Source organism: Cornus florida, unplaced genomic scaffold, assembly GCF_030987335.1.
Source record: "Cornus florida cultivar Cherokee Brave unplaced genomic scaffold, ASM3098733v1 CherokeeBrave_3.0.0_Hap2_Chr06, whole genome shotgun sequence".
Taxonomy (NCBI): domain Eukaryota; kingdom Viridiplantae; phylum Streptophyta; class Magnoliopsida; order Cornales; family Cornaceae; genus Cornus; species Cornus florida.
The window spans coordinates 76,016,653-76,160,049 of record NW_026775576.1 but is presented as its reverse complement, the minus strand read 5'-3'; the positions used below and the strand labels follow the sequence as shown (position 1 = coordinate 76,160,049).

The 143,397-nt window shown below is 34.8% G+C and overlaps 12 protein-coding genes and 2 long non-coding RNA genes across 25 annotated transcripts; 9 read left to right on the top strand and 5 right to left on the bottom strand.

The window, feature by feature from the left end:
- Positions 1–2,945: 2,945 nt before the first annotated feature.
- On the top strand, positions 2,946–7,414 carry LOC132312146 (uncharacterized). Of its 3 annotated transcripts, XR_009483199.1 has the most exons (6): positions 2,946–3,294; positions 4,156–5,704; positions 5,796–6,735; positions 6,828–6,879; positions 6,960–7,021; positions 7,128–7,414. It is a non-coding gene; the product is annotated as an uncharacterized LOC132312146 (long non-coding RNA). The 3 variants fall into 3 exon arrangements; XR_009483200.1 differs by lacking the exon at positions 4,156–5,704; XR_009483198.1 differs by having other exon boundaries at positions 4,156–6,735.
- A 16,331-nt stretch (positions 7,415–23,745) lies between these two features.
- LOC132314375 (uncharacterized) lies at positions 23,746–24,510 on the bottom strand. The gene has a single exon (XM_059813248.1). It carries the CDS (start codon positions 24,508–24,510, stop codon positions 23,746–23,748), a length of 765 nt encoding a protein of 254 aa, XP_059669231.1.
- Positions 24,511–25,055: 545 nt separating this feature from the next.
- On the bottom strand, positions 25,056–26,851 carry LOC132312144 (uncharacterized acetyltransferase At3g50280). Its single transcript, XM_059810396.1, has one exon. It carries the CDS (start codon positions 26,802–26,804, stop codon positions 25,338–25,340), a length of 1,467 nt encoding a protein of 488 aa, XP_059666379.1. The 5' UTR covers positions 26,805–26,851; the 3' UTR covers positions 25,056–25,337.
- Positions 26,852–38,139: 11,288 nt separating this feature from the next.
- On the bottom strand, positions 38,140–44,418 carry LOC132312145 (protein SRC2-like). 4 transcript variants are annotated; one of them, XR_009483196.1, is made up of 5 exons: positions 43,266–44,417; positions 42,041–42,304; positions 39,553–39,731; positions 39,313–39,453; positions 38,140–38,396 (listed from the first exon to the last, which is right to left on the bottom strand). XR_009483196.1 is itself a non-coding variant. In XM_059810398.1 (2 exons), the coding sequence occupies exon 1, from the start codon at positions 44,236–44,238 to the stop codon at positions 43,294–43,296; it is 945 nt and encodes a 314-aa protein (XP_059666381.1). In that variant the 5' UTR covers positions 44,239–44,418; the 3' UTR covers positions 38,140–38,396; positions 43,266–43,293. The 4 variants fall into 4 exon arrangements, 2 of the variants coding, with proteins under 2 accessions (XP_059666381.1, XP_059666380.1); XR_009483197.1 differs by lacking the exon at positions 42,041–42,304 and having other exon boundaries at positions 43,266–44,418; XM_059810398.1 differs by lacking the exons at positions 39,313–39,453; positions 39,553–39,731; positions 42,041–42,304 and having other exon boundaries at positions 43,266–44,418.
- A 1,683-nt stretch (positions 44,419–46,101) lies between these two features.
- Positions 46,102–56,927, top strand: LOC132312142 (uncharacterized). 4 transcript variants are annotated; one of them, XR_009483194.1, is made up of 6 exons: positions 46,102–46,416; positions 46,553–46,600; positions 46,699–46,750; positions 50,499–50,628; positions 50,788–51,034; positions 56,324–56,927. It is a non-coding gene; the product is annotated as an uncharacterized LOC132312142 (long non-coding RNA). The 4 variants fall into 4 exon arrangements; XR_009483195.1 differs by having other exon boundaries at positions 46,102–46,600; positions 50,803–50,881; positions 50,961–51,034; XR_009483193.1 differs by having other exon boundaries at positions 46,110–46,600; positions 50,788–50,881; positions 50,961–51,034.
- Positions 56,928–61,842: 4,915 nt separating this feature from the next.
- On the top strand, positions 61,843–68,732 carry LOC132312141 (peroxisomal nicotinamide adenine dinucleotide carrier-like). Its single transcript, XM_059810395.1, has 11 exons — positions 61,843–62,058; positions 62,157–62,234; positions 62,353–62,427; positions 63,448–63,578; positions 64,564–64,618; positions 65,634–65,735; positions 66,117–66,185; positions 66,254–66,361; positions 66,525–66,593; positions 67,619–67,673; positions 68,176–68,732. Exons 1-11 carry the CDS (start codon positions 61,978–61,980, stop codon positions 68,355–68,357), a joined length of 1,005 nt encoding a protein of 334 aa, XP_059666378.1. The 5' UTR covers positions 61,843–61,977; the 3' UTR covers positions 68,358–68,732.
- Positions 68,733–70,442: 1,710 nt separating this feature from the next.
- On the top strand, positions 70,443–74,698 carry LOC132314374 (signal peptidase complex subunit 2-like). Its single transcript, XM_059813247.1, has 5 exons — positions 70,443–70,544; positions 70,697–70,907; positions 71,297–71,436; positions 73,914–74,101; positions 74,169–74,698. Exons 1-5 carry the CDS (start codon positions 70,443–70,445, stop codon positions 74,260–74,262), a joined length of 735 nt encoding a protein of 244 aa, XP_059669230.1. The 3' UTR covers positions 74,263–74,698.
- Positions 74,699–75,574: 876 nt separating this feature from the next.
- LOC132312140 (uncharacterized) lies at positions 75,575–81,353 on the top strand. Of its 3 annotated transcripts, none has more exons than XM_059810392.1 (4): positions 75,575–76,208; positions 76,353–76,468; positions 79,487–79,730; positions 79,812–81,353. In XM_059810392.1, the coding sequence occupies exons 1-4, from the start codon at positions 75,819–75,821 to the stop codon at positions 81,183–81,185; spliced, it is 2,124 nt and encodes a 707-aa protein (XP_059666375.1). In that variant the 5' UTR covers positions 75,575–75,818; the 3' UTR covers positions 81,186–81,353. The 3 variants fall into 3 exon arrangements, with proteins under 3 accessions (XP_059666375.1, XP_059666377.1, XP_059666376.1); XM_059810394.1 differs by lacking the exons at positions 75,575–76,208; positions 76,353–76,468 and adding exons at positions 76,475–77,640; positions 78,059–78,132; XM_059810393.1 differs by lacking the exons at positions 75,575–76,208; positions 76,353–76,468 and adding exons at positions 76,475–77,676; positions 78,059–78,132.
- Positions 81,354–93,609: 12,256 nt separating this feature from the next.
- LOC132312136 (coronatine-insensitive protein 1-like) lies at positions 93,610–101,428 on the top strand. Its single transcript, XM_059810389.1, has 3 exons — positions 93,610–94,639; positions 99,554–100,025; positions 100,384–101,428. Exons 1-3 carry the CDS (start codon positions 94,137–94,139, stop codon positions 101,182–101,184), a joined length of 1,776 nt encoding a protein of 591 aa, XP_059666372.1. The 5' UTR covers positions 93,610–94,136; the 3' UTR covers positions 101,185–101,428.
- Positions 101,429–104,575: 3,147 nt separating this feature from the next.
- Positions 104,576–106,893, bottom strand: LOC132312139 (transcription factor DIVARICATA-like). Its single transcript, XM_059810391.1, has 2 exons — positions 105,650–106,893; positions 104,576–105,248 (listed from the first exon to the last, which is right to left on the bottom strand). Exons 1-2 carry the CDS (start codon positions 106,042–106,044, stop codon positions 104,771–104,773), a joined length of 873 nt encoding a protein of 290 aa, XP_059666374.1. The 5' UTR covers positions 106,045–106,893; the 3' UTR covers positions 104,576–104,770.
- A 1,038-nt stretch (positions 106,894–107,931) lies between these two features.
- Positions 107,932–110,858, bottom strand: LOC132312137 (sedoheptulose-1,7-bisphosphatase, chloroplastic). Its single transcript, XM_059810390.1, has 8 exons — positions 110,632–110,858; positions 110,288–110,407; positions 109,998–110,183; positions 109,328–109,409; positions 108,976–109,197; positions 108,694–108,794; positions 108,533–108,604; positions 107,932–108,417 (listed from the first exon to the last, which is right to left on the bottom strand). Exons 1-8 carry the CDS (start codon positions 110,743–110,745, stop codon positions 108,136–108,138), a joined length of 1,179 nt encoding a protein of 392 aa, XP_059666373.1. The 5' UTR covers positions 110,746–110,858; the 3' UTR covers positions 107,932–108,135.
- A 2,141-nt stretch (positions 110,859–112,999) lies between these two features.
- LOC132312135 (uncharacterized) lies at positions 113,000–121,104 on the top strand. Its single transcript, XM_059810388.1, has 10 exons — positions 113,000–113,296; positions 113,472–113,627; positions 115,223–115,438; positions 115,610–115,792; positions 116,295–116,516; positions 116,775–116,891; positions 116,981–117,124; positions 117,470–117,571; positions 117,878–117,946; positions 120,396–121,104. The coding sequence occupies exons 1-10, from the start codon at positions 113,090–113,092 to the stop codon at positions 120,639–120,641; spliced, it is 1,662 nt and encodes a 553-aa protein (XP_059666371.1). The 5' UTR covers positions 113,000–113,089; the 3' UTR covers positions 120,642–121,104.
- A 2,196-nt stretch (positions 121,105–123,300) lies between these two features.
- Positions 123,301–128,375, top strand: LOC132312134 (uncharacterized protein At2g39920). Of its 2 annotated transcripts, XM_059810386.1 has the most exons (6): positions 123,302–123,473; positions 123,937–123,991; positions 124,198–124,355; positions 124,726–125,173; positions 126,085–126,285; positions 127,575–128,375. In XM_059810386.1, exons 3-6 carry the CDS (start codon positions 124,286–124,288, stop codon positions 127,828–127,830), a joined length of 975 nt encoding a protein of 324 aa, XP_059666369.1. In that variant the 5' UTR covers positions 123,302–123,473; positions 123,937–123,991; positions 124,198–124,285; the 3' UTR covers positions 127,831–128,375. The 2 variants fall into 2 exon arrangements, with proteins under 2 accessions (XP_059666370.1, XP_059666369.1); XM_059810387.1 differs by lacking the exon at positions 123,937–123,991 and having other exon boundaries at positions 123,301–123,473.
- Positions 128,376–129,391: 1,016 nt separating this feature from the next.
- On the top strand, positions 129,392–132,588 carry LOC132312133 (F-box protein At5g49610-like). The gene is made up of 2 exons (XM_059810385.1): positions 129,392–129,533; positions 131,206–132,588. The coding sequence occupies exon 2, from the start codon at positions 131,230–131,232 to the stop codon at positions 132,376–132,378; it is 1,149 nt and encodes a 382-aa protein (XP_059666368.1). The 5' UTR covers positions 129,392–129,533; positions 131,206–131,229; the 3' UTR covers positions 132,379–132,588.
- Positions 132,589–143,397: the final 10,809 nt, after the last annotated feature.

Here is a 143,397-nt window from a genome sequence, read left to right as displayed (position 1 = left end):
AATGAAATATCTCACCCTCCTTTTATAGAAATCTCAAAAAGTGCCCCGAACGGGCCCCGTCGGGTCCGAAAAAGTAAAATTTGAGCAGACTCGCTCAAATGGAAAAACTTTGTGAACAAAAAAGATTCAAAATGATAAAATATGAATAACGGAAGAAACGGCGTCAAAAACCGAGTCCCGAGCAGAAAGTTATGCCCAAAACAAGTTTGGCGAAAACCGGGGCCAGAAACCCTGAAATTGGAAAACATCGACCAGGAGGAAATTTCAAGAGTACACAACTCGACGAAATATGAAAATGAATCTCGTACGAGGATCCAAGCTCAAAACAAGACATTTTGCAATAACTTTCATTAATTGCATAATGGCCCCTCTAAAAAGTGAAAACTGCACTTATGGCCCAGAATGAAAATATTTTCCAAAAATATTTTCTTAAAAACCCCTGAAATAAAATATCTTCAAAAGATATTTACGAAAAACACCCCAAGAAAAGAAAATAATTTCAAAGAACTTTGCATCCATGCCCCTATGGATACCGGGAGCAACCAGAGTACTTTCTTGCAAAAATAAAGATACGTATTTCGTGGAAACCACTCAAGATGAAGGCACGTGAAGTCAAAAACCAACTTCGAGCATGAGAAGTGAGGTTGTGCCAAAAACTGACAAACAGAGATAAGACAGAATAGGGAAAAAGACGAAATAGCGCATAGTGTCGAAAAACGAAAAAACGTGAAAATGACTCGATCCTCAAAGGAAATTGTCAATCCACGAAAAAGAGTCTCAGGAACCAATTCCAAGCACTCGAGATGACACTAAGCGACACGAAACAGAGCTCAAAAAAGAAAATTAAACGAAAAAAATTCATTCGTAAAATTTCAGGAAAAAATGAAAGAAAGGCAAATGACCGGGTCGTTACATGATCCTTATCAATGAGGAAATACAGAGTCACGCCATGTTTTCGGAGGTCTTTGACATTGATCAGAGGAGATAGTTTTGACACCTAATACCCTAAAACTATCTGGTTTGGGAGTCATTAGCTAAAAACTCGTTATACAAGTGATCTAGAGAGCTTAAGAGACCCGAGCATTGCACAGTACCCTGTTTGAAAAAAAAAATGAAAAAAATGAATGATGAACGAAATAATTGCATACTTGAGAAAATTAGAAAAAAAATACCTTAGGGATCGGGATTTTAAAAAGTTTGCCTGTGAATTGAGGGTTATCATGGAACAGATATGAGTATGGATATTCCATAAAAATGATAGTGGTATGTAAGATACACCGACACAGATACAATTTTGCCTCACTATTTTATTCAGTGGTGGCCCTCAACCCAACATGTATAGAGACCGGTATATTCTATGACCCTCAACCTAACATGTATGGAGATCAATATATCTCTGACAGTCACTGCTGTATTTAAACTTAGCGTTCAAGTTTTATTTTGTGAAATTGATGTGCAGCGCCCTCTATTAAGGTGCTGCGTTCTATTAGTGTGCAACACCATCTATTGCCGTTCACAAACAACGAGATCAGGGCATTGTATTTTGTTAGTGTGCAACGCCGTTTATGGTAGTACATGAACAACGAGGTCCGATCATTGTGTTCTATTGTAGTACGCAGAAAATGAGGTGAGATTCTTACTGAGTTTAGTCGATAAAGACGTAAGTAACAGTTCTAGACATTTTGCAACGTTGTGGTATATAGTTATTGGTGTGGAATAAATGATCTCTTATCCTATTTATAAATCAATAATTTTATGATTTATGATTACAATTTATACATAAATCTATTGCGGCAAAAATTCTAGAATAAAGTTCTAAAATTTTCATTAAGAAATTATCTAATACTCTGTATAAGAGTAAAAAGTTCTAAAATGTTTTGTTGAAAAGACTATACGCGTGGCAACACGACAGAGCCAACATAAGTATATGCGTTCTCATCAATTTTTTTACATATATATTTATAATTTATAAAATTTTACAAAATGGCATCTTAAAATTATCATTTTTCTAAAATCTCTGAAATCCTTTGTTTCTTTTCCTTTTTTATTTTTTAAATTCTTTTTATCACACTAAAAAAACATTCTCTTTCTTTAATCAAACTCTAAATTTTTTATTTTAAAATTTTCTCACATATTTTGGTGCACTCATGATACATGAGCAATAAATTATATGTCACAAACCAACGGGTCAAACACGCCTAACTATAAATGGATTTGAGGTGGCTTATCTTTATATGTGGGTCAAAAGCTAGTGGAATAAAATAAATTAGTTAATCCGCGAATTTATTAGGTTGAATATGCAACAAGATCTATCTCTAGTTCATGTTTCTAATATAACATACAAAAATGTTGAAAAGTTCACTAAAAATCACAACTTATTTTTTTTAAGACACATCACATTGAAGAGGATCCAATCCAGTTGAATATGGACACTCTCTCTTTGATCTGCTCCATCTTTTTCATATTCATCAAGTACAAATTCAAAGGTGTGGGATGTCTGAGGTTTCTAGATAGGAGATTTGATCCTTTCACACCATGATCGGCGTACTATACATTTATGTCTATATATATATAGGTATGTAATATGTGCAGGGGATGTTTGTTTACGGTTTGATTTAGATTTATAAGTATGTTATAAAGTAATGATATCAAGAGAGCCTTCTCATAATAAAAATATAAAAAAAGGACTAAATGCTCTGACACTCCTGAGGTTTCTATTTATTGCTCCTATATTAAACCTCAGCCATTTTTGCTCTGACACCCCCTACACGATTTGACGGACGTCAATTTTTTCACAAAAAATTTGAATTTACTGTTATACCCATGTTTAATTTAACACTCAAGCTGATGTCACTACTAACATGTATGGATAAAATATGAAATCACAAAACTACCCTTATAATTGATTTGATTAAACAAACCCTAAAACCCATCTTTCTTTTGTTGTCACTACCTCTCTCTACCTCCATCTCTATCTCACCCTTTCCTTTGTAATCTCTGCAACTTACACTTTTCATCTCAGGAATTAAAGGCCAAGACTCCATCTTATCTCCCTTTATCTTATTTCTCTATCAATCTCAAAAACCCTAACTGTATTAATCTCCATATCATTCCCTTCTTTGTAAACAAAGTTTGTCTGCAATTTTGATGGTGATTTCTGGGTATCTGAACTCTGCAATCCTCCGACAGTCCCACTCTCCTTTTCCAGTCTCGAGTAGCATCACTGCCGCCAGTTCCTCCACTGGAGAAATTACAGAGAGTTTGTCTTCTGAATCGCTGAGGAAAATCGCACAAGTTAGTTCATCTTCTCCGAACTATATATCATCTCTCTCTTCGTCGTTTATTTATTATTTTTTTTCTCCTCTACAACTATATGTTGTTTCAAGTAAATTTTCCACAACCAAAGATTTACCCAAACTTCTCAAGGACAACAAAGATACTCTCATTGTGGTCTGGGAGGTATTGCTCAAGCACATCTGTCCTGCTCTTCCTACCATCTCTTCTTCCAGTTGAAAGGGGGATGTAAGGACCTCCAAGCTAAACAACAAGTTCCAAAATTTATTGAAGTTAGTATGCTAATAAAATTCTTATAATTCATATAAAATATACAAAACCTAAAGGTGTGTTTTTTTTTTTTGGAATGGCTTTACAAAATGCTTTCTTTGACAATTTTTATTATATCTTATTCATCTATAAATTATTTCTAAGATGCTATTTTGGGTTATTTTTTATATTATCAAGAGAGCAAGATTTGCTTGAATAAGTGGAATAAGAATCTTCAACAACCCTTTTGATATTGATAGCTTTAAAGGGAAATAGATAAGAATTCTAGTCATAGACTAACAAATCATATTCAGTACAACATCGGAGAGCAAAGTCTTTGTTGGGAGTTTCAAACACCAAAAAAAAAAAAAAAAAAAACATCTTTCAGAGAACTGGGTCGTCTTTTATTTATTATTATTTTTCTCCTCCACAACTATATACTGTTTCAAGGAAAATTTCCACAACAAAAGATTTACCCAAAGGATATTGTTTGTATAATTTTTTTCTTTTGATTGTTGTATATAAAGGTACTATTTTGATTAGTTGATAAATTTTCTAAACTTGACTTTATTAAATTGAAGTGCTTCTTATTATTTAAATTTGTTCAATTAGGGTTGGAGAAGATGCGTGACATTCTTGTGAATTATGGTTGTCAAGTGGTAGTAATAGGTGATGTAGACCCAGTCACGTGCTGTTGCTAGGATTTATTAAAGGATGTTTGTACATTGTCATTCATTGGTAGCCTTACATTTGGCATCACCTTGGACACGTATTGTGGTATCCCTGGTATAAGGGATAGAATGCTAATGAAATATGATAGAGATTTGTCAACGATGTTTGAAATGCATAGAGGGATTAGGGATATTGAAGTATTCATTGAGGGTTCAATTTGTGACAATCCAATATGTTCTTTTGGTGGAGGTAGTGGTGTAACTGGAACTGATAGACCTACCCCAACACCGGCACCTACTCCTACACCAACACCAACACCAACACCTACCCCTACACCAACTGGTAGTGTGCAATCTGCCTCTCAGAATGATACTGATAGTGATCCTGATTAGAGTGAGAACGAGTGTTACAGTGGGTATTGTAGTAGTGATGGTGAACAGTACAATGAAATTGCAAATGTTGATGAAGTCCATGTGGGGGATGATATGGATTATGATTTTGATGACAATGTACAATATATTAATGAGGACTTCAATGAGGAAGATGGTAGTGAGTTGTCAGATTACAACTTTGATGATAGTAGGGGGTATGCCCAGTTAAGCGATGATGAGGTAATGAATGATGTTGAAGATATGAGTCTTAAAGGTGAAATATTTGTGAGGACAGATGCTGGGAAGATAGAATTAAAAAGGGGTCGTGTTTGATGATGTTAACCATTTCAGAGATATTTTGAAAGATTTTGCTATTCAAGAGGGGTTCAAGTTAGTGAGAGACAAGAATGAAAAGTGTAGGGTAGTTGCACATTGTGGTTGTCAGGGTTGTAAGTGGATGATTAGGGCAACCCCTATTACAAATAGTATTACATACATAGTGAGGAGGGTTGGACCTAAACATACATGTGTGAGGCAAGAAAAAAATCCTGATGCTAAAGGTGGTTGGATTTGTTCAAAGATGAAGGAGCAGCTTAGACTTAATCCAAATATGGCAGAGGATAGTATGCATGATGAGGTGAAAAAAGAAATGGGGTGCTTTAGTTGGGTTATGGACATGCTATAGGGCTAAGAAAAAAGCTGCAATACTAAACTTTGGGTCTCAGTCAGAGTCATATGCAAAACTTCCGAATTATTCTGAGGAATTGAGACTAACTAACCCAGGAAGTGTGACCAAGTTGGAAAGGCACTTGATCCCGCCCCATGTCAATTGCTTTAAGAGATTTTTTATGTCAATTGCTGCACTCGATAAAGGGTTTAAGCTTGGTTGTAGACCATTCATTGGGTTAGATGGCTGCCACTTGAAAGGTATGGCTAATGGGATTTTGCTTTCTGTCATTGCTCTTAATGGAAACAATGGGGTGTTCCCCATCGCAAGATGCATTTGTGAGGCCGAGACCAAAGAGGCTTAGGAGTTCTTCCTGGATTGTTTAAAGGATGTTATTGGTGTTGCAAATCATCAAAACAGGGTTTGGACCTTCATAACAGATGGTCAAAAGGTCCTGTGTTTTAGACTATTTTAACTATATTTTTTCAATTGTTTCAATCTGTTGTACATGCTTTAACAATTTGAATTATTTTTCTTTTTAGGGAATAGAGCCCGCACTTAATAACATTTTCAATGGTTACATCCATAGAAGATGGTGCAGACATATTTTCAACAACTACAAGTGTAAGTTTCCAGGGTTAAAATTTAGGAAGCAATTCTGGGCTGCAGCTAGGGCTTACACTGAAAGGGAATTCAAGATTGCAATGAATGAAATTAGAGTGGTTAATAAGATAGCATATACGTGGTTGATGAATCACCCTTTGGAGCTTTGGGCAAGGCATAAATACTATGGTTATGCAAGGGCTGATCATGTCACTAGCAACTTTGTTGAGTCTTTCAACAGCTGGTTAGGGAAATTAAGGGAACAACCAATTCTTACCCTAGTGGACAGTGTAAGGTCAAAGTTGATGTACAGGATGCAAAAGAGGTTTCAGAAGGCCACAACATGGAAATCTAACATTACCCCAAAGATGCTTGAAATATTGAATAATGCAATAGATAAGTCTAGGTTTTGTAATCCCAGCCATGCCGGAGGTGATGAATTTGAGGTGGTATAACCTGAGAGAAAATATATAGTGAATTAAACACTTGGACATGTTGTTGCAGGGTTTGGGAGCTAACTGGGATTCCTTGTAAGCATGTTGCAGCTTGTATTGCTTTCAAAAGGTATAAGTTTGAGGACTTTGTGGATAGGTATTTTACAAAGGAAATGTATTTGAGTGCATATGGAAAAATGATACATCCAATGCATGATAAAAGTGATTGGCCAGAGGTGGAGTGTAATCCAGTATTGTCACCACCCCATAGAAGGCTACCGGAAAACGTAAGAAAAATAGGATAAGGGAAGTTGATGAAGCAGCTCCATTGAAAAGATCATGCAATTTAAGATGCAGTATTTGTGGTATCCATTGACACAACCAAAGAACATGCAAGGGAGCACCAGTTGGCAGTGGGCAACAAGGAAGAGTAGTGAACAGACATGTAAGTTGTATTATTTTTTCTCAGTTTCTTTTTTTCTTTTTCTTTTTTGGTTTCAATTTGGTTGTTAATTCTGTAACTTTCACCATTTAAAGTAGTGAAGAAGGAACAAGTCATCAAAGGGGAAATTTAAGAAGGGAAATCTCAGTAAGTTGGACTTTGAAACTTTTTTTTTGTTTTGCATTTTATGTGCATAATTTTATTGGATTTCCTTTTCTTCTTTGTAGTCAGCAAGTAACAAGTGATCCTGGTTCTTCATTTCCTACTCAAGCTAGTAGGACATCAAAAGGTAACTTTCACAATAAGTTATTCAACATGGTTAATTCCTACGCATTATTATTTGTTCCATTAATAAAGTTGGTTGTTTATTAGTTTTTTTTTCTTCATGTTTGCAGGTTCTCGAGTTCAACCTTGCTTAGATTTTTGTTGGATGGTTGGAAATGTTGAACATAGTGATTTTTTATTTCAATCCAATTTGGATTTTTGTTGGATAGTTAGAACATGTTATTTTTTATTTAAACCCCACTTGGATTTCCGTTGGATATCGTTTTTTTGGCATTCCATATTTGCAGTTGAACATCTAATAAAACTGCATGGATGTTTATGGTGGCAGGCTATTTGTATTATTTTTATGGATTGAAATGATTGTAATGAGAAATAATGGATTATGTTGGAATCTCAAGTTACAGTTGTTGAATGGGCTTTTGTTACGTGGGTTTATGAAATTATATTCAAATAAATATGTAATAACGTTTACATTGTGATGTGAGTGGCTTTATTTAGTAATTTTATCTAAATATGTTTTATTGAATTTACAAATATAGGGAACAAGCTTTCAAAAATAGTAATTCATTACTACAACGGTTACAACGGTGACCAAACAATTAAGCTAGCAAGCACAAGTTAAAGCAAAATAATTGCCTTAAACAGTTAAACTAGGGAAATATGAGAAATAAAAACATAGAAAGAGGGCGGGTGCCAAGATCTGTAATTTTTATGGAGGGAAATTCAAATATGTAAGTAATAACACATGAGGGATATAAAGGTCCAATTAATTAAGGAATAATTCAAATATTTAAGTAATAATAAGTGAGGGGTATAAATGTCTAATTAATTAAGGATAAAATTGGTACTTGAAACAAAAGAGGGTAATTTAGGCATTTAATGTTATTAATTTAGTTGACTTTTGACTTGATTAATGGTCAACTATTAGGAGGGAGTGTCAGAGCAAGTTAAACCAAACCTGAAGGGGGTGTTATAGCAAAAATGGCTGAGGTTTAATATGGGAGCAATAAATGGAAACTTCGGGGGGAGTCAGAGCATTTAGCCCTATAAAAAATTATGTACAGAGGATAAAGATTTTCTAAATCTATTTGGTTAAATTGGGTTGATTAAATAAGGAATTAATAATTGTAATTGGCAGTGTTATTGGAATGGTTATAATGATATATCTATCTAATTTGATAGATCTTTGTAAAGATTGAATATAAGACAGTTAAAAAGTTTTATCAAGGGAAAGTCAAAAGGTTTCGTTTACCAGATCTATTTTCCGAGTGCAATAGGTCGGGCTATTCTATTGAGTTGGGTTATGATAAACGGGTCGGGCTTTGTATACATATGAATCAAGTCACTTTGGTTTCAAAGAATTGGCAGCTTCAAATTTTATATCTAAGACTAATCTCCGAGTATATAGGAAAGGCGTCTCTCCACTTCGGATCAGGTAAGGCGGAGGGGTGCCCAAGTTGTCGTAAGCTCTTAATGGGAATCGAACCCTAGACGGCGATGTTAGTAAACACCCAAGTTCCACTAGGCTAACCCTTTGGGATTTTTAACATAGTTGTTGGTATAACTTTTTGTTTCAAATTTTTTTTAATTAAATAAAAGAATTAGTCTAAGGAAATTATAAGACTATTTTATATTAAATAATTTTTTTCTTTTTTTATAAAAATGTTTTTATCATTACTAGAAAATGTTTCCATGTGAGCGAAAAAATATCTTCATATCTACCTGAAATTTACTTCTTTTTTTTTTTCCTCAGGTATTGTTTCCATTAAAGTTAATGGAATAATAGACACATGGCAGGCAATTTATTTACATGCTCATCTTGTATATGCACAATAGGTTGAATAAAGTATCTATAAAGCGAGACACAATAAAAAGAGAGAAAATGGTCGAGGACATTTGTAATTATACTAAATAATAATATAAATTAATGTTAAATTCTTTTATTTAATATGATAGCTTGAAAGAATATATATATATATATATATATATATATATATATAATAATTTAATATGATAGCTTGAAAGAATATATATATAGATATAGATATATATATATATATCTTGTTGTCCCTCTCATATAATTTTTTGATCGGTCCATTATTCTATAACTGATGTAATTAAAGAGACACTAATATATTTGGAGCTATAGATTTCTTTTCCCTGTTTTAATATAATGGTTCATCTTTTTTAGATCATTTAATATTTTATATTTTCCTTTTTTCAGATATATTTTAAATTTATATAACAATGAACTTTTGATAATTCTATTTTAGAAAAATTGATGTAATTTATATATAGACAATACTTATGTCCTCACTAGTCACTAGTGACGATCCACGCCATACTGATCATGACTAATTATAAATAGACACGTTTTATTTTAATTACCAAATCAAAAATGGTAATTAAATTAATATCTCTGATTTAGTAAATGAGTATCTACTCACCATTTTTGATTTGGTAATTAAAGATGACATGGTCATTTATTATTGGTCCACCTCAGCGATCGGTATGCTCTGGATCCTCACTAGTGAGGACGTAAGTATTGCCTATAATTATTGTAATACCCCTAATTTTAAAATGATAGTCTCGGTATTTATTTATTTATTTTTATGGCATTTTTAATTATTTAATTGATTATTTGACTAATTACTTATGTGTTTAATTGAATTATGTGTTACTTGATTAATTGGCTATTTGTCTATGTGTTATTTGTATTTTATCTAAGTGTTATTTGTTTTATTTGTTTAATTAGATAATGTACTTAAATGATGTATTTGATTAATTATAAATTAAATGATTAAATATTTTATTTTATTTTATGGTTTTGTTTAGTAGTAATGGGCCAACCAATTAGGTCCTATGGACTACTTGGATAGGATGTTGGATGGGTATGAATAATTACCCATAGATAGTTGTGTATGTATATATAGATATATATTATATACATATATAAAAGGAAAAATAATTTATTAATTACTTTTATGGTAACTTGGGTATTAATATTCAATCTGATGTATATATTATATATATTTATATAATAAGAATACATAGATTTTATACGCATTATATTTTAAGTTACCTTTTAATATTATAGTAACTTAAGTATTACTAGATAATGTGTTAATAAATAATGGAATGTATATAATTTATTTATTTATTAAGGATGTACATAAATTATGTACGTATCATATTTTACGTTTTATATATATATATATATATATATATATATATATATATATTTTAAGTTGACTTGTATTGGAAAAATGATTAGGGTTATTTTATTTGGCTTATAAATATATAGCAATAGGTTGTAAAAAGGGGGTTAGAAATATATCACATAATATTCTAGAGAGAGAGAGTTAGAGAGAGAAGGAGGAAGAGGAAGGAAGGAGGAGAAAACCTTTTTGCTCTATAGTTTTATAAGAGGCTTCTATGTAATCTTTTTTACTTAAAACTAATGTGGGACAAGAAAAATGAATTTTATTAGGTAATTTGTAATTTGAATTAAACTCTTTAAATTAATTTTTATAAATTTTACTAGGTAATTTGTAATTTGAATTAAACTCTTTAAATAATTTTTATGTAATTTTTTGTTTATAAAAACTCTTTTTTTATATATTAATAAATAAATACTGAAATACTGAAACACTCAAGGAAGAAGAAGTTTAACTTTCGATCCGAAAGTTTAAGGCAAGTTCTTCTTCTGTCTCTCTCCCTTTGATTCGTGTTTCTATACATGCCTAGGAGGTTTCAGGATTTTTAATCATATAAAATTAAACAATTACGCATGTTAATTGGATTAGAACATAGGTTTCTGAATTTAGTTCATATTTGTTCTTATAGTATGAATGGTAAAATTCACGGATTTGATTTGATTTCTTTTATGAATTTTTACATGTTCAAATTATGTAATTTTCATATATGTGGATTGATGGAACGTGGAAACATGCCTAGGATTCCTAAAACAAATAAGGAATGAATTCACAGTAAAATTCTGGGTTGAGTTGCGTAAATTGTTCAAGTCGTTGATACAGTACTCGAGCCTTAGAGGCAAAGCTCGAGCCATGGATGTAAAGCTTGAGCAATTGGATGTAAAGCTCGAACCTGAGAAGGAAATCTCGAGCAATTAAGTGAAAAGCTCGAGCTTGAAATAGGATACTCGAGCCTGAAGTAGGGTGCTCGAGCATTTAGGACAAAACCTCGAGCCTTACCTGGAGAAGTTTTGTAAACAGCGTTGATTAAATTTTTAATTGATTTGGAGGAGTCCTAGACATCAAATAAGGACTGGATAGGAGTTTAAATAAATTCTAAACAAATTTAAATATAACAAGGCATGTTATTGGATTATTTGGAGGAATGAATGGATTTAATCTTTAATTTGTTCTAACAATTAAGATTAAAGATGTAGCATAAATTGTATATGATGAATGCTTACTTGACAGTATAATAAAATAACAGCATGTTTAAGATTCAATATGTGTAGGATATGTGATGTAGGAAGCTTAAATAATTTTTAAGTCATTCCTATTTTATGATAACTTGATATCATATTATCATGGTTTTTTCTGGATTCTTTGATGTATTTCCTTAAATGTTACATCAATTGTTGAATTATGTAGTTTAATGCACCAATATGGGACGGTGGCATTCTAGGGACAGATTAACTTATCAGTTAAATCCTACCTATTTTGTATAAGGGAATGGATTAACTAAAATATTAAGTCCTACTTATATTCAAGTCAGGTCAACTGAATAAGTTGAATGACATATAGAGGATTAATTTATACTGGATAGGATGGATTTTTTATATATAGTTATGGTGCCATGATATGTGTGATACCCCCGGATTCTCGGATACGGGTTGGCAAGGCCCACGCCCGATTACCCGAGGATATCAAATCAATTAGCAATTAACGAACACAGAATATAATTAATATAATAGGAACGAATAAAAATTTTGCTGAAAAAAAACTAAAACGAATATCCTTTATTGAAAATCCTCAGAAATAAAAATTTTATAAATAAGAACTAGTTTGATACATCTAACTTCTTCTCCACTTCTAATACAACTCGGGAATCTAACTCGTGGACCCCTACTAAAAATCCAATATTGAAAAATGAACAACTGAAAAGAAATCCAATGCTAAACCATGAGGAAAACTCCTACGTCGTCGGTAGAGTGAGTGACCGTCTTTGCTCAGCACGAACAAGTCTAAGTCTGGAACTGATGAGTACCTGAAAAATAGTAGTGGGTCTGGCCCACGAACAAGTTCTAATCTACTACAATCCAAGTAGAGACTCGATACGCATATACATTCTAACCAACTCAACCATAGCTAATAGTCCGTACGTATGTATATTCACACTACAGGACTCTCACTGGGCTATGAAGAGGGTCTCAACCTGAATAGAAGGTAACATGCGAAAACGCACCCATAGGTGGGCATGAGTACCTAAACCTAAATAGGGTATACCTCAACCCTCACAGCCAGCTACGCATCCTATTGCATATATGCACCCTAACCGTCGACGCTGAGACTCAAGCTCACATCGCGGTATCATAAAACTATATTTAAACTCCGTTCCTAACCATCCACAATAAATCCAGTAAGTCGTTCGGCGTATTCAACCACACCGACTCGTAAATATAAAGAGGATTTTATTTAATAACCCGTGCCCTTATTCCAAAATAGGTTGGACTGAGTATTTTGAATCAGTCGGTCCCTAGTATGCCACCGTCCCATACCGGCGCATACAATCCACAAAATCCATATAATTGATAGAACAGGTAAAACTGTTCACCAATTAACATCCATAAGGTAGGAATTAGCGCTTTGAGCTAAACCATACCTAGTATGTCACCGTCCCATACCGGTGCATACAATCCTCCATATCCGTGTAAATTACAATAAATAATAAGCCAGTAATTTACAGTCCAAAACCAAATATTCCTACCATTGCAGAAGAGTGTTTAGTATTTCAGCAATTTAAGTCCAAAACCATGTAAATTACAACCGATACATAACAGTTTAGCAATTTACAATCCAAAACCAAAATCCAAATAATTGCAGAAAGAAGATTAAAAATCTCGCAATTAAAATCCAATATTAATCCATATAATTGCATCAAAGAATTTAATATTCTAACAATTAACATCCAGAACATGCATAGTTCCAATTTAATATAACAATGACTCTATCATGTATTTAAAATAAGTTCTATAATCATATTATAGTCCAATAAATCACTAAATTAATTTAAGCAATTTAATTCCTTCCATCCTGTAACAGCATACTAAGTTGTATACTTATCTTCTGTTTTATCTTTTAGCACAGAACCACACCCTATGCCACAAGTCCAATTTATTAATTAAAAGACTTCATAGTGCATTTAAAATAAATTTAGAATCATTTTATAGCACCCTAAACTGTCAGATTAAAACTAATCAGTAAATCTCCTTCCAGCCGTTAACCACACGCAAAGTTGTCAAATAGCGTACTGTTAATTCTATTAATATAAAGAGGGTATTTTATGCAATATAAGACCTTAATTTCATCCTAAAATAATTATTGAAAACCCCATTAAAGTTTTAAAACTGTTCAGAAACCCCAAGTGCCCAAACAGTAGCTGAAAACCTACAGTATGCATTAAAATGGAAAGAGCCTGCTCTAAAAAAAAATAGAGCAGGCTCAAACCAACATTGAGCCGGCTCCAAAAAATTTTGGAGCAGGCTTAAAGTGCTTGGAGCCGCTTCCAAAATATTTTGGAGCCGCCTCCAAGAGGGGGAAGCCCACTGGTCCGCTTCCTTCTTCGTTTCCGATGATCTGTTTCGACCCCGGCCACTTTCTACCCTTCAATTGGTTTCTAAAACTGATCCTAAGGGTCTTCTTAATACCAAATAGCATCCCAATGGTTTAAAAACAACAATTGGAATTAAATACGACATCAAAACAACAATCGACTTAACATGTCTTTATGCTCAAAAACTGAAACGAGTTAAATCTATATGTCAGTTAATCCGTAGCTAGCAGTAATTTAAAACTTAAACATACTTGTTCCTACCACTGTTCCATGATTAACATATTGTAACCATCCATAGTAATCTGCTAAATTAGTTTTTTAAGCGATTAAACTCTTCATCTCCAATGACAATATCCGGATTTTCATATTCCGACTTATGTTCTGTATCACCCTGAACAATGGTGTTTTAATACTCAGTAATCAACTCTTGAAAGTTATAATATGAACTTAGATCATGTCAAAACACCTCAATATAGCTCCTGCCAGAACTTAAAAATCCCAAAATCTGAGCACCACAGCCCAAACAGTCGCCCAAAAACTCAGGAAACTGAAGAACTGAAAAGAGGCTGCTCCAAACAAGTTGGAGCCGCCTCCAACCTAGATGGAGCCGGCTCCAAAACCACTTGGAGCCGGCTCCAAGTTACTTTGAGCCGGCTCCAAAACCTTTTGGAGTCGCCTCCAACTTCTCCCCTCCTCTCTGCTTCATCTCGTCAACTATATCTTCTCCGGTGACGTCTTGTTTGATCAGTCCTTAACTCTAATGATTTCTACTGATTAAAATTAAGTTCCAATGCCCCAGATATGTTAAATCCTTTAATCTTAAATCCATCCTAATTAGGACAGAAAAATTCAAGAACGAAGTAAAACAAGCCAATACAAAACATGAAAAATGTATACAGTTGCAAACGATCCTAAACATGCAAACAGTTTAAAATTAAGGGAAAATTACATATAAATGGAGTCAAAGTTTCATATTTACTTAGAGGCTGAGTCAAAGTTCCATATTTCTCTAAAATGGATTGCTGAAGTGGCACATGGTTTTTTACTGTTTAGAAATTGTGGTGCCTAAAATACCCTTCCGCGAAGGTACTACTTTTTCTTCGAAGGTACTACTTTTTTGAACTGAAGGTACTACTTTTTGGCGTCCAGGTACCATATTTTTTAAACACCTGCGAAGGTACTACTTTTTCTCCGAAGGTACTACTTTTTTGAACTGAAGGTACTACTTTTTTGAATTGAAGGTACTACTTTTTTGTTAGGGAAGGGCATTTTAGGCACCACAATTTTCTAAACAGTAAAAAATCATGTGCCACCTCAGCAATCCATTTTAGAGAAATATGGAACTTTAACTCAGTCTCTAAGTAAATATGGAACTTTGACTCCATTTATATGTAATTTTTCCTAAAATTAATACTTTCCAATGTTACAAGCTAATTTAATTCCTTGTATATTAATTCACATGCATCATACATCCCGTTTCGTGAATTATTTTATGTGTTGATATACGTAAAACCATAAAACAAGTAGTATAACTCATGGCTAGCTTCAGTGAAATATAACAGAGACATGTAATCCAGTTTAAGGTTGATTCTTATTTACTCCTGGAGTTGAATTAAACATGCAAAGAACACAAGTCTAAGGAATAGAGATAGGATTAGAACTTGCCTTACACCGATATCGTCCTAAAGTCTCCGGCCAACCCTCTTTGTCTCTTCCCTCTCTATTGCTTCCCAGACTTCTCCCAAATTACTTCTGCCTTTTCTATATCGTGAATATAACCCTCAACCCTAGGCAGAACATCACTGGTATATTTATAGACCACCAATTCTAGGTTCCATTAAACCCTAAATGATTTATCCGGCCCATAGACCAACCTATATTATACCAACGTCGGCTGCATAATTGAGGGTGATAATAACACTAAAACCCTAACCTAATCTTACCATAGTGGAAAAAGAAATAGAACAATACAATTAACAATTTAAATAATTCAAATAATTCACATAACGTAATTAAAACCATCTAAGTAATTCAAATCGCAAATAATAAATGCAAATCAATAATTAATTAAATTAAATAAACACATCAACACATAGCCACGTAAGCTCCCAAAAATAATAATAATAAAATAAACAGTAAAATTCTAATTATATCCCTTTTTAAATTAGGGGTATTACAATATGAGCTTGAGTCTCAGGATCAGTGGTTAGGGCGCGTATATCGTCAGGGATGAGTAGCTAGATATAGTATAGTTACGTGCCCTGGTAGGTCTAGGTACTCATGCCCACTATATGTGCGTTTTGTATGACGCCTACTATTCAGGTTGAGGCAACCCTATAGTCTAGTGAGGTTCATTTAGTGTGCATTTATATATATATACAGACTATTAGTTATTGTTGGATTGATTAGGATGTATACGTGTATCGAATCTATGTTTGGATTGTAATAGAATAGAACTTGTTTGTGGGTCTGACCCACCATTATTTTTCAAGTGTTCGTTAGGAATAGAGGTTGATCGTGCTGAGCAGGGATCGGTCTATTTCATTCTTCCGATTCTACTTAGGAGATTTGTTTATGTTTCAGGTTTCAGTTTGGTTTTTCTAGAGGTCCACATAGTATGGATTCCCGAGTTGTATATTTCGGAGGATCAGTTGTATCAGAAGAGTTTATTAATTAATGAAAATTTATTCTGAGATTTTATTATTGGATTATCATTTTAATTTCTTTTCAGCATTTTATTTATCCTTTTGTAATCTGTGTTTGTTTATTGCCGATTTGTTTTTTATATCTTCGGGTATTCGGACGTGGGCCTGACCAACCCGAATTCGGAAATCCAGGGGCATCACAATTATATCTTATTTAAATGAGAATATTGGATTCTATTTTTTTTATGGATAAATTTTATTTTGGTATGGATGGAATGTATAAATAAATGGGTCTTCACACATTTCAAAGAAAAAACAATATTAAATGGGTCGTATGCGATTAAAAAAAATGTGTCTTGGATTTAGACATAAATTCACTGCAAAGTTACAAAACTTATAAATTCTATCATGGTTATATCACATATGTAAAATATGTCAGGATTGATACTTATGATAGTTGGGCTTATAAGGTTATATGATGGCCCATGGGCTGGGATAATTTGAAATACATGAGCAGCTAGCCATGGAATGAATAAGAAAAATTGGCAAAGCTAATTTTCAAAGGTTTTTCTTTGGCTATTTGAGTTTATAAAGAATTTTTTTTTACCCTGGCAAAAAAACAGCCAAACGGCATCTACACAGGCAAGAACCAAAATAACTATCAAAACACAGAACCACAACCAAAACCAAAAGACAGTTATTCCCCAAACAAGCCCAACACCCAGCACGTTCAAGGCATCAACCTTAATAACAACCTAGAGCTGTAAAAGGTGTCAGTAACAATGGGCTTGTACCCACAAGAAGGGCCAAATGAGTGGTAAAAGACTTAGATGATTCAGAATGATATGAATCCCCATTTGTGCGCCTGACTTTCCATAAGAATCAGAAGGAGGACAAACCACATCACTATAAGATCCCATTGCATTCGATTGACATAATGCACCACCAATCGCAGCTTTGTGTTTTTTCTCCCCTACTAAACTAATCTTAGCACGAACAATAAACCAAGTGAGAAGTGACCTAAGAGCCCAAAGCTTAAACAAAGCAGGTTTAAAAGGTCTAACCATGACATTAGTAGAAAAAGCATAAAGAATATACTATGCAACCCTAGCCTCACAAGTCATAAAGAGATTGGAAGACACCAAATTAATAAACGTGCCAAAAAATGAGTGTAATAGCACCGCCAAACACAGAGCTCCAGACCGCACGTGGCCTTGGCCCACCAAACACTCAAAGAAAATCTTCTAGATGACGCTTCCAAGACATCAGCCATGACGTCATGCCTACCCCAGCCGATGAACCAAATCCCAACCGCAAAAGTCAACACACCGATGAGTCGACAACCGCGGAACTGAACCCACAACGGCCATCAGATTCCTGGATATGGAGCCGAGCACGCCGATCCGCCCCCGGATACAGAGCATCCAAAGGATCGACAAGACATTCATGCACCAAACTCAAAAACACCCTTAAGGACAAGCTCTAAAAAGGCCCAATCCAACAGATCAAGCCCTAGCGATAAACACTATGGCCGTCGGAATCCATGATCTGGAGTACGCAAGAGCGCCTACATAGCCCAACACACACAAAACCCAAAATAGAAAAGGAACAAACCATATGAACACTCAGATAACAACAAAACAAGCCCACAAAAAGAGAATATAATATTTCCACAGACAAAGAAAAACAGATATGCATAAGCAAAAAGATTAATCAAAGGTATAGTGCACCACCAAATCTTCCAAAAGATAAGCAATTTACCAAGGGTTATTCGGAATCGATAAAATCCACAAGCAACAGACATGATGATATACAAGATCGAAAGCAAAGCAGCCCCAAAGAAATTGAACAACACCCCAAAAGACTGCACCCAAACAACCAATAACTTGCACCACACAAATCCAGCAAAAAAACCTTAACACCAAACATAAAAATACGGTTTCCCCAAAACCGCACAACATGCCAAAGATAAAGGATCCAAAAGAAAACACAAAAGCAACCCAAGAGAGGATAGAGTAGACAAGAAATCAAAGAGAAAAGAGATTAGGCAAAAAATCGAAATGATGCAATTGAATCGGATCCAGAAGAATCCACTCTGACTAACAGAGAAATCTCCTAAGGAGAGGAGAAACCTCCTAAGGATAGGAGCGAAAAAGGCATTTTGAAGAAACAATATACTCATAGCACAATGTAGGTAGTTTATAAAGAATTTAAGTAGGCTAAATAAATTGCTTCTTTTGGTAGTTGGTCAATAATTAGAGGCGAGCTGGGAATGGCAACGAGGAGGGAAATGTCTTCCCCGTCCCCGTTTAGTATAACTAGTCCTATTTTTGCCCGTAAACTGTTTATTAAATGTGATTGGGAGAGGTGGGGTGAGGCAGAGCGGGGCAATGATAGATTTTGTAGAGTACTTTCATAATGGTAATAATTCTTTTTTCTCATGCCAATGAAAACAAAATTTAACTTCTCAACTGGAATTTTAAACTTGATATTATTATAAGAACAACACAATAATACATAAAAAAATTTAAAATAAGAATAATACAAAAAGATATTTAGTGATTGAAATAGAATCAATTAGAATTTATTTAGGGTTAATTTCACTAACACTCCTTCAGGTTTGGCCAAATATCACTCTGAAACAACTTTCGAAAATTACTCACACTTAGGTCCAATTTTACTTTTCCGTCACTAAAACCTTTAAAAACGTGCGAAAAGACAAATCTACCTTTATTTTTAAAATTCATTTTAAACTAAAATATCAACAAATTTCAAAAGACAAAATTGCCCCCAACAGTTTCTCTCTCTTAAATATATATGTATATATATATATATATATATATATATATATATACACACACACACACACACACACACACAAATAGGCTCGGTGGCCTTGCACCAACAACGGCGACGACGGCGATGACGGCGACAGAACTACTCCAAAGATGATGAAGACCAGCAACAATTCCGACTAGGTTTTACCTGAAACAATCATTCCCACAAACAAAAACCCAAATCGACATCGACATCATCAAAATCGCAGTCGACGGGGCCACCACCACCCCTTACATCGACACTGCTACCACTACCATCCCAACCCCGTTATCAGACCTCTGGTATCAGATCCTCGATGGTGACGCCTTCACCTTTTTCTCTCTTCGCGACGTCATTCCTTACTGTTTGATCTCCGATCCACAACCTCTCCTTTATCTATATATACATACACATAGTCATATATATATATATTCACATGAAGAAGGAGAGAAGGTTAGGCCCAGATTTGGGACACTGCCAGCCAAATGAATCTCTTGTCATGTTACGCTCGCACTCCAAGGCCACGATTGGAGTGGAATTTCAGACGGCCAAGATTTGGGACAATGCCGGCTAAGCGATAGGCTCTGTTTGCAATGGTTTCAAATTTGTTAATGAATGGTCTCAATTTTTTCTTTTATTGAATTAGTTTGTGATTGATTGGTTTGTGTACGAGAGATTAATTACTTAATTGGTGTTTTTTTTTTTTTTTTTTTTTATTATTATTATTTTTTTTTAATTCACAATTGGATTATCTAATCTCCCCAACCTCCGCCTCCGGCGTGGGTCAAAGGGTTTGCAGACAATGTGAAGGGAAAAGAGAAATGTGTGTGAGAGATGAGTGGTTTGGTTTTTAAAATTACATAAACACCCATAATTTTTATGAGGTGGCAGATTTTGGTGGGGGTAGTTTTGTACAATAGCTTTTCCATTTATATATATAAATATATAATATAATATAATTGAAAATTGAAAAACATTTAGGGATAATTTAGTCATTTAATATAGTTTTGTAGGTCAAAGAATCATTTTGACAAAGTCAAAAGATATTTTAGTTAATTTACATGGTGTCAGAACTCTGCATGTAACGGTTGGGGTGTGAGTGAAAAACGGAACAAACATTTGCAGTATGGGTGATAGTAATTTTCGAAAGTTGTTTCAGAGTGATATTTGGCCAAACCTAAGGGAGTGTCGGTGAAATTAACCCATTTTTTTAATATATACCTCCTATTATTGAATACAAAATAAAGTATAAACACAAAATTATAATTTATTACTATAAACAAGGCGGGGCGGGGTGACATTTCCTCATCTCCTTACCCCATAACTATGCGGGTTTTCGATCCTAATTTCCATCCCTACTCCAAAACCATTTAACCATTCCCATAACCATTTTAAACGGGTCCCGGGGGGGGGGGGGGGGGGGGGGTATTCTGCCATCCGTAGGTGAGTACTCTACTTTTATTCGTTTACACTCCAATTTAAAGCAAAATAATTCTTTTAACCCTAACTTCACAAGTGAACAATTATATATTTTCAAATTACACAACTACCTTTCTAAATATGATTAGTCTCTCCCTTCCTTTCCCATCTTTAATATTTTCGATCTCTTTTACAGGCCCCAATCAAAAAAAAAAAAAAAAAAAAAAAATAGTTATTTCCATTGAATAAATTCTTCCTTTTGACACAAAAAACCTAATAAATTATCTCTTTTGAAAAAAATAAATAAAAAATAACTAAAAACCAGTTAATTTGTTGAAAAAATTTATCTTTTGGGACCAAAAAAAAAAAGTTTATAAATTATCTCTTTCGACATGACTCAAAAATAAAAGTACAAAAACAACAAAGAACAAAAAAATAATAATAATAAATAAGTATAATACACAAAAGTAAATTATCAATTTTGATAGTATTAAAAAAAAATAATACTAAACAAAATAAATAAGGTAAAATATATTAAAATTTATAGTATAAATAATAGTTATGGTATTTTAAAATAAGAGATTGTGTATTAATTAGTTTAGAGATTTTTTTGTTAATTTATTTAGAAGAAAAAGCAAGTGGAGGCTGTAGAAAAAGTGTAGTGGGGATATTACCTCCCTTCAATAATTTAAGTGATTATGGGCAATCCAGATCCAAACAAAATAAGAAGAAAACTAACTTGTCCCAAATAATCCACCCTATTCGGAAAGTTGAGAGGAGATTTATATATACCAAACATAATTCTGGTTGAAAACTAGGATATCTATGTTGAAGTCAGGTTTGATCCATGCATATACCAAATATTATTGAGACAACAATGTCACACTTCCTTCCAATTAGTTGTTTTATCAAGTAAATAGGATTCTCAATTTCTATAAATAATAAGTGAGAGTGGTAATTATGTAATTAAATTTTTTAAAAATATACTTTATATTTTTCTCTCACAAGACGAGTGAAAGAGGAAAAATAATGAATTTTAATCATTAAACAAAAACTATAATTTATATTAATTTTTGTAAGTTGGTCCTTCCTTTTGCCGCATTTCGCTCAAAGGGTTGAACGGAGATAGTACATCAAGCTGTTCGCAAGGGCCAACTTGATCCTCTTCCCCAGGGATCCCAGATGAGGGAACCCTAGGAGAGCCGCCGACTCCAACTACCGTCCATGTACGATCCATACTAGATCTGACCAACTGCCCATCCTACCTCCTCTACGTTCTTGACAGCCCATCTTTGTCTCAGTAGAGTCTTTCAGTGGCATGTTTCGGTCATTTGTCTTAGGATTAGTCAGTTTTATTTCTCGATGGGGGCAGGGAAGGGATATAACTCAACGGTAGAGTGCCACCTTGACGTGGTGGAAGTCATCAGTTCGAGCCTGATTACCCCTAAACCCAATGTGAGTTTTTCTATTTTGACTTGCTCCCTCGCCGCGATTGAATGAGAATGGATAAGAGGCTCTTGGGATTGACGTGAGGGGGCAGGGATGGCTATATTTCTGGGAGCGAACTCCGGGCGAATATGAAGCGTAAGTTGTTTTATTTGAATTTAGGTCTAATCTCCCACAAATAACATAGGACTAATTTTATTATATTTAACTATTTATCGACTGATTTTTTACCATAGGTTTACTTAGCTCCATGTTACTTGCTTATGGCCTATTAGAATAGTTTGTCTAAAGTGGTGGGTAGTTGATAGTAGTTGTACAGTATAATTCACTAATGTTATTAAAAAGAACATACCCTAAATCTAATTTCTCACCATAAAAAAAAAAATCTCGAGCGAATGCACTCTTGGTGAAATCTACTAGGACTTTGAGAGAGGAGAATACTTACTATTAATAAAAAATATATATATTATATAATATTCTTTTTATTCCTATAATTTGAATACTACATATGAAGCATCTATTTATAGATGTCTTTCTCCCTAATAAATAATCAGAATGTCTGAAGATATATAGTTAAGATCTTTCATCTAGAAATCTTCACTTAAATATCTACCACTTTACACAATTTTACTCATCTAAAAATTTATGTACCACAAATATCTAGAAACTCTCCAATATTATATGTTAAAAATCCTAACAATAAAATTGTACTCTGCATGTATCATCTAGAGTCCTACTTAATTTTAAAAAATTGTGTTATGTAATCTACAGGCGTATATAATTTGATGAGATGGAGGAGCTTGAGGCTCTAAAAATTAAGTTAAACTCAGGTCTCATCCAATGTATCTAAAAAGAACACTTTCATTTTCTAACGTACATTTAATTGAATTAACATTGTTGTTAATCTAAACTAGTTTCGAATTACATTTAGGAGATTACATAAACATGTGTGTGTGTGTGTGTGTGTGTGTGTGTATATAATGTGTGGGTGGTGCCAATTAATTTGTGCAATTGTGTGGCAAAAATTAGAAAATCTTGTAAACTCTATTATATATATTGCTATATCAAATATATATAGAACAAGTCAGAATTGATACTTGTATTAGTTCGACTCATAATTTGTTTATAAAAAAAAGAGTAAAGAGGGTTGCGTTTTTTGTTAATGAAAAAAATTATAATAATAATAATTTGCAAAATGGAGTCCACAGTTGTTTAGAGAGTAGGATTTGGCCAATCTGGATTTTTTCGGTTAGAGCACTTGCAGCGGGCTCGTGGAAGCCCAATTTCCCCTAGCCAAAGGCCTTTTGGGCCCACATCGCCCTAGCTAAAAATGTGGGTCTCATTTTCCCTTGCGGGGCGGCTCGTGGTATTTAGCAAGCCGGCTCTCGATCGTTGAATTTTTTTTTTTTTTTTTGTTGCAAAACAGCGCAGTTTTCAATTGCCTGTTTTGTTTTATTCCATTGCTCCTGGAACAGTGGCCAAACAGTGTCTTAAGGATGATGCACGTTTTCATTATGTCTTTCTCCCAGTAACGCATTGGTCCTTGCGTTATTGTCCACTTGATCTGTAATATCCCAAAAGCCCGTTCCACATCTTTCTAGCATGCCTCTTGTCGCTGAGCAAACAATTTTTCTTTTCCAGTGGTTGAGTGCGGGATGGTCTGTATCAGAGTTGCCCACTTAGGGTATATACCATCAAACAGGTAATACCCCATTATATAGTGATGTCCATTCACTACATAATTAAATGGAGGTAATTGGCCATTAACGATACCGTTGAATACCGGGGATTGATCCAACACATTTATATCATTGTGTGAACCTGTCATTCCAAAGAATGCATGCCAGATCGACAAATCTTGTGAGGCAACTGCTTCCAATATGAGAGTATTTTTGCTAGATCGTCCCCTATATGTGTCGTGCCACTCCACTGGGCAATTCTTCCACTCCCAGTGCATACAGTCGATAAAACCAAGCATACCCAGAAATCCTCTTTGCTCCCCTTCTTCAAGTAGTCGTTCTATGTCGGTTTCGTTGGGTGGACGCATATACTCCTCTGCATACACAACAACAATAGCATTACAAAATGCTTTCAAGCATTTAATGGCAGTGCTCTCGCCGATTTTAATATACTCATCATAGTGATCGGCTGCACAACCATATGCTAGTATACGAACAGCAGATGTCATCTTCTGTATAGAAAACAACCCCAGACGACCAGTCGCATCCTTTTTTTGGACAAAGTAGTCATCATAAGCTTTGACATCATTAAAGATACGAAAAAGAAGTTCTCGTCGTATCCTGAATCGCCTGTGAAAATATTCCGGTGGATATGTGCAATTCTCGTCGAAGTAGTCTTTCATTAGCTGATAGTGGCTTCCCTCTCGGTCACGATGAATGTACCGCTTCTTTTTACGGACTTGAAATACTTACTCAACTATCTCTGGCCTCACTAAATTCATAATATCATAGAATTCGTCTTGATCCTATTGAATCAACACCCCAAAAGGATCATCTTCTGAAGAGGATGACGAGGAAGATGAAGAATTAGAGTCTGCCAAAGGAAAAGATTGTGATGACAAAGCCATTCGAATTTTAAAATTGAAAAAGATGGATGATGATATTTTGCTACAATGGAGAGAAATGAATATAGTGATGATTTTTAGATGAGCAAATGAGTTTCATTATATAAGATGAAAAATATATCTTTTAAAAATATAACCGTTAAAAATATAATCGTTACGAATATAGCCGTTTAGGAAAAGTTAAAAATAATAATAATAATTTTAATTTTAGCAAAAATTCAGAGAGCCTGATGGGTGCATGTTTCTGGAAAGTGAAAGATACTAAGGTGACTTGTAAAATTACTAACCTAACTCTTAAAAAAGTTAATAGTTAATGTGGCATTTTTAGAGGGTCAAAATACAAAAGTACAAATGGCCTTAGTTCATACGTTTCTTTGTAGTTCTTTTCCCAAACTTGGCTTGTGTAATTCCATTATTAGCTGATCATTAAATTTTAAAATATTCTTCAGTAAATTAAAATTTCAGAGATACATGTCCTGCAGTGAAAGGAAATATGGCACAAGTACACAAACCCCACCCGCTAATCCATCCCCATACCACCACATCCAAACCCGTAAAGTCCACCATAGGCCCCAAAATCCGAACACAATTCACCCAGCCAACTCCTAACAACCCGATACATACTGCATGAACTCCTGATCCGATTCAAGACCCGCCATCGTCTCGGGCGCCAACAACACCTCCAGGTCAACACTACCTCCCCCTTCCCTTCCCGGAAACGCTGAAATCTTGCCGTCGAATTTATTGGCCCGCCCGCTCCGAACCGCCATGGGTCTGCCCCACCCGAAATCGTTGTCGTACATCGGAAACCTCGGCGAACTCCCCATCGTGATCATCGCGCCGTCGAAGTTCCCCAACGGGAAACAACGTGGGTCCCTCTCCCAATCCTCTACGAAGCGGCGCACCGTAGCGTTACCGTGCGCCTTCACGTTCTCGTTCAGCTGCTCCGCACACCACCGCAAATCATGAGACAACACGTCACCAGCCGAAGCGTAGGTCGGAATGCTCTGTATTGCGTTTCCAAAGAAACACGGATCGAGTTTCGGCTCGAGTCGGTGACGACAGTTCACTGCCATTCTGAACGTCGTCGTTTTTGAGGATGGAAACTTCCTCGCACGTGTCACCGCCTGCCAGAGCAATGCACAGAGTGATTGGAACGAGGAAATCTCCACCGTCTGATTAGGCGGCAACGCCGTCTCGGTTCCTTGAGATCTCGAAACCGCGTTCCGCAGCCAATTCTCGAGAATTGCCGTTACTTTGCCGTCAGCGACCTTCAGTGTGTCGTTACTTTGCTTCCCCATCAATTCAACGGTGTCCATTCCAGTACCGTAATCGTTCCGATTCCATTTCCCATTGTTTGTTTTGGCTTTGAGCTTCAGAATAGACTCTCTAGTGAAACTGAAAATTCTCTCACGGAGAGGCGCGTCAACGGAGAACGTGACCTTGGGGCCACCTTCGGGCAACCTCAGCACCGCCGGCGAAATCAGCACCGAATTGCGGCTGAAGTCAGGCGGCCTGGAAATCCTCCTGGCTCCACGACAGACCTCCGCGAACGTATTGAAGAAGTTCCAGAACGATGTCCCGTCAGTGACGGCGTGATTGACGGTGCAACCGATGAAGACCCCGTCGGCGAGCTCCGTCACCTGAACGGCCAAAATAGGCTTGAAATGACCCTCGTAGCTCACAGTTAGGTTTAAAGCGAAGAACCCTTTGACACACTCGGGCACGTGGGTGGGAGAGAGAATGTCCCGGAGGGAAATGTGGGTGGCATTGGAGTGAATGAAGTCGACGCCGGCGTCGTTACACGCAATATAGATGTAACCATTGCCGTCTGTTTTCAGACGGCCGGCGAGAGCCGGGAAGTGGGTCAGAGTCTGGGACAGGCCGCGTTTGAGGGAAGTGATTAGTTGAGTGATAGGCATGGGAGGGCGAGTGAAGAGACATCCCTTTTGAATGTAGTGACAGGAGAGCATAGGGAGGTCGGAGACTGAAAGCTTCAGGTCTCCAATGGTGGATTTAAGGTGTGGAAAGACGGTGGACACAGAGACCAGAGTTGGAGATTGGGAAGACATTTTGGGATAATGTCCAAGTCTGGGTCTCGATCACTTTGCTCTTTGTATGGGCTGAGTGAGAGAACTGAAGAGAGTTGAGAGTTGGGAATGGTTTATATAGGAGTGAGTTTGGGAGATTTGGGGGGTTGGGTTCATGAACTTGCTGAGGTGGTGGTTGCTGTTATAGTTTCTCTCTCTATCCTCTCTCTCATCATCATGAGAGATGACACTCACTGCGTTGACTGTGCAAATATTTATCCTCACTCAAAAGATATCACGGGGGTAGGGCGCGTCTTTTTGCTCCTACTACAACTAGCTAAGTTTTAAAATGCCACCACTGTATTGATGATGATTAATAGCAGGTTCTATATTTAGTAAGATAATCACTCCATAAAATAACATTTTTAAGAAGAAAAAACAAAACATTATTTTTAAGACAAAATGACAGTAGTTGAGTGGACATATTCCACATGCCCACCATTACAGTATATCTTATTTTGAGTTCAACTGAGCTCCACTTGTAAAACATTCATTAATAAATTATATTTTTTTTCTTTTTACTCCACCAATTTAAAAAAATTTTGAACTATAACTTTAGAATTAAAATGCAAACTCATTAAGATAAAAAGTAGACCATTACTAATTAACTAATTAGATTTGAAAAATAAAGTTCGAACAAATAATTAATAGAGTGAATTGTGTGAATTGAAAGGCCAAATATGGTAATAGAGTGAAACAAAAATGTTTGACATGTTATAGAATTCCTGATTATAATCTAATGAAAATCTTTATAAATGATTTGGTCCAACGCATAATTTAAAACTGATTTAGTTATTGTTTTAATCTGAAAAAGAAAAAAGGAAAAAAAAGAACTAATATAATGATATTGGGCTAAACTTAAAATTCTATAATAAAGCTCTAAAAATTAATTAACAATAATTATGAGCAAGTTTATTATTAGAAATATCTGCAAAAATCAAGTTTTAGCCACTGTTGCTAAAAGTACTATATATATATATATGTATGTATGTATGTATTTGAGGGAGATTTTGTACATAATAGTGGTATTCCTGAGCGGATAAAGAAGAAGAATCCTCTCTCAGATTTTGCTGCAAATCTCAGGAGCAACTCTAAGGTCTACAGTGAATTACTCAATTTTCATACCACTCACAATATGATTCACGTGCTCGACACGAGCAGACTCTAGCCGTAGAGAAGTACTCTGAATTTCATTATAATGGCATTCTTTGGAACGGTGAAGGGACGCGCTTAAATTGAGCGTTGGGGACCTGGGGTTAACGCTTTTCTAACACAGCAGTATATGCAACGTGTAGTAAAAGTTTTTAACATTGATGCTGACGTGGCGTGCATGCAAATCCCGATAATGTTAGCTAATTGGAAACATTGGCTTTGAGCCTTTGATTTATAATATCACAGCATATCCTGATTGGGAATTGGAAAATCGGACTTTCTTTTTGTGTTTATAGTTTTTGTTTTTCCTGCGTCCAATTAATTTTAAATGCATTTAAGTCAAGCATACACAAATTGATTTTTTAGTTTATGTAGAATGTTTGGCCTAGGTCGCATGAGAATTTTTTTTATTTTTTTTTGATGAGGTGGCTCAATAAAATGTCAATAGGTATTTAAAAAATTTTTTATTATTAAAAAAATGATGAATATAGACAATAAAAACTTCAAAAAGTATACATAGGCTATTCAATCGACTTTTCCTACGATGGGAAAGCCATCGAGCTCCATGGAATCGTTCCAAATTCCAACTTGACGTCATAGATCTGAAGTTGAACCTATTGCCGGAGTCATAAAACGACACCACCAAATATGAACGCGAGCAATCCATTATCCTGCCACCACCACTATCTATAAAGGACGACATCGATGTAGAGGAGTACGGACTCGAAGGCTATCAACAGTGGAATGGTGAACTACTTCTCAACTCACAACTAACATGGTCTAGTTCACTAAAACGAAAAACATTATTTGATTTTAGATTCAAAAAACACAAAAGTAATATATATCGCTGCGTAAGAAAGAGAAAGAATGAATGATTAAGGGTCAGCTTCTATTCCCTGTAATCATCATTTTCTTTTCTTTTAAAATTTTAATACCTATTAATGTTTTATTGAGTCACCTTACTTAAGAAATATGTTTTTTCTTTTGCGGCCTAAGGCAAGCATAGTTCTTAGTTTATTATGTATAATAGGAGTATGTTTTTGTACCAAAAATTAAAGATAAAATAATTTATTATATTTTGAATACTTCAAACAATTGACAAAGTTATACACGTGAGAAAAAAAAAATGACAAAAACAAAGTTATAAACCATTCATAAGTCTAAAACTTAATTAAGTACGTTGCATTCGATCTTAAAGAGATTGCTTGCAACATACAAATAAATACCAGTGATATCTCTTGAGGAATTCAAGTTTCGGTATGGAGTCGCGGACAATGTGTGTGTAAATTCTGGCCCAAAAAAAAAATTGCATAACAAATATTACATTCTAATCATATCATCCTGTTAGTCCTATTCAACTTTGTCTTTGAAAGTGTATTGAAATTAAAATAATAAATAAATAAATAAAAAATTTAGCTCAAATTCAATACTTCCAAAAATAAAATTAAATAATTTTAATACGAAATTTTTATAAATAACAATGAACAAATGCAAACAACTTGTTTAAACAAATATTAATGCACATCAACTCAGATAATACGATCTCGACCTTTTCTCTTTAAAAAAGAGGTTGAGTGTTAGAATCATGTTCAAAAATAATATTTTTGACTACGGACTATCTACTTGAAATTTTAAAAGATTAATAAATAAATTTGCTTAAACAGATGGTGCAGTAAGAAATATGTTACAGACGTTTCCATGACAACCGTAATAATCCCACAAGAATTTTAATTAAGCATATGAATGGCGCCGACTATTTGAGCTCTGTATGTTGGCTGTCATTCTCCGTATCCCAGAAAAAGGTCGGTATCGGAATCTTTAATGTTATTACTCTAAGAGCTGCATGCAATTTGAACCATCTCGCAAGAAATTAATAATTATAAATGACTACTTGTCTTATTTTTATATATTTCTTCTACAGCTTATGTACAAGATTACCTGTTGAAAAGGTCGGTTAATCAACCAAAAAATAATCATCAAAAACCGCCAATTCTGATTTGTCGGTGTCTGCAGTATACAATTGTATAATACTAAGAATATATACAAGTATATGACACACTTTGTTTAAGTAACTATGTATGTGGCTTAATTAAATTGTTTGACTTTGTAGGTCCATTGCTTCTTATATTCCTTAAACATATGTTAGGATTAGATAATCGATGATCTGGGGTGTCTAAGTACTTGAACCCTAGTGAGTAGTGGCTGTTGTTGCCACGTGTACGTATGACAGTTCAATACCAACCGTGAAGAATTTTTGATATTATATACCAGGATGTTACGATAATAATATTGTATAATCTGTTGGTTTTTTTTTTTAATTTACGTGAAAGTTTGCATTGCTAGTGTACATGCATGAGTGACAGACAGCTGTACACCGAATGAACTTGAACTCAATTTTTTTATTAACTGTATTTTTTTAGTGTAAAAAAATAGTCCAATAAATAGTTTTTATATCCTTCCCATATTTACAAAAATACCGTGTCATTATCTTAATTTAGATTAAGTTATCTATGAAACTAATTTATTAAATATAGTGACAGGATGTGTGACATTTTTTATGGTTGGATAAAGACGGGAAATGTATGAAAAATGTAAATTCAAAATGTTAACCATGTAATCGTAAATGTATTGTCTTTTTTACTAATTTCTTTCTGACAATTATATATGAATATGTTACCTTATTACTTGTGTAACAATGCATTATGTTAAAATATGAGGTATGGTGCTCTCTATTTAACTTTTCGTGTTAATAAATGCAGTGACACGCTAGCTGACACAAATCTCTACATTTGTGGCCAGCATGCGGGCTAATTGGGTTAGCTATACATATAAATTTTAATTTATTTTAAAGAAATGTGAGAGAAAGTGGGCCTTGCACCTTATATTTAGTGAAGCTATTATGGTGCGGGGCTCCGAAGTGGTGAGTGGAGCCTCACACCATGTGTTTGGCTCTCTAAATTAAGAGTCAAACAATTGCACATTGCAGTGCACTAAAGATGCTCTTATGGTTAAATACACAATGAAAGCCTAACAAATTTAATGACCTGATATATATGTTCATGGTCGTTGAATGAAAGTACGAAAATATATTTATTTAGGGTCTGTTTAGTTTATCACTCATCAAATAGTTATGAAGAACTTAAAAAGCAAAAAATTATTTTAAAAATATATATAAAAAGCAATTCTAAAACTAAATTTTTTAACTGAATTTTTAAAAAATTAACTTTTGTCCATCTTTCTGTGTTGCATTACTGGTCTAGCTTCCACACAAAAAAATGTGTTAATTTGTTTGATCTGTCCATCTTATGTCCACAATCACCAATTCATTCAATATAGATGGTCAAAATACATATCATTACACAGAGTGTTCTTATCTTGACCTCCCTACCTGCACAATTGTTGAAGCTAGCTCTTGTCATTTGCTCTTGTCATTTAGTCATGCCGATAAATATAATTTGGACAAAACAGGTTTCCTTCAATTACATACGTACAGCACATTCATAGTACCTATACACCTTATATACTCTCACCTAAGTTGCTTTGGGTGACTATACATAAATACAAGTCAAGAGGCGAGTTGATATATATAAGTATCAGTATGTATTTTATGGCATGCGTTCATGTACCTTACAATGAACATAACATATTCGAACTTTTACATTCTCTGAATTCATTGGCCGGCCCAAAAACACCTCAAATTCCCAATAATACCCTTGCCAATAAATCATATTTATTCCAAATTGTAATGATGTCGAGGGCATTACGGTCATTTTGCAGGGAGAAATATGAACCTCGTGTTTACAATATTCTCAACAATGTGAATTATTTGGTGGGTTGAAGAAGAAGGTAAGGGCAGTTGGTATATATTATAAATATGTATAGTAGCACATAAGAAACAAAATGTAGTTTGGATGATGATAGTGACGCGGGCTTATCAGTTTATGGGTGGCCTTCACAACTCTCCAATGGTGTTTGAGATTCCTACCTAGTGTTGTTGGTGGTCTGTACATAGTCGTTTCCAGTCACCACTATCAATATTTAATTGAAGAAATCATTAAGACTGAGCGACTGTGGAAGAAAATATTTGAGACAAAGACGTTCTAAACAACCCTACAAGAAGAGACAAGAAATTAAACAGGGCATACCATTTAGTTTTTTCAACTGACAAATGTTGAGTTTTAGAACGTACATCTAAAACTCAACACATATATGATGGTTTCCTCAATCAATCTTTATAACGTGTTAATTTTTTCTTCTTGATTCATTTGTCAATCATTGCTAGCGACTATAATGAGCAAATCTCTTAAAACATCTACTTTATGCAGCATCTAAATATTAGGATTAAAATATGTAAAATTGTTTAGAACAGTATTTGCCCGTAGTTTTTTCTTCTTGATTTATAGTAATTGTTAGCGACCATCACTAGCAAATCTTTTAAAACATTTACTTTGTGCTGCATATAAATTAGGATTAATGTATTTGCAAAAACATTATTATTATTATTATTTCTCTTTTTCTTGTCCTTTAAATATATTGTTGCAATTTTAATGTTCGTATTTTATATCTTTGAATATATTTACTACAAATATTTGCAAATTACAAGAAGATAATTGAATTGATTATTGCACTTTTATTTTTCAATTTGATGTTTTGTTGTACTATTAATTTTCATGTAAGTTATGAAAAACAAGAAAAATTGATCATATTCAATATGCCTCTCTCTTTTTTTTTTTTTGAGTTTTAAAACTAAATTATGTTAAAGAATATTAATTTGAAGATGCGTCGATAATTTAATGGGTTAGTGCTTTCAGTGAATTTTGAAGTGCCAAATTTTAACTATTTGTGTTAGTGCCTCCGATAAATTTTGAAGTGCCAAGTTCTACCAATTTAAATTATAACCCTTCTCCCATTATAAAAATAAATGAATATTGATTTGATCTACCTTCAATCTTATCTTCATAAATTAATGTAATAATCTTAATAGCCCATTAGCAGTCAAATTTCTCATTTAGTTTCGTGTTAATCAAATACTCTATCCATCACTATCTTCTCACATTAGGATCCTGTCATATCATATTCATATCCCTCATTCCTTGTTGCCATGCGCACAATTAAATCAATATGCCAACAAACTGCATTACTAATGTTACAATTGGGAAGAATTATTTATTATGCAACAATTTAACATTTTATGTCTATTTATTTATTTTTGAAAGGATACGGAACTTGAAATTGCATATGAGAGGACCCTGATGCCTTAAATTAAGTCACTGATATTTCCTTACTTGCACTCCTTGGTGATAGTAAAATAATTAATTTACTAATTATTAAACTAATTATTTATAAGATAATTACATATACATGAAGTTTAATTTAGACCTTTATTTATTATTTTATGAAGTCAGATTGTGAAGTTTCAAAAAATTGAAGTTGACCAAAATATTAATGTCAACAATTAAAAATATTGTTCATTTGTCTAAATTACTCTTATTATTTTTAGATATCACTTTCGTAGATGTAAATATTATTCTTGTACACAGAAGTACCAATCTTATGTACATAGTTACATTTTACATAGTTACATTTTATTGTGTAGACCATGTCATCAAAATGGTTTGCAAAAGAAAGGTATATATACCTTCAATTTGTGCATAAAGTGTTACTTACTTCAAAAATAAAAAATAAAATAAAAATTAAAAAAAAAAATAGTAAAAGTCATTTGGACAAATAGAGAGTAAATTTTTTTATGGCTAGGTTAACATTTTAATTAATTTTTATTTTTTTCGAAACATCATAAAATGATAAATAATAGTCCAAATATTCATGTATGCATAATATATTATCTAATACAAGACAAGTTGCTAGTTTTTTAACTTGTTATAACCAAACAATCCAAACCGGCCCCGTCACTTTCTTTTTGTTCTTCCGTGCATGAGAAAGGCCAGAACCAGTGAACCACCATTGATCAATATTTGATTGAATAATGCGTTTTTGTTTTGGAGCACTGTCTGTACGTGTGTCTGCATATGTGTATACAAAACCGATCATCTTAGATTTGCTTTGCTTTGGCTATATATAGATATATATACACACGTCTATATATACAACATAATTTTGGTGTTGTCACCATGCACCACAAGACGATGCTTCCAACTAATAGGTGGATGAGTAAATGTATGACGCGGAGTTGTACAATTACGATAACATCATGATTATATATGGAGGACTCGAATATTATTGTCTCTCGCTGCAGGTGCATGTATGATCAGATCAGACTGTAGGTAGGTAGCTAGCTAGCTAGCTAGCATGGGGAGACTGACAAGGATGGTGATGTATATGCTCGGAAATATAGGCTTTTCTTCAGTAGTGGACATGTATATATATCAGCTTTGCCCACACTGTCTCGCACAAGATAAATGAACTTAAATGGTATATGTGTATGAGTGTGTGTGGGTGTGTGTGTACGTGTGTGTGATTATTGGCTAGCTAGCTAGTTTGATAATATATACTAATATATAGATAGTTAATGATCAATCAGTGTTTTATTATGTTGCTGAAATTAAGTGGCTAAGTGGTAGATTAGATTAATTAGCAGATAAATTTAACAATTTATATACTGATCAGAATTACAATGTGATAATATATATATATATATATTGGAGGTCTCATTGAATCATATATGCTGTATTGGAGCATTGGGGATCATAGCTTTTCTTTCTTGGAATCAATTCTAAGGAAGAATGCAATAACAACCACGCACTCTCTCATACTTTACTTTACCGCGGAAAAAAATAAAATAAAAAACAAAACATGCTATCTGTGTGTGTGTGTCTGAGAAACCATTACATAGTTGCGTGTTAGTGGAATGTTTTGACTTGAAACCAAACGATCAATCGTTTGCATTATTAAGTATTTAATTTCATTGTGTTGTTTTAACATTTAAAAATAAAAAAATAAAATAATAATAATAATAATAATAATAAAAACAGAGACACATTGTTTATATTTTTAAGGTTTCAGAAAGTATCATTTTTCAATTCTACGAACGCCAATTCTGGTTATGATAGTGAGGACTCCCTTTCTTGTATGTAGAATTTATATATTTTTGCATTTATCGGAAAAAAAAAAAGTTATATATTTTTGTCTCACAAACAGCTCTTTTTTTTTAAACAGCCCTTTAGCAATTAAACAATTAGTAGTGAATTAATGTGACATATATGATGCGACTGAATCCAAATTCGAGAAATGATTTTCATGAACCGTACTGTTTTCTCAAAAGATTTGTTAGCCCAAGTATAGCCTCGATCTACTAGGAATGAAATGAATTGTGATATTCACGTGTTTCTGTATACCATCTTTATGCATATACAACCATATATATATAGAGAGAGAGAGAGGGGTAATTTTTTTTAGAAGAAAAAAAATTAAAGAATACACACTCATGATTTCCTTTTATGAAAACATCGAATAAATTAAAATTCCCGACTATAGAATGCTTTCATGTAGGATCATTCGTTTGAAATGCTAAACGCTTGTCTATCGTTACTCTAAGTGAAAATGACTCGTTTTGTACAGAAAATATATTATTTCATTAGAAAAAGAACTTAAGAGAATCCTCACGCTCATAATTTTCTTTTATGAGAACATCATAACAAAGTAATAAATTAAAAGAAAATGCTTTTCAAGTTCAAACACTTATTTAAAATTCCCTTGAAATGCTTTCGTATAGAACCATTCAGATGAAATGTTAAGTGTTTGTCTATCTAAATGAAAATGACTCGTTTGGACAATAATATATCTCTTTCATGAGTTTAATATGTGTAGTGTGACGAATGTAATACATTGAACAAGGAGAAAAAAAGTGTGATTGGCTTCCGTCATTCTTTAATGAACAAGACAGATTCATTTGTAATATTGCTTCTCACCATGTATTGGGACTTTCTATTATCAAAGTGTCAAACGGCACAATTCATCCAACAATTCCCCCAAAATAAAAGGAGATAAGTCCTCTATGATTAAGTGGATGATATATTAATTTATTATACTGAAGAACACTAGTGTTGTTGTTCTCGAACAAAACAAAGTGTCTTTTTTTAGTAAGAAATGCATTGGACACCATCATTTGTGCTTCCGTCCAATCAAAATAATGGAGAAAGAAGACAAAACTGATGGTAGTCAAGCTAAAACATAAAAGAAGGTTTCAATAGGTACACATGGGCCCTCCTAATTTTTAGAGTTGACCTTGATATTGATAGTTCATAATATGTTTCAATGTTCAAAACAAATTAAATTTTGGTGGGATACCATTTGTGTCAGGATCATTGCTCTTCCAAAGAAAAATGGAGGACACTTGTCTAAATGCTTTTAATTTCAATTTCAATTTCATTGCTCTTCCCCAAATGGATACTATCAGGTGAATTCAATAATAGACACGTCCTGATATTTCATCATTCATTCTTTGAGTGAATTCAATAATAAAGTATGTTGGCGTTTTAATTTTCCTTCTCTTTTTAGAGTATGTTTAAAAGAGAATTTAATATTTCTCGATCGTAATTGATTATTAACTATTCAAATATTCTTGATTAGGCAACTCATATCATTCAGCACGATATTTTGATTTAAGAACTATTCAAGAATCTTTGGTTAAGCATTTCAAATCATCCATACACTTTGATATAAGATTTTAATTCTTACGACATTTACGCTTTTCTCTTTAACCAAATACACTCCTCTTTTAAAGTGAAATAGCACAAGTGTCCCTCACTTATATATATATATATATATATATATATATATATATATATATGAGTGCATTTGGTTAGAAGGGTAGTGCATTTACCATTATCCTCCCTTTTTTTTTTCTTTTTTTTTCATAAAGGTATCCAAAGAGGGTTTTTGGCTACTAGAGGAAGTCATGCATTATCAGCAATATGTCAATATCCCACTGTTTCCATTTCTGACTAAGCGTGTGGTAGCTTCATTGTTCTATACCTGTATATCCTTTTACATGGGCAATACGGTAACACCACACAAAAGCGTAGAAATAAGGACTAGGCAAAACTGCATTAGCTAGCATGAACACATTCAATGCATATTAATAGATTGAAAACGGGATGGTGCAGTGTAAGAAGACTTGGATTGACTGACCGGTGGATATTTGGAATGTTGTGTTAGGGACCCCCTTCTTGATTTGCGGAACCTGTTTTTAGGGTTTATTAAAAAGACTCCACTTGAAATCTTTTTCCTTCTTTTCTTGAATAATGACAAGTAGATTGAATACCTCCGAAGTGGCTGAAGTCAGTAAATATGATAATATCATTCTCATTGACATAATTTTAATGTAATATGTCCAACTCCAATAATGACAGAGAGATCGAAAAATTAATCCGAACATGCACCGAATCTAACGTAATTGTTTAACACGTGATAAGAATGGCCAATCACATTAAATTCGATGTTAATTCGAGAATTTCTTTTCGGTTTTCCTATCATTATTCATCCAACTCTCTGTCACAACTCTTTTTTCTTTTTATAAAACTTACATGCACTGTTCATATAGGAACTTAAACTCATATAGTTGAAACAAACACACACACCCACCTTTGATAATAGGCATAATTTTGGTTGAGAATCAAGGTTAGCTCGGGTATTGTTTAGATTAATTGTTAAATGTTTAAAATTTTTAAAAAATATATAAATATATATATATTATAACAAGTCCCACCATGAATTAAAAAAATTGAAAAATTAATTATTAAAAAATTTCACGTGAGTTAAGTAAAACAAAAGGACCGAATAGTTCTAGGCTGTGTTTGGGGGAGCTTTCCAACACAAAAAGTCCTTGGATTGAAATGCCTTTTTAGAAGGAATTTTGTCAAAATGAATTCAGAATTCAAAAGACGTTTGGTGAATTAATTTTTAAAAGTCCTTGAGATAATCAGAACAATTTTCAGTTACCAACTTTACCCATTATCTCTATATGTTCCTTTGTGCACAAACAAAATTATTCCATTAAGATGTAATCACAATTCACTGTTAAGCAATGAAACTGGGATAATAGATGAATTTATCATAAGTGAGACCATGGTCACGTGAATTTTTTTAATTAATATATAATCATAATCGTTATATATAATGGAATGGCAATAGTTCACAGCATAGTGAGTTTACATACACACACACAGATAGATATATATATATATATCATTTTTTACTTCATTAGATATCACAAACAGCATTTCACCCTTTCAGAAGCATATGCCAACAAATTCGCATGTTGCGGATTATGATCATCGACCCAGATTGACCAAAAAAAAAAAAACTTTTCCAATCTGATGCACCGCTTTTCCTAAAGTAATGAGACCGTCACCACCATACCGTAGTAGCGTAGCTCAGGCCCTCCGCCATAACCGCCTCCACCTCCTGATGAAACACAACATTCAAAAAATGACAATCTTTAATTCTTTACCCACAGAAACAAATAATCGTATTCACATAGGGTACTTTGTGATGCCACAGGAGAAACGAGATCAATAACGATGGAGAAATGATTATGACAATGGTGTTTCAGCCGGAACATGAATCCGAAGGTCTAAATAGAGAAACATGATTTGTAATTTATTTTGAAAATAAGGTGAATATTGACAAATGAACAAAATATGCCGGGACAAAATAGGAAGTTTGGTTTTTATTACTTAAAATGGGTCTCGCCTCTCGAAAAGCCATTGAAAAAGCAAGTTTTCTTAGCTTTCCCTAAACGGGCTTTCGAACCGTAGGAATTTTTTGAAAGCCCGTTTCACTATCTTTGCCAAACTCATACATTTTTGGAGAAAAAAACTTTTTGGCCCAAAAGCCCATTTTGAACTCCTAGGAAGCTCAGCCAAACACAACCCTAATCTTTTAGTTATGTATAAAGTCAAGTTACGACTAGGTTTAAGATCAGAGTTGCTTTTGAATTGTTCATTGTCCAATACTCCAAATATATATATATATATATATATTTATATATCTGGCAAACTACGGGGAGGAAGATTCGAACAAGTGCACACTCGTTCGGGAGGGGGACTCAAACAACGGCACACCCGATCAGGAGTTGGACGCTATACCAACTGGCCACTAGATAATGCCCGTCCAATACCCCGAACATAGATATGCTGAGTTATGGCCTCTAAGGGCAGAACTAATGCGAAGGATAATGGTACGTCAGTGTACATAACACACACAAAAATGGCTCACTCTAATCAGAGCCTTGGCAAAGAGAACAGACAAGTTTGTTTAGCTAAGCAAGGACAGATTGAATCACCAAACCTAAAACTGAACAAGCACAAATTAAGATTACCTGCATGGACCCTTTGTCTGATACCCCTATTCATGCTGGAAAGTTGCCCTAGGGCCATCCATAGACTTCAAACAGACAGCATGAGATGGTTTACCACCCTACAAAAGGAGGTACATGGAGCATGATGACACCACAACAAACCTGAAGAATGATAGAAGGTTACTTCTCATTGATACAATTGAGTTTAATTGTGACAGCCAAAAATATAAAAATAAAAATGGAAAATGCAGCACCACCTACTTTTTTTATACAACCTATTGAGAGGTGGAGCCACGGAGGGCAATCTCCAAGTTAGCTAAAGGTATTCACCCGGAGCAGATGAGCATTGGCGCTTATAAAGCATCGCCTGAGACTCAAACTTGTAACCATCTGTTCTCAAAGCTATTTGTTTTTAAACTTCTTGTTGCCGTAACTGCATACTGCCAACACACTAATATAGCATGAAAAATGTATCTTTTTGGGGTTGGGAGTGGTTGCGGTAGAATTTTTAATCTTATAAATACGCTGAACAGTCTAAAGCAGTACCATGTAATAAGCACAAATTAATGGCATTGCATATATTTAACCATAATAGTTAAGCACAAATTATACCATGGACACAAATGGTATTGCATTGCATTCAGGCACAAACTAATGGCATTGCATGTCAAATGTAGAGGAGTGTGTGTAGATATATAATAGATAGATAGATGAACACACACGCACACGCACACGCATGCGCATATATATACGAACAGATAGGGAGAAAGGAAGCCAAATTGAAGCAATTGTAGGGGTTTGGTTGGTGAGACTGAGAGAAAGAGTTGTCTGCTTTAGTGTCTAGTGACAAGCATGGAATTCAAGTTCCATTTACCTGCAAAGCAATTACCAATCCCCCCCTCACACACACACACAACTAAAAATAAAGAAATAAACCTCAAAGTACAAACTGACCTAAATTCCTCTTATCATGTATGGAGAAATAAGATCCTGACAAATTGGATAATCCCTACCACCACTCTCCAGATGTCTCTCCAATACATTGTTCTCCCACTTCGTTCACTGTAATACTATAATTTTCTCCCTAACTATTTCTTTATCTAACCTTATTTTCATTCTGGATTTTTCCAACTTCAGGAATGGTGAAATTTAGAGAGAGAAGGTTGTAATAGGGGTAGAATGTAGTGGTGGGTGGTGAAGTTATCAGTGTTGAAAGAAGAAAAAGAAGTTTGTTAAAGGTGGTCATTGGAAATAGTTGTTGATGTTATGGAACTACATGGTGATTGGTGGTGAACATTACCCATCATGTTTGTTTGAGCCACAAAGAGAAAGAGAGTGAAAATAAATTTGTTAGCGATTTACAAAGAAAATAGTGGTGGAGGTTGCCTCCTACATAGAAGGTCAATGGATAAAGTTTGTTGATGGGAGAAAAGCAAAGATGGAGAAGAAATAGGTACGAGAAGGTTACAAATAAACCAGTCGTGTCATGCCTGCCTATTTGTAGGGAGGCTACGCCACACAGGCGACATGCGAGCACAAAGGACTCTGCATAGCATGAGGAGAGTAAAGTTCTAAGATCTTCTAGAGTTGTATAGAGAATTGTGGAGTGTAGAGAGAGTTGGAAGATTCTAGAATAGGAAGACTTCTAGAGAATAGAAAAGATTACAGTAGATAATTTTATTAGATTGTAAATATATAGTATGTGTAGAAAGTTTTAGAGAGTAGAGAGATGCTATAAATAGGTGAGCATTCATCCGTAGCCAACAAGCACCAACAAATAACCCATATATTCCATCACATATCTTCTATGTATAAAAGATACGTGGGAAAGCTATAAAAGATACGTGGGAAAGCTAAATACCATAAGTTCTAGAAACTTGTATTCAAACCTAAAAACTAAAACAAGCTCAAACAACAAAACAACAATAATATTATGATGGAAATCTAGAGATAAATATTTAAAAATCTTAATTTAGAAACTAATATTCAATAATAAAAAGTGAAACAACTCCAAAAAAAACAATAATATTATAATATTAGAAGCATGACAACAATCATATTAGCCATGTTACTCGATCTTTAAGCACCATTCCAACATCATTAAACATTAAAAAAAAAATGCCTTTGAATATAATCTGACCTATCTAACATGAACATCCAAAAAAGTATGAACTATATTTTATTATATACAACGGGAACAAGATCTTAATATTACGACATCAACTCAAAGTGAGGTGCTCCATTTGTTCACAAGAAGATATGGAAAGTTCACAGAAAGATATGTTTCCATGCGAAATTAAAGAAATAAATGGTTATAGATGGAGACATAACTTGGTGAGAGATCTTTCTTACATTTATCAAAATGCAAAAATATTTCATATTCCCAAAAGTGGACAAAGAAGCTGGATATTTTTAATATGAACATTAATATATGTACATTTAAGAAAAAAATTAACATATGCTACATTCAATTATACGAGTGGTTAACTGCTCTAGAAAAACATAGCATGGGCAGTTGCACCTTATCTATGGAACACAAACTGGCAGCAACTAGCACAAATCAAATGCAAAATATCAAGTAATTAAATGTAACCAAGCATATGATAGTTATTTGAGAAAACAAGATAACTACAACTATTATAACAAGCAAAGCAACATTTGTACCATTAAGAAGGTGTCCATAATTATTTTGAGATAATATCTCAGAAAAACTATTGATAGCTATGTAGACACACACACATGATTTTACCTCCAAATAGCCAAACAAGGTCATAAAACATGGAGGAACATCCTTGGATCAAGAGAAGCACTTTTGAACTTCACCTATGCACTCGGCACCTTCATCAACATGAGATATGAAAATGACTAGGAACAAAGAAACCATCATTGAATTCCATGATCCATCCTCGTGAATAAACACTACTTGTACAAAGCACCATATGTGTCACATCACCCATTCATAAACATAAAGAATGCCTTCATAGTTGTTCGGCCACATAGAATATCTTCCACCCTGAACCCCGTGTCAACAAAAGAAAACATACAAAATCATACAACCGCTTATATTTCTGATGCTAAGCATGTTCTACTTACTCGTGCCTATTCTGCACTCAACATGATCAAGCTTAATGATTATGTCACAAGATTACCCTAAACCAGAAGTGAAGGTCCTTCACTTTCTGCATAGTAACCAAATACAATAACCCAAGAAGTTAATTGCGCGCACACACACTCGGAGAAACTTGTGTTACATTGTCTACAAAGCACCAACTGACTAAAATTTTGAAATTGAATGTGAAATTGCAACAACCATGCTTATTTTGGTGGGTAAAAGTAAAAATTACATCAAGAAAAGCTTTTTACATATAAAAATAATGTCCTGTTTATGCCAATCCTAGTTCTCATTTCCATCTAAACAACATTTGTGTAATCAATCAATCATCTAGACATACCAATATAAGAAAAAATAATAGATCCTCGCAACACCTGAAACAAAACTTGATAGCAGAAGTCCTATGCACAACACCCTTCCAGGTCAATGGTGTCTAATGATACAATCGGTATCCCTTTAGGGACATGTTCTAGTTCTAAAACAAGGAAAAGTCTGATTAGAATCCCATTCACAACAATGTGAACTAACCCAGAATGAATGAATGACTTTTTAGTTTATTCCCTTGTTACCATTAGTTTACAAATTCAATTTCACTAACATGTGAAGATTACGTTGTTACAATATTCGACCCAAACAAGCATGTTCGGATACCCATAAAAGCATTAGGTTCCATTTCAAACACTAGCAATGGTAAATCAAATTAGCACAATGAAAGCAAAGAAGTAACATAAAAACCCATCTATACATATCAAAGTAATCATCCAATCAACTGTAAGAACTTCATTCAACAAAAACCATTCGAAACACGAAAGAAGCCCTGAATTGCTACTACTAGAATAAACCAATAGCAATTAGACCTTACCTCATGGTAAGACTCCGAGCCCTAGAATTTAATTACATCCATAATCAACCCAGTACTTGCTGTAATAGTTCCTTGCAGCCAAATCGTTCTCTCCTCTCTCAGAAATTCTGTCCTCCTCATCTTTCAACCCTTCCTCCAATGCCAGCCCTCCCATTGCCCCCGCAACTGCTCCAACCGCTAATCCCGTGCCGAATCCCATCTTTGCCCCCTTTGGCCTCTGATCATACGGTGTATAATCCACCGGGGCGCTCGGCCCACCACAACTAGACTGCCAGTCGAAGGACGGCAGAGGCGGTGACGGTATCAATGTCGGCGGTGGAGGCTGAGAGTAATACCCGTAGTAGTGCCCCGAATTCGGATCCGAGTACGCGCCATACGCATGGGTATGCAGTGGCCGTGACGGAGATGGGAACGCCACCTGTGATGGTGGCGGGAGGGTGGCGGTGGACGGCGAGGTAGAGTATCCCCGGTAGAGGGGGGGAGGGGCAGTAGGGTAATAAAAGTTTGGCAGAGGGGTGATATGGTAAGCCGGCACAGGCGGCGGAGATGGGTGTTCGCGGAGGGCGAGTTTGACACGGATCTTACCCTGAGGGCGGCCTGAGGGACGGAGGAGCTGGAGGGTTCTGAGTGGGTTGGAATCGTCCGAGTCGAACAGGTTTTGGAGTGCGATTCGGAGAGTGCCGACTAAGGGTTTGGGGGTCTCGGTTGGGTAGGAGTGGAAGATTTCGACGGTGAGGAAGGAGTGGTGGAGAGGGAGGGTGAAAGGGATGAGGAAGCGCTCGTTCCAGACGGGTCGGGTGGAGCCGGAGTCGTCGGACTTGGTGGTGTTACGACGGGCCGGGTCGACCCAAAAGATGGCATAGGGCTTGAGATCGCCGTATCGCCAGTTCACGTTCTTGAGGTGCTTGGCGGAGACGATCGTGATGTCGAGGTCGAACGGCTCCGACTCCGATGGAGGACGAGAAGAAGCCATGTGAGGTGTGCGATGTCCGCCGCTGGAGAAGAAGCCTTCTCTTTTCTTTTTTTCCTTCCTTTTTTCTGTTTTTTTCTTCGGAAAGTTCCTTTTTTCTTTTTTCTCAGATAGGATTAGATTTGAAAAAAAAAAAATCTTTTCTTTTCGTTTTTTTCCTTCTTTTTTTCTTTTTTCTCAGATAAGATTAGATTTGAAAAAAAAATCAAAAACTTTTTCAAAAAAAATATTCAGGGCATTTTTTTCCAAAACAAACAAGGGTTTATTAATCAAAAAAAGAAAGTGAACATAATAAGGCTTCCAAAATCAATTTGATTAACTTATTTGGTAACATCAGTATATTTTCTTTTTTCTTCTTTTTATTTTTCATTCCATTAACAAATCAAATCAACTCGAGTTGATCGTTATTGAGGAATATATTTTTAAAAGGGATAAAACAACTAAAAATAAATAATTTTTTTTTTATTTTTATAAATCTATTATAACACATCATATTTACAATATATATATATATACTTGGAAATGTTCTAATATATCTTATATCAATGTATTCTTGTCAATAGGGTGCTCGAGTGGAAAAAAATCCTCTCCAGTTACTCTCTCACTGAATTGGTTCAATGATGGGGTAAAAAAAACTGACTTGACAATTGAATCATATTTACCAAGCTTCCAATTTACTGACTTGACAATTGAATCATATTTACCAAGCTTCCAATTTACACGTATAACTTCCATATATATATATTACATTATTTTATTAATTTATCTTTTACTTTATGAGTCCCAAAAAAAAAAGAAAAACTCTTTCCCCAAAAAGTCAATTTTCCATCCAAATGAAATGAAAACTTTATCTCATAAAAAAAATTAGACCTATTTCTCAAGAATAATTGAGGATTTACCAGATAGAGGGAAGAACAGAACAACAAAGTTGATTTTTTCCTGCGAACTAGAGGTGAACAATTTATTTCCTTGTACAGAAGAGAAGAAGTAAAAAATGTATTTTAATTTAAATAAAAAGATAAAGTTAAATTACATAATAATATACTATTATAAGTCATATTTGTTTAATAATATATTGTACAAAGTAATATCCGTATATATGGTAAAACAAAAATAAATTTATTTTTTAACTTATTGACTTGACGCTGACTTGGTGATGACAATACTATAGGGGTGGCGGCATTAATCACTATAGTTGGATGCTCACTAAACATAATCAAGCGGGAGAATAATTAGAGAGAATTTTTTTCCAACCCTGGTTGGGCATGGTGGAGTTGGATCAGGATCGAATATAACTCTAATACAAATTATAATAAATAGAGTGAATGACGATTCATTTCGAATGCGTTTGGACATTTTTTCTAACGACTCAAGTTAGTTTGAGCACAAGGGTGCATCGAGAATGAGTTAGACCAATTAAGAATAAACCAATGCTAAATTGGGAATTATCAATTCAACTAACAAGCCTAACCTAACAAACAAATCTAAAACATATTTTTGTAAACTCAAGTTAAGCTCTAGTTAGGTATGGGTGGAAAAAAAACTTGCATCATACACCTGGTTGAAACAAGTTTTTCTCCTATAAATAAATTCGACTAGTCTAACTTTGATCCCTGTATCAAATATTTCAATTAAAATATTATTATTATTATTATTATTGCAACTATGTACCCATTTCAGGTTTAGTTGTCCCTGAGCCGAGTTCGGGTGGAGAAAGGGAGCCGGAGGCTTCCATATCAAATGGAAACTGAAGATAACACATGGCACATAGTTTCACCTAATTATTATTATTATTTTCTTTTTCAGAAAAAAAAATAAAAAGTGCAACTAGGACCTATTTTCAACTTAACTATCATATATAAAAAAAAAAAAAAAAGAAAAAAAGAAAAAAAATAAAACACCATATTGGGTTGTTTTGACTATCAAACACAGGAATAGCGAACCACAACAAGTACTGTATTGGGGTGCACACTCACTTTCGATAGAGTCCGTACAATATCCATCTCTGGCCATATCAGACCATAGTAGATGTTCGTCCTTGATTGTCCTGATCTTTATGTGGTGGCGATATCAGACTCATCCCCATCTTAACTCACAAATTTCCAATCGTCTATGGAAATTGATACGCGAGCTCTTCTGATCATTTCTCTCCTCCAAAAAGGTCAAATGAGCCTAGTCCAGGTCTGTAAATGACTGCAACAAAATTAATTTCTATCATTTTCTCCTCCGTCTCTCTCTCTTCCTCCAAATCAAGCTCTTCAAACACACACACATTTCTATAACACGCTTCTGATCCACGATTTGATTGGAAATGAAGGAGCAATACGGTCAGGTTATTCAATTCCAAGCTGCAGACTGTGAAGATGTAAGTGCTTTATAGGGTTTATTGATCTTCACCGTTCAGTTTTCATTTTCTTTAAAGATCCAAGTCGCTAATGTTGCTAAGTATTTTCCATCTGATAGATCAATGCTTGTCAGAAATCTATAAATCTGGGAAATGCAAAAGATGTTTCAGGTATTACGATTTCACTTTTCGTATCTGCTTTGTTATTATAGATTGTAATTTTGAATTTTATTTTTTGATTGGATTGGTGGATAGACCTTTGCATAAGTGAACGAAGAATACAACCTTCTGTTCTGCATACAGTTTAGTATCATTATTATCCGAAACAAAATTCATTTCAAAATGATAAATGGTACGCACAAACTAGATGTTGTTATGAACATTGCTCAATCAGAGGTATAAATGAGAGAATATTAGTCATTTTGAAGAAGTTTCCTTCTTTCATTTTTTATATATTGTAAATGCTCGATGATAAGAGTCCATGATGCGTGATTGTTCGCGGATCTTGTAAATGCTCGATGAGCAACTCTACTCAAAATTGTAAATGCTCGATGAGCAACTCTACTCAAAATTCGGGGCTTGATGATTTTCCATATAGAGTGGTTTGTGATGAATTTGAGCATTAATAATGATAAAATGAATAAAATTTGAATCTAAAAATACTTTAAATACATAAAGGTATAATTTGGAACTCATGAAGTTAAGGAGAAGTTGGTCCTATATTGACAGTGAGGTGGTATGTTCAGTGACAGTTCTAAATAATTGTGAAGTCTAATGATTTTAATTTTTTAAATTAACTTTAAGAATGTTTTATTCATAATTATTTTTCTTAACAAGAGGTCTATATTCAAGCAACAAATGTAGCCTGTATCATTTATGGGATAGTAATGTAATTAATTGTTATCAGATAAAAGAGGAAGTTCTTTTGAACTAGTTGAAAACAATTGGAATAAGCATTTGTTTTGAGATATCGGGCACCTTTCCTTAGATATTGTGTGAAACAACATGTGGTTAAATAAGGTGGCTTCTCATTCTTTTTATATTTCCAGTAAGTATAGTTTGAGATATTGTAATAAAACTATGGATTAGTGATAAGCTTTTGATGCTTGAATTTTTAAAAACTCAAACTATAGTTGACAACTATGAAGCATGAATATGGACACGAGTTATGGTAATGTGGTCATAACAAATCTAAAAAATAACGTGCACACAGACATGTTAAGGACACGGCAATGAATGTATATGTTTTCGTACATATAATTAAAGTATATATGACAACCAATACCAATAAGTCAATAAAATACTTCATGGCTGAAACATGAAATTGTAACTTATGAATTACAAGAATTGAATTATCACCTATGTTACCTAGCTAGTGATATATGTCATGTGCAATCGTAGAGTACATGTTTAAATATGTATTTTAGCATATGCAAATAATTATATCAACTTTTGACCTCTTTCCATTCACACTTTTTCAATAGAACCTTATTATACATATTTTTCTTCTCAAAATAAAGAAATAAATAATTAAAACTTTTTCATGGTTTAAATTGATCATTAATTTGATTTTCTTTATCATTTTCTCCATGTCAGGGAAAGTCGTACTCTAACATTCAAGGCATTTTCTGTCACATGTTTGTGAGGATTAAAAAGTGTCATTGTTTGAGATTAGAAATTTATTTTTATTGATGCATCCAGTTTATGTTAGACACTTGTTTTGGGTTGTGTTCTCTCCCCTTTTTTAATTAGAGGCAGCGGCAACGGCAAAGGTCGCTAGACGACAAGAAGTCAATGAGAAGTGCCAGCATCAATGAATGACACGTGCTCAATAATTTATAAAATTTCCTTCGGAGTTTCCATGTATCTTAGGTTGAAAATGATTATGTTGAGGTTTAAATGTTGCAAATCAAAGTTAATTTTCCAAATTATCAATAATGGATTAATGTGTTTGAGATTAGAATTTTGCCTTAAAAGCTCTTTGTTTCGAAAGTTATTCAAAGGTGTGGTGCATTTCTGAATAGGAATTTTTATTTTTCTTTCCATGGAGTGGTGTTTTCCGGTTATCGATGGGATGGGGGAGAGATATGTAATAAGATTAGTGACCATGTTATAAGTGGAAACCATACTCATATCAATAATGGCAGGTGGGGTAAACTTGTTGGAGAATCATAAAGTACTTTTTGATTCATAAATGTCCATAAGCATGCCAAACATCACTTGGCATCTTGTAGACCCTATTATATATTTCTCCATTCATGGATTATGACTTTTGATAAGTGGCATTCATTTATTTGATGGAACTTATTGTTTAAATGTATCTCGACAAAATTTTGGAGTAGAGACGTAGCTTTGTTATTATTATTTGGAATGGAACTGGATATTCCAAGATTTTTGTTTTCTTTGGCTTTCCAAGAAAATCTCTTAAGATGTTCAGAACTTTTAAATGCATCTTTGTTGTGATATCAGCCCCGTTGGTAATAAAGTTAAATTAGTCCGTCCATAAACATCTTTATGATAGATTTGTTTGTTCTTTTTCCATTATTCTTTAGGCTTTGTCATCTTAATGATTAAACCACTCAGAAAATGAGCTGTGTTTAGCTTCAATAGTCCACAGAATGAGATGTGTTTAACTTCAATAGTCCATACCATTGTTCTGCTACTAGTAGTAAGGATACACATCGTATATGCTAGGTTGGTAAACTATTCATGCTGTGCAGGCAGATATTCTTTCTGTTTCAAAGTTTAAAACTTTTTAGAATAGAGTAAGGGCCAGGTTGAGAATCGAAACTTACCCTGAAAAGGAGATTTGAACCTAAGCCCCTTTCATAGAAAAGGGAGGGTCTTGCCACTTAACCAACTGGTCTTTATGCTAGTATTGGTAACACTATTCTATTTAATCAATAAGAAATCCTTCTATTAGTTGTTATATTTATTTAAACATTATAATCTGTTTGCATGCCTATTTACGTATATAAGTTTGTAATGCTCATATATAACCAAACACTAAATTTATGTAATCAGTTAATATGATAATACATCACATGGATAAATTATCTATGTTCGACAAATAAATGCTCTAGAGACACTCCATTTTACAAAAAAAAATTATGTTTTTAATTCACTCATAAATAGCACCCACTCCGTCCCATATTAGATGTCCCTTCTGGGGAGTAGAACTTTTAAGGGACATGTAATTATTGCATTGTCCCATTTGAAAATTACTAAGTTACCCTTTTAAATTTGAATATATATATAATATCAAGTTTGATTTTTTTTTTTTAAAAAAACCTCAAGGGTATTTTATGAAAATATGTAAAATATGTTGTTTGAACTTTTTAAGTGGACAAGTATTTTGGACCAACCCAAAAAGGAAAGATGGACAACTAAGTTGGGACGGAGGGATTAACTTTTTTTGTGATACACACGTTTTATTCATTACAATTCATAATCTTCTTGTCATTTTTGATTTGTATAACATATATTTTTAAATAATTTTAATATTTCAATATATGAGAGACTTTATTAAAAATCAGAGAGCTTTTTAAGAGGACAACTGGCTTCGTTTGTTTGTATAAAATGGTGGACAATTTATTATGTATTAAACCCTAGGTCTTTCATGGGTTCATAAGAATAAGCACCAAACTATTAAATGGATTTTTTAAAAAAAAGATTGAGAAAAAAGATAACTTTTTAAGAAGAATTTTGATGGATTCATTCCAAAACATCAAAAGATAACTAGAAATAGAGATACAAATCATTATGATTTCCTTGTTCCCGAAAATATTTCAAAAGATAACTAGAAATAGATGTTAAAATCATTATGATTCGCTTGTTCCCGAAATATTTTATCATCTAGACATCGTACGCGATTTTCTGAATTTGTTTCTTTGAATTGAATCACACACTTCTACACCAGAGTGCTAGGAGTGCTTTTTTGAATCCTGGTCGTCTGATATTGAGCTATATTACCGAGTATAAGTGACTTGTGGAGAGCAGTATCGAGTATGGGCACTGGAATTGGCAATTCGTGAAAAGCGGTTCCAAAGGTACTGAATTTCGTACTTTTTCTCTGATTATAGTGGATTGATTCGCCTGAGATGTCTAGTCTCCACGGCTTTTCTTTGCCGAGGTTTTCCATTTAAAATATTTACGGTGTCATTTTTCTTACTCTCTTACTTGCTTTTTAATTCTTTGGCTTGAAATAGCAATAGTTGTTGCAGCAAGAGCTGAATATCCAAGGGTGCATACCCAGACGAAAACTAAGTTCCCACTGATGATCCGTGTAACAAGCTATACCAAGTAAGAAGTGTAGAACAATTAGCTCACAAGGACCACCATTGTATTACCATTGATCAACAAATGCTGCTTCCCATATCAGGGTAAAAAAGAAAACATAGCTGCCGAAGCTGGGATCCTAATGATAGATGCAAATTGTCCTACGAGAACTTCCAGGTACATTTTGAACATTTTTGTTTCTGAGCAAAAAAGGTCATTTTCTAGTATTGTTCGACCAATTACGTATTAATCAATATTCGATTGATTGATCTGAGGTTTTCGTCAAAAAAGATTTGTTTAAGCCGTTTCATTTGTTTTTTAAAAAAGATGAAGGCCTTCCTTCCTTTTCTTTTTTAGTTTTTGAATATGGAATGAATTCTAAGTACTGTGCAAATTGATTTAACTCACTTCCATTTCATTTGTTTTTTAAAAAGATGAAGGCCTTCCTTCCTTTTTTCTTTTTCAGTTTTTAACTCACTTCCTTTTTTCTTTGTGAGTTTGGGGAATATCCCCATTAAATAGGTCCATGATCTATGGCTATAAATTGAAAGATCATTTGATCGACTTTGCAATCAATTGTTAGAATCAATAGGTTTTCAAATCGTTCATTTGAAAAAATTAAAACCCTTCTTATTGGATGATTATGATACTTCCTGAAAATCAAAATTCTTGATCAATGGAGGAAGACTGTCGCCATTTTTGTTCGGAAAGATACCAGACTGGATGATTGATTTATTTTATACTAGGAGATAATCGTTGGAAATCCTTTGATATATTGGATTCCTTGATTGTGGGCTTAAATCACTAAAATTGGACAGAATTTTCAAATCAATCAAAAAGCAAACTAAATATTTTCACCTCCTCTAGCACAATCTAAATGAAAAATACTTCATTACCACTTTCGCATGAGCCTAACTCTCACCTCATGCATGGTTTATGCCTTCAACATATTCAAATGACTGTTTCATGGTATAATCTTTGTATTTATAACAATTCTGCAGAAATTTCCAGATTTTCTTGCCCCTACCAAACTGATACACTGTTAAGACCTTGTTTTATTATATCCTGAAATCTTATTGTAAGTTTTTCTAGTGAGATTTACTAGTGAAAAGCAGGTGCATGCGTTGGATTATATAATTTTGGTGGCAAATATTTTGGCATACATGTGCGCAAGCACATGTAGTCTGTTTTGGAAATGAAAAACAGCTCAAGTGGCTTTGATATGAGTCTGTAGATACTTCAAATAAAAAGTGTCCCAAGTAGGTCCGATGTCCGATGTTGGTCAACGTTCTTAGTTTGGCTGAAAAGCTAAAGCCCAAGCTCTTAAGGATATCAGTAGTTTTTTTTTTCTTTCCTTCTTTCTTTCCTTCTAGGCGAAGTTAATTACTTTTCTGGATGTGTATAGAATGGTGTAGTTATCTTGAGGTTATGTAGTTAGTTACTTAGTTGTTACCAACCCATTATGGTTTTATTTTAGAAATTTCTGTTTTGGTAAGTGCTTCATTATGTAATAATATCTAAGATATTACCTATTGAAGAAAAAAAAATCAGATATTATATTCTGTGCAATGGATGAGTTAAGTAATGCTTGTATGGCAACCAAGCTTACAAGAATCACGCCATATGGCATTACCAAGTTTGCACTTTCGTACGACTAAGGTTGCCATATGAACATCTATCTTAGCAATAAATCGAGACTTCTCCTTTTCTTAGGCAACCTAATAATCCTTTGATGGATGGCAATTATATTAATGCTCAGACATATATTAATAATACGAGTGTCCCTACAGTATCCTCCCTCTGTTGCATCCCTCTAGCTACCTTTGAAGCATTTGTTAGAATTGGTTTACACCATTTGTGATACTTGAGAGCAAATAGCTGCGACGGCTGGGAGTGCCATCACCAAAAGTTGATTTCATGTGTGTCACCTGGAAAGCCTGTTTATGTGATATATTAGGTTGAGCTTCAGTTAGTTATAGGAGAAGACTCAAGTGTTGTCACAAAAAGAACAAGAATAAGATATGTGGTTTCAGCATTGAGTTGGGGAGATGTAAAAAATTTAATGATTCCAATCTCTCTGAGCCTCCATCTGGATAAATGAATGGGTTTGATTTAGAAACCAAAAAATTGTTTATTGAATTTACATCTTTAAATTCAAAGGAACATTGGTGGATTAGATGTATGAGAGAATATTAGATTCCAATCCCTATGCCATTAGAATCCTTGCCAGCTTGAATTTCAAATAACTCCTTCACCCAGTTATTTAAAATCCATACATATAAGCCTCTCAAATCAATATATGCATATTCTTAAAAGTTGAACTTAAATTATTCGTTTAAGAACCTAAATTATTCGCTCTAAATTTGTACTATAATCCTTTTAGAATGATTGAACATAAATCTATTCATTTCCAATCCTTCAGCCCAACTGGAGCCTAGAAGTTACAAGTGGTATAAAAGGTTGTTGAACCGAGGAAAGGGTCCATTGGGCAAATTTTATTTTATAGTAAAAAGTTCAGTACAATTGTTGGTCTAAATACCTGTTTAAACTTTATGCACTTAAGGAAGGTTCCTTGCCACTTCCAAGCTGAATTGTCAACACAAAAAAGGGGAAGAAGATATGGATGTGCTTGTCAAAATGGAGGGGGAAAAAAAAATTGTAAAACATTTCTTACTGAAAGAATGCTAACCCATATTATATGATGTTTCTATATAGTAAAATATTTCCAGGCTTAGCACTGACAATTGTTGTAAGTTTAACGGCCAAGGAATCTAGGTGTTTTCAATTTTTTTATAGCGGATGTTTCTCTAATGTTCTTAAAGCAAAAACCAGGTCACATTTTCTTTATCAAAATGTTAATTCATTTATATGACACTTCAAAATGGGTGAAGTACCTTAAAATTTAAGGAAAGTGTGTGCAATGCCTGCTTTGGACATACGTGGCATTCGAACATGAAATCTAGGGGTGGCAATTTAAGCCCAAACCCATTAAACTGCCCAGACATTGTTCAGTAATGGTGATGATAAAATTGAGACTTGAGAGAGGTATAGAGAGACGTGTACGGTGACTGGTGAGGTTGACGGAAGCCAGTGGTCGGTCAGGTTGGTGGCAGGTGACGGTGGTTGGTGGCTGGCGATAGTGTGTGAGGGACTGAGGGATCTTAGGTCTCTCTAGAAGTCTGGGAACAGATGAAAGTGAAGACTAAACGTAAATTATGTTTAGGGTCTCTAATACTTGCTTTATTATGTGTGTATATATATATGAGGATAAAATAGAAAATTAGTAACCTAAACAGGGTTGGGGGGGCGACCTTCACCCGCGCGGGTTTTCAACCCCATCCCTGCCCAAATATCATAAATGGCCCCCCAAAATCGGTTTAAATGGGGTGGGGTGTGGCAAATTGCCATCCCTACCTCAAGGTCTCCACAAAAGATAAAAGCTTCGCTAAAGATTTACAATTAGCACCCCGTACCCAAAAGAATAGAGAACTAAGGACCGAATGTCTAACTACCCCCAAGGCGATTCCTCCCTATCAAAGGATCTCCTATTCCTTTCCTTCCAAAGAGCTCACCACAAACAGAGGGGGGTCCACCTCCATAGATTTACAATTAGCACCCTGCACCCAAAAAATAGTGAGCTGAGGACTGAGTACCTAACTACCCATAAAGAGATTCCTTCCTATCAAAGGATCTCCTATTCCTCTCCTTCCAAAGAGCTCACCACAAACAGAGGGTGGTCGTCCTCCACACCTCTTTGGGGACGCACACAACAACGTACCCAAACGTCAATCAAACTCACTGTGGACTTTGGCATGACCTATTGGACCCCAAAGATTGCTCAAATCAAGTCCCAGCTGTCCCTAGCTCTGGGACAATAAAGCAGGAGATGATCAATTGACTCTTCAGCCCTCTTGCACATGCAACACCAATTGACACTAATTGATAATCTAATGTCTTCTTCTCAGATTTTTAATGGTCAAAACCTCCCTAGAGCAGTTGTCCAACCAAAAAAGGCTACCTTCAGGGGGCTCGCAAATGCCAAAATCCATTCCATGACTCGAGCCCGCCCAAAGCCACTCATCCGACCCCCCACAATAAATCAATGGACCATGAAGCAAGGCCAAGAATTCAACCATCTCCTCCACCTCCCAATCATGCAAGAGTCTCTCAAACTGAACGTCCTAGGACAATTTCCCGCTATCAAGATGATAGCAGTGAGTGTCCAATGCCTGCCTATCAACTGCAATCCCAGCCAGCCTTGGGAAAACTTTCTCAAGCGGCCTTTCCCTGCACTAGGGATCCTCCCAAAAGCTCACAAGACACCCATCCCTCACCTTGAAATGGATGTGCTTGGAGAAACATCTTAACCCTTCTAGATTTGTTCTTCCACAAGCCAACCTCAGCTGGGGATCTCAGAGACAGAGCTCTATCCACCTCTGGACTCACCATGCCTATAGAAGATGACTATCCTCTATAGCCTGTCTCGCCATCCCAAACCTGACGCCCCCCTTTCGATAAGTTCTGCTTCTTCTAGCCAGCTAGCCGCCTCTCAAACCGCTGAACTACTGGATCCCAAGAAGCAACTCTCCTCGATTGGACTCTCATTTGTAGATCCCATATAGACTAAAGGAAAAGCCCCAACCCTGCATCCCAAGATGCTGGCCAGATAATCAATCTCCTCCACCTCTCCCACACGGACAATCTCGCTCTTCCCAAGATTAATTTTCAGCCCCAAAACCACCTGGAAGCACGCCAAGACCCTTCTCAAGTATCTCAACTGACTCACCCTGGAATCACAAAACACAATGGTGTCATTCGCAAAAGCAGATGAGAGATCTCCATCTGTCCAAGAGGATCCTTGCCCACCTTGAAGCCTCTGAAATAATGCAACTCACCCACTTGCCTCATCTGTAAAGCCTCCATCATACAAAAATGGATTCAATTTTTACGAGAAGGATATCACTCGTGATCCTTTTGTTATCGAGCATCTCACCATTTCCTGATTAGTTAGTCAATATTAGTTCTTCAATTGCCATTAGTCATTATAATTACTGAGATTGTTGCCTGTATAATTAAGTAGCTGTAGAAAGGAGGATTGACCAACAATTATATAAAGCATGCAGATTAAACACATATATTGGCTTAAACAAAAGGCATATAGATGATAGACCATAAAAATATAATTGCTTGAATCATCATTGTACTAGGTAATGGGAAAGAATTTTTTAATAAATATGCTTTTAATTGCTAGCATAGCATGCTCTTATTGATCTCAGCATAATTTTGTTTCAACACAATTTTCGGGCTATTTGAAAGCCTATTGGTTAAAACTTTGAAACTTCAAAAGCTTATCCTTCCTTTTCAAAATCTTATTCTTCCTTCCTTGGTTAGTGTAATATTGACGTTTTTTCTGTTGTTATAATTGAGGGTTTGAAGTCACTGATCCTGCCTGTCTGTTTTTCACAGGTGAGGAGTAGAGAGTTCTCCATGCTTAACGGGGAGAAAAACAAGAAAGAAAATAGTAGTTTCATATTGAATTTTATTGGATGGAATTTGCAACTTAAAGGCACATCATTCCATGATTAGCGTAAGGTTAGAGTTTCTTGTATCACGAGTGAGGGTATCAGCCACTGATTGTATCTGTTTCTCACAGGTGTGGAATACTTTCATATTGTTCAGGCAATCAGGCTATGACCCTACTTTAGAGTAGACAGGAGGTTAACAGAGGGAATAACACTCGTTCTTGGATGGAGCGTAGGCTGCACTCATGTATACATACACGTGCGCGCACACATATAGGTACATAAATGAAATACATGCAACTGGCTGAGCTTGTTGTGTGTGGAAATTTTCCTATCAGAGTGTGTCGAGCGCTTCAGAACTTGAATTAGCACGCAAACCAAACCATAGTATGAAGGTTTTGGTTGTACATACGTGTGCACAATTAAAATATTTGTAATCAGAAGACCAAGCTGATGGACTAAACCACAGCTAGCAAGAGAAATTATCCTATTGCTCCATTTTAGCAAGTTTTCATAGAAGAGATTTGCAGAAGCTCTTGTCCTCTCCAGGTATGCTAGTTTTTCTTATGTCTTTCCTGATGTGTGCTTATGTTGATTCTCATTGTGTATGTGTAGATTTAAGTAGTCTAAAGATTAGCTGATTTAAGTAGTCTAAAGACTAGCTGATTTATGTTTTCTATTTCACTTAATGAAAGGTGATGCAGTTTTAGAGGCTAAATAGAGACACTTATAGAATAAGTTGGAACAAACCATTGTTGAAGTAACTCTAGTGAGCGGCAAGAAAATTTCTAAACTAAAATAATCGAATAATAGATATTAATTAAAAAGTTAGAGGACACAAAGCTAGTGGATTCAGGTAACACATGTTAAACTAGTAATAGTACTCATCGTCTCCAAAATCCTCTTGCAATCTTCTTGATCTCCAGATGGACAATTATGTGACCTTCGGCAATGCATCCCATCTTCTCGGGCCTCACTAGTCCGAATCGCCCGGATTTCTCAATCCCATCTTCCTTTGGTAGAGGGATCCGAGTTCTACCCACCAAAACAATGCCGGTGGAGGTCCCTGGGTCTGAACTGCAATGGGTCCGAACTACCTCCAGATTCAAGTATCTAGGTATGTGCTTACCCAGGCGAATTTCAAATTTTCTTTTCCATGTAGGGTTTGGCAAACCTTCCTGATCCGGGGTGTGGAATTCCTCCCCTGGCGTCACATATCCGTACACACGATAAATCCTACGGTCGCCTGTAGGATTTACTGTCGCCGTGTCGATGCCTTCGGCATGGATTATACTAGCATACAATAGGAATTCGTGCTGTGGATCTGGTCGCTCAACGATTCTCTTCCTTTTCAACTTTCTTGAAAAATAATTAGCAGGAGCCATTTGAATCTAGCTGTCTTTTCCAAACCAACCCTGTATGTAAACAATAAATTTGTTATAAAAATAACACAAGAAAAATTGTTCAGATTCTCAATTAAAGAGATAAATAGTATCTTACTAAATTGAAACTATTAGAGTGTTTCTAGTCGATGTGACGAACAAAACTGATTTTTTCAACAGTATTTAACCTATCATAGAGGTTTGTTAGTTTGAGAAGTGTATTTGATGGAGAAAGTACTTCTAAGCGGTACTTGTGCAGCATAGAATTTCATGCTCTATGGGCTTTTTTGTAGTTCACTTTCCTGATCGAGAATGGTTTAAAACTATGGTTTCCGAAAACTTTTCCAAAAAAAAATTTAAAAACTGCTCAATGTTTTTTTCCTTCCAAAAAGAATAAATATACTAAATTTGTTGTTTCCAATTTCTTTTGGTTGCTATTTCTGCTCCAATAATCTTCCTAAACAATAAAAACGTTACAAACAGCTCCATGCATTGGCTATGGGATCAAGTAAATTTGGGTTATGAATGTGCAAGAGCTAACTTGCCCTTGTAAAATGAAAAAAATAAAAAATTTTAGTTAATCAACAAATTAGATGACTCAGATCAACAATGCCTATGAACATAAAAAAAAGAAAAAAAAAATCAATTCGAGATTTCACCAGAGAAAAGGCTGGACATACCGACGAACTTGGACAGAGAGACTAAACCTTTACTGTCCAGAAAGTTGAAGGTCTTCTTCTCCGTTAAGACTTCTAATTGAATAATGACAATTTAGTTTTGTTGGGCCATTATCCTATTTATATTGGCGAAAACGTCGTTCGAGATGGACCGCCACTATTTTAAGGAATAATTCTTAGTATTTTTTCATTTTTTATTTTTATTTTTTTATTTTAGGCAAGTTAGTAAAATTGGAAATTAAGAACTAGGTAATTTTTACTTGCAAATTATAATTACTAAAATCTTAAATAAGAACTAAAAATCCTTGTTAATTTGTTTACTGCTCATCAGTCAAGTCTATACACTTAAAATTCACATCAAAACACGTAAAATATTTATTTTTTATTTTAATTTTTCGATATTTGACAAAGTTTTAGGTATAATTCATCGGGTGGGGCGTGTTAAATAATTTGTCAACATTTAATGGAAAAGTTATTTTTGTTTTTTTTTTGTTTTTTAAAAAAAAAAATTTATAACAACCAAACACAAAAAAATAAAAATATATGTTTCAAACGAGTCTAGTTTTAAAATAAATTTCGTTACTTAAGCTTTGTAAGCCGTTCAACTAGTAAGACTTTTGTGGGTTCTTCCAAGTTTTCGGTTTGAGATTAATCAAAGCTCCAAAAAACCCAAGTGACTAGTTTTTTTGGTTCATACCTAGGAAAACTTTTCAATTAGAAAGTACGGACACTTGACCTAGGGGTGGTGCAAAGATAGTGTTGGACACGTGGATGTGTATTGAACATGATTAGAAGTGTCTTGAAATTTAATTATTTCTTTTTTGAGTACGATAAGGACACATTTTGAACACTTTCAGGACACTGCCAGGATGGTCTTGTAATTATCTTTTTTAAAAAATGTGATTCAATGCAAGTTAAAATATATTATTAATTAATGTAAAATTTAAGAAAACAAAAATAACAAAACTCTAAATTAGTAATTTCAATTCATGATTTGAATGGATAAAATAAGTAAAAATTATTATCTTTATATATATATATATATATATTAATATATTATATTATAATTTTTGACGTATCCATATTATATTTGTAACGATCTACTTCGCTATATGGTATGATATTATTCGTTTTGGGCCCGAATTCGCATGTTTTTCTTTTTCACACTTAAACGATATGGTATTGTGCACTTGTAGTTCGCTCAATGTGGTAGGTTGTCAGTGCTTCTTGCCTACAAAGTCATCCCAATGTTCATGTCCTAAATTTATTTTTTTGAGATTCAGCGTATGATAGTATTGTATTCGTATCAGGTATTCTTTTTCATGCTTTCTAACTTATCAAACTATCATTCTATAAATCCACATATTTGGACAAGGATTCCTAAGTTAACCCTTGACACAAAAATAAATAAATAAACAAATAATTTGTTATCAACGCATTAGATAGAACTACGAAATTTTTTCAAACTTTCATCACTTATCATGCAATTTTTCGATCAATTCGTGCGAAATATAATATATGTGATTTGTAAGTAATCATGCATATTCGGAGTTTGTTACTTGGTGAGTTGATTCTCTATTCCTTGAAAAAAATAAAAATAAAAATACTTTGGTACCTTCTCTCAGTACCATTTTCTCCCCCTCTAACTCCAAACAGTGAATAATTTAAAAATTATTTGTTGTTGTTTTTCTTCAACTATGTATTGGGGGCTTTTTCTCATATTATTATTATTTTGACTAGATCTGACATTTAAAAAAAAAAAAAAAAAATTAAAGGGGTCCATCATTTAATGGGCTGTTAAGACCAATTAGGTTGTTAGAGTGGGCCATTATCTCCTCCATTAATAAACCTCTAGAAATCGCCCAGATTGCATAAATCCTGGTCCAGGGCTGGCCCAAAAAAAACAAAATATTTGTTGTCCAGATGCACTCCAACCTGGGATTGTGGTAATTAATTGGGATTACAATTTATTACAATTTGGCTCTTTTATGTTAAATAACCTTCCAAAATAAATAAAATATTACTTTTTAAAGCATATTTTGGTAAGCTATTAATTTCAGACGGTTCAAAATCTGTGTGCTTACACGCTGTCCACCAGGCTAACCCAATTAATTTGGTGGTTTGGTTGGAGTTGAGTGGATGAGATTTGGCTGTGTTTTTGAATTATCAAGTGATATTAATGAAGAGAATTAATTAAGAGATCAGAAAAAGGATAAGAGAATTTAATATTTTTAACATTTTTTTTCTTTTTTAATGTTTTTTTTTTGATAGGTAAGACCAATTATGATTTATTATATATTTTATATAATAAAATTAAATTATTATGCAACAGATATAATATATTATTATACACCTTATCTATATTATAGTTATATTGTTTAATATTTTTTGTATAATATATTATTATATACCATATCTATATTATATTATAGTTATATTGTTTAATATTTATTATTTATTATAATATAATATATGTTAAATATATTATATATTTTATAATAAATGTATAGATGATGTATATGTATGCACTTATACACATAATTGCTGAGAGTGTTTTTGTCCTAATATATCTTATTTTGTATTTATGTATTAAGTATTATTAGGATTTGTGATTTTAAATTAAATATTATATTTTATTATCATGTATTGGATATTTTTAATATTTGTGAAATAATTGAATTACATACATATTTAAGGTTTTTTTTGTATTAATGAAAAAATGATATAAATCTGTAATAAATATGTATTATTAAACAAAACGTTACTAAGCAAAAAATTGTTGTAAATTTGAAAAATATGATGGTTAATTTAAAAATGTTATTTAAGTTTTTTTTTTTTTTTTTTTTTCTTCCTATTCATTGCTACAGTACTCCCATTGATACAATGTTGAAACATGTAAAAATATTAAATTAATGTTTCAATTATTTTTTTAATCAAATGTGTTTTTTTTTTCCCTTCTAAAAACACTGTTATGAAACCCCGACCAAAAACAAAACATTTACCAAACAAATCTTTATTTTTTCAAAGCTCTTTCAATTAAATATTGTAATTTGTATTTTATTATTTTTTTTTTCAAATGTCGTCTCCTTTCCTTAGACATCATCATCGAAAGTTAGAAAAAGTGTGCAATATTTCAAGTGTATTTACACAATGATAAAATCTCTCCATTAAAAATTGTTGTGACATATTAATATATTTTAGAAATAAGTAATTATTTTTCACGAGAGGAGAATTATAATGGCATATTAGGACAATGCTCGTGTTTGTCGCGTCTGAGTTAATTTGGTGATAGCGTCGGCGAAAAAGGGAAGGTGACTTGTTTTCTTAACACGGAGCACCAAACCAAAACCCAAGTCCATGTCACGGTAGACTCATAACCAACGCCATAAGCATGTTCCAACAAATACAATTCAATTACTATTTCGCTACCAGCCAAAGTCAAAGATAGTCCGTCCCCCCACCCCTCTCTCTCTCTCTCTCTAAAACTATCCCCATTTTCTCTCTCTACAAATCAGATCGATCTCCTTTTCCGGTTACACATGTCGGACGCTTTGATCAATGGACTCTCCGGAGCTGGTGGAGGAATCATTGCTCAGCTCATCACATATCCTCTCCAAATGGTACTCTTCTATCTCTAATTTACTTTTCCTACATATGTACACACACACACACACACATATATATATATATATGTATAATTTTGTTTGTGGTGATCTAGGTAAATACGCGTCAACAAACGGAAAGAGACACGAAGAAAGAGAAGAGGAAGCTTGGGACTATAGAACAAATGTGTCAGGTGTTGAATTGTTGATCTAAGTTTATTTAATTAATTGATGTTTCAATTTCATTTTTTTAATGCATTAATACATATATTATTGTATGTGTGAGCTTAATTGTTAAATGATGATCTATAGGTCGTTAAGGTAGAGGGGTGGGATCGGCTGTACAGTGGCTTAACACCGTCGCTGGTTGGTACGGCTGCGTCTCAGGTGAGCTCATTTTTAGCTTATTCTTTGTTGTTGCTTTGTGTTCTCCATTGCCCTTTAGACCTATTGTAACTTGTGAGTGTTTCTAGTCTCTAGCCAGTTCATGGATATGGTGTGTGCATACAGTTTATGCTTGTGTGTTGATGAAATCACGAGTGCATTGTTTAATTGCCTAAGAAATTGGGAAAAAAGGAAAATTTGGAATTTTAGTTCAAGGATGTGGTGTGTGTATGCTTGTGTGCGAATGAAATCATGAGTGCGTTGTTTGATTGCCTAGAGAGACATTGGAAACGAAAAGAAAATTTGGAATTCCCCTAATTTAGAGGGCGACATTGCATAAGAAAGTTTTAATGGTTTACATCAAATGTTTGTATTGAGATTGAAGGCAAGATCATGTTTTTGGTGTTGCCTGGCGTGATTGTTTGTAATTTTATACTAAGTTGCAGGAGTAGGGATTGCGTAATGGCAATTAGCTTTGGTAAATTAATGTCTTGTAACGATCATGTGTTTGTATCAACAATTGAATAGGTGACCTTACCAGTTACCTCATGGTTGTCAAATCATTGTCTAGCATTTTAATTATATCAGTCAACTTACAGTGTTTTTTGCTCATACTGTTACTTCATTTTTAAGCATTGATTATAAAGATTTAGGGATCCAGCATCATATTTAATTATACATTTATGGTTAATTTGTGGATTGCCATTTGCCAAACACATGTGGGGTGAGCTGTAGCTGCTCTATTTGAAGAATTCATACTGTTAATAGTATCATGAAATATTTTACATGTAACCCTGGAATTCCATATGTCTAGATGTATGATTTTTTAATGTCCTCTGTTTTACCTTGGTTCCGGGGGACATTATTTTGTCCCAACTGAACTTCCTTTACAACACTATATTACAAGCACTAGGCTAGATCGTTTCACAAGAAGAGGATTAATTACCTATTTTAGGATAAATATGGAACACTTTGCTATCGAGACTTCTGATTTCTTATACAATCACAAATTTTATGGTACAGGGTGTTTACTATTATTTCTATCAAATATTTAGGAACAAAGCTGAAGCTACCGCTTTTGATCGTAAAAGGAAAGGGTTTGGTGATGGATCAGTTGGGATGTTCTCATCACTTGTGGTGGCTGCTTTATCTGGGTGATTTACTTTCGTTTCTAGAATATTTCATTTTGTTAACTCCCATCATTGAACTCCAAATACGGTTATGGCACTTAACATTTCTTTTCTTTTTTTCCTGCCCGTCAATTACTGGCATCGGCAGGTACACGTATTTGTACCCAATACACAAGTTTCACAAACTAGCTTCGGAAGCTCCAATAGATTCTTCCAGAACATTTCCTATGCAAAATAAAACGTTTTCATGTCACAAAATTGAGCTGCATTGCCTTTTCTGTGCAGCGTTTTCCTTGAAGCTTTTACCATTTGAAATAATCTAGTAAATAAATTATTCTAGATTTTATTTATTTATTTATTTTTATTGTTTGACTGGAGTTCTTCCCTAGGGATCGATCCTTTAGGTTTTCTAACCCTCATCCATGTCCTTCAATTTTACTGGAAAGCATACCCTAGTTAAAAAGCCAATCATCGGTGGTTTGTTTCAGTTACAACCATTTGTAATTCTATTTTAATGACAGCCTGAAGTTGGTTATTAGTTCAATGCTATTAAATTTGCTTTGGAAGTCAGATATTGTTGGATGAAAATGTTTTGCACTCGTGTAGGTTTTTTCAGTTAATTTCACCCTTGCTGTTCCACTATCCATTGAGTAAATACATAGTGAATATATTAATGTTACTGGAAGAAGAAATAAAAGTCCAATTGCCCATCTTAAAACTCTATTGTTGGAGATTGCTGAATCCAGAACCTCTTACCTATCAATTTTTCATGCGCGTCAACCTGCACCTGTGCAGCATGGCTATGAGGGTCTATCACTTCCATCAGGCTGTCATATTGTCATAGCTGCTGTGATTATAATAAAAGCTTTGTCAATGAACTGCTAATTATGAGTACCTAGAATTTTTTTTGTAATATATTGGCATTTAATTTTGTTTTAAAAATATTTAGCACTTTTTAGATGCACTTGATTTGATGCTCAAAAATTGCTGGACATTTTCCTCTGTATAGGTGCGTGAATGTGCTGCTGACTAATCCTATATGGGTGGTTGTTACTCGAATGCAGGTAAGAAAGTGGAAATATGAAAGTGGCACAATCATTTATCTATGCACATGTTAAACTTGGGTTTCAGCTTTGGATTCATTATTTTATTTTATTATTATTATTTTTTTTCTTTTCACTTGAATTTTTTTTCAAGTTTTCAGTATTAGTGTCTGATCAAGTTTAATGGGCCAATTTCAATGTCAATGACAGTGGATGGCATTACATTCCATGCCCAGTTAATTGGGTTCTCTGTTATTAGGCAGTTATTGTCAGACTTTAAAAATCCTCCTGCTTACTCCTGATCTGCTGTTTTGAGTATATGCTACAAAATTTCCAAAAGTTTCTGATAAAGTATGTAACTAATGCGTGGTTTTACAAATCCACGGCATTAGCTTAAAAGCCTTAAAATAATCATTTCTTCAACTGGAGTAATTTTTGAATGTTGACTTATTCTAATGTTGTTGGTTGTGACTCTGCTAATTAGGTATGTATAAATGGCTCAGTTACCGGGTTGATATGTAATATTTGAATTGAATTCAAAATATTTAAATCATATGATAGGGTTTAATTCCATCTACTTCAACTCACAACCTTTAATTAAAATTTTGCCCGAATCATGCAATTGAGAAGATTATGTAATTAAAATTTGATTTCAGATCAGGGAATAAGCAATTTTTATATTTATTATTGTCTCTCTGTGTTTTACTTTTAAAGTATAACGAATATATTTTACAATTTTTTTCTTTTTCAAAGCTGGTGATTTCAAATGTGGGGTGAGAGAGTGGTGGGAGGGTATGAAAAGAGAGAGGGAGAGAGAAAGAGAGGTCATTTTCTTTTCTTTCTACATCCAATAGAGTACAATTTAATTGCAACTAGAGACAGTAATGCTGGAAATTGATTTTACAACATTATTTGATCCCTTTATTTTGGATTTTTATTTTTTTGGTGTTGGCTATACCTATCCCTGACTCTGAGGTTTTAAAGTTTCAATTTATATAACCGTTAATTCATTATTGAATTCATGTTTGTTGTGCAGACTCACAAAAAGAAATCCCAACCCCATCAAACTCCATACATTGCTTCAGACGAAGCAATTTTGGCTGCAGTAGAGCCTCCTCCCTATGGTACTGACCATGCGGTACGTACAGCAATCAAATGTTCTTCTACTGATCGTGAAACAATTTAGTGTTGTGGTTGACAACTTATTTGGCATAGGCTGCTCAGTAGGATTCAGTTTGTATCAAAGATTTATTATAAGAACTTACTTCAAATTCTATCTTCTCTATATATTTATATATTGATGAGTCTATGTACTAGATGCTTGAACGAGGAATTCTTGAGGAAGTTAATGTTGTTGTTGGTATTTCTAATGCTACTACTACGATAAATTATTTGTGGGTTCCGTTTATTGTAGATGATTTTGTTCTAATTGTTGTTTTTATTACTAGTAGTACCACAATATTTGCTGTGGATTTTAGTTTATTATATATTTTTAACTAGGAGTGTTTACCATGTACAGATTCGAGAAGTTTATGATGAAGCTGGAGTTGTGGGATTCTGGAAAGGCGTTTTACCAACATTGATCATGGTAAAGTGAGAAGTGACTCTAATATTTGCCACTGTAAAATAACTGATTGTTCTCACTGTTGCCCACAGGTGAGCAATCCTTCCATACAGTTCATGCTGTATGAAACCCTATTGAAAAAGCTAAAGGAAAGGCGTGCCTTGAGTAAGAAGAGTAACAATGGTGTAACTGCTTTGGAGGTTTGTATTTACTCAAATTCCGAAGTTTGATGTTCAACTATTTGCTTATAATTTTTAATTTTATGGCATCACTATTCTATACTTCCAAGTCTCATGTACACCTCTCACTCCCCTTTTTATTATTTGGTTTAAATTCTGAACACATATCTTGATATTTTGCCAGATATTTCTGCTTGGAGCTTTGGCAAAGCTGGGAGCCACTGTTGTAACGTATCCTCTTCTGGTTGTCAAGGCAAGTGACATGTGCTTGTACCAGCAAGCACACTTAACGGCATTGCAGGATATCTGTCAGACATTTGATTTAAACCTTTCAGATTTTCAAAGCAAACTTGAATAAATTTAATAATTCTTAAGTTCCTTTTGATAGGTCATGTAGGTGGGTCGAAAATTCGAAATATTCTAAAATGCAAGGGCAGGTCATATCTTCACTCTATATTGGCTTATCACCGGAACTAGTCTTCTTTCACCATCACCACCTATGGTTGTTGGTCCACCAATCTAAGGTTAACAGAAGTGAACCAAAGCACTATGGGCAGATAGATTAAAGGTTAACAGATTGTTGGAGAAGCCCTACTCAGGAAATTCAACTATTGGGTTTTCCAAGAGGCAGCAGCTTAATACCTACCAGTGGCTCAAAGGACCTTGGGGATCCTTGTTTATACATGTGACACTAAGTGTTAATAAGCTATGTCTAATTTTTTTAGGATAAAAGTGAAATTTTGATTTCCCTCTAAAGAAATTATATTTCTTATACACAATATCAGAAAAAGAAAAATGTTTGGAGAAGAAAATTTGTCTTGGAAGTTTAGGATTGGGTGAAAAGTAATTTTTTTTTTTGAAAGGCAAGTAGTAACCACACACAAACACATGACACACCCAAGCGCCTCCACTGAGGCTTGAACTCTAGACCTCCCCTTTGGGGAGTACGAGCCGGTACCGCTGGGCTGGCCCTTTGGTGATTGGATGAAATGTTGCCAGTAATTTGTGATAAGCATAAATAGCAGACTTTATATAGCTGGTGAGGGGAGAAAGGAAAGGAGGAGAATAAATATTTTAATATTGATGAATTTTAATATTTTTCATAGAAGAGTAATGGTGTTAGGTTGACCAGAACCAAAGATGAATACTGATTTCCTTAGAGTGGTTAAAATAGCCTTAACTGCATCAATACTGCGATCTGTTTGATTTATCTATTTTCTTTTTTCTTTTTCTTTTATTTTTGGTTGTGGTTTCTAAACAATTATTTCGTCTTTGCAGTCAAGGCTTCAAGCAAAGCAAGTTACTAGTGGAGACAAAAGACATCATTATAAAGGTCTCTATTGTTTTATCTTTTCTAAGATCAGGAGTTGTAAAATTTCATCAATTTCTTTTGTAGGAGTACAGGACTTTTTTATTTTATTTTAATTTTTTTATACCTAGGATTACAGGACTTAAAGATGGTCACTAGCTTAACATTCTGTGCAACAGAAAGGAGATAAAATGCAATCCAGAACTGAACATATTTGACTTGAAATATTCCACTTAATTTTTGTTTTTTCGGGTTCGGGGGGGGAGGGGAGGGGAGGATTTGAACACCTCAAATTTTCTCATAGATGGCAAATAATGTCAGTGAAAGCATGCTGTTGAAATCCATCATATTAATCCCATAAGCTAAAAATAATGACTCTGAATTTGATGCACATTCCCGAGATGACTTATGCCTTTTCCTCCTACCCTTTTTATTTATTCATTTATTTATTTTTATTTTTATTTTAATAATAGTATTTTTTACCTAATGCCATCCATGTCATGAGGTTGCATTTCTTGCAATACAGGCACCTGTGATGCTATCGTGAAGATGATTCAGTATGAAGGGTTTTATGGCTTTTACAAGGGGATGAGCACAAAAATTGTACAAAGTGTTCTTGCAGCTGCTGTTTTATTCATGGTGAAGGAAGAACTTGTCAAGACGACTCGGTGGTTGTTAACAAAGGATGCCATTAATACAGTGAGATAACCTCCATGATTAGACCTGCGCGCGCGCATGTTCATGCGTGTGCACTGTGCCCGACAATGTTTGGGGCGTGGGGGTGTCATTGGGTCACAAGTTCATTGATAGTGGAATACCTGCATGAACAGATTCTCTCATTGCTGAATGGGATATAATAGGATTTGTTGGGGAATAATACGAAGCGTTCTTTAATTAGGTGATATTTCATGATGGTATGTACTCATTTTAATTTTTGAACATTGATCATTCACCATGCATTAGAAACTACACGTGTTTTCTGTTTGGTACTGAATGAATTTCTGTGATTCTTGAGGCATAACTCGGTTGAAGTTGCTTGGGCATAATTATTATAGATGTGAAGTTCTGTTGTAGTTTTGGTAATCTTGAAAAGAGTTTTGCTGTAGAGATGAATGTGATGGGCTGAATGGATTCTTCAAATTTTATTGATTGGTCAAATGGCACTCACTGGGAAGGTCCAGCTAACTCATATTAGAGTGATTAACATTTTATTTTTCTATTGAAAAGAGTTTTCTAACATGTTGACAACAGATTTTTGTTTTGCTTTGTTTTGTGTTTTTCTGTTTATTTTTTATTTTTTAAAATACTGTTGGCCAAAGAGAAGTGGTTAGTATTTTAGAATTACTTTCAGCTTGTTAATGTATAGCATCAATTTTGGTGACATGTTTCAGTCAAGGCCTTATAAGGTATTCATCAATTTTAAGGTGGCTCTATCATTCTATGTTGAGTTTTGCGATGTACTTCCCAAACTAATGAAGTTATTTACTTGCATTAACATGATTGTTGAAGTTACACCATTTTTTCACCATGTAGGCCTTGTAAACAACAGCCTCTTCATTGCAACTTAGAGATGTCTGGTCGAAATAGAAAACAGTGTTTTCGCATAGTACATCTGATTCTTTCTAGATCTATAGTGACAAGAGTCTCGGACCTTGTAAACAACAATTATAATAACACGGGAATAAGAATAAATAATAAAAGTAGGGCAAAGTAGAAATTAGAAAGTATGGAATGTCTTGTTTTCCTCAGTTGGGAAAGAGAAAAAGAAAGAAAATGGAAAGGTTAGGAGATAAAGTCATATAATTCTTCTAAACTCTAAACGGGTACCACTTTCATGTTTCGCACACGTTTTTACTTTCAATCCTAATTTCACTACGTGTGACTTAAATTTTTTCGTTTTCGTCCTCAAGGGCTGAGCCATGATTATAAAGTAGAGAGGCTAAAGATAATAAGGAATTTTGAATATGAACACAATAATTTTTCTGATAAAGAAATATTATATATATTAAAAAATAGAACAAAAAACGATGATGTTCTCATATATCAAATCAAGTTTTTCACGGGATAAAAATTAAAAATCACTTGTAAATAGAGTTTCCTGATCTCAGAAAGATTCTTCTTCTTTTACGTATTATCTTCACTGATTTTTTTTATCTATATTATTATTAGTTCAAAAAGGATGAGAAATTGGACTCCCTCTCAAATCTCAGCAATTTCTTTGCTAAACCTCCAAACAGGCCAAATCCATAAAGAAAAATATCACCGTGTGTTGAGAGGAAGTGGCCGAAGAGCATTAAAAATTGATTACATATTACATATAAATTGGGTTGATAGGAAGAGAAAGAGTAATACTGTAAATTTGGTTAAATTGGGTTGATAGGAAGAGAAAGATTAGTACTCTAAACTAAAAATTGATTACATATGAATTGGGCTGATAAGAATAATAGTATTAATTTTAATTCAAAAATTGAACCCAAAATATAGTCCAGGTTAGCTCATTAAAAATTCCACCCATGTTCGTGCTTCCGCTCTCGATTTGATTCCCGCATCGGCTCTTTGTAATTTAGGTTAGGAGTGGACATTGTACTTATTGATGAAATATTTTGAGGTGAGGGTCTTTGTAATTCTATAGGCTCACATCACCACGGTCCATAATCAACTTACAAAGTCCAACTTGAAGGAGCGCAATAGCCCATACTGGGCCCACACTCAACTTTCACGTGTTACTCAAATTCTCAATTGATCAACTCACAAGTTTCAGCTATACCAGTAGCAGAGTACCGGTGGACCGAAATGCAGGAAATGAAGGACGACATGGCGACCAAAAACCCTAAAGAGACGAATCTGTTGGATCATCACTCCATCAAACGCGTTCTCGACGAGTCTGTCACTGAGGTCATTCACAATTCATCGTCTAATCCACTCATACCATCTCTATCTATGATTCTAATATATATATATGTGTGTGTGTGTGTGTGTATATATCAATGTATATTATCCACAGAATTATGAGGTTTTATAATTGATTTGTGGCTTTTCTTTCGTAGATTGCTGCGAGTCGTGGATACGTTAAAGATGCGAGGGTGAGTAATGTGAGATTGTTAATGGGGACGATAATCATCATCATCGCTCTCGTGGCTCAATTTTACCAAAAGAAGTTCCCCGAAAACAGAAACTTTCTCATAGGTTGCATCATATTATATCCTACTCGACTCATAATTTCTGTTTTGATCTTTGGTTTAATTTCTATTATCCTCTGTTAGTTTTTGCTAACAAAAATAGTCGAAAAAATGAAGCATTATGAAAATTTTAAGTCCCATTATGTCTTCTGTTTCTTTTCTTTTCCCTTACAAATTGATATACTCTTGGTGAAAAAGCTCATTTGATTTTGCTGTTATTTTGTTGTATCCTTTGTTTGGTTGCCTAGAAATGGATGAAAAGAAAGAAATGAGGGATTTGGAGCTTCATGTAATCTGTTGCTCTGTTCCAAAATAAAAAGAAAAATTCATTCAGTGAATCCAGTAATTGCATTATGACCAAATAGTGGAGTTTTTCGATTACTAAGTTGTGGTAAATTTAGAACTGGAAATTTTGAGCTCATTAAGCCATTGGAATAGGCACGAGAGATTCAGTATTATAATGATTTCATTTTATAGCAATGTATTTGATCTTTGACTCTGGCAAGTATATTGTATTCAATGGATTATTGCAGCTGATCATTTACACCAAGGGAAAGAATGCGATTTTGTTTACCTATCCCCCTGCTGTAAGTTATTCTGTTCCTTTTAAAATATAATTTCATTGGATTTACTTCGTTTAGAAAATACATTTACATTTTGGTAAGTCTCTAGAGACTTTACCAGCTTGGATGGCTGAAACCTTCCTCATGTGTATTGATTGTCTGGTTAGTGATACCTTTGAAATGATGTGACAATCCTGAATTTTTGCTTATTTATTTATTATTTTTTGTTAAGGTCTCAATATGTTTATGATTGCATAAATAAATTGAAGGGAAAGAGTTGTAAAGTTAGTCCTATAGGTGTCATATGAATTTTAGAAAATGCATGTTGACACCTTGACTGTATCAGACTGAGCATTTGGAGCTGGAAATTGGGTTTATTCACCTTTGAAACTCCTCTATTTATATTGTTACTTGTTTTTTAAAAAGTTGACTTTTGATATACCATTTTTTAGAAGTTTTAATTTGGTTTTAAAGAAATTATTGTCAACAAGTTGGAAACTATGCTTCTTGACTTTGATGGTGTAAGCATGTATTGCTCCCTGTTCACCAACTAATACTAGAGATTATATATACTTTTTTTTTTTAATTTTTTAATTTTATATTTAGAAAAAACTACCCGGTACCCAATCTTATGGAATGTTGATCAATTAGTAACTTCTACTCTTTTTTATTTCTTCTTTCCCCCGTCATTTTACAATGCACATGCCTTTCTATTTTGATAGTCTCTGAATTATGGAAGCCTGGTCTTTAATGATTTCTACACACACACACACACATATCTATCTATCTATCTATTTGGTTTTATTTTTCGTTTTCGTTTTTTAAGTAGGAGGGGCATATAGGTTTACAAGACGTTAGGGACATACGTTCATCCATCTTTGATTCATTTTACTTTTTCCTATCGCATAGCAAGTTGCCTTGTATGGGCTCACTTTAATGTATGATATTACATTTTGCTGCTCTAATCCCACAATATAATCACACTACTACTGTTGCTTTAGTTATTTCAGTGACAAGAGATGGAACTGTAGCAAGTAATTTACATTGACCTGAGAATCCTGAGTAAGGATGTGTTGAGTCATTGCTGTTAAAGTATATTTTACCATGGCATCACTTCAAATTCAACCTTTTCAATATCTAGTAACAGTCATTATGATCCTTTTGTACAATTTCTGTAAGCTTCAGTTGGGTGGTTCTTTAGTAAGACAAAATATACTGTAATTTCAAAGCTTCCTTTAGTTGCTTTCCTTATTTTAATCAATTTTTGTATGTATACATCATGTCGTCTTTTCATTGCAGAAAAAAGCAAAAGAAACTAGGAACTGATGGTGGCACCCAAGGACCCATAAACTTATGAGAAAGATGTTGCTTTATAAGCATTCTAGAATTATTGGGGTTGGAATTCCACGACACAATTTTATACAGCCTTGTTCCTATAGGCTTATTTTTTGATGCCACAAGGGGGTGACATCAAAGATGAAAATGATGCGCATATATATATAATGTTTGATATACATCATCATACACCTGTTTTTGATACCCACTATCTTGGAATTAAGTGATCTGTTGCTGGGGACTAATTTTCGCCAGCTACTTATACAATCAAGGTACCAGGGATTTCTGAATATCCTTTTCTGGGACTTCACTTCCACCTGCGGGCTCCACCAACCAAGAGGGTGTTATTCTACCCACTAATTTGAAAAGGAATATGCCAAGAATCTCCATAATTTAGAGAAAACTCATGATCTGCAGAGACTCTCAAGTGGGCACATCTTGATTTTGTATGATCCTTTAAGGAACTCTCTAGAAATCTACCCCCATTATTGCAAGTTCAAATGAAATTTGGGACAAAGCCATAGGAGCTGAGAATTGAACCTAAACCTACCCAAACCAAACCCCCACAGGCCCCACCCGACTAAACCTCCACCTTTGATCACCTAAGCCGCAAGGCCCTGGGAAAAATGAAGTAGAGAACATCACGTCTCAATTATTTGTCACATTGAGTTGGTTATAAATTTATAATTGCTAACAAGTTCCACTTTCGGATCTGGTATCTCAACCTTTCTATTTAAATCTTTCACACACTGAAAAGTTGTAACTAGATTATTAGTTAAAAACTTACTTATTGTACTTAGACTAGCACAGATGAAAGTATTATAGCAGGGTCTTCATTTGTTCCTTCATTTCTTTTCTCGTTGTCCAGGTAAAAAAAGAGAAAGATGTGTTTGCTGATTTTTTTTTTTTGGTTTCGCCCATTGGAAGTCATAGGGATGTTACGGCATATGATATATATAGTTGCTGAATGAAGGAACCAAAATTGGCCACATTTTAATTTCCAATAAATTACATTGAAATTTTGTAATGGTAATTGAAATCAACTGGTTGACAGAAACTTTGATCATGCCTTCTCTTCTTGGTGGGTTCATATTATGTTCCATCTCGGTTTAATTTGTCATTACTGGTTATGGTGTAAACGAGGCCTAACTTTGCTAGCATGCCAGCATTGACTATTGTTTATCAAGAACTGGTTCAATTCTTCATTGATCAGCTGTGAATTTTTTCTACAGGAATCTTTCGACGGCACTGGATTGATGGTCTCTTCCAAGTTGCCTAGATGCTGTGACATGTACACGCTTACCATAACAAGTGCAGATCCCAAATCAATATCTACAAAGGAACCAGTAGAATTCACCAAAAGCGTCACTAAATGGTGTGTGTGTGTGATGTTGTATCGCTTGTTGGAGTTTCTCAATTTATGATCTCACACATTCTTGCAGGTTCACCAAGGATGGAGTTTTGGTGGAGGGCCTGTTCTGGAAAGATGTTGCTGGACTAATAAATGATTATGCAAGAGAATATAAAAAGAGCTAATGAATTTCAAGCTGCAGCTGGGCATTACCCAGTGGTGGTAGAGCGCCCAGCTCCGAGCTGGTGTGCCCGTATTTAAGTACCCTTCCCCCTAGTTTGCCAGCTGGATATAAAAATTTTCAAGCTGTACCTTCCTTTGATAGATCCTACTTTGAAAAGGGGGCAAAAAAAAAAAAAAGACACTATTTTAGGAAGAACATATCTTATGCATTGAATATGGTTCTTGCTTGCTAGATTTGAACCAAAACTATGGAATCAAATTTTGGGAGAAATTTAGAGCAAAAGTAAGACGTCAAATGCCTCAACTGTTCTGGATGGTGAAAATTTTGGACTATTTGGTTTTTTTGATCTCACATTTCAGTGGTGAATGTTTACAGTGCCTATTGTCACCATCTTATTATTGGTTCTTTTATGTTTAATTTAGATAAATGAATAGGTTTGGAGTCAACCTTCAATAATAATAATGTAAAAGATTGGTTAGTGAAGTTGAATTAGGAAGTCCAATTTATGGGATACAAATCATTACAATTCTTGTGCTATTAGAATCTTTTAAATTTATTAATATAATCCACGCAAATCAATTAAAATTAGAATCTAAATTTAAATTATATTTGTTAAGTATTCAAATTAAAATCCATTCTTTGGAATTCTCTCACATGGATCTGTGCATGCTAAAATTGGAATCTAAAAGTAAATTTTTTTTATTTTTTTTGAGAATACAACTTTTTATTTCCCTACAAATTTCTGTTATTTGTTATTGAGTGAACTCGAATCCACTGTAATACAGCATTGTATGATATGACATGTCTAACAAAAGCAATGGACAAAAAAGAGCATGAGATTAATTGTGATCCATATTTTTTTATTATTATTTTTTGGATAGAGCTGGATTACCCGCAGGTGATGCAATCACTTCTATAAGAAATTATTATTCTTTGGACCACATTGGTGGAGATATTTGTATATACAGGTTGTTCTTTGAAGGAAAACCACATTATTTTACAAATCAATTTCTAATTTAATTGTCTTTGTCACGTCACATAAATATATATACACAAACGTACCTCAATTGGTCAATTTTAAGGTCTTAATAAAATAACAAGAAGATACGAAACTGTAGGGCCATTTTAATGACGTGGCACCGGAATAACATTTCCATTGGTTCAATGTGGTCCCCAGAAGGAACGCCGGTGGGAACCACTAGCAGGGTAGGCTGACGTGTGCTACCGGATCTCACCCAAACTCAAAACTATAATTCACAACAAATTTCAAGTTCCGTAGGGTCTCTCTCTGTTCTATATAAACCACCTTGATAGAAGTTCTCTTTTCATTTTTGCGTCGGCTCTCTCTCTCTCTCTCGATTTGATTTGATTTGATTGTTGTTTAAACAACTTTGTTTTGGATCTTTAAATTTTGCAATTGGATTGATTTTCTGAAGATTGCAGTCTGATTCTAGGGTTTCGGATTGGGATTTCACCGATTTGATTGCGATTTTGAATACAGAAAAAGTTAGGGTTTCTATTCTGTTGTGATTTGAAAATAATTCGCTGAATTCAAGAATGGTTAATCATCAGAACAACCATCAATCTGTTGATGAACGCAAGATTGGGGATATGGATCGAGTAGACCAATACGACGATGGTGTTTCCGATGATTCATCATCTGTCGAGACCTCTGCGATTTCAGCGGGTTCAAGAGGAGGAGAGAACGGTGGTTCTTTTATTGAGGTTGGGTTGCGGGAGCGTGAGAGGGATATAGTTGTGGAGGAAGGGGATGGAGATCTGTTGCTTCAACAGAGCGATGGAGTGGATAGGGTTATTCGGTTTCTTCAGGCTCTGGATTTGCAAGTTATGGGGGCTTGCCGAGCTGATGAGAGGTTAAAGCCTTTGCTGAAGCTGAATTTCTCCGGTGGCGCCGCCGAAGATCGCTTGCTGGCTCATCTGAGTCAGGTAAATACACAGATCAGTACGAATTTCTCATGTTGCAGTGCTTGTTTTTAATTGGTTTTAATTGGTTGTCAATTCAATTCAATTGGTGATTTCCTTAGATACCTTCTCTATTCAACGCTTATATTATTTGTGTTCATTTAACAGCATTTTGAGCCATCAGAAGTTGGTTTGCTAGCCAGGTGCTTGTGTATTCCTCTTGTTTCCCTCCGAGTTGGGAAAATTGAGAAGCAAGGGAATCTCATGTGTCCAACTGGCACAAGGTAATTGCAAATACTTGGATACTGCTTCTCATATCTGCAATGTTGCATATTTGTAATATATATTTCTCCTCTTTGTGTGTGTGTTACTGTTCTGTTTTTTTGTGTGGTAAATTTGTTATTCACTTTGTTTTTTAAGCTCTAATATGTCCTGTCCGTGATTTAACATTTATAACACTGATGTTTTCATTCATCTGAAAACTGATACTTTGATATGCTTGTTATGTTGCCTATAATTGAATTGTTAGTGTGTGTCCGTTTATTTTCTTCTTCTCTTTTGTTATCTCCTTGAAATAGGAGAAAAAAAACATTTTAAAGTTAGGCAGCTAGTTTTAGCTGTACAAAGTTCTCAAAGTGTTGGACGAAGATTCTTTCATCTTGCTTGTAGTTTGTGTTCAGAGAGCATGGTGAGGTAGTATTCGATGAATTTAAGGGTGGCTGCTTAGCGTTTTACTGGGTGATTGTTAGACTTTTGTGGGGATTAATACCTTTTTATCTGTGATTTTTTTAGTAGATTCAAAGATAAAGACTTTCTATGGTTTTTTATTTGCTTCTATTGGAGCTAATATATAAACCACGTTTAGCTAAAGACAAAAGCTTATTTATTAGTTCATTTACTGTTGTCATTCTCACAACAACATGCTTGGTGCTTTTTGTAGAAATCTAGTGGTGATTGACTATATTATTTTCTATCAATTGGGGGTTACTCTTGGGTTTTATGGTTTCATAACCGCTCAACATCTTTTGAAACTAATATGTGTGTGATAATCCCATGGGGGCTTACTCTGGGGTTTTATGGTTCTTTAACCACTCATCATCTTTTGAAACTAACGTAAGCTTCTTTTGATGCTAGCTTCCTAATTCCTATTAGTTTCATCATTGTTGATACAAAAATTTAATGTTTTGGCAGTTGTTTCCAGTGTATGTTTGGATTATATCCTTTCCCTGTCGGGTGATTTCATAACTCTAGGGAACTGTTCATTTTTATCCCTAACATGTTTAGGGTGTGAGCTTGAGTGTCTTATACATGAATTGCAGACGTTTTTGTTCGACTTAACGATCTCATGACTGGTACTTCATGCTGGATTCTGTTTGGTCAGTTCTTAGACCACTGCATCTTGATATGACAGTTCATAGCTAGGAGGTGCATTATGTCATGGGGAGACACCATGAAGGTTGGCTTTATGAATACCTCTTGTCTTATGAATGCCGTGAGTTATTTCCTTAAACCTTGAGCTATTAATCGGGTGCTGCAACACAGTGGTTTTGTGGTGCATATTTTTTTGTATACAAATTTGGATTGTCATGATTATTGTTTACTTATTTAAAACATATATCTGCTTGTGAAACGTTAGTAATTGCACCTAAATGTTCTTTAATTTCAATATTTTATACGGTGATTTACTTGTAGGATGCTATATCTGTAGTAGGTGGTTTAATTTTGTCTGTTGTCCGGTAGTTTGAAGATTACCTTTACTGCTGGAAGTTGTATCCCATAGTTGATGATAAGTAGAAACTGCAGGATTCTCTATTTTAGATTATTGATGGTGACACTGTTCATCCTTCCAAATAAATATATCTTTTTACTTGTAGGTAAAGTGGGCGTATACTATTATGATCTCTGAATTAAGAAGAAGTAAAGGTAGCTTCATGGTCCTATTTATATGGTATTCATCTTGTATGGATTATTTATTTCTGCTGGTTATCTAGTAATACTATAACTGTGCATGATCTCCTCTTGTCTTAGATATGCTTCATTATGTTTTCATAGTAATTTGTATACTGTTCATGTGATTTGGTTGATAATTGTTGATTTGTATATTATCAAGTTCAGTATTACATTCTTTGATATTCAATCCTTTTTTTCTTTTTGTATAATATCTAACCTCCTTTTCACTACCAATTTTTCCACTTTACATATTTATTTTTGGATTATGGTGGCTGTGAGCAGTTGGTGGTAGGACTTTCTATATTATCGATGTCAGTGTTAGTGCGTATCCGCCTTCCATGTTAAGGATTGTGTGTCATGAAACAATGCCTCTGGTACCACATATTTGTCGAAATGAGTTTTAACTTAGGTGGCAGCATAACCACCCAATGAAGTTTGTTTTGTACCATAGACATTTTAAATACATAAAAATGATTGTTAAGAGGATAGTCTTATAGTGATTTGTGCTAGTGGCTTGTATTTTTTCTACAAGAATAAATCACGCTAATGTTGTGTAGATGACTCCGTTGGAAGGACAATGGCTACCCTTGTTTTTGACTTTATGCTTACATTCAGTGGTGAATCTAGTTTATGTATGCAATCCGGTCTACTGTTTCCTTGTCAGCCTATTTTATAGTGCTATGCCAATTGATAGAGAATATTGACATTACAAATATTGAGGTTCATGCTCTATGATAATGGAAATATCTCTTGACTAGTTGATATCAGTATTGTAAATTCCTATAAACTTTACATTATTGGTGTGAAGCACATACCAAGTGCCCTGTGTTGGAACCTTGACTTATGCACCTCTTGCATTTATCGGAGTAGGGACTTTGTGAGTTTAGAGTTTGGGGATTGGGAAGAACATTTATTTTTTAGCCTTAATCCACATTAATGATTGGGCAAAATAAACATCTCAAACTAGCAAAGATAGATGACCTTATAACATTAATCATTAATCCACATTAATGATTGGGCAAAATAAAATCTCTGTATAACATGTGTCTAGTCTCAACTCTTGAAGTTTAAGCTAGAAGACTTTAGTGTCACTTGTAGATTAGCATTTATATATTGCCCAACACAAGTCAACTAAACAAAGCTTTTGTATATGAATTCTAAATATGTATGCGTATGTGTCACCATTTTATTTGTATTTGATTGGCAATTAGCACGTTGCTAAACAGCCTGGCTATCTTAGACATTTCTGTTTACTATTATGCCATATATGTACACATGTATATTTTGTTGTGTTGATTTGTAATGTTTTCTTTTTTGTTGCTTTTTGACCTTTGGTCTTTACATTGTAACAGGGGAAACTTAAATCTCGCACTCTTGCCAACATCTGATTTGCGACTCTCATTTATTGGGGATGATGGGCGCACAGAGAGACTTTCAACCTTAAGTAAGGATTCCCAGTGCTCTGATGTAGCAATTGAAGAAATCCCAGTGGACAAGTCTGGACGGTCTTTTCTGCTAAAGATCTCAGACGGTGAAGTTCTCTACTATTGGTGCTCAGAGAAGTCGAAGCTCTTGGGTATTGAGTTGCTTTCAAAGGTACTTCTGGCTTATTTAGTAGTTACTGCGTGTATGTAAAATGATGAATTGAATGCTAATGAAAAAATTCCCCTTGTTTAGATCAAGGATTTCGTCAAGAGGAAGCCCTCTCTAGCTGAACTTACTGGAATAAGTGAATCACGGCTCCGCTGCTTTGCAACACATCTCCGAGCTTACCTTGTTGGGTCGACAGTGACCACTCGAGCAAGTGCAGTTGCTTCACTGGCTTCTTCTCCAGATACACTAGACTCTGAACTTTGTCAAACTGTTCAATCCTCGTCAGCATCGTTGACGTCTCTGCTTTCACAACATTACAACAGTCAAGTAGCAAAGACAAGTTTACTCTGTCAGGGTGGCCCAAGTGCAAGCTCAAGTTCTTTTAAGGAGGGGCAGCCCAGAAACCTTTCCTTGAGAAGTGTTGATATAGGAAAGCTAAGACAACTTGGGGATATCCAGCTTTCATGTGTTGACAACCCGGCTGTTGGTTTACCAAGTATGATGGATGAATCTAGTTCAAATCATTCTGAGAGAGGCATGTTTGCAGAAGCTGCCGAATCCTGCCTGTTTTCTCCTTTGAGTTTACTGGAGTCACTTGGCAAATCTGCTGTGCCACCCTTATTAAGGCCAGCTTCTCAAGTCCCTTCCATTGGTGCATCACGTCTCTCTCCCTATTATTGTTGGTGCCCTCCTGTTGCATCCACTCTGCAATGCACAGTAGTACCTCCACAGTTGCCTTTCTCGGCAACTGAATCACCATCATTTTTACCACCGCTTTCTTCTTTGCTACCAGACACTGGGTGTTCTAGTGCGCTGAAGCCAATGTCACCTCTTAATTTGTCTGATCTTCCGTGTATGGATTTCCCACCTTTCTTGCCTGAGCCACTGGTCAGGTTGCCGTTATCTAGGCCAATTTCACAACATATCCCAATCTTCACTCCTTTAGTCTGCGACCCTATTGTTCACATTCCAGTTATTGATGTTTGCTCCTCTGGCCAAGGTTACCTGGTGAGTGCAGCTCCCGCCATTTCAACCGCAATCTCGCCATTGCATCCAAAACTCATGAACCCATTGATCCCAGAAACTGATTCTGTGGTTGATAAGGGTGCAAGAGAGACACTGCGGCTTCTCATCAGTAGTTCTAGCCAGACCATTCCACCACTGATGGATGTATTTCCATCTGTTCTTACCAGTACTAATGAGAAACCGAGTATTTTTGTTACTGGAAGCCGAGGTCTTTACAGTGGAACCAGGGACGTGGATGCCATTTCGAACAGCATTGCGGCCATGGGGTTGGTTACCCTATCTGAAGGGTCAATAGGAGGCGCTGTTGTGAAGAGATGCATCAACCAAGGCAACCTGGTGGATCATTTAGAGAAACCAGGAGGCCCTGGAGGAACCTGTTCAGATGACGATGCTTCCATTTTCACGAATTTGAGGAAGGAAAGGACTGATTGAATGAATGCCACATTTGTAATTTTGTTTCCCTTTTTTAGATTCATTTTTTTTGTTGTTTTGTTTTTGTTTCTGTAAGTATATATGGCTGTAGCTTTGGCATTGCGAGTTGCAATCATCTTGTAAAACTTTTGGCCGTTTATGTGCAGTGTTCACCTTTGTTTGTTCTAATTCATAACTAGAATGTAATTTGTAAATGAATTTTGCATCAATTGGTTCTTCTCGATCTTTTCTGGCTGGGGTTGGCACAGCCCCGCGGTTATCACAGTAAGGCTTAGCCGTTATGCTATTAGTGACCCTTGGCCATCCTAGTGATCGTAACCCATGTTTACTTTGCAACTTAGGAGGATCTCTGTTCTAATTGACGCGTACTTGAGGTGACAAACAGCCTGTTGCATTTGTTCCGTGATATGTTTCTGCTGCAGTACAGCAGTGGAGCGCTGTGATTGAAACGCACAATGGAGGATCTTAACTTGTTAGGTCAATTCTCCAGCTGACACTATTCGAGTACTTTGATAGTAGTAGTCGTTAGGCTGTGAAATTTTTTGTGACTATAATATCCGAGTACAGAATTCCTTTGAGAGATCATGGTTTTTGCATGCGACTTTTAACATAAGGTCCATTAAAATGGTCGAGTGACATAATAGGTAACTTGATTGAAGTATTTTCATTCAAAGATTCAATTTTTACTCAATGAAACACTCTTTAGGATGTCAAAGGAAACTCGAATAAGTTTAACGCAAAACTCTCATTTTCTTTCAAAGATTCAATTTTTGTACATTAAAAAGGTCTAGTGACATAATAAGTATCTTTATTGAAATATTTTCATTCAAAGATTCAATCTTTAGTCACATTAAAATGATCTAGTAACATAATAGGTACCTTGATTGAGGTATTTTCATTCAAAAGATTCAATCCTTAATCATTAAACGGAAACAAAATGCTGGATCAAAATCCCAAGCAAACTTATCCTGAGGTCACAAACGGAAACAAAATGCTGGATCAAAATCTCTATCATGGACAACTAAGTCCTCAAAACAGAAGTCTACCACGTAACTCACTCGTGACAATCCCGACAACCAATGTCACAAAACCCCAACATAAGTGTAGAAAATGAAATAGTACAACCAACTACTCAAGGTGACTTTTGATCCAAGTGATTTTACCATATTTTTAAACCAGAACCAGGAGTTTAGGAAAGAATTTGCAGAATTCAACTAGTTCCCCCATATGTTATCAGAAAAAAAAAAAAAAAAAAAAAAAAAAAAAGAAATGTTCCAAAACAAAATTACTGAAAATCCCAACATGTTATTAGTTTTTAAGGATGAGTTCTTAATTTTCAATTTTGGCTTCTTAGTTTGAGAATGAAGTGCTGTGCCTTGCAATCCACAATCCACATCATGGATTGTGAGATGCCACAACACTTAGAGGTGTCATGTCTGGTATGAAAAGACCTCATGTTAGAGCTTCCAAACCAATAGGATTAGCAAGTGAAGCTATCCTAGTCCTCCACCACACAAGTCTAAGTCGCAATTAAACTCACTCAGCTTTGGGCTACAATATATTCAAACACAAATACTATACAACAACACAAACAACTCAATCTGTGGGGCCATCAGATAAAATTTTCAAGGCCAATAATGAGGGTCAGACTGATGAGAGTTCTTCGCTTAAGAAACAAAACATAGTCTAGTTGGACATTAACGACCAACAACTAACAAACCATGCCAATGGTTGGTCTAATATCTAAATTGGAAGCCACTTAGGCATTAAAGCAAAACTAAAACAAAGCTTAAGTCGTGTTTGGTTGACTGTCATGTCGATTGATGGTGCTTCCATTCTCGAACTTGGATCAAAGCTTGACGATGATTTGATGAGTAACCCCATCACAAGCCAATTTGCACACCTAGTCATGAGCTGAAGATCTCGTCAAACAGAGTTACGATTCAGTGCTGTGCAGCATGGGACTGAAACACATACAAAACACACAGTGCAATGGGTTTTCAATCAGTCTTTAATTGCTGTAAATGAGAGTATCGTGGTCCACGTTGGACACCTAGTTATTTAACAATAGAATGCTACTTTGTTGGTGGATGCATAACAAACTCTATTCCAACCATCTAAATTTGGCTATACAAACCCTTGTGTACCATTTTGCTCCTTGTATGGCAAAATAAATTTCACAATTTTAACTTTACCCAAGTGCAACCTTGACATTTACACACACACACAAACACACACACACACAAAAACAGGGTCCAACGAGGCAGACAGCTGAACCCCGTAAGAAAAGACATGACATGACATAGGCGGATTATGAGACACTGAGGGACCAAACCTCAACCAGGAAAAATTGGGACACTCACTCCGCATGCTCAACATAAAACAAATTGGTGAGAAATGGATGAAATTATGGAGATAAGGTGGGACACACACACACACACACACACACACGGAACTACGAACTCTATGACTATATATAAGCCTATAAGGCATGTAGAGCATCACAAATATATGAGCATCGTATCAGGCCGAAACATAAAGTACATCAAAAAAAGTTACATGGTCTCACTCGGAAAGCTTAAGAGACTCCGGCATGGCTGGTTCAGTCTTTTTAAAATAATTTTTAAGAATTTACAATTCATTTAAAAAAAAATATAAAAGACGGGTTATCTGAAAATAGACATTTTTATAATGGAGTTTTCACGAAATAGTTTTTAAAAAATTGAATCCAATAAAATTTTTGTATAATTTTTTGATTTTCAAATTGAAAATAAAAAAGAATCGTGCTACACTTGATGACACGTAACAACCGACCGTAAGATATGAGTATGGATCCCATCACAATAGTCTACGCTCACTTTTCCGTGTAGGTTTTCACGTGTGTTTAGAGTTTTCCAAAATCAAACAACTGTTTTCTCAAATACTGAACCATGCAATGAAATGAAGTGCCTTCTTTTCAGGTATTGGTGGATTTAAAAAACTAAAACATCCATTTTTCCTTTTCCCTCCATTAAAAGACACTGAAGAAAGGATGGAAAAGTAGTAGGAAAAAGAAATCACTCAGTGGCTTGAATAGTTTGCCTTGGTCCTGCTGGTGCAAACACTCAGCTGGGCCCTCTTAGGTGTGTGAGGGTGCCATCAAAATTTTAAGCCAACCCAGAAATAAAGTAGTACATTTTACACACACACACATATTGTATTCATTAGCACTACAAGTTAAAAACCAAAAGAAAAAGCTTGCAATTAATGCCCTGTCAGCATCCAAAATGCCATTAGCTAAGCTGGCAAATTCATGTCAAATTAATCTAGCTGGTGGTGGAATCTAGATAGCAGCCTCTCTGTGCTAGAAATTAAATGGCCAGGTTGTGGTCCACACCTTCATTGCATAAATTACTAAGATATTTTAGACCCTTGCCACCAAAAAAGGAACGTCTAGTGCCTTAAAACACACATTTCCACATGTTCAACTTCTGGATCTTTGTAGGTTTCCCTGTCACTTATGTGAAGTTGTGGTCCGAAAAGCTTAAAAAAGAAAAAAAGAAAAAAAAAATTGACTTGTTTTTTTTCTTGCGGGTCATAAATCTTGTTTTAGATTCCTTTTGTAACCCTAGGGTGTTGAGGATTTGATCTGTGGTATGAGAGAATATTGGAGTGAGAGAAAGAGTTTGAGGGGTGTACTTGTAATTGTCTTTTTTGACTATGAAGATAAGATTAATGAACTATGTAAATCTTTGTATTCTTTACGTGATATATTATTTCATTACAAATGAGGCGCATGTGTAGCACACAACTAACCTCGAAATTCAAAAGTACCAGCTTCAACATATCAAGTTAAAAAAGCTAAGCTTGAATTTCTTCCTTCCATTCTTTTTTTTGACGATCATTAAAGTTCTATCATATTTAAAAGTATCGAATCAAAACTTTAAATTTGAAATAAAAAAAAATTTAGTTTAAATTTTGAACTAAATATCATTTGAACTAAATATCCTTCAATTCTAAATTTAAAATACCAATTTAAAGTTCCGAACCGCAACATTAATTATATTCCAATTACAAGCAAATGTTTTGACTTAAGACACCTTTATACCATGATTAAGTTTATTGACAAGAAGTTAGAATCTCATTCTAAAGAAATCAAATCCAAAGTAAATCAATTTCTCTTCTAAAACAGAGAGAATGTTATTTTTCTTTAAGATTCCACATAAATTTGTCCCCGACATGACAAGATTTTATGTGTAAGCATTGTCCCTATTCTTTTGAGAGGGTGAACCTACTATTATGTTTGCCTTTTTTTATCCCAAGTGAATGATTACGAACAGACAAGGTCAAAAAATAATAATAATAATAATAAATAAAACAAAAATAAATTTCAATGCAACTCATAGCTTCAAAGAAAATTTGAACAAATTAATGAGGTATCACATTTTTGTTTTGAAAAATTATTAAGTAGTTTTGATACATCATAAACAGCCTTGACTCAATTCTGTTATGCGTTTATTGGCGGTTTTATCATTCCAAGGAGCCCATGGTATCAAATCAATGTGGTTTTTCTTACATGAAAAAACCATAAGGGGACAAAGTTCAAAGCTTTGGGTATTTTATTGTTTTTAAAAGCTAACAAAAGTCCTAGATTGTTAGGTGAATGAGGTGTTCAAATTTTGGGATGATTGAGGTTTTTCAAAGTGTTGCTTTTAGTGATTGGAGTTTTATGCGCATGATAGATCAATCAAATCTAAGAAAATACTACTTGTTATGCAAGAAACATTATCTGGTAGATTTGTTGGGGGTTCACCTAAAGGACCATAAAACTAAAACCAACCAACATGTTTGATTGCGGAGACCTTGGGAAATAAATACTAGGGTTGCTATTTAAAGGAAATGGAATCCTCACTGTGCTTTCAATTACAATAATATTTTTACTTCCAAAAAAATGAAAAGATGAAGTAGCTTAGATTTGAATGGAAAATGGAGTGGGAGTATTATTTCAACGACTTGTGTTTATTTGTCTATTAATACAAGGATTTACCTGCAACATTTCATAATCAGATTTTCTTTCATATTCAGGTTTCAGAAAAGGGATGGTAGGTGGTAGTTTATAGATGCTAACGACCCCAAAATAATAAAGACAAATGTGGGGTCCAGGTTCTTAAAATCTTCCGCAACTTATTACCGAATACGTGTAATCTTCTTGATATAGATGTATATGTACTTATTATCCCACTTTATTTGAAGGGAGAAATTCATGACACTTGTATTTCTGAAGGTTTTCTAATTCTAAATATGCGATTTAAAAATTATAAAAATAGAGAATGTGTAAAGTAGACAATATCTACACACTGGGGTGAGTTATGACACATGATATCAAAGTCAATTCCCGGTCATAAATAGGAGAGCTTGCACAAGTCAACGAGGATTATGCTAGCGAGGATGATAGGTCACAAGAAACTATTAGTACGAGTATATGTGAATTTTGAAAATTATAGACACAAAAAGTGTGCAACTTAACTCTATAGATGTATAAACTAGGTTACTCTTTGTGTTTTTTTTTTTGGCGTAAGGATGGCTTTAAGAAATTGGAAATTTTAATTTCAAACATGAAGTGGAAGAAATGAAAAGAACAACTTGCACATGATGGTGAGAAATGAGATGCTTCATGATGGTGAGAAATGGGATGCTTAGCCAAGAAAAATAAAAAATTGAGGCTAAGATTGTAATCAAGTCCTAAGGGTCCAGAACATTGGATTTGTCTAATATATATATATAATAATAATAATAATAATAATAATAATAATAATATAGTAGTTCAGACCCACCATGAACTTGCATAAACTTAGTCTGTAGTCAAATCCATTATGGATCTCCCAAAGAAATCCTAATAAGTCAAATATGTTCTTGACCTTTGGGAGTCGATTACAATCGCTGTCTCAATTTTTGATTTTAACCAATTAATATATATATATATATATTAATTTTTAATTCATTGTTATATTGTTCCCATAATAATGAATTGATGCTACTAATTTTATTTAAATATTCACCTTTTCAAGGTGAACACAGTACAAGCTTGAGTGAGAGGAGCCCTTATATAAACACAGATTATATATTTGGTTCGATTTTTTAAAAGTAATTTTTAAAAATCTAAAAAATATAAAAAACAGTTATTTAAAAATAATTTTTTTTTACGAAATTTTCAAACAATATATATATTTTTTTATTATGAACATCAACCAAAAACTAAAAAGTCATTTGAATGTCATTCAACAGTATTCAATGCAGTCCCTTATCAATATTCTTTAAAGAAAAATAATATTTTTGTTTGATTAAACTAAATAAAAAAAAAAAAAAAAAAACCGGAAAAAGTTTGATAAAAAATTAAAAGTGGATGGGACTGAAAGGAATGGATATATTGTATACTCTATATAGCCCAACGAAAGTGAAAACTTTGCCCTCTCAAACAGAATTACATTAAACTACATGATGAAAAAGACTGTTACCACTTTTATATATTATGAGTCTGCATATGAGGTTGGAATTGGATCCTCTTCACCACACAAACCAACCATGGTGACCACCACGTTTGTACTTAGATCTCCTGCACCGAAAAGGACCTATACATTTAGGGGTACATTTCAACACAAATTTAATCTTTACGACTTTAAATTTAAATTCTGAAAAGAGTAAAAACATTTTCTTAAATTTATTATTCCGTTGAAGTATCGAGACCTAATTTAGTAAGTAGGAATGGAATGGGATGAACCCAATCATTTTCTTATTTGATATGACATTTAGAATACGAATAATCATTTTTTCGAAATGAAAGGAACAAAAATTCATTTTGCTTACAAACGAATGTAATGAGAATTCATTATAGGGAATGAAATTAATAACCACCACTACAGCGGCCACAATCCACCACCACAACCTTTGCCTTCTTCATCACCACCACAACAAGCACCGCCTCCACCACCTCCACGGCCAAACTAGGCCCGAATGCTCTCTCCTCGTTGTTGTAACATGGTCTCCTAATCATGGGTGATTTGATCGGTTGGTTAAAGGTCCCACCCATCTTCATACGTACGACGGCCACTCTCTTGTTGTCTTTTTCGCTCACGGATGTCCCTTTAATTTAGTAAGCTGTCTTTTTCTTTTCTTCTTTTTTCTTTTTTTTTTTTTCTTTTTTTTTTTTTTCCTTTTCAAATCAACTTAAGACCATTCATGGATTTCTTTTAGGTAAATTATGAAATGCTTTAACAAGTCCACACCACCATTTTTTATAATAATTGTAATAATAATAAAAGTTATTTTAAATTTGTTCAAATATGAATTCCATTTTTTCAAAAAATTAATTGCTTAAAACTTCTATGGGTTATATTTGTTAAACTTAATACTATATTAGTCTTGAAATAAATTTTCTTTTTTCTTTGAGATGTTTCAAGATAAAATGTTAATTGAAAATGTAGAAAAGTCAAAATTTTCTAAGCATTAAAGTTAATGTTAATTTAAGCATTAATTATTATTTATCACCAAAGTTTATGATTTAGTAGTATTTTCTCTCTTATTGAAAAGTTAGAGTACATCTCCTTTCAAAAGTGAAAACTTATGTTAGGTTTCGCAGCACGGATCAAGGTTTTGGATTAAAATTATAGAAATTTTAATTAAATTTTGAATTAAACTTTCTCTAATTCCAAATTCAAAATTCTAATTTGATACTTTCAAATATAATATTAAAATATTCGATCATCTCCTTTCAAAAGTGAAAAAGTCAAGGATTTTCTCTTAAAAAACATTATGAATTTTTTTATTTTTTATTATTTTTTTTGGTGAATAACATGAACATTATAGAAGTTATTTGTTAAAAAAAGAAATTTTTTTTTTTTACTATTTTGTTAATAACGTTATGTTAATATATATATATATATATATATATATATATACACACACCATTATTTATTACTAACGTTACAAACGAGTAGGATTACTTATGTTTATTCATTAAATAAAATGAGAATAGCAAGCCTGGATGCTTTGACTTGTTATTAGGTACTGTATTTAATAAACTTTTGTCCATATATTGATAAAGTATCAAATGTAATACTCCTATATCATAAATATATATTATTATTATCTTTACTTTTATCTCATATATATATATATAGATATCTACATATAGTAATAATTTTTTAAAAGTACTATGTTTCACTAATTATGACACAAGAATGTGATTTGAAAGCGAAACTTCACCTACTTATTTTTTTTTTTTTTTTTTTTGTTTTTTTTTTTTTTTTTTTTGAGAGTTCATGTAATTGTCAAACCAGAAGGTATTGCATGCTAAGGCAAGTTCCAAAGTAAAAGTTTGAAGATTTAACTTTTGACATGTTATTTGTCTCTCTCTCTAGAAAAAAAATAAAAATAAAATAAAACTATGACACGTGCAAACATAATTAGGTTTTGCATGGAAATTGATAAGAAAAAATATAAACCTATGACACATGCAAACATAATTAGGTTTTGCATGAAAATTGATAAGAAAAAATATAAACCTACCCTACCCTCGATAAGATTGATTAGATTTCATTATCAAGGATAATGAAATCAAATCTGACGTGGTTTAACAAGTAAGAATAATCCTACTATAACTAGAGGAGGTCAAAAGGATTAAATCATATCCCAACAAATTTGGTAATAAATCTCCTATGATCTCGCACAAGCGGAAGATAAGGTTAACCATCGATATCAGTAGAACGATTTTGATTCCAATGGACAGCCATAAATAGGGTATCAAGTCATTAAAGAAGGTACGACGTAAAAACTATTATTAATCCCTGCCTTCTTTTTAGACCTCCGTGACTAATTTGATCGTCGGAGAGCTCTTGGCAGGCACCACACCGGTGCCGTCAAGGTTCATCGATCTTCTCCTCTCTTCCTTGCAGGAAAACGGTATCGTATCGGACTGCGCGAATTTCAGCCTCAACAGTTGGCGCCGTCTGTGGAAATCACGATTCCCTTGAATCAATTAATTACTCGTTGGGTATATACGTTTGCAGTCCGATATGGTTACCGAAGGAACACCGTCGCAGGGATCTGGTCAAAGGGTAGAGTCGAGTGAAAACCTGGACGTCCCAAACGACCAGGCACGACTTGCAGCATTGGAACTACAGGTTCAAACTCTGAGTCAGGGTATGAATCAGTTGATCCAGCAAAATGCAACGCTCTTGTAACACCTTGTTCCACCGGCTCAACAAAACTTTCCAGGACAAGATCTCTCAAGTCCAAACGAAGGTAATGAAAATCTTGAAGAGAGGGATAATCATTCCCCCCAAAATGAGACTGAAGTAGAACAAAGCCAGGTAGGAACCCGACATAAAGAGATGGTTCACCTATCTCTCCTACGGAGTTCCCGACCTCCTGAAAGCATAGCCTTCTGTCTTAAGGAAAAGACAAAGAAAGTTACCCATCTCGACTTGCAGATTAAGGATCTCAGGGGGAAAATGGAAGATGTAATGCAGGCTATGAAAGGGAAAGGTCCTGCCGCCGTAGATGACCTGGTACAAAGGACCAACTTGCCTTTCAGCCCCGCCGTTATGAAATGTCCATTACCTAGCAAGTTCAGGATGCCCTTGTTCGAAAGCTTCGATGGGACCAAAGATCCCCTCGATCACCTAGAAACTTTTCAAGCTCTTATGCATTTACACGTTGTGCCAGATGAAATCATGTGCCGAACTTTTCCCACTACACTTAAGGGATCAGCGAGAGTTTGGTTCAACAAGTTGAAGCCAGGAACCATTAACACCTTCGAAGAATTGAGTAAGCAGTTTGTGAGCCACTTCATTGCAGGTCAGAGGTATAGGAGGCCAGCTACCTACCTGTTTACCGTGGAGCAACAAAAGGAAGAGTCGATTCGGGAATACATCACCCGATTCAACGCATAGATGTTGCAGGTAGAAGAGGCGAACGACAAGGTAGCTTTGACCGCTTTCATAGGAGGACTCCAAACCTCCAGATTCTTGTTCTCCTTATCAAAAGAACCTCCCACCAGCATGATAGAGTTGCTAGTCAGAGCGCAAAAACACATCAACGCTGAAGACACCATGAGTGCACGGAAGGAAGGAGAGGATAAGAAGAGGCCAGCCCCTCTCGCCAGGGATGAAAATAATACCAAATATAAGAAATCGTTCTTCAGCCAGAGTGATAGCACATATCATGAGAATGACTCAGATGAGTATACCGACTAGAAATTGTCTCGCGCCTGGAATTAGCCTTATCAAGTCATTCACAATAAAGACTGGGGGCATCTTAGTTAACCATTTTAAATGGAGGGTAGCTCCATCGCGTGTTATTTTGTTTTTAATAATGATGGTCTTTAATAAAATTCCTTTTAGTTTATACATGCAGTATCCCCGTACTATAAGGGATAGTAAATGAGTGTCCTGTATTACAAGGACCCGGGCTGAATGAATTCCGTAATTCGTATCCCCGTATTATAAGGGGATAGTAAATGAGTGTCCTGTATTACAAGGACCCGGGCTGAATGAATCCTGTAATCCGTATCCCCGTACTAAAAGGAGATAGTAAATGAGTGTCCTGCATTACAAGGACTCGGGCTGAATGAATCCCGTAATCCGTATTCCCGTACTATAAGGGAATAGTAAATGAGTGTCCTGTATTACAAGGACCCGGGTTGAATGAATCCCGTCATCCATATCCCTGGACTATAGGGGATAAGTATCTTGTATTATCAGGACCCGGGTTGAATGAATCCCGTAATCCATATCCCTGTAATATAAGGATAATAAATGAATGTCCTGTACTACAAGGACCTGGGTTGGATGAATCCCATAATTAATATCCCCTTACAATAAGGGATAGTAAATAAAAATCCTTTATTAAAGAGGTGAGCTGAGTAAAACTCGTAAAGTTCAATTCCCTTACTAAAGGGACGAAACTCGTATAATTTATTCCCTTATAAAAAAGGAAGAGTACTGTTCCCTCAGGTGAAAAAAAAAAAAAAAAAAAACCCTGAGTTACTATTCACATGAATAGTGCCCGCGGGGGTACTGTTCATCGGGGTTGAAAAAAAAAAAATATTATTATTACTATTCATGAATAGTACTCGCAGTACTGTTCATGCATAGTACCAGAGGGTACTGTTCCCTCGGGTGAAAAAAAAAAAAAAAACACCCTGAGTTACTATTCACATGAATAGTGGCCGCGGGTACTGTTCACCGGGGTTGAAAAAAAAAAAAAAAAAAGAAAAAGAAAAAGAAAAAGTATTATTATTATTTATTACATTCCCAAAGCTAGACGTGCAAGCTTGGGAATGGAGGCAACTGATAGGGAAAAATATAAACCTAGCCTACCCTCGATAAGATTGATTAGATTTCATTATCAAGGATAATGAAATCAAATCTGACGTGGTTTAACAAGTAAGAATAATCCTACTATAACTAGAGGAGGTCAAAAGGATTAAATCATATCCCGACAAATCTGGTAATAAATCTCCTATGATTTCGCACAAGCGGAAGATAATGTCAACCATCGATATCAGCGGAACGATTTTGATTCCAATCGACAGTCATAAATAGGGCATTAAGCCATTAAAGAAAGTACGACGTAAAAACTATTATTAATCCCTGCTTTCTTTTTAGACCTCCGTGCCTAATTTGATCGTCGAAGAGCTCTTGGCAGGCACCACACCGGGGCCATCAAGGTTCATCGATTTTCTCCTCTCTTTCTTGTAGGAAAACGGTATCGTATCGGACTGCGCGAATTTCAGCCTCAACAGAAATAAAATGACTATTCAACCTTGTAGATGCAACTTGTAATATTTTTGAAAATAAATTATATTAACTATTACCGATATATATCGAACAACAATTCTTAAAAACTTGTATAGTCCGACACTGACCTAATTAAGGTCGAGGAATTGGCCTCCACTAAATATATATATATATATATATATATTGTTAAAATTTTAAAAATACTCCCATTAAATTTGTAAAAATACCCCACTTTACCTTTTTACCCTCACTGATTTTTTAAAAATATATTCTCACCCAATATTTGAAAATATCCACTATATAATCTTTCATCCACATACATTTTTAAAAGAATTTCTGGATCCGTTAAAAGTGCCTAATTAAAAACGCATGTGGAAAATGCGGTGTGGAGGCCAACACATCATCCAGAATGATTACCAATATTTTTTGTTACTCTATAATATGTTTATAATGCAAATACATTTATTTTCATTATATTTTCCTTTATTAAAATTTTGGCGGTTTAGATCTCCTCGAAAAAGGTTTGGTTTTTGTAACGCCAATAAATATCGCAATCAATAACAACGAAAGGGTAACCCTAGGCCGCTGCTAATACATGGAAACAAGTCAAACAATTCATATCATATCAGACATTATGATTTTTAGTAATTTATCTTTCCCATTTGACGTGCTAGTCCTCCTAGAGTGACGCTGCATACTGTTTTTGTACTTTGCACACGCAACCATTCTCTCTCCCCTCTTGTCTCTCTCCCCCTCTCTCTCTCATCCCATTGACCACTACTTTGGTTGGAGCCGCACCCAGAAGTCTACACAGTGCACTCCCATCATCCTCTAGGGTTCTGCCTATCTCCACTGTTGATTCTCTTTCTCCTTTCTCTCTCTATACAACGATGGTGTGTTTCGGCAAGATAAGATTCGATGCTCTCTGAATCTCTCGTCAATCATCAGTCGATTTACTGTTTTTTCCGATTCGATTCGGCTGTGTTCCGTTCTCGAACCGGCCTAATTTGGAAGCCTTACTCATAGATCGCGTTGTTCGATTTGGAAAAGCGTTCGGTTTCTTGAAAATTCAACAAAGGCTGTTTCAGTAGTTTGAAAATTGAGTTTAGTGTTTGATTTGGATTTTTCATCTTTGGAGTTTTGGTGTTGCTCTGTTGGTTGGTATTTGTGTTGTATGTGTGATAAATCAGACGATATGGAGGATCGGAACGTGAATAGGGCGGGTGGTGGAATGTCGGATTTGGTTTTTGAATGTGTGATTCAGTACATACACGATTCGCGTGACCGCGAAGCGGTCTCTCTGGTGTGCCGGAGATGGTACGAGATCGATGCGTCGTCGCGGAAGCACATCACGATCGCTCTGTGTTACGCCACCACCCCGAAGCAGCTATGGCGGAGGTTCCGGCACCTGGAGTCGCTGAAATTGAAGGGGAAGCCACGGGCTGCGATGTTCAATCTGATACCGGAGGATTGGGGAGGGTACATCACTCCGTGGGTGGAGGAGATTTCCACTTCTTTTAGCTGTTTGAAGGAGATTCATTTTCGAAGGATGATTGTGAAGGACTCGGATCTTGAACTCCTCGCTCAATCGCGTGGTCATACTTTGCAAGTACTAAAGCTCGATAAGTGCTCTGGATTTTCCACCGATGGACTTCTGCATATCGGCCGGTTGTGCAGGTATTTGCGGCAAAAGTCTTGTGTAATTTCAATTGTTAAAAGTCATATGGGTCTTGTTTGTGCAACTGATGTCATTTGTTTTTGTTCTGATCTTAGATATTATATTGGAGTCTTATTTGAGACACTTTTTATATACTATTTTGTGGAATTTATTAGTTTTAGAACTTTCATTGCATATTCATAAGTATAGATGATAGATATAGGTCTAATGAATATTGTAAGAAATGTTCCTGATTTAAGAAAATTAATTCTTTGCTAAGAAGGAATTAAATTATTTGTTTAATTATAAGGAACGGTGGTCTTATTCTGTTTTGTTGTTTAACCTGAATGGGGTTCTTATGTTGGCTTTTATTTGTTTGGTGAGGAAAAATGTATCTTGCACTAGAAATTTTCTAGTAGAAAGAGAGATTTTTATTGAGAGCTTGTTGAGAAGACTAGATAAATATTCCCCAAGCTTCCATGTCATGTGTTTATTGTGAGTGAGAGATTATCAAATTAAAATTTCCCCACAGGTGTTTTCAGGAAGTACCTTTTATCGATACAAATTAAACCTTGTTTTCAAATTTAACAGCGAAACTTACCTTTGTTTGCATTGCTCTTATTATTTGTCTTGGATTTTTAGGTATTGTGTTGATGTCATAATTTTTTTGGTTTTCAAGCGACTTAAATCAATGGTCTGTGCCTATGTGTTTGTGAGAGAGTGTACTATTCATGAGATGCAGAGGTGTAAATTATATTTGGTTGACGTGCTTGTTTACTTGATGTCTTAATTCATAGCCTGCTGTCTGTGCATAATCTTTTTAAAGGTCGATTATGATGATCAAGAGATGAAAGGATGATGAAGATGATTATGACTTCGTCACTTGAAATTGCTGAAAATTCTACACTGGGGATTTCTTGAACTTGAATGCATTGTTTTATTATTGGAGCAATTGAATTGCTAAATAAGGTTTCAGAAGAAAACTGTACACCTTAGTAAAAAGGAGGAATTAGGCGTTTTTACTTGTTACCAACATGATTGTGTTTTTGTTTAGTTTTGTTATTTTAATGGACAAGATCATATATTTATTGCATATTTGATAATTCCTATTCTTAACATATAGAATCGTCTTTTATGAAGAAAAAAAAAGATATATAGAATTGTCATTGATTTGATTGTCTTGCTGTGTGAAGAGGCTGTGTATTCTATACTTCAGGACATTAGAAGCAGGTGAAAGATTTATCTTAAGTTCTATTAAAAAATTAACGATTTCTATTCTAAATTTAGCTTTTATGTTTTTCTTTTTGAAGTGCTTTTCAATGATCATTTTGCGGTGTGATTGGATGTAGCTGGTACCTTTCTCTTTTTATTTTATTTTTTCCCCTTCAACTTTGGAAGTACTTATTTACCTTTGCCTTTGGTAGTAGCACATCCTACTCTTTTTATTTCTTATTGAACTTCTAGTCTTTTATTTCCTCTCTCCACACACGCACATAATAATAATAATAAGGAAAATTTTGAAAAGGGGTGTTGAGAACAATTGTTCAATCACTAAGGTGGTTGGTACCATGACACCATAATAAAGTCATTTAAAATAGTTTAAGTAACTAATAAGAACGGGCTTTTAAATTAGTAATTTAGGTTTCAATTAACAGTAATGGATGCGTATTGTAATGAGTGGAACATAATGGTCATGAGCAAGCCATAATTTTATTTTATTTTTCCTCTCACCCAACACTCCTTACAATACACTGCTATAAATGTTTTAATACTAAAGTCCCTTAAATTTGGTTCTTAATGATTTCCATTAAATTTATAAAGACAATTTAATATGAGTAATATATTTATATTGGATTTCAAGTCTCAGCTAGAAATAAAATCTTATTATTTTTTTGCTTTTACTACTTTTCTTTATGACTACAAGTGCACTTAAACATGTTATATATATAGAAGTTCAATAAAGCATGTTCGAAAGCAGTTTATTTTCAATGTCACAGAAACACATAATGAAATGGAATGGTAGCTGAGATTACCTTTGCAAAATGCAATCCCTCCAAAAAAGGTAATTTCAAACTTTTGCTTAGGTTGTTGATGACATTCCAGTAGCGGGGTTTGAAATTACCTGGCAGCGAGTCAAATAGCGGTCTTTAAAGTTTAAAAAGTAGGTGAATATAAGACCTATGAATCTTATCACTGATTGCCATGCCAATAAGAGTTTTGGAAGTGGATTAGGGATGATGCCTTGTCTTAGTCAACTATTGTTGAAGAAATTTTAAAGGCTAACTGAAATGCTTGATGATCGCAGGAAAAACACAGTGATGTCTACACCAAGAATAATGTATATATACAAGTTGCACTGATGATTTGGGTATAGAGCTTTGAGTTATGTCATGGAACACTTTGGGAAGTAGTAATATAGCAGTTGCTAAGGAATGAAACAAGAGTATCAGTAAATTATTATTTGTTTCCTTATTTAGATGGGCTAATGTGAAGGTTTACAGGGAATGGCCTTCACACGATCATTTAAAATTTAAAGAGAGCATGAGGCTTGGTAGTTGGTACCGAACTAGATGATATAATGGGTTTTTTAGAAGGGAAATAAAGTATCAAATTATTATATTGACAGTCAAGGGATCTGTGGTTAAACTCTATAGTGCACGAAGGCAATCAAACGAGGAACAAATGAGTTGTCAAGCATTGATCATATAAAGCTTATTCATCCTTTTCTCTTTTGGTTTATGGGTGTGCTAATGCATATCTAGGATAGAGCCAAAAATGATTGTGCATGTGCCACACCATAAGAAGATTTTATTAAGGATGTGGCCATCAATAGTTCAAAATGGTGAAGAAAATTTTGTTTAGCCAACTTCTAGTTGCTTGAATTGCTGTGTGGAGTATGTTGTTTGTTGTTGAAAATCATTATATATATTTGTGTGTGTGTATATGTGTATATATATATATATTTTACAGTTTCTAATTTGATGTGAACCGATTTATATAAATTCGATTGGGAAGAAAACAAGAAACGAACCAACAAAGAGTCCCAACAGGTAAAGTGAAAGTTATATTAGAATGGCAAGTCTATCATTTTGTATCTTTCCTATATACAAGAAAGTTAGCTTGCCATTCACCGCCGCAATGACATAACCAGAAATCTACTCACACAGGTGGAGGGTTGTGGTTTGGGTGCACGCATGCGGGGGTGTTTCAGTCTTCTAGAGAGAGAGAAGGAGAAGTGGCTAATTTCATGGTAAAGATTAAAAAAAAAAGAAGAAGAGTTTATGGAGACCACTTTCTATTATTCTAAACTAATTGTACAAAACTCTCGTCAACTATAAACACTTTGGATGTTGCTCCTGGAATAAAATTAACTCCCCTTGAAGTATTGTAAGTTTGCAAATAAGACCAACAATCTAATCATCGTTAGGTGGCCGCTAAATGTGTCTTGGAAAATACTAAACCACCCTTAAGTTTAATTGCACGAAACCCACAGACTTGCATGGTACTCCGAAAGAAGTGGGCAATATGCAAATTTCTAATAGTTTTGGGGAGTTTTAAGAATTAATCGAAAAGGATAAATTGGGATTTTAAAGAAGCCCCCAATGCATTGGCTGTTTAATTTTTTCCTATGTCACTTGACTGAAGGGGGTTTCTTGACCGCCCGATGAACCCTGGGATAGAGAAATTCCATCTTTCTAGTCAAATTCTAGACCAGGGTAGTGGTATAATTTCTAGTCATATTCAAGACCAGAGTAGTGGTATTGCTAGCTTTTAACTGTGAAGTGTTGCTTGAGGTTTTTTTTCCAATTGTTTTTAAGACTTGCACATCTTTCACAATACTTCTTCCATAACAGTCATCCCCCCTCCTCTCTTGAGCAGTTCTTTGTACTGATAAGAAAACTGCAAATGAAGTTGCAGTGAGAGCTACATGCACTGTACAAGTTATTTCTTTTAAAGAAATTGCTGTGGGAACTGCTGCAGGTTACAAAGTAAATAATCTTTTAAAAATAAGATTGCAAAGCAAAAGAAACAGCCTAGTGGATACTCTCTTTACGTGTTTTGTGGTTGAATATAGTTCGTCCATAGTCATCCCTTCTTTGTCTCTGATGGCTATTCAACAATGGAATTTAGGGGAAAAAAAGAAAGAATAATTATTGTTTCTTGCGAACTCCCTCCTTCTGATTTTCTGATGGCTATTTAGCAATAGTATTTAGAAAAATAATGCTAATTGTTTCTTGCTAAAATTTTAATATCTTCAAATAAGTGACAAATGCCAAAAAAATGTGTTGAGTTTGTGAAAAAAGAAAAAAGAAAAAAATAAGAAAAAGAAAGAGAGAGACAGACATGTTTACCTTTTATTTGGCAGAAAGTACAACCCTGTATTCGACAGATTTGTAAAATGGGCTCAAGTAGCTTCTTTTCAAGCAAATGAATCAATTATGATAAAGTTTTTGAGTTGAGTTGCATGTTATTCATTTTAACAGATTATTTGATTTCTCCCGCTGCCACTATATGTAGGTCAGGTGATTGTGCAAGTTCTGTTCATTTCAGCTGTTAGAATGTGTTTCTATATGTGGTTCTACGATCTGAAGAATTTAAAAAACGAATTAACACTAATATTAATGTGCATGATGTTGTGCTGCAATATTGGATAGTTTTGGTTCTTTATTCATGTATTTTATTTGAACATATGTTTAGACTCTCCTTGTGCATCTAAGCAATCTTGGGGGTGGATAGCTGTGTTATATTATTTTGTTATATGGTAATCTTGTAAGTGTTTTTGTTAATAATTGTGCTTTTTTTGGTTATTTAATTTTGGAGAAATGGTTGTTGTGATTGAAATGATTGACATCTGGCTAAATGGTGCCTACTTAGAGATATAATATTGATACATCTTCTCATTTCTGTATCTAACCTTGTTTGTTCTTCCTCAGGAGTTTAAGAACCTTGTTTCTCGAAGAGAGCACAATAGACGAGAAAGATGGGGAATGGCTACATCAGCTTGCTTTGAACAACACAGTTCTCAAAATTTTGAACTTTTACATGACAGAACTTGTCAAAGTCAGTTCCCAAGACCTTGGACTCATAGCCAGAAATTGTCACTCTTTAGTCTCAGTGAAAATTAGCGATTGTGAAATCTTGCAACTTGTTGATCTCTTTCGTGCTGCACCTTTATTGGAAGAGTTTAGTGGAGGTTCCTTCAGTGAGCAACCAGAATCCTATTCTTCTGTATCATTTCCCCCAAGATTATGCCGTTTGGGTCTATCATACTTGGGAACGGACGAAATGCCCATCGTATTCCCTTTTGCATCCTTACTGAAAAAATTGGATCTCCTTTATGCTTTTCTCGATACAGAGGGTCATTGTCTTTTGATTCAAAGGTGCCATAACTTGGAAATTCTCGAGGTGAAATTTCAAAACCGTTTCTCTTATCTTTTGGTCATGTCCTCTACTTGTTCTATTTAACTTTTTATGCATGTGTTTCAGTGTTTTATACATTCACTTTTCTAGAACTGCTACAAATTCACCCTTTGTAGTTTCTACAAATAAATTGCACATGCTATTTGAATGTTGTTGCTTGCATTGCTCCTGTGATATTTGTAATCTTGATCGTAAGTTTTATTTTAAAGAATATCAAAATTAAGTAAATGACCTTTCCAGCTTCAAATCAAATTTGTAATATCGCCAAGTAAAACCATATTGAAATTATATTCATTAATTATTTAGGTAAATTGTGTTAAGACTTTTATTTTCTGATGAACAGACCAGGGATGTAATTGGAGATAGAGGATTGGAAGTTCTTGCTCAGTGTTGCAAGAGATTAAGGAGGCTCAGGATTGAGCATGGTGCTGATGAACAGGGATTGGAGGATGCGGAAGGTGTAGTATCACAGAGAGGACTAATTGCTTTGGCACAGGGCTGCCTTGAACTCGAGTACATGGCTGTACATGTGTCTGATATAACAAATGAATCTTTGGAATATATTGGCACATACTTGAAAAACCTGTTTGATTTTCGTCTCGTTTTGCTTGACCTAGAAGAAAGGATAACGGATTTACCACTTGATAATGGAGTGCGAGCCCTATTAAGTGGTTTGCATAATCTTAGAAGGTTTGCTCTGTATCTTCGGCCCGGGGGCCTGACTGATTTGGGCCTCTCTTATATCGGGCAGTACAGCCAAAATGTAAGATGGATGCTTCTTGGTAATGTCGGGGAATCTGATGCAGGGCTTCTGGAGTTGTCCAAAGGCTGTCCTAGACTGCAAAAGCTAGAAATGAGGGGCTGTTGCTTTAGTGAACAAGCAATGGCAATTGCTACGTTGCAGTTTACTTCTCTGAGGTATTTGTGGGTGCATGCATATAGAGCATCTCCAACTGGTCGTGATCTCTTGGCGATGGCTCGCCCATTTTGGAATATTGAGTTGATTCCTTCAAGAAAAGTACCTGTTCCGAATCTGCTTGGGGAAGTTGTATTTGTCGAGCATCCACCCCATATACTTGCATATTACTCCCTTGCTGGACAAAGATCGGATTTTCCGGATTCTGTCATCCCTCTGCGTATGTAAATATATTCTTTTTACAAGAGAGTACGTCTTTTCCCTGTTGCATGCACTCTGTTATGTGTCCTGTATCTTTTCTTCTCTGTAAGGAGGTTTTTCTTTTTCTTTTTAGATTATAGTAGTTCTGATCCTATTTCTGAACTTTTGCCCTGTAATAAGCTTGTGTTCGTCTGTAATTTGAAAATTCTTGTGCTCCACGTGTTCTCGTGGTAACCTATATTAGTTTTAATTTGAGTCAAATTTTTGTTAATTTAAATGCACAGAATTTTGGTGATCTTGTTAAATTTTGAATGGAAGGAAGATTGATTTTTATGTTGCATAATTTGTTGTTGTCATTGTAAAAGCTGACTGGGTTCTGCTTTCGAGTCTTTTCAATATCTGTATTTGCATTTCATTCTTTTAATAGGAGTCATGATTAACACATCTGCACTTGATACAACATTGTATGAAAATTGTGTAATAAAAATTAGCTGTGTGTGTTGTTGGCTGCATGATAACCACTCTTCTGGGCTCCCTAGACTGCCATTAAGAGGTAAATTAAAATTGAATCTATTGTTATCTTAATTGCCTGTAGTTAATAGATCATCCCCTTACTCATATATATGAGATTTGATGGAAATAATAATAACAATAATAATAATATTAATAAACCTATGATTGGAAGATCATCCTAGGACCTTTAGGGGCCTATGAAGAAGTGCCACAAAAGCTTTAAGATATCTTTCTGTGTGGTGAAGTTCTTTGCATTTGCTGAGCAATAAAGAAAAATACTGCTACAGAAAGATTTACTTTTTTACGTAACTTCTTTTGTTTCTTTCAATTTTAAGAAAGGAAAGATGAACCAAACTGTATATTTTAAGACTTTTATGTAAATGTATGTGATCTTTATCCACTCAAGGGTCTGACTAAAATTAGAAAAGAAAAAAAGAAGGAAGAAGAAAGTGACTGAGAGTGCTTTCTTGTGCAACTTGCAAAAAGGCTGCTCCAATGAAAAAATGATACAAAGTAGGTAGTTTTTGTCCTTTTTTCCATAAAAATCTAAATAAGAGAGAAATCATATTGCTCATTTTGCCTTGGACTTTTTTTAATGCTTAATGTGTGGTTTAGCAGCCCCTTAGCTCATAATAGTTGTAGCAGCAAAAATGGTGGTGGAAGAAAGCATATATGGCAACACAGTAATAGTATATTTAGGAATTATGATATGTTCATTTCAGTTGTTGTCTTTGCAACTCCTACTGCCACTATGATAGTGGTGTGCCCACTAGCATAAAACCTAGGTGAACCACAGAACCAGACTGCTATGTAGAGATTGGTGACTCATGAATATGGTGCCACTCATTTTTTTTTAATTGTTTTAAATATATATATATATATATATATATAAAGGGGTAAATTACATTGACCTCCCCTGATTTGGACAAATTATACACGGATAAATCGTTCATCGTTTATTACTTTGACCTCTCTTGAGATTTGGCGTGTGTGTTCAATGACACCCTTAGAGCATTTCCAATCGTTGTGTATATTTTTTTTGTGTAAATTTGATGTGTAATAATAGATTTACACAAAAATTTTGAATTATTTATTTTTAGCTCCAGTGGTTGTTTTATACCTTTTGTGTAAAAATATATCCCCCAATAACAATCAACCAGTGTCATGCCTGGACCCCGCATAATTTTACAAACCTACTGAATATAGGGTTGATTAATTAATGGAATGAGAAAGAGGGAGGAGAAAGGAAATATGCTAATGTGGCTGTGTAAAAAGGTTGTGTAAAATACACAACAATTTTACACATTGTTGATGTAACAGTGTATCTTAACAAACTCTTCGAGATAAATAAAAAATAAAAAATTTACACGTCATATGTGACAACGTATATTTCACACAAAAGAGTGTTTTAACAAACTGCTGGAGATGCTCTAAATATTTTTTTCCTGCAGATTTGTTGACCGAATTTTATAAAATGACAAACTTGTCCTTCCCTTGTATGAAAATCAGGGCATTATTGAACTTTTCACACTCAAATTCACTTTGGAACAAGATTAGGGATGTCAAAATAATAAATGCTTGAATGGTTCACCAGTGTGTAATTTGTCTAATCCTCAAAAAAGGGTCAGTGTAATTTACCCTATAAAAAAAATCGCAAATGTTTCTCTAAACTATGCCATCATAAATGATGAATTTTACATTTGGAAATTAGTTCATTCCTTCTTTTTTTTTTTTTGTTAAATGATCAATAAAGCTTTCACAAGCAAGGATAAAGCTCTTTTACTACTTTCTTTTTCTTTTACATAGCTGTTTCTTTTGTAAAGCATTCATTATCGGAAGGACCAACACAACAAAACAACATATGGGAAAAAGGTTTCTTTATCTGGAAAATAATTTTAAGAATTCAATCTTCCTTTTATTTTCCTAAAACTCTCTGCAAATAAGGGCAGGGACACTGTAAAACTAAGGATTCAAGTGATTAATTCCATTTGGAGAATTACTTTATAATCTTCCCAATCTCAAGCAAAAGTCAAAATTTCACTGCAAATGAGAACATCACATGTTAACACAGTTCCATTCCTCCCCAGCCTTTCTCTAGTTCAGTTAGGTTTCAAGAAAAAAAAAAAAAAAAAAAAAAAAAAAAAAAAAAAAAAAAAAAAAAAAAAAGAACTAAGATTTTTTCATAAACTTGCAAAAGGAAAAGGCAACAATGCTAGTGGAAAGTCTTGCCGCCATTGACATTTGGATGAGGGGGGTAGTGAGATACCGTAGAGTAAGGGAAACTGGATTGTGAAAGATAGAAGAATCAGGGACCACAACGATACTGGTACATGGATTGTTGCGTTTTATGAAGGATAAAGTATAAGATGCTGCTCTAAGTAGTGGAATGCAGACTCACTCTTTGACAAAAGTGATGGTGATCAAGCTTAGTCAATTTGGCCATATTGGATGCTTAAATCTAAAGATGGTGGAAAGTGTCCAAAGGAGGAAAAAAAATGGTATGCAATCAGATACACTCTTGAAGTTCATGGAGAGTGCGGAGTGAGTCAGCTAGCTCGGCCACTGCAGCACCTAATGACATGGCTGCTGATTAATTAACTACGATAATCCGGCTTTACTTTTGTGGAGTGTGCTAAACAATCACGTAATCATTCTTCGTGTTCGTCCTTGAAAGGTGAAAATGATCCTGGAAAATCTTTAAGTAATTTGCTATTTCATTTGTTCTCGAGAATAAGAAGAGATAAGGCTTCCCAGGACTCGTAAGCTTGAATGGTGTTATTTTGCCAAGTACTAAGCTCATAATTCAAGAAGCTTATCACACTTAATGCCTTTGTTCATGCATTACATGAACTACAGAACCATTTAAACATTCAAACAAGTTAAAATGTAGACACGAATTCAAGAGTTTCTGCAACTAAAAGTCGAAGCATGATATGAAATATATCACTCTGAGAGTTTGATTCACGACGTGATTAGCTCAAATCATTAGTAATGTAATCACATAACATCATGGCATAAGCACCGACATTGCAATTCTACTCAACAGAGTCGGAGTGGGCATTTCGACTTATTTTGACAACTACGAAGACTGCTGATCGACTCATTCAAGAATTTGGTACCTCGTGGATTGAATCTGAAACACTGAATTATGAGGTCCGGTACGAGCTCCATGATATGCACCCCCTTGCAGGTTAAGACCATGTGAAGCAACCTCATGACGATACTGCATGAACATGTTACCTTGAGTTGAGTCGAAAACCATCACTGATCCATCATTGGAGTGATTCCAGTTGGGAAATATTTTTGGTTTCCTTTGGGAGACCAAAGGTGGTGGAATCAGAGCAAACTTATTTGATGACGGAGATTCTTGATTGTCCGGTGAAGTAGTGCCGGTGAGATGGACAACTGTGATGTCATGGATGCTGGGCCGCCTCTTTTCCTTTCCTTCCGAGTTCTGCCTTATGAAGTATTTTTGAGCATGGCTAGCCACTTGAGTTGGTGTCTTGGAGACGACGAAATTACGGGAGATATTTCTCCAGTCCCCTTTACCATGCTTTTGCAGGCCCATCAGAAACCGCCTACACTCAATAATTCATGTCATGAGCAGCAAGGATATACTGCAAATACTAAATGTTGGACATTTCAAATTGCTACCCTAAAGCATAGATAGGTATTATATACGAAACCAACAAGCTTATGGCATGAAATTCATTTAAGTCCAGTTATAAAAGGCTCTTTGTTTTGCTAATGCAAAACAAACAAACAAACAAAAAGGTAAGGAAAGGAAAGGAAAGGAAATTTGAAACCTCAAATTTCAATCATTAGGGTTGTGTTGATCAACTCAAATAAGACTATAGCTGAGTTTAGCTTTTCATTTCCATAGAAACTTAACAGCATAAAAAGAAAAGAAGCTTTCAAGTTTACCAAATAGAGATACTAAGCTGCCTAGACAAACTACATGGTTATGAAGTGAATTCACCTGTGCTCTTCTTCTGTCCAAGGTACCCCTTTTCTCCTCTCCTGATCAGATGATCCACCTGTAGAAGATCTCTTTCTGAACATATCAAAGTCGCAATTATCCACAAACTCCAATGTGAAAGAGGAGGTCAAGTAGCCCGGAATTGGAATCAACCCAGCTTCTATATTATCAACATCTGCTGCCAAATCTTCGTACTGTTTCATCACATCTAAAACCGACTTTCCAGGTATCATCTCTGCCACTTTTAGCCAACGATCCGGACTGTGCTCATCAAATATTGCAAGAGCCTTCTCAAACCTCTTGTTCTCTTCCCTAGTCCATATTGTGCTCCTGCTCTCTTGCAACAACCAATTTGAACTCAAAATATATGAAGATGATGGATACAGGCCTTCCATTTCCACGAGTTTCGAACACTTCAAACACTCGTTCTCTCAAGACTAAAATCCTCAATTTTCTATGAATTGGAAGTTCATATCCATAGAATTGTTCAGTCACTCAAACTGATGACACTGAAGAAATATAGAGTGCGCAGAAAAACAGTGAGGATTTACAATGACCGAAAAGGCATTAAATTCAGAACCATTCACTGGAATCAGAATACCATTTTCTTAATAGCACAACTTGAAGAAATCTACGAAAGATTTCAGATTCAAGAGAATCTTGAAAAAGAATAACACAAAAGGCAATCGATCTTACTGCTCACAAATAAACTCTAAACCCTGTCAGTCACATATTATTGCTAAACCAAATTAACACTGGAAGAACCAAAGAAAAAATTAATAGTTAAAAGCAATACCCAAATTAAAGTTTTGAATTTGAGAGAGACATGAAATTTTGAAGAAATGAAGCTTCAAAAAGTGAGACTTTGCACTACAGCACCAATCTAAAATTTTTGAAGAAAGTGAAATAAATCATGGAATGAAATAAAAACCAAAACCCAGTTGAGAAAAGAGACTGATTCTGAAGAATCGAATGTGGACATGCGGGAAGGCACCATTTTCTTTGCTTACCTTTGAGGCTAAGGCAAGAAAGAAGATATAGAGTTAATGGTGAATGTGAATGGGGGGTTTTAGAAAAAGGTGGATGAGAATGAATCCAAAGGTGAGTGACTGACTGAGAGTTAGAAAGAGAAAGGAAGACACCAAAAATTTGAAGGTGTCTACTTGTGGGTTTTGATTGGAGATAAAATTATATGCAGGTCATATAAATGTTCTCTCTCTTGTTATTATACTAGTTTTTATAGGGAGTTGATTAGAGGGAGCTGCTCTCCAGTTTTGCTCCACTTGTCCGTGTGCTGAGATAATTTCACAATAGCAGGAGTCTAGTGTACTGGGCTAGCCCTATTAAGAAAATCACTGTTTTAACTGTTAGTGTATGAGTTTTGAAAATAGTGAAGTAAAATAGTGATCTTTAATTGGAATTTTTAGAAATTACAATAAAATGAGACTTCATCCTTTTCAAATCCTCTGTTTTGAAATGTCCACATTCAACGTCCAATATTTTGTTTTTATAATTTTTCCCTTGAAATCCTACCACTTTCCATCTAATTCCTTCATTCCAAACGCTGTTAAATCACTTTTGCACCAGCATAAAAAAAGTCTAAGATTTATCCTATGATATTTTGCACTGGTTGAGGAAATTTTAAGATTTGCAAGTCTTCGTCACTTTATTTGTCTATTGCTATTGTCAAGTGACAGTAACTACATTGAAACAAGTATTGGAGTGTACAATCTAGCTCTAGATGCTTTTACACTACAGAATCATTGATGCTCTGGTAAGAATCATTCCCAGTTCCCACAATTAGGACCATGTAAGTGATGGTTTTTTTTTTTTTTTTCATAAAAATTACTAATTATTAGGCGTATTGATAATATCACTTCGATTTGAACTTATCTGCACAGCTAGAGCTTTTTATGTTAGAATTTCTAATCTTTGTTTATTTTTATGTTATATGCTGTTTCAAAATCTTATTTTACACATTTCAAATATCATAATGATAAGTGTTCTAGTCTCCTAGTCGTTCTTGATTGTTGAGCAGTTAGCGAGAGTATAGACCAATCCCGTATATGAACATTCTTATACTCTCACTCAAATCCTAATGCTATGCATTATACAAGCATGCTGCTGTAAATGATGATAGAAATGAGCTGAATTAAACCTAATACAACTTTATGATCACAAACCTTGAGACTAAAAGCACATTTGGCAAAAGAAAAGCCAAACAAAGAACAACTACCTAAACTGTTTGATCCCTACACCTTAAGACATAAGTACTTTCACCATAACCTGAATATATAAATCATTGATTATCAAAACAACCTGTATACAAAGTAGCTTTATGTTCCAGAAGAAAGAAAAAACACTGAAAATAAAGCAGCTTAACAAGTCTACTTTTGTCTTGGTGGCTTTGGGTCTTAAGTTCCAAGCTACAGGTCAAGGTTTTGGTAGAGAGAAGAGAAAAAAATAAAAATAAAGCACTGCTTAGCTTAAGCAGCAGCTCCAACTGGCACACCACCCTTGAGCCTGGAGGATCCATATAGTGTTTCTTCAAACCGGATAATCTCATTCTTTGATCCGTAGGCTACTTGAGTCCTATCATCAAGATTTACGATAACCTTGTCTAGCACAGACTGTTTGCCATCGCTACTGTAGCCTCCGGCTTTTTCAATCAATAATCCAAGAGGAGCCACCTCAAATAGCAGTCTCAGCTTAGCTTTCGTAGTTGGGGATGTCACATTTGTGAATATACCTTTCTCTTTCACAATGATCTGCATTTTAGAAGACAGAACAATAATGAGTTCAACTTGAGTCACTTGATTTTTCAGAAACAGTCCCTAAAGTTAAAGTATGACAAAAAAAAAACCATGGAGGAGATGCGAAGACCTGATTAACATCCGGCACCATCCCTCCAGTGTATCGCAAAGTGTATTTCTCTTTTACATAGTATTTGATCAGCTGTTGTTGACAGTTGAGAAGTTAGAATATAAAAATATGATCCATAGGCCAAAAAAAATGAAATTAAAGTAAAGGAAAAAAGTTAAAACCTTGTCATAGTCAGGGTTGTCAAATGTGGCTCTCAAATTTCCAGGGGAGAACATCTTTCCCTCACCAATTTCCGTCGTGTCTTTGACATGTAGCCATTTTCCTGATTGCCAGGAAAAAAAATTTGAGAGAGAAAAAGAGAGGGATTTGAACACCCTTTACTCCAGAGTAATAGAACATAGTTTAGAAGCAACAGTCAATTTTTGTACTGAGGGCTGAGGAAATCAAAATGACAGAAAAATGCCTACATTCCTAATATTTTGACAATATTGTTGTTAACAAACCTTCATCGAGAAGAAGGAACTCATGGGTGCCGGGGCAGTCTTTCAGAGCAAGAACATATGTAGTTCGAGGTCCGTAAATCCCCATGGCAGCAGCAACTTGATCTCTCCCTTTTATGCCAGTCAACTTATCTCCCGGCCACACCCCAAAGATTGTGCCAACTGTGAAGTTTGTGTCAACGATACTAGAGCCATCAAGCGGATCAAATGCAACACTAAATCCACCTGTTTATATTGCAAAAACTGAAAGGGTCATGAAAGTAAAATTTAATTAAACTTTGTTGAGATGATCAATTTCCGAATTTGATTATAACTGCAATATGTGATCTCTAAAAGGATCACAATGTTTACAAACCTTCAGCCGGCCCTCCCATGTCTTGGAGCTCGGGTACTTCCTCCGAGCAAGCATATTTGCAGAAGTGTGAGTAAGTCAAGGCCTAAACATCAAAAGAAACTCCATACATAAGGATGAATTTTCAGGAGCAGATTTAGGAAAGAATGAGTTAGGTCATGATTCATGAATAGTGAGCCCTCAAATGTTTTTAGAATTATTAATATCAAGAACTTTTACTTACAGAGTTTACAGGAGTATGAAAGTTTAAAATGGCCATTTTAGAGGTTGTAAGAGTACCTAACAATTGAAGTTTCGAATTTAAATGTATAATAAGCACTCTATATGTGCCTTAGCCTTAAGCTTCAATTTAAAGAGACAAAAAGTACAGGACTTCATAAAAATGAAATGATATTAGAGGTCATTACAATCCATTCTTCAATTTAATGCAGCTTAAGAGTAATTTAAATTTTTCTGCATCATTAATTCTAGTTGGAAAACTAATTGAACCAAATGTTAAGCCTGCCCTTTGTGGAAAATTTGAAAAGGACTTATTTGGAGGTCACAAAACAGATTTAACCAAATTCAAATTCAAACCCTAACATTTTTGTTTCTTCTTAGCATTGTTTTCAGCTTTGAAAGACAGGCAAAAAGAACTTAATAGTATAGAGTGGTCAGGCAAGTCTTAATTAACCTCAAATAGAAGCTTGTCAGCGAGCATATCAACCGCGAGCTGCTCATCTCCAAAAGAGTTGACACAGGCTGTTCCTCCACAAGAAGCTGTTCTCACTTTGAAGGCAATGGTCCTCAGTGCTTCACCCATGCACATCATCAACCGGATTAGTCCCTTATCCGGTGTCGCCTTTGCAAGGAACTCTTCCTACAAATAACAAACTCCCATAAATCCAATAATGTTTACAATTTCACCAAATGGATGAGTTTTTTTTTAATAAAAATATTTGGTTCTTAGAATAACAAACTTACCAAGCTATCACCAATCTCGCATTTAGTAACGAGAGAAGAGTTCTTTGTCTTGGAAACTTTAAGTGATGATTTTGGAATGATCCGTAGGGACTCCCCAAATAGAGAGCTTGTTTTCAGATTCTGCAACATTTAATTCACCATTTCCGTTTTCAGATTTAAGATAAGGTCTATGCTTGTATGAGTTTGTGAGCACACAAAATTTTCATGCTTCATACATATTACAGTTCATGGCATAATCATAAACATATACTAATATATAGTATTCAAGTTTTTTAAAAAAATTACATAAAAAAGCACTTCATTTAAGCATCTAACAAGATACACTAAAGCTCCAAGCACCATACCCTGGAGCTGAAGGAAGGAGAAATGGATGCCGGAGACATTAGATTAGTCGAATGCCGGGAAGAAACACCGGCCAGGAGCGTGCCGGGTGCGCAGCATGCCATGCCAGCCTCCATGCTTGTGCAAACAAATGTGAGAATTGAATGGTTTTTCAGAGGCTGCTAATGCTTGGTAGTGTGTTTTTTTAGCCTCTCAACTGATTTTTGGGCATGGACACAAGATGGAATATGGTGGGATAATAGATAAGCGGTTAATTGTGATGTGCCACGTGGCTGATGTTGAATATATATGCCTGGTATGATCAGAGAGGGTTAACTACCATCACTCAAATTTATGTGGCTCAAAAATATATATGTGGTGCAAGGAGATATGGTATTGGCCCTCTATGATGTGTTTGTTTTGAGCATGTTGGCATATGCTTAACGTCCTTTGCTCTGCCTATGTCATGGGGGTTAGAACTGTCAAAATTCATGTCTTCATCTGGTTGTGTCTAAAGCAAACTGAGGGCAAACACCTTCCCGGCCTAAGCGGTAGGGTTGCTCCCGTTATCTTTGGAAGTCCTATTTCGAATTTTTGCACCCCTACTAACCAGTAATTTATAACATTCTTGTCATGAAAATATACAAAGTAATTCATAACATTCTTGTCATGGAAATAAACAAAGCACAATGTTCAATCCTCTTTCTGAACTTTTTACATATTTGAAATGAACTCAAATTAAAGAACATAATATTTCATGAATTACTTGAGTTTTGGACATGTAATCAAGATGAAACTAGCACAAGCAAATAGCAACTCACAAATTCATCGAGATCAATTGGGATAAATGGTGTATTTTAGAATAACTAGTAAGTTTCAAGGTTAAAAACACATCTCTGGAATGACATTACTAATTTACTCAGGTCATGAACCAAATTAACCATCCAATCCTTGAGCTGAATTAGAGAAAGGAGTTGACTTTACTGTGCCTTGGTCCTTATTGCTAGTGCAACACACTTAGATGCTCAGAGTAACAATATCGTGTTAAGTGAACATTATGAAATAATGATATAACATGCTTCTTGCACAAGTGATGTGAATAATGTGTATAAAATTACTCTCCTGTGAATGTCTCTTAAAAAACTCTCGCTCTTAACTCTCATTTTTTCAATGCATTTATTATTGTGCCGGTCTAGGGCAACAATATTGTCTTTTTGTGAATGTGTTTAAGTTCATAAACTTTGCTCTTTATTTTGAAAGAAGAGGGGATACTACTTAGATCATAAATGATTAAATTATATATTTGGCATAAATTATATTTCTTCTTACAATTGATATAATAACTTTTAATTTATGATAATTTTTTATGTGTAAAATTGTGTAAAATTACAAAAAAGAAAATAAATAAATTTTTCTGTAACATTCACTTGATCGTTTGGGCTTGAAAACTTAGTTGACCCAATGACTTGACAAAACCATGCCCAACTTGTAGAGTTCGGAGCAACAATTGGGTAGGGTATATAAACAAGAATGGGTGATGTTGAGCAAGATGGACCAGGACACAACTTGTGTTTTTCCTATCCACTTGCATAAAAGAAGTGAAGAACTAATGATGTCCTTTTGCACTTTTTATTTATTTTTATTTCTCCATTATTAAATCATTAGATATAATTGAATTATATTGTCTAGTCTATGCCATTTAAATTAGGGAAACAATTTTACAAGATAGCTATAAGTATGTAGAAACAAATTTGAAGGAAAGTGATTTTTCATAATCACTTAGTTTATCTATAAAAAAAATAATTTCATTTTTCATAAACACTCATTATGTAAATTTATAACTTTGCCCTTTCTTTTTGTCTCTCTAAAATAAAATTAGTCTTGTGCATAATTTTTTATATTTATTTTTAAAAATGATATAATCCTTTTGTCTCATTGAATCTCTCATAGAAAATTAGTAATTTAAATTTCGACGTTGCTTATTTTGTTTAAAATAAGTTAAAAGGGTATGATTTTAGACAAATCCATTTAGACTTGTTATTGAGTTCAATGTTAATAATAATGACAATTTAAGTAAAAAATAATATCTTCTTGTATGCTATCCAAATTATTAAACAATTTTTTTCTACAATTTTCTTGCAAAATTTTCGTTCAAACAAAAAATATATACAAATAAATAAATAAATAAATATATATATATTTGAAAGAATTAAATATATATATATATATATATATATATTTTTTTTTTAATTCTTTCAACCAAATGAAGCGTCAAGATTAAATTAGACTTTACAATAAGTATGATTCACAGAATCGATCCGAACCATTTTTAATACGGTTCGAATCGGATTGGTCTCAATTGTCCTAAAACGGATCCATCCAATCAATCAAATTAGGGTTCTAGGAAAAAAGACCGCGAAGAGAGAGTTGAGAGGGCTGTGACTGCATCGTCTGTTGGAGCATTTTTGTTGATTCGATTCGATGGAGTTTGGAGCTTGTGCTAGGGTTTTGAACAGCAATCAACTCTGTTGTTCTTTACCTATCCGCAGACATCCCCTATCGAGAGACCACTCGTTTTCGTACCATCCTACCACCGCTTCATTTCACAGTTCATCAACAACTCTGCGCAGAGATTGCATTTGCAAAGCCACCCTCAAGGGAAGCAACACCACCATCTCCGTAGAAAAGGTCATTCTTTCACCATTTTCTCATATGCATATGTTAATTTGTTCTGAAATGATATGATTTCATGAATTAATTGTTTTTTCTCTCACCATCTTATGTATATATAAATATGCACAAATTGGATGCTAATAAATGATTTTATGTCTCTGAAAGTTTTTTTTTATTTTTTATTTTCCAGGTGAAGTGGATGTCTGAAGAACATTCTCATGATTTTGAGCTTCCTAGTATGTTAACAGCTCTATCCCCTCTTGATGGTCGTTATTGGAGTAAGGTGAAGGACTTGGCTCCTTATATGAGCGAATATGGCCTGATTTACTTCCGAGTTCTAGTTGAGGTACTTTCTAACATGAACTGTCATATTGTTGAAACAAATTATGCTTATGTTAAGAGTTATTGATTTTAATATTTTTTTGGTGGTGTGAATTGTGGTGGCTTATTTACATACAAGAGTCCGAAGAAAGAAGATGAGTGAGTACTTGATGCATATTGTTGACTAATGTGACTAACTGACTATAGTTTATGAATACATTACATGGAAATACAAAAATGTGTGCTTTGTTCTATTATACTGGTTCAAATTATATCACTTTCTTCTTCTGTGTGCCTCTAGTTTAATTGGGGACCCCCACCCCCTTCTCCTTCTTCATCTTGCTATTGTTTTGAAAATGTAATTTATCTGATGGATAATCTTGTTCATTATTCCGTACGGTAAATCTAAAACTGATTGGGCATATTTGCCAATTTTCAAATTGATATACACTGATTCAAAGTACACTTTTTCTTATTTATTTGCTGCAGTTTATATGGATTTGCATCAACTAGACTACTTGACTTAAACCTGATTGGGTTATGCTTGAGCTTGGGGACTAAAGCTCAAGCTCAGCTTTCTGACAGTTTGATCAGCTTGCAAGCTGCTTAGGCTTGGCTAGTTAACATCTTTAAGAATTGGCTTTAACAGTTATCGGCTGTAAGTTCACATTAGTGAGTATATAGTGACTCCACGTAAACATGTCTTGTAAAAAATTAAAATTTGAGGTCATACATAAGAAGTTGGTGCCTGCATGTTGGTTAATGTGATATTCTAATATATATCTTTTGGCATATATATTGTATGTATATCTGTAAAGAAATTTAATGATTAATAAATGACCATTGAATTTGAAGAATTTATTTGTGGGCCACTGCCATCTGTTCATTAGCAATGGTCTTGTTAGAAATCAGTTTTTTATTAAACGTGCTTAAAAATGGGACTCAAGTTCAGTCCATCAGCTTATTGAATGAGTTAAGCTAATACCAAGTTGAGTTTGAGCTGTTCTATGAAGATATTGGTTCAGGAAACAAAAATTGAAGAGATTGGTTGTACTGTACCCTACTTGGTTTTGCTGCTTTTGCTCCCAACCTTAGGCATGGATAAGGTGCCAAAATGTTGTGCCAGTATACAGAGAGAAAGAGATGTTATCAGCTTTATGTAAGGAACTAAGCCTCTAATGGAGAGTTTTGACTTACCATGTCTAGTGGTCCTTGTCGGTGGCAGCAGAGCCAATGTCTTGGAGACAGGTACTCAATAATGATGATTTGGGTTGGTTAATTCGCCGGGGAACTATCGTAGAGTGATTAATTAATCATCTAAGCTGGTCATGAGCAGGGAACATTGTGATGGCCTTATCTGCTAGTGTTGTAACTTGAAAAATGAGCTGTACCTGTGCCTTAGTTAGACTAAGCCATCTACAATTCTATGACAAGTTATCTTAATTAAGAGTAATTGGGGTTACTCAATGCTTAGGTTATTGTTGAATTTTTAACATTATTGCTCACTTTTTTAAACTTTGTTATACTTGTGTTGATTTTCATCTTATGAGAATAATATTCATGTTTATTCTTCTGTACACTTTTTGTAATTCTTTTGGGTGAACTTTGGAACTCTATCAGATCAAATGGCTGTTGAAGCTTTCTCAAATCCCCGAAGTCACTGAGGTCCCTAGCTTCACTAGAGAAGCTCAGTCTTATTTACAAGGCTTGATTGACGGATTTAGTATTAGTGATGCTATGGAAGTTAAAAAGATTGAGAAAGTAACAAACCATGATGTGAAAGCAGTGGAATACTTCTTGAAACAGAAATGCCAAGCACATCCAGAAATTGTCAAGGTTTGGGTTTACTCTTTTAGTTTCTCGAGGTACTGAAATAATCCGCTTTAGTAAATACTAAATAATTGTACTTCTATTGTCAAGTCTTCACCTGCTGTGCTGTTAATGACGATAGTTTCATTATTAGAAACTTTTAGGAGCATCTAACCATCTCTCTCTCTCTCATTGTAGGTGCTTGAGTTTTTTCACTTTGCCTGCACATCGGAGGACATCAACAATCTTGCACATGCATTGATGCTGAGAGAATCAGTGAACTGTGTCATATTTCCTGTTATGGATGATTTGATCAAGGCAATATGCACCATCGCTAAAGCTAATGCTCACATTCCTATGCTTTCTCGGACTCATGGGCAGGTAGCATAGTTAGTTTACACTGAGTAGCAATTTAGTGCTACTGTATTATAGGCAACTGAACAACCCCTGCACTAATACTACCCCCTCTCCTCCTCGGCAGAAAAAAGAAAAAAGGAACTAAGAGTGTACACTTGACCAATAATTTTTATGTTAGTATTTTAGATATGGATAAAGTACACTGGCAAGAACTAAAAATGGTGAAAGGGAGAAAAGGAAACGAATGAGGAAATTATGATAAAAATTCTTTCTGAGCCATCCTTAAATTTCGACTAAGACCCAAATTTTGATCTTTGAGCTCCATTCAAAATTAACGTTGTTCTAAATTTTTTTTTTCCCTAAAATTTATTATATAAACTCTTCCATGCCAGGCACATGAAAGCTGGTAAATACATATTTGTTTGAACAAGATTACATGATGGAATCAACTGCTTGCTTTAGTTTTTGAACTATGGAAGTCATGAACTGATTACACAATTTATTTTTATTTTGTTATGTGTTGTAGCCAGCTTCACCTACAACTTTGGGAAAGGAAATGGCAAATTTTGCTGTCAGGTTAAGCAGGGAAAGGCGGGAAATTTCTCAAACTGAAATAATGGGGAAGTTTGCTGGTGCAGTTGGAAATTACAATGCACATCTTGTTGCATATCCTGATGTCAGTTGGCCTCAAATTGCAGAGGAGTTTGTTAGATCTCTTGGATTAAGTTTTAATCCCTATGTGACTCAGGTATGTTTCATGCACTTAAGTCCTTACTAAATAGTCTCTTTGCTGCTTATTGAACAGTAAATGACAGGCAATGTGCAGCAAAGAGACTATTTAGTTGGCAAAGATACTATTTACGTATCTAGTTGAATGACTCGGGCAGTGTGAAAAAATGTGTTTCGAATAGTGAATGACATATCTAGGCACCTTTCAAATGAGAGGGCATATTTATTATTTATGCATTATCTATTCTGAGTTATTAATTTTGTACTTGTTATGCAGATTGAATCTCATGATTATATGGCAAAACTTTTTCATTCAGTTATCCAGTTCAACAACATCTTAACAGATTTTGACAGAGACATATGGGGCTATATATCTGTAGGTTATTTTAAGCAGGTGAGTGTTCTGACGGACATGTGAACATTTTAATATTGGTTTTCATTTTCAAGTGATCATAAATCAATTTATTCCCAAATGTCAAGCAGATAACTAAAGCTGGTGAGATTGGATCTTCAACAATGCCTCACAAAGTGAATCCCATTGACTTTGAGAACAGTGAAGGCAATCTCGGTGTAGCTAATGCATTTCTGTCCCATTTATCCACAAAGTTGCCTATTTCACGTTGGCAGGTATAAAGGAGTCAGGTTTCCTTGAGTGTTTGCGTGTTTGTACTTGTGTGTGTTTTATTGTGTATCAAGCCCAAGATTGGCATTGGTAGGCTATATGATCTAAGGTCCTGAAATTGAGTTCTGTCCTTCATGTTATGAACATTGCTACAAGGTAATTATGATTTGCTTGCTAATACTGCTAATACAATTTAACTCAGTATAAAGTAAACACAAGAGGACAGTTATAGCTTACCAGAATTTTATGCGTGTTTTGCAACTATTTTAGGTAATGGTATTACCATGCTAGAGTAAGGCACACTTCTTCTTGAGCAATGATAGTATCCTTCTCTACTCTATTTTTCGCAGCGTGACCTAACTGATTCAACAGTTCTGAGGAACATGGGCATGGGATTAGGACATTCTCTTCTGTCTTACAAAAGTGCATTACAAGGGATAGGGAAGCTTCAGGTAATATGATTTTCAAGTCGTGGTGCTCCTCTTCTGGAAGGTGCATGCATAACTAAAGTTTTCAGGAGCTATTTGTCCTGTAGTAATATGGACATACTTGTAATTGTTCATCTGATGATCTTAGTATCTGCTGGCTTGCAGTAGCTACTAACAGAATAGTAATTCTTAACTACAGAGCCATTGCTCTTAGTTTATGCTCTTCTAGCCGCTGTTATTTTAGGGTTGAGCAGAAAGCTTTAATTTTCACCATTCTGTTTTTTATTTTATTATTATTTTTTTTCTCTTATTAATTTTGTTTGGCTATAGGTCAATGATGCATCGTTGACTGAAGACTTGAACCAATCATGGGAGGTTCTTGCCGAACCAATACAGACTGTACGTATCCTCCTTCAAGTTGATCCAATTTTAGTGTGTCAGTTGCTTGTATGGAATGACAGTAGTTTATATATTATAGATTTATCATATTAGTAAGTTGATTCTTTAGCAAATATAATTCCTTTTTAGTAGAAAGGAAGATGGATAAAAACTTACTCTTTCTCCTATTATTTAATTCCTCTAATTACGACATTGATAAACATAAGATAGTACTCAAGGTTCCAGAAATTAATAAATCCATGTGTTTCATGTAACATTTAAAATGAGTCCCTTTTCTTTGAGAAGTCATTTGAGTTTGTTTATTTGTTATCTTCCACGTTTGTTTGAAATGGGGCCATCCTTTAGATATTAATCCCCTTTCGTTTTGGCTTTAGGCATCAGTTTGCAAGAAAGTGGTCCAAATGGGCCCTTATTTCGTACCAGTCACTGTTGTGAGCCATTTTAGGGCTTGTTGACATTTTGTAAACACATGCTAATCTCACCATTCCAGATTCTTTCTCATACCCCAAACCTAGGCCAGAGTTAGAATTTTCGGAGCCAGGTGAGTAGCATCAAAAGACGAGAGACCTTGGATTCTTGTGATGCATCTTTGTTTCTTTCATGCTTTTTTTTTTTTTATATATATATTTTTTATTTTTTCAATGTGAAGATTCAACAAAATTGTGTTCATCTCCTCTGATATAATTGGATACATTTAAACCATCATTTGATGAATTTTAATTGTTGATCTGAGTCTTGTTTTCTTAGGATGACTTACCTGAGAAATGGGGTTAGCCTTTGATCTTCTTGTGTACTCAGTTGGACAGATTCCACAAATGTTGCCTTTTTCTACTGCTGTTTTTTCTTTTTTAAATGTTTTCTTTTGTCTATGTGATATTCACTAAATTGCATTATGGTTGTTTTTATTTACATTTTTCCCTTTTTGGGTACAGGTCACATGTGTGAGTTTATTTTTTATTTTTTCCTTTCCGGTTATTGGTAAAATCACATTATAGTTGATTTAGCATTGACACTTTGAATTTGAATTGTGTGGGAACTAGCTAGGGCTGCAACTTGGGCGGGCTAACCCAGCCCAGCCCAACCCCAACCTAGAAATTTTAAAATTGGGGCTTAAAATTCACAAATTGGGTTCATGTTCGGGTTGGGTTTTGTCAAAACCCAGACATATTTGGGTTGGGCTCGGGCTCAACCCAAACCCAACCCAAAACCCAAAATGATTTTTTTTTTTTTTTTTTTCTCCTTTCTCTCTCCTCTCTCTTCTTTCTCTTTCTCTCTCTATTGCCGCCATTGCCATCCCCCGCCCTCAGATCGACCGCCGCCGCTGTCTTCACTTCCAAAAATTAAAACAAAACCCATACATACAAGTTAGCAGTTGCACAGAGAGAGAGAGAGAGAGAGAAGGGGGGGGGGGGGGGGGGGGGGGGAGCTTGAGAGTTGAGAGAAAGAGGCTAAAGCTTGCGAACGGCGAACTCGAACTGGAACAGCGGGCGATGGAAACTAAAAGATATGGGTTTTGATTTTTTGAACAATCTGAAATCATATGCCAATATGGGTTTTGATATAGCTAATAGGTTTTGAACTTTTGATTCTTCCAGACAGATAAATTAATTGAAATATATGGGTTTTGAACTTCTGATTCTAGTAGATTTTGTAGTTTACAGTTGCGCACAGAGAGAGGGAGGGGGGTAATAATAATATAATCAAATATATATAATATACATATATATGTAATATATAATATATATAAATTTTCGAAAAAAAAAAATTATATAAAAAAAAATCAACCCGACCGAACCCATCCGAAAATATTCGGTCTGGGTTATGACCCCAACTCATGTTGGGTACAATTCGGGATGGCCGAACCCAACCCGATTCTGGTTGAGGTTGGGTTGGGGCTGGGCTGGGTTGGGCCAGCCCAACTTGCAGCCCTAGAACTAGACATACGATAAGCATTTGATTGTAATAAATTAAACTATGGCTAATTAGCTTGGCCTACGCATGTGATTTGCCTTGGATGACCAAGTGTTGACAAATAACTTAAGTGGATAGATGGGTGGTATAGCTACTATAAATCATACTTAAATATTTTACTTGTCTAAGTTTATGGGTTTACATTTATATATGAATAATTTCAGTTGTGGTAAATCTGAAACAGAAGTACCCCTATGTTCTATTCCAATAAAGAACATTAGTGTTGGCCTGCCTACACAGGTGATTTTTATGGAAAGAGTAGAGAAAACCCTGAAATTTTAAGATATTTATCTATTGCCTGACAGTAATCCGCAACAAGATAATTTGTGAGGGTTTCATTTACCTGATAGCTTCATTTGGAATTATATGCTTTCAACGTTTCTGGGGAGAATTCTTATGTTTGCCACATATTATCCTTATTTTTCGTTTTGGGCATTGGTGGTTGTTTCTAAACAAAAATTTGCTTTTACGTATTCAGGTGATGCGAAGATACGGTGTTCCAGAGCCTTATGAGAAACTAAAGGAACTAACTAGAGGAAGAACAGTTACTAAAGAAAGCATGGCCCAGTTTATTGAAGGTTTGGAAGTGCCTGCAGAAGCAAAAACAAATCTCTTGAAGTTGACACCCCATACCTATGTTGGAGCAGCAGTGGAATTAGCTAGGAACGTAGATATGGCCGTGAATTTGGTGAACGGGGTTAAGGTCTTAGACACTGAGAGTTAGAAGAGTTCCCATTTAGTTCGTTGTGATTTGGTATGGTCATATCAAAATTTCTTACCTGTGTTCTTCTTTGCGAATTGATATGAATAGGTAATGTGTGAGACATAAGTAGTTTTGAGATGTTGCTTTATCTAGCAAAGAGAGAACACATACATGATCTGAGAAAGGGTTAATTGCAAAAAATAAACCCTCCTGTAATTTATTAAAAGGTTTTGACAAGGTACTAGCTAATCATAAAAAAATGATTGCAAGATAATGCAAACTTTTTGAGGGGGTCAAATTTCTTTGCAAAGTTTGTATAATACATGAGAGTTTTTCTGTAATTGACGTCGGAGAAAAGATTGCTTGTAATATTACTATGCCTAATATCTGCGGATGAAACCTGAGGCTGAAGTTTTTGTAAACCACTTTCATTCTGCAAGTATTCCAAATGTAACTATATACAGTATCATGCTTTGTAGTTTCAGTTGCCTTGTGTCTATTCATTGTCATCCAAGTTCAATTCAGGTGAACTCTTAGACTCTTTTGATATGCTTTTATTTATTATTTATTTATTTATTATTAAATTGTGAGACAAAATCATAGAATTATGGAGGAATTATTGAGCTTTTGAAACAATTTAATTAATAGGTAATGAAGCCATTCTATTGTTTATGCTGCATCTATTCTATTTTAGGCAGGTCAAAGCGAAATCAATTCTGTGATAAGATCAACAGAACATGTGAGTGAGACCTTCAATTTGTGTGGTGTATCTATCAATTTCATATATACATACATGTGTGTGTGTGTGTGTGTGTGTGCGTGCGAGAGAGAGAGAGAGAGAGAGAGAGAGAGAGAGAGTTTATGAGTGAAATGGAATATTCATTTCTTATCTCATAGAATAGAATTGAATTCCAAGTTGTGTTGTTGGAATGTCAATGTAATTGAAAAGGCCAGGTCAAGTGAGTGTCCTGCGAAAGCAATGCGAAATTAGTGCAGAGATTGAACGTGTTTATGATTGTATCCCAATTCTAGGGGACTTGTCAATATAGCATCTTGCTTGGTAATATAAATATATATATATATATTCTCAAAAAGGGTTTGATAGCCTCCCGGCAATTCCGGCTGGGCCTGGGCCCAATCTACTTTGATAGAGCCCTGCCGATCTATGAGCCAGCCACCTAATGGCCAGGCCCAATATGTTTTAATTTCTAAATCGGGCTGATTGATTTTGTTTTATATACCCATTCGTATTTATTGAAAACTACATGTATTTACAATGTTTTCCAAGTTTACAATTTACAAAGTAAATTAATTGATATAAAATATGTATCTGAGCAGCATAAAGTATGAAGTATAAGTAAATGAAAATTTGAAGTGTAAAATCTACAAATATACCTTTTGAATTAAGTATATATAAGCTATAGAAAAGCACATATATCCTAACAATATAAGTTATACTTGGAAGGTATAAGACAAATTTATTAGCTATACTTGATTGTTTGAAGTGTATCTCCTGATGTTTTCACTTTTCAGCATAGGTTTGGTCAAAATAGTTTTGGAAAAAATAACAACTAGGTCCAGTCTGTTAGCTCCATCTGCATAAAAAAACAAAAAGGTTAAATCAAATTAAATTTTTTTGAGCAAAAGTTTATTTTTCGGGCCACTCTATCTTATTTGTATTCGGATACTTTTGAACTAAAGATACGACGTATACGACATAACTCTTCTTATTTTAATAATAGGACAAAGTACAGCAAATCTCTCTAAATTTGTAGCATTTTTTCAATAAACTCCTTTATCTACTTTTTTACCTTCTAACTCAAAAATTTAAATTATTAACTTACATATTAACTCATTATTCTCATTTCACTTATTTGAATAACTTATCAAATCAAATAAAAACAGTAGTACATATCATGAAAAAAAAATTCAATATTTGTATCATGAATGATAATACGATAACGTCTTTACATACCATGTCACTTTCTCCCTCATCAAAATACCTTTCCGTCTCACACATTCCTAAATAAATACTAAAAAAATAAAAAAATCTACTCTGTAGAAAGCATTCAATTAGGGCATATGAATACTAATTGATTCCCTACCCGAAAAAACACTAATTGAATCCCATGAAGATTCCGAATCTCTGCAACAAATTATGTGTCCTCACACACAATTATCGGTCCTCACTTATATATATATTGATAAAATTTTAAGAATAGAAATTTAAGTATATAATTGGTATGCCTTAAAATGCTCTTAATTTTTCTCCTTGATTCTGCGTTTCTCTCACTTCCCCTTTTTCTCTCCTTAAATTGTGCTGAGTTTCTATTCCTTCTTTTATTTTCTGTTTTAAATATTTGATTTTAAATTATATTTTATGGCAAATCATATCATTCATATCATATATCACGAAAATCAGTCATGATATTTATTTCTTTGTCAAATGATACTGAGTTGCATTAAGATCTTGCGTATATTTGTTACGGAACTTATGGGACTGATACATTGTATCGTGTCCTAACGAATTAAAAAAAAAAAGAAAAAAGAGAAATTAAATAAAAAAGCATTGGGTTGAATTGTCCAACTCAACTTTGACTTTTCTCTGCCTTTTTCCCGAACACCTTGATTTACTCTAATAATTTGGCTTTTATTAGTAAAAGACGAATCAGTCCCTCAATTCCCAGAAGCACCTTCCAGCGATACGATATTAGAAAATGAAGAGCCCTCTACGCAACTACTTGTAGCGATCCGGATAATGGCGAAGCTTCTTCACAGAGGCACCTTTTCCCCCAATTCCGATTTCCGCTCGGCCTCTTTCAACAACCACACTCTCTTCAATCTCGCTCTTCGGTAACACACTCTCACTCTCTCTCTCTCTCTCTCTCTCTCTCTCTCTCTCTATATATATATATATATATATATATATAAACAACCTTTGTTTGATCTGAATTTTACGAGTTGGAGAACGAAAAAACTAGATTTGACTAACTTCACTGTGTATTAAACTTATTACGTGAATGGTCGAGCTGATTTAGAAAACTATTGGAATAATTTGTGGTTATGCTTTTAGATGATTATAGAGAATTTTGAAGACTCTTGGAATAACTGTTGCTGAATCTCTGTATGCAATTGTCTGATGAGTTGACAATCTTCTGAAGCGCTTATATTATTCTAATGAAGAGAACAATCAGATGGTCCTAAATTGGAGTATAATTTGACCAATAGAACTGTTTTTTATCATCTTAGTCATCAAAATCGGATTCTTTGAAATGACTTGTATATATATATATTTTTTTTTCGGTACATGTGATAGGCAAAGAAATTGAGAAGTGAAGTTGATAGCTGATGGCATGCTAATGAAAATTCTTGTAAGTTCTAATTGTGCCTCTGTACTTTTTTTTTTTTTTTTTTTCCAATGTGTAAAGCGATCACACCCCCTTTTGGGCGGCCTCCCCTCCAGGATGGGGAGGTTATACCGCTAGGCCAAACGTCCTTTGGCGCCTCTTGTACTTTTTACAATTGTTGATAGTATGATGAGGGTGTTGTGTGAATGACTGGACTTTTGTTGGTGCAGGTGGCTCTTCTATCTTCTGCGAGGGATTTTATAGATTTATTTTTGGTGTTCTAGTTGAACTGTTATTTGGCTGATAGGGCTGTTTACAATGTCTGCATATGGCCATCAAATGGAGCGGCAATACTCCACCCAGAGTCTTTCAAGTAGAGCTGGTTCTGGTAGGCATTGCAATCTTAACTTTTCATGTTCTGTTGAGAATGAATGCTGCTGGGTTAAAATGATATATGATGAGAAACAATAATTAACTCCAATCGGGAGATCAAATATGATTGATGGTTTACGGGTATCCAATGACTTTGAATCGAGATCCTACTCACTAAAACCAAAATCATATAAGAAGTTTAAAGAGAATTTTCGGCATGAATTTGAATGTAATGGTAGTGCATTTCTTTTCTCTAAGATGTCTACTGTATGTGTTTGGTTTACCTGAATAAGTTATCTATTCTACAGTTAGGTACAATACTTTATATTAATATTTTTGGTTCTATCTTCATGAGCAGTTATGTTGTTTGTTTTGCCTAATTGCAGAAATGGGAAGCCGTTATATCGTGGAGTCAGGGTTTTATATGTCATCGTGGGCTGCAACAATCTTCATTGCTGCGCTTGTAACAGCTGCGGTTTTATTAATTACTTTGCTAGTTACCTTAACAGTAATGCTGCAATCCTGTCAGAGTAAGAATTCGGGAAATATTGAGATTTGGAAATCAAATGATGATTACCATTTTTGCAAGAGTTTTTCTCTGCACGCGGAGCTCAACAGATTGGATGCAGATTATCACCCTGCTTTGTGCAAGGCTGCTGCCATTCGGTACATAAAAGAAGGGGAATATACAAGAGATTTAAATAGTACAATGTGGCTGGTTGAAAATTACTTTAGTGGGGTCAGACCACTAGACGACGGCCTAGATATGGTGTTGATGGATGTGGATGACTTCTTTCCTTCAAAGTCTCAATATTCCGAACCATTGCAGCCACGGTAATTTCCTTCTGATCTTTAATATATAAGCAGTCATTATGTTGACAATTGCATGGTCATCATCAATTCTCAGAATGTCATATATTTGAATTAGAACTCTGGCTTAACTAGAAGCTGCTAAACATATGAAAATTTCCATCTATAAGAATGTTTCCAAAAATTCCAGGTCAAGTAGAGTTCATGATTTTCCTAAAGTAGGACTGCATGTTGTTTCGATAATGCTTCCACTGCAAATGGTTTGAAACATCGTAAAGAATTATCTGTTGTTCATATGTTCTATTTCTGCTACTTGATCTTGCAACTAGGTTCTTCTAAATAAAAGTATATCCTGCGAATTTAAAAATAATAGCAAGAATTGTTTCCCTGTATCCTTGGTGTGCTAGCTGCTGTATTTTCTGATCATCATTCCCATCTCAAAACTAAAAATCACAAGCTACCAGTCATCGTAATGATTTTCTATGCAGCATGAACATAAATATTGAATACAGATATGGTATGATATTAATATGGTGGTAAGGAAAATTCACTGAAACCAGGATATAAATACAAGAAGAGGACGACTATATGTATGCATATACTTGTCTGCGTTATATGTATGTTCATATCTATATATAATTTAAAGTGCTTTATATATCCATGATGCACGCGTCATGGTTATCTGTTTTTTTAGGCCCAATTATATTGAAAATTGTACTGCTGCTATCCCTTCAATAGGGAGAAGTACTGGGTTTATGCATATTTAAAATGCTTCTTTTTTGTGAATTCACTTTCTTATGCTTCACTTTCTAAACTTGATATGTTACCTGTTTTTCATTGGGGCAATCACATTTAATTTCATTAGATATTATGAAGACATGCCTCGAATCATTACATATCAGTTAAAGAAGGTTTGTATGTCTATTTTGGTACAGACTCAATCAATATGGTTGTAGTGATTGTTTTGAAGAGGCACTACATCTGAAGCTCATGTTTATCCTGAAGCTGTACATGAAACTTCAAGCTGCTGGGTGGCCGTTAATTTTGATATCAAGAGAGCCCGAGAGACAACGTAATGTCACCATAAAGTACCTTGTTTCATCTGGATATGTGAATTGGTCTTCATTGATTATGAGGTATTGTCTTTGCATTAATTATTCTGATCACTATAATGAATAATCGACTGACAAGATGTAGAAAGTTGGTTAAAGGTCTTCCTCTTCTTAGCCCTGCACATTAAGATACTTTAATATTTATAAAACTTTTGCTTATACCTGCTGGACTTCTATATCTAATTAGACCTTCAATTTTCTTGGAGATGCTGTACTTCATTATATGGGTTCTTGAACATATATGATCTTTTTCAATCAAGAATTTAGAAGATGCTAGAAAGTAGGAGTTCTTTGTAATCATAACATCTCTCGGATTGAAATGTGCATGTTCCTGTGGGTGCATTTGGCTGTCAAGAATTAGAGTCCAAGATTCCTCATCCCATGCCCCTAAGTAAGAGATACGCATGAATACTTGGTAATCAAATATCCCTTTCTATTGTTAGGAGATCTTTGGGAATATGATTTGCTATAATCGTTTTTTGGATCAAACTTTCAAAAATAGCCTTAAATTGAATTGGTTACTTAAGGTTATTTGGTTGACCAAAATACCACTTGTGTGAAACTAGCGAGATCAATGACATTAATATTGATGAGCAACTATTTATTTGAATTCCTTAAACAAGTATTTATACATTTTTATTTTAAACAATTTGATTTCTGAATTGGTTTTTTCATCTATTGATTAATTTTATATTACTTAATTTTAATGTAGAACATAAGATAGTAATTTTAGTTAATTCATAATGACTGTAACTACTTTACTTTCAAGTTTGTAATTATTTTCATAAATATTGCTACAAAACTAATATTATTAAGTTGCATTTATGTTTTTTTGTGCTATAGCATAACTGATATTCTAATAGCTTGCGACATACTAATGGGCTCAACAATTGATACTGTTGGACCTCCTTTCATACTTAACCTTTGGTACCCATGGGAATGAGAATACTACTCTTCCCAGGATACCCTTTATATTAGGGTACCTAATTATTGAAGAATGTGATTTTCTTTGACAATAGCATGTGCCAAGAATATATCTTAGGTTGTTTGTGGGTTGTGGGTTTTCTTTTTTAGGTTTGATGTGTTGGATAAACTGATTTTAACTTTTTGTTAATGACTTTAAGTTCCGTCTTGCTATATGGCATTTGGCATTTAGTTCTTTCCTTAATTCTTTGCTTTGATGCATTCTTTTATTCTTTTCTGTTTCTTTTTCTTTGTTCTCCTTCTCTTTTAAGTGCACCAATAGCTTGAAGTTGTTCGTTTACTCTTGAATTTCATATCCATTTGGTTGTGATGGCTGTCACTGTTTGCAGAGTGGATGATGAAATGCAAATGGATACCTTCGAATACTTTTCAAGACGAAGAACTGAACTCCAGAAAGAGGGTTTCCGTGTCATGACTGTTTTCAGCAGCCAGATGGATGCATTGACAGGCCCCTGTTTAGGAAAGCGTGTATTCAAGATTCCGAATCCTATCTATTACAACGTAGAGCATCGAGTTGAACGCACAAAACTACTAAAACAAAATTTAGCCGGGGAACAAGATTACCACAATAGATCAAGTTTCTGAGGTGAAACCACTGTGTTGTGCTTCATGTATAATGAAGGACTTGTATTGAGCAGCCAGATGGATGCATTGACAGGCCCCTGTTTAGGAAAGCGTGTATTCAAGATTCCGAATCCTATCTATTACAACGTAGAGCATCGAGTTGAACGCACAAAACTACTAAAACAAAATTTAGCTGGGGAACAAGATTACCACAATAGATCAAGTTTCTGAGGTGAAACCACTGTGTTGTGCTTCATGTATATTGAAGGACTTGTATTGAGCACGACGTCCCTGAGAAGTCGTCTGCATTGCTTGAGGTGGCTTCCCCGGATTTCACTCATCGATTGGTCGGTCGGTCGTAAAGGGTTTCTCCCACCAAGAGAGAAGGGAGGGAGACAAACTAGTCTTATTCCAGCTATTGTGCCTTTTCCTGTGTATTTCATTGTATATAGTACAGCATTTATCAACAATTTGGTTATTGGTTTCATTAATTGTATTAATTAGTGTTCTATAGGAACGTTCATTTGTTGTCCAAATGGGCTTAAATTTGATGTTGTATTTACGTATCTCATTTGTCTAAGTTCGGGTTGTTATGCTAATTATGTTGACAAATCTGTATGAGGATATTCCAAGTAGTATGGCTATCTATATTTTCAGGGATAACTATTTCTGTGATGTCTTGCATGACATGTTGAAGTTACTTAGATTTATACACGTGGACACTCTTATGTTAGCTTGTTTTGAGCAGAAACGGTGAGCACCAGAAAGTGAACAAATATCTATACGGGTTGGGGACGAGTTGAGACAATTTCTATTCATTATTGTAAAGGTATTAAAAGATTGATAATTTGACTTAATTAATAAAAACAAAGGAGCAAAACAATAATAACATAGTATTTTCAAATTAAATGTTTGTATGAAAATTTATAAAAATAAAAATAAAAATAAAAATAAAAATAAATTTTGATCATTTAGAAAACGTTGCAAAATAATTATATTAAGCAGTAAGCATGATTCCATGAATGCATATTTATAACAAAGATGACTATAATTACATTCTTTATTAAAAAAAAAAAATTCCTGAAAAAACATACATTCTTTATAACATAAAAATTCCATATAGTAAATAAAATTTGATATAGCTGTCATAAGTTAATATTTATATACAACAATACTTTTTCATATAGGAAAATAAAAAAATGTATTGACTTGCCCCACAATATTCATATTTTACATTTTTAAGATCTATTATTGTTGTTTTCTACTCTTTAGTATTTTCAAATCTATATATAAATACAAAAAAAACCTCATCTTCATCTTATACAAATGATGATATAAGCATATTTTCAATCTGTATATAAATATATATATATATTTCGTTGAGAGAGAAATAATTGGAGAAAATCCAAACAGATTCATAATACTATAGGGAACGGCCTATGTAATAATTTATCGTTGATTTCTAAAATTAGCCAATCATGTCATTATTTTTATTATTTTTTAAAATTCAATATATATATATATATATATATATATATATATATAAAATAGAGGGACTACTAATGTATATGACGGAGTAATTTATCTCCTCCCCTCTCCTAATATTGGTAGAACTCTTAACACTCTTCTTATTCTATTTCTACTCTCCCACGGACTCTTCGTCCACTGCAAGCTCTCCGCCAGCGAGTAGAAGAAGCTCCTCCGCCACCTTCTCTCACCTCCAGGTTTTTGCTTTCTCTCACCTCCTCTACCATCTATATATCACTTTTCTCTCACTTCAACCCAATAACCACCAACAAATCATCCCCACAAAGGGTAACACTCTAAATTCATATATCTTGAATTTTTGCTCTGAATTTGGTGTCGGGATTGTTTTTAATGTTTCAATTTGCTTCTTTATATTTGTTAGATCATGTGTTTATATTGTGTTTATCTTGTGATTCATCAAGCATGAAGTTGAATGATTCACCTACTTACTGAAATTGGCGTCAAAATATTGAAATAATTTCTTGTTCAATCTTTCCTTTTTCTAGGGTTTCCACCTGATATGCTCAACTGGATTTGACTCTTAATTTTTATTATATTTTATTTTTTGTTCTTAATTTTCTTTTCAGTTTTTGTGTTCCAGAAGCAGGACCATTCACTGTTGTCAAATTCGCGGATATTTTATTTTTTGTTTTTAATTTTATTTTCAGTTTTAGTGTTCAAGAAGCAGGACCATTCACTGCTGTTGTCAAATTCGTTGCCTTTACTCGCATTCCTCCTCTATTCATATGCATATATGTACACATATGTTGTTTGGATATTTTTGCATCATGTTAAGAGTTGTTCAATTTACTTTTGATTTCATATATTGTATAATGTTCTGAAATTTGGTCCAACATAGTTCAAAAATTTTTCAACCAATAGTGGGTTATGGTTTTCTTTTCCCCATAGTAATGTTATAATTATTAATTACTTGTTTAGAAATTAGAAATATTTTTCTCAAGTAGAACAATACATGGATGAGTCATATTTGATAAAATACATTTATGCCAACACCTTTTGTTTCATATTATGCACAATAAACCACTACAACAAAAGATGAATGGATATTTGATATTGGTCTTGACAGTAACTTTTGAGAATCTCTATTCTCATTGTGATTTATGGATGATGAGTATGGTGGTAAAGTGTAAATTAGGCGTAGCTTTCTTTACATAAAAAACGTTCTTTATAGTTTTTAAAGTTAAATTTGATCTTTATTTGGTAAAGAAAAGGCATGGCATTGGCAAAAATAAACAATGGGGTGACCAAATCAACAAAAAGAAACACCTCTTAGATCCTCACATACAACTCAATCAATCTTTGTAGGTACTCAGTTCAATCCGGAGAAAGATACCCTTCACATCTTATATTAGTTGACACATTGACACCCAATTTGAGCTTTAATACTAGACAAGCATTCAAGAAAGCGTCTTGAAATATTTTTTAGAACCAAGCTCAGGATGTTATGATGAACTCATAGAACTAAGATGATTTTTGACACAGATAGTCTCAAGGCCTGCTACTTGGTATGCATAAAAGGAGGCCAATAATGATTGAGTTCATGCTTCTTGACCAGAACAAAGGCTGTGATCTTAGTTACCGTTTTTTATTCTTAAGCAAACTCTCTGTTTCTTCTTTTACTTAACATGTGGGTGCTCTTAGGCAGTCTGTTTGTTTAGTGGAAATCTACAAGCAATGGTTTGGAGATAGAGTTCTTCAGCACTTGTTGTTACAGCCATTTTGTATGATTTGTGAAATAGAATTTGTGTTTTTCGTTATTTCAAGAAGTGGATACACACACACCCCTAACATATTTAGATGTCCGTTTTCTTATTTTTATTCTCTTAACAGAAAATTTTGCTTCATTAGGAACAGGTTACAGAAGACGTGACAATGAGAAAGAGCAAGGAAATATGTGAGCAAAAAAGGATTATAAAGGATAATACAGTTGATTGTTTTTCAGATATTCCTTATAACATTCTTTTGAAGATTCTGAATTTGCTTCCAGCTGAATTACTCCGGTACAAATATAAGTATGTTTGCAGGCGATGGTTCAATCTAATCACCAACTGGATCTTGTTCGACCAGGCTTCTTTAATCGTCCAAAAGCCATCCCATGGGAAACATCTATACGAAACGCGTCTTCTGGATATCAGTGAAGTCAGACTCAAGGAATTCAAGTTGGAGATGTATGAACAAGTTATTGACATACCTTGTAGAGGACGTATTAGGTCTTGGTGTAATGAATTGCTTTTGATAGCAGACACATCTGAATTTGGGGCACTCTATATTTTCAATCTTATCACCAAGGAAGGGTTTCATCTTCCACAATGTTTAGGCTCAGGCGACTGTGGAGGACATTTTAGATTGAAGTGCGGGCTAGTTCTTACATTTGATAAATTCAAGAGAGTATACAAGGTATTGCATGTAGTAATCACAGACGAGTTGGTTCTATGCGAGATACTTGTTTCAGAACGCAACTCGTTGTCTTTCAATCACTCAAAGTGGAAAAAAATCGACGGACCTGCTCAGATAGGGGAGAGGAAGTATTACTGGTCTGACCCTGTTTCTGTTGAAGGGAGGTTTCTTCATTGGGATGTTAATTCTGCTGAGTACATACTCTCCATGGATATAATTAAAGAGAGGTTTCAAGAGACGCATCTTCCAGAATTTGGTAATGGTAATTCTTCATTGAGCACCTCGTATGAATTCGTAGAGAGGGATGGCCTATTATGTCTTCTACATCCAATTTCTGCAACCCAAGTGGACATGTGGATTTTGAAGGATTTTCATAGAGCAATATGGGAGAAACTACAATCTATAAGAAGCTTAAGCTATTTGTCTGCAAAGATATCTCTGTGTAAAACTCATCCTGTTCCCCTTACTTTCTTTAAAAATGGTAGCATTATAATCTTCAGGAAAGCGGGGTCTGAATTTGGTTATTTTGCTTACTATTTGGAATATGATCGTTTGGTAAAGCTAGAGAGTGGGATTAAGCCCGACGAATGCTGGTTGGTTCAGTCAAAAAGCCTTGGATTTTAGATGAAGTTATGGCAGTTTTTTAACTTGGAGGGAAGAAAATTAGTGGACTACTCAGTCTACAACTTTATTTTGCCATTCTGGGAATGTTTTGTAAATTGTCACCCTTTTAAAACCATTTCTTAGGCTATTATGGGAGTTGAGATGCTTTTTTGTTTCAGTTAAATTGCAGTGAAATAGAAGGATATGTCTCCAAAAATTATTTGGACTTAATTGATATAATTGTTGGATATTAATCTTGAGAATGTTATTCTAGTTTTAACAAGTTTGTGATATAGTATTATAAATATTTTAGTAATGAAATGAACTTGTAAAGAAGTTACTCCTTTTGCAGAGAGAGTTTTTCTGTTTCCTTCTAGGAAGGAAAGGAAGGAGGGTGGGGGGAAGGGATGTATGCTTGTGATGGTATTATTATTACACTTGTGGCAAATGTCCTAAAATCTTAATATCAAGGTAATTTCTATTTCCCACTTTAATCATTTTTTTGGATCTAACTTTCAAAAAATAGCCTTAAATAGCATTGGTTACTTAGGTTATTTGGTTAACATATCATTTGTATCAAACTAATCTAATCTCTATAATACATAGGAATGCACACGGTGCAGTCCGGTAAGGTTCCGGAACCGGTTTCAACGGTCTCTTAAAAATAGTACCGGAATCGTTGTTTATGGAACCGAACCGAACACTAGTTTGGTTCCACAGAAAAAAAGATAATAGGAAAATTTTAGATAAAAATTTTAGACGAGTTAATATAAATAAATAATTTTTTTAGTAGAAAAGGAAAAGGAAAAATGAAAAAGATAATAAAAAAAAAATAATAGTAAAATTTTAGATGAGTTAAATAAATAAAGAAATTTTTTAGTAGAAAAGGAAAAGGAAAAATGAAAAAGATAATAGGAAAAAGAAAAAGAAAAATTACCTTGACTGAGGAAGATGATGAAGCCATGACTGCCACTATTGCTGACTCCCTAGTCACTACAAGATCATGAATCAAAGACCGGAAGATCTGAAAAGTATGTGACCCAGTGACCGGAACCACGAATCAGAGGCGAATAGGCGATGAATCAAACAGTCAAAGACCAGAATTGTGAATGTTATAATCATATATATATATATATATATATATATATATATATATATATATATATACACACACACACACACACACACACGTTTCCTGTAACGACCCAAATCCACTAGATCCGGATCATTAACCGGGTCCTTGGCCGACCCAAAATCATCCAAGGGTAACACGGTCCTTTTACTTTAAAATTCAACTTTAAAGTCCAACGAGGACAAAACGGTCTTTCATCATAATTATACTTGTTTAAGGCTCAAAGGGTACAATAGTAATTCACTCATGTTATACAATGAATAGGATGAAGTCTGGGAGTAATACAACCATTTTCGTGGTTAAAATGTAATTAACGTGTTGTACTGGGTCATATATTGTGAAACAGTGAACTTGAGTGGGTGGAAAAGAGCAAAGATGGAAAATAAACCATAAAGATATACTACACAGGAACCGGTTGACGTGTAACACTTACATGTCGACTGGTTGAGTGAATGTGGAAATTTTACGTTGACGGATTCAAGTCATTCGGTTGACGTGTGAGGAATTCACGTCGACTGGTTTGGGTTATTTTCTGTTTCTTTAGTCACTTCACATTCGTAACAAACCACCCACTACCACCATTACACGTATACATATTTATATTCATTTCTACATTTATGTGATATCACCCAATATAACAATAACATTGTTAACCTGATTTTTAGGAAATTCACAAACACGTTCCATACAATACACAAAAAAAATAAAAAAATAAAAAAAAGATTTAGTATAATCATATTTAATTAAATCCCCAAATACTGTCAAAATATATATCCAAAAGAATAGTCACTCTACTGTAGTGACCATTTCCAAATAGTACAAGTTCGTTCTAGTTATTACAAAATAATACATATTGTGTTAATTCTTTACAAAATGAGGCTTAAATGCAAAAGATAACAAAAGGAACAGTTTTCTAATCCAAGTTAAGGCTGTGGTAGATTGTCGTCCACCACCTCTTTTCCATATCCTGAAAGGGGTGAGCCAGCCGCTTAATAGGAAGTGCCTAAGACATACCTCTTCTGATCCTGTGAATCCACATAATGAATAGAAGAAAAGAAAACGGGATCATGCCATTATGGAGAAGAGAACAATCAACATCAACAACCATAATCTAAAACCATAGACAAGCCATGCCGTGCTATAGAATGCAATATCAATCCCCATTTCCAAAACCATTTCAAGTCATCATTTCCAAATTGTTAATGTAACCTGGCCCATGGCAACTCCATAGTGCCACGAGAGAAGGATTGGCTAACTGTCCCTAACCCATGGCAACTCCATGATGTCATTTGGGGCATAGGTAACTAAACCACGCTAGAGTAGTGTCCCTAGTTCTCCATAGGTTCCATTAACGCCACGGATCCTAGGTAACTCCTAGGCGACCAGGTTTTTGCAAACCTTTTATCAAAACTTTTCCCAAAACCATTTTCCTTTCTTTACAAAACAATTTCCCTATATCTTGCCCAATGATAATGCATGAATGATCCATGCTTTTCATGCCATGTCAACATTGAAATCTTACACATTATGACAACATCATGCTTGCAGAATTTGAAAACAACTAGCATATAACCATTCACATAATCAACCCCACATTCATAGGACATTGTAACACCCTATAATTTAATTAGGCCCTTTAAGCTTAAAAGGATTTAATTGCCTTACTTTTAAATATATTTTATGTAGATATTTTTATATGTTTTATGAGCTGCATTCTTTTGTTCATCCTACTTGCTATTTATATCATTATTATTATTTTTGTACGTACTTATGTGGTGCCATTTTGCTATTAAGTAAAAATGTAGTGTCAACTTAAGGAACAAATGAGGGATTACCTGGTTAAGTTATGCATAATTATCATTATATAGAATAGTTTTAGTCTTAGTGGAACATAGTTGTCGACAAATAGTTTAGTGGAATGCAGGTGTCCACACTATTTGCATGCTTAGGAAACCTATGTGTACAAGGTTGACACCAAAACTTTAAAGCACCATTTATTTTTATATTTCTCTGCTTACAACAAGTTAAAAAAAAATAATAATAATAATAATAAAAATAAAAATAATAATAATAATAATAATAATAATTAGAAAGAGAGAATAGAGAGTTAGAATGAGAGGGTACTGGCCGGATCTAGAGAGAGAGATAGAAGGAGAAATAGAAGAAATGAGAAAGATCGAGGAGGAAAATTGAATGAGGGGGCTATAGGAACTCTTTATCACCACCTATTCTTCTTTTGCCATTGGTGGGGATTATTCTAATACTTGCTGCTTTGAGAGATTTTAATTAAATTCGTTTCTTTGTTAATTTTTCTTTCATACATTGAATGTTATTTTAGAAGATGTTTTATATCTTGTTATGACTTGATTGTTTCAATTTCATGTTGACAAAGCATATTATTTGAGATTCAAGTATCTATCTGGTTCAAAAGTTGGGAATGATTGCTATAATTGAATTTTTCATCATACATTAGTGGTTAAACTTGATTTCCCAAGGTTGCTCTAGAAACCTAAGAGAAGGGTTCCACTATTTGATGTTTTCTGAAAAAAATAGAGTCCATAAATTTTGTTTAATAGATATACAATGCTGAACCTTTTGAAAAACAAAGTCTTGGGTTGAATTATAAATTTTCTATATCATGTTTTGGTACTTAAAATGCTTCTTGGGACAATCTTAACACTTGAATTTGGGGGCTTGGAGGGTAATGTCCCGGCTGAAAGGGGTATGAGTTACCTGCGGGTGCAAGTCCCGCTACCCATGTAGGGACCATGACAATGGGGGTTTGGAGTTAGTTTCGCCCTGATTCGAAGGGGGAGTGGACAGTAGCGAAACACTCTGGTCTGTTCTAAGGATAATTGATAAAATGTCCCAATAATAAAAATCGTATTTGAGTTTCCTAATGGAAAGGTTTCTAATTTAGCTCTATTTTTTTTTTTTGTTCAGTTTCAGAATTTTGATAAATTAAAGAATTGACTTCCTTTGCATTGAAATGTTCTCATTACTCTGTTAATGTCTTGGTACAGTTTTACCCTAATACTTTTTCAAATCAAATGCACAAAACCTTATAGAAGCATTTATTATATTTTTCCTACTAGGCTTTGCTCACTCCTAACATTTTTCAGGGGTTGTCACCTGAGATGGTGGACTTAAGGATGCTAGCTATGAACTTTGAATTTATTTAGTGCTGGATGTATTTTGCATAAAGCTGGGGTTGCTGTACTAAATTGAAGATGATAACATGCACTCTTCTAAGGGTTTTGCCTGGTTTTCGGATTGTATATAAATGTCCTACTATAAAATAAAAATCATGCTAGGCTGTTAATGTATGTTCATAGTTTGTTTTGGTTTGAGAGTTGTACTCTCTGTGTATAGATGGTTTTGCTCTTTTGTGTGAAACATGTTGAACTTATCTTACAAGGGACCTTAGTATGTAAATGTCAGCATGTTGTTACTTAGCATAGTGAGGTGCTAACATGATTTTCCTTGACCTTGCTTATTGTATAATCCTGTTTGGGATAGGAAGGGAAAATGTTTTGTGTAAAATGGAATGAATAAATTATGTTTGTATTGTCTAGCTAAAAAAAACAAAAAAAAAAGTAGTTTGCTGCTCATTATGGAATGAGTTTATGTAAAGTGCCTGCTCCTAGCTTTGTTGAACGTGTTATAATGAATTTTAAATTTTTGTTTATAGAGTTGCTATCTTTTAAATGCTCCAAAAATTTTACTATACGTAGTCTTATTGGTCTAATTGTTCTTCGAAAAAATTTAAGGATCATTGGGCAAGTGATGATTTTTATAAAAATCCCATAGTGGCTGCTGTACAACTCATTTCCATTGGGTGTAAACCGGGTTTTGAAAATTTTATTTGAGTCACCTTCTAACTTCCAATAATTAATAAAATTTCCAGGTTTATAGTCCTTTTGGTCTAGTTCCTAAAATCCAAGGCTTCTCAATTTTGTCAGCTCTGTAATTTTCCATCATGGTTAAAGTTGGTTACACTATCGGATTTCAGTTCAATCATTATGGACGATCTTCAATCTAAAAACTGATTTCATTGCGAACTTTCATCTACGGGGATTGGTTTGGTCACTTTAACCTTTGAGTCTAGTCTCTAAAGAATTTTAGTTTGCCCTGTTTTGATTAAAATCGAATTTTATACGAATTTTTGATTGGGCACTGTGCATAATTTTGTTCCAACAAGGATTGCTGTTTCAATTTCTTTTTATATCATAATTTATTGCGCCTTATAAATTTGGAGCGTGATAGACATAACATATTTGGCATATGAAATTCAAATCTAGCATGTCTTCTTGTACAATTCAAATGGGCAATACACATAAACTCAACTATCACAAGATATACAATTATCATATTGAAAACACAAAACCCTCACAAGCATAAATAATTTTTATACAACTAAAACATGATATGGCCAATTTATAAGAAGGAAATTCACTAAAATCAAAGAATGTGGGTATTAGAGACCCCTACCTCAATAAAGATGAAAAGCCTCAAAATATGCCCTAAATTCAAAATCCCAATGTGCTCCAAATAGGGCTTTGCTTTGATCAATGCGAAGCCCTCGTCGCGCTCTTCGACTTTGCCTTCAGTGGCAAAGTCTAAATCTTTATGGTTTGGAATAGATCAAAGCTTAAAGATTATGAAAGAGAAAAAAGAAAGTTATGGAGAGAGAGAGAACATGCGTGAGATAGAGAGAGAGAGAACTGATTATGAATAATGGCCTTAAGGCCATTAAAGAGAATAATGATGGTGGGTCCCACTCACTTTATAATTATCTCACCTTTTTCCTTTTTAATGTGCATAAATACTGAAACTAATTTACAACCATAAAATTTAACTTACAACAATGCAATTATGCACAAAATAATTGTGCATGAAATACAATGATCCCGAAACACAGTCCTGGTGCTCAACAACTCCAATAGCGGGTCCCACCTAGGACCTCCTAGCCCGAAAAATAGAAAGATGTTGAAATGATAACCAATACATTTCCATAAGTCTTGAACTCATGAAAATGCCCCAAACAACTCTCAAACACTCTCGACACACCCTACGGTGTCCGACATGCAAAACGAGATAAGGATTAAAATAATCTAGAAAAATTTTTAAAAAAAATCCAAAAAATAGAAAAAAGGGAAAAATCAAGATCATTACAATTCCGGTTTCTCACGGTTCCCACGGGTCTGGAACCAGAATCTAACTGTACGCCCACGATTCCTGATTTTCAAAACCAAAACCAGAACCGTGAGAACTGGAACCGAAGCTCCGGTTCGGTTCGGTTCCATAATTCTTTTGTGCACCCCTAATAATACATGTATTTATAGTGAAAGTAAATCACTAAAAAACTAAAAAGTATTAGAAAAAGCAAACTAATACTAAATTTTTTTTTTAATAAGTCTAAAAATCAATTTTGTCAAAATAAAAAAAAAATAAAAAAAAAACACAAAAGAAAAAGAAAAAGAAAGGATCTTAATCACTAAAAAATTACTGAATAAACCTAAGAATAAAAAACTACTTAAATATAAAAATTCAAAATAATCCAACATCCTTTCGACCTCCAACAAAAATCTCAAAATATTCAATAGTCAACAAACTAGAAAATCAAATTTTGATATCCCAAATGAAGATTTCACTCGAAAAATATCGTGGCTAGTGTTAACACCTAAAATATAATTCGAGGCAATGATGCTACGTGGTCAGAAATTACAAGGTCTGATCATCAGAGCGAAAGATTAATTTCTAATCATAGTGATCCGATTTAAGGCTGAGAAGGAAGAAGAGTGGAATTTTTAGGCCATTAAAGCTGAGATGAGGTTTTGAGCCTATAACCGGTCACAATTGGGACTCTTAGTCTCAATGGTCATGATCATGAGTTTAGGCCAAAATCTTCTCAGTCACTATGGTCATAAGAGTCTCAGGTCCATGGTTATGAGTTTAGGCCAAAACCTTCTCAGTCAGTATGGTTATGACTTTCAGTCTCAGTCACCATGATTATGAGTTTTAGGCCATATTTATCTCAGTCACTATGGTCATGAAAGTCTCAGTCACTATGATCATGAGTCTTAGGCAAAAATCCTCTCAGTCTTCATGATCATGGGTCTTAGGCCAAAATCTTCTCAGTCACTATGGTCATGAGAGTCTCAGTCTCATGGTCATGAGTTTAGGCCAAAGTACTCTCAATCACAACTTTCTCAATCACAACGGTCATGGTCATGAGACTCTCAGTCATAATGGTTACGATCCAAAGTCTCTCCGAAGACTCATAACCAGCCATGATCAAGAGCCTGGACCGTTATTTCTCTCGGTCACAATGATTATAAGACTCTCGGTCATAATGGTCATGATCATGAATCTTAACCAAGATTTTTAGTCACTATGGCCATGATCAAGACTCATGACCAAATATGGTTATAATTAGGTGTCTTGGGTCATAATCACTTGAAGAATCTTTGGGGTAATTCAAATGAAGATCGGCTGGAATCCCAATGATTTAAAAACCCAACAAGTCAGGTCTGGAAACGTGAAAAGAGCTTGAAATAGAAAAGGACAACTTGACAATATCAGAAGTTCAGAACTACAATTGGAAGGTTCTCACCTACATCTGATGAGGAGAGTCAGAATTGTCAGTAATCAGATGCCTCCAGACTAATGTACAAATCAAGCCAGACATGACAGGTGCAGAGAGCTGAAAATGGCTTGAAGACCAAAATCATCAAGCATGAAAGACAAGGCACCACTTAGTTAAAAATACTATGTCAGACATACTTTAATTTGCCTATAGAAGGATGTGCAAGTTAGTCAACCTGACCAGCTCAGCAAGGTGGTTAGGAAGGGTCACTTTCAGTTTACAACCAATCAATTTCTAGAGAAACGGTTGAGAGGGACAACACTAGGTGGAAACCTCTATAAATACCCACTCAAGCTTCACAAGGAAGGGGTCCAAGACCATTTCTGAAGTTCAACCTTTAGCATTCATATCACTTAGCACTTAGCTTTTATTTCATCAAGTTCAGTTTATTACTTAGCTTTTATTTCAGCAAGTTCAGCTTAGCACTATCAGTTTAGTACTTTGTTATCTTTCAGCATTCAATACTTTAGTTTCCATTTCAATCAAGAGTTTGTAATTCATTCATCATTGTAATCAGTCAAGTTCAATGAAGAAAGGTTTGCAGATTCAGGTATATTTATTGTTCAGTTTAAGTTGCTTCTAATTGATACTCATCTTAAATGTTTAAAGTCCTTTCTTAAAGGCAATAGCAACCTTAAGGAGAAGGTCATTCCTACTCTCCAACTCTCGCTTGAATCACCTTAGGTCGGTGACTCGACCCAATAGGAATAGTTTGGCAAGAAATATTCGAGTCCATCAGGACTCTGGCACGCCCGCGTTCTAGGTCAGCCATTCATTGGCTAGCGACCTCAGACCATTTTGTGAGCCAAACAACTTTGGCACGCTCGGTGGGACCCTTGTTTTATTCGTGAATGGTCATCGAGACTAGGTCACAGACTCAGACTTCAGCTGGACAAGCTAATCCTCAAAGGGAAGATCAGGAAGAAAATCAGCCTGCTCCCATCATGCAAGATTCCGGGTCTGAGCATGAAGAGGGACATCAGGCCAGCCACCAAATGGCGGCCGAAAGTGTCAGCAATATGGTGACACGATTTGAAAGTAGAGTGGAGGCTTCCCAACGCCAAGTTGCTTGGGAAATCAACAAAAATATGGAGCCATTGGTGGCTTCATCCTACATGACTAATACTCAGCTCCAACAGCTGAATGAGGTGATTAATGCCTTAGTGACTCGTATTGATAGGCAGGTTATTGCTCAGCCGCCTAGGTTAGAAAACCAGAATGATAGACCCGTGGACCAGTTTCTTCCTCAACAAGTTGGTCAACCAGAAAGAGGTGCCCAGCCACATCCCATGGTTAATGGTCCTCGACCAGTAGCTCCAATTCCACCACAAGTCCATCCAGTAGAGCAAGGAGTGAATGGTTACCAATAACCAAGATGGAGGAATCATGACTAACCTAATGGTTGACCTCCTCATTTTCAACCTCAAGTCTTGCCACCTCAGGCTGCGAACCCAGGGGGGCAAGAGGGCCATAACCCTTGGCCCAATATCCTTTTTCAGAACCAAGTCCCACCTATGGTCATGACTAGGGAGCAATTGGCTGAGGTCATACAAGAACAGTATGAACCAGCTTTAAAAAGGGCTACTCGACCTACTTTTAGGCACCCATTTCCTGATTGGATAGATCGAATGGATCTTCCCCAAAATTTTCGGGTGCCAAACTTTGCAACCTTCTCAGGAGAAGGCAACCAATCGACTCTTGAGCACATTGGCCGTTTCACATTAAAATGCGGGCCACTCAGTAACAACGATTGGTATAAAATGAAGTTATTCTCTAACACCCTCACTGAGACTGCCTTCAAGTGGTATCTAAACTTGCCACCAAATTCCATCCACACTTGGCAATAGATGCAGGATGTGTTCCATGATCAGTTCTATAAGACAGAACCAGAAGTCTCTATATCCGACCTATCTAGGATCCATCAGTTACCAAATGAGGATGTTGAGACATTTTTGGTTAGGTTTAAGAAGGCACGAAATAGATGCCAACTTACTTTGCCTGAAGAAGAGTTTGTCAACTTGGCCTTTAGCGGTTTAGACTTTGAATTACGAAAGAAGTTCGAGGGTACTCATTTTGGAGATTTATTCCAATTAGCCGATAGGGTTACCAAGTATGAAAAAATCTTACGAGAGGAAAACGAGAGGAAAAACTCCTCTCGGGGGACCTATTATAAAGACCCTAATTATGAAATACACATGGTTGATACAGTATATGATGACCTAGAGGTCGATGCGGTTGACATTATTTCAAAAAAACCATATGTATGTAAAGCTTTAGCTAAGCCCTTAGAGACTGTTAGCAGTGTTCAACCCTCATCATCTTCAGCCAAAAGGAATATCTTTGAGGCTGGCAAACAATATGTTTTCGATATAAATAAAGCAGAGCAAATCTTTGACCACCTGTTGTCTGATAAAATTATCAAAGTCACTGGGGTACATAAAATACCTTCAGCTGATGAAATCAAGGGTCGAGAGTATTGCAAATATCATACCTCCTGGAATCACGCAACTAATAATTGTGTTGTCTTTCGTAATGTGATTCAGGCACAGATCGAGAAGGGGGCGTGGAAGTTCCTGGAGAAGAAGAAAGAGGTGATGAGCGTTGACAGTGATCCATTCCCAGCCTTGGTTAGCAGTAACATGGTCAAAATCTCAATGGCCAGCAGGCCACGGAGAAGAATTGATTTTGAGGATACTTCAGCTAACAGAGAAAGCAAGGCTGAAGGAAAGAAGCCAATGGTTAAGGAAACTCCAAGGTCTAAGGATGACTTAGAAAAGGAGTTGCGGGAGGCTCAACTGGCGCTGATCAAGCAAGGATTATGCCCTAAATGCAAGACAGATATTGGAAGGGACCGAGAGAGGTTCCACAGCGACACTCGGGGATGTCCTGGAAGTTCAAGTCATGAAAACAGACCTAGGTTACCCTCGTCTAGGGTGCCTGTGACAAGTCGATTAACATGGCCTGATAGAAGGTCTAATACCAATGAGCATTACAAGCGAATGCGAGAAGTGAACCCCAATAATCGGTCAAGGAAACTTACAAATGCTGTCTGGAAGCCTAGAGAGTATAACTCAAATGTGGCTCGCCAAGCTGAGACATCAGTTGACTACCCAAACCACAGGCAAAGGATGGTCAAGCCACCAGTCACCGACGATGGTCGATGGTCAAGGGTAAGTCATCCAAAGTTCTCTAGGGTCAGGGATATCCCGCCAGCATTCATGACTCGCACTCAAGTAAGACGGTGGCAACGGATGAAAAC

What these genes read in the sequence shown, in the direction of transcription:
- LOC132314375 (XM_059813248.1), bottom strand. Translation starts at nt 24,510, where the DNA reads ATGAAAGACTACTTCGACGAGAATTGCACATATCCACCGGAATATTTT.
- LOC132312144 (XM_059810396.1), bottom strand. Translation starts at nt 26,804, where the DNA reads ATGTCTTCCCAATCTCCAACTCTGGTCTCTGTGTCCACCGTCTTTCCA.
- LOC132312145 (XM_059810398.1), bottom strand. Translation starts at nt 44,238, where the DNA reads ATGGCTTCTTCTCGTCCTCCATCGGAGTCGGAGCCGTTCGACCTCGAC.
- LOC132312141 (XM_059810395.1), top strand. Translation starts at nt 61,978, where the DNA reads ATGTCGGACGCTTTGATCAATGGACTCTCCGGAGCTGGTGGAGGAATC. An exon ending in GTGGTGGCTGCTTTATCTGG is followed by an intron (nt 63,579 to 64,563) that starts GTGATTTACTTT and finishes TCCTCTGTATAG; the next exon opens with GTGCGTGAATGTGCTGCTGA. An exon ending in TGGTTGTTACTCGAATGCAG is followed by an intron (nt 64,619 to 65,633) that starts GTAAGAAAGTGG and finishes TTTGTTGTGCAG; the next exon opens with ACTCACAAAAAGAAATCCCA.
- LOC132314374 (XM_059813247.1), top strand. Translation starts at nt 70,443, where the DNA reads ATGCAGGAAATGAAGGACGACATGGCGACCAAAAACCCTAAAGAGACG. An exon ending in TCGACGAGTCTGTCACTGAG is followed by an intron (nt 70,545 to 70,696) that starts GTCATTCACAAT and finishes TTTCTTTCGTAG; the next exon opens with ATTGCTGCGAGTCGTGGATA. An exon ending in TAAGTTATTCTGTTCCTTTT is followed by an intron (nt 71,437 to 73,913) that starts AAAATATAATTT and finishes TTGTTTATCAAG; the next exon opens with AACTGGTTCAATTCTTCATT.
- LOC132312140 (XM_059810392.1), top strand. Translation starts at nt 75,819, where the DNA reads ATGGTTAATCATCAGAACAACCATCAATCTGTTGATGAACGCAAGATT. An exon ending in TGCTGGCTCATCTGAGTCAG is followed by an intron (nt 76,209 to 76,352) that starts GTAAATACACAG and finishes TTCATTTAACAG; the next exon opens with CATTTTGAGCCATCAGAAGT. An exon ending in ATGTGTCCAACTGGCACAAG is followed by an intron (nt 76,469 to 79,486) that starts GTAATTGCAAAT and finishes ACATTGTAACAG; the next exon opens with GGGAAACTTAAATCTCGCAC.
- LOC132312136 (XM_059810389.1), top strand. Translation starts at nt 94,137, where the DNA reads ATGTGTGATAAATCAGACGATATGGAGGATCGGAACGTGAATAGGGCG. An exon ending in CATATCGGCCGGTTGTGCAG is followed by an intron (nt 94,640 to 99,553) that starts GTATTTGCGGCA and finishes GTTCTTCCTCAG; the next exon opens with GAGTTTAAGAACCTTGTTTC. An exon ending in ATAACTTGGAAATTCTCGAG is followed by an intron (nt 100,026 to 100,383) that starts GTGAAATTTCAA and finishes TCTGATGAACAG; the next exon opens with ACCAGGGATGTAATTGGAGA.
- LOC132312139 (XM_059810391.1), bottom strand. Translation starts at nt 106,044, where the DNA reads ATGGAAGGCCTGTATCCATCATCTTCATATATTTTGAGTTCAAATTGG. An exon ending in TGGACAGAAGAAGAGCACAG is followed by an intron (nt 105,249 to 105,649) that starts GTGAATTCACTT and finishes TATTGAGTGTAG; the next exon opens with GCGGTTTCTGATGGGCCTGC.
- LOC132312137 (XM_059810390.1), bottom strand. Translation starts at nt 110,745, where the DNA reads ATGGAGGCTGGCATGGCATGCTGCGCACCCGGCACGCTCCTGGCCGGT. An exon ending in GTTCCTTCTTCTCGATGAAG is followed by an intron (nt 108,795 to 108,975) that starts GTTTGTTAACAA and finishes CCTGGCAATCAG; the next exon opens with GAAAATGGCTACATGTCAAA. An exon ending in TGGTGCCGGATGTTAATCAG is followed by an intron (nt 108,418 to 108,532) that starts GTCTTCGCATCT and finishes TCTAAAATGCAG; the next exon opens with ATCATTGTGAAAGAGAAAGG.
- LOC132312135 (XM_059810388.1), top strand. Translation starts at nt 113,090, where the DNA reads ATGGAGTTTGGAGCTTGTGCTAGGGTTTTGAACAGCAATCAACTCTGT. An exon ending in CCACCATCTCCGTAGAAAAG is followed by an intron (nt 113,297 to 113,471) that starts GTCATTCTTTCA and finishes TTTATTTTCCAG; the next exon opens with GTGAAGTGGATGTCTGAAGA. An exon ending in TTGCCGAACCAATACAGACT is followed by an intron (nt 117,947 to 120,395) that starts GTACGTATCCTC and finishes TTACGTATTCAG; the next exon opens with GTGATGCGAAGATACGGTGT.
- LOC132312134 (XM_059810387.1), top strand. Translation starts at nt 124,286, where the DNA reads ATGTCTGCATATGGCCATCAAATGGAGCGGCAATACTCCACCCAGAGT. An exon ending in TTCAAGTAGAGCTGGTTCTG is followed by an intron (nt 124,356 to 124,725) that starts GTAGGCATTGCA and finishes GCCTAATTGCAG; the next exon opens with AAATGGGAAGCCGTTATATC. An exon ending in TCCGAACCATTGCAGCCACG is followed by an intron (nt 125,174 to 126,084) that starts GTAATTTCCTTC and finishes ATTTTGGTACAG; the next exon opens with ACTCAATCAATATGGTTGTA.
- LOC132312133 (XM_059810385.1), top strand. Translation starts at nt 131,230, where the DNA reads ATGAGAAAGAGCAAGGAAATATGTGAGCAAAAAAGGATTATAAAGGAT.